The sequence below is a fragment of the Salvelinus namaycush genome, chromosome 28 (genome assembly GCF_016432855.1).
Source record: "Salvelinus namaycush isolate Seneca chromosome 28, SaNama_1.0, whole genome shotgun sequence".
Lineage (NCBI taxonomy): Eukaryota > Metazoa > Chordata > Actinopteri > Salmoniformes > Salmonidae > Salvelinus > Salvelinus namaycush.
Window position 1 is genome coordinate 34,809,299 of NC_052334.1, and position 124,622 is coordinate 34,933,920.

Below are 124,622 nucleotides of genomic sequence, written 5' to 3' on the forward strand. Positions count from 1 at the left end.
TCAGTTAGATATGACTCTACCCAATTCAATGGAGCTTCCTAAAACCCATAATGCATTAATTTTGTCAAAATGATTTCATGATCCACTAAATCAAATGCTGCACTAAAATCTAAAAATAGTACACCTACAAACCTGCCATTATCCATAGCATTGAGACGCTGGTCAGTCATGTCAACCAATGCAGTGGTAGTGGAATGGTTTTTGTGATAAGCATGCTGATTGGCTGTGATTAGATCATTTTTTCCCATGTACTCCCATATTTGTCTACTCACAATACCCTTCAATATCTTACTGAGTGAAGGGAGTAGACTAATTGGTTGACTATTGGCAGGAGTAATGGGTTCTTTGCTGTCTTTCGGGATTGGACACAGTTTAGCATGCTTCCATACATTTGGAAATGTCCCCTTTTCCAGTGACCAATTAAATATGTATTTCAGTGAAGCTGCAATCTGGGGAGCAGTATAGCGAAGCAAACATTGTCCATAAGATCATAACCTGTAGATTTACCATTGGGTAATGACTTCAATAGGTTTAATACCTCCTCTACTGACACCATTTGTAGACTAAAAGCGCAGGGTTTTTTGCTCATAATATGATCATCAATCCATTGGACAATAGCTTTTTTGGAAGAATGGGTGTTTACATTATCACTCAGTAAATAATTTTTTTTCAAAATGTATCAGCAAAATGAATGGCAACATCAGCTGGTTTTGTTATTGTTCTCCTGTCAACCTCCATACTAGATGGATATGATGAGATAGATGTACCAAGTAAGCCCTTATTAACTTTATTCAATAGCTTTTTTCATCATTTTTACAATCAATAAAAGCATTTTGTAAAATAAAGTTTATTTCTCATTATTTAATTTAACTACATATTTACGTAGTGTTCTATAATTCTGTTCTATAATTCTGTTTAGATTTGGCTGCTAAGACTTTATTTGAGAAAATGCCTCACCTAGATCCATGAATGTTCATTTGCCCATCATTTACAGATGCATCCAAATGTGTTTCGGTCAAAGTTCAAATATGAATTTTATTTATGTTGACCAAGTTAAAAACCTAATGTATTTTGTTAGGAAGGCTACATACATTAACCTGAGCCATATGAAACCCTTATCAAGTGAAGATCAATAGAGCATGTATTGGTTATAGTGGAGATCAATAGAGCATGTATTGATTATAGTGGAGATCAATAGAGCATGTATTGATTATAGTGGAGATCAATAGAGCATGTATTCATTATAGTGGAGATCAATAGAGCATGTATTGATTATAGTGAAGATCAATAGAGCATGTATTCATTATAGTGGAGATCAATAGAGCATGTATTCATTATAGTGGAGATCAATAGAGCATGTATTGATTATAGTGAAGATCAATAGAGCATGTATTCATTATAGTGGAGATCAATAGAGCATGTATTCATTATAGTGGAGATCAATAGAGCATGTATTGATTATAGTGAAGATCAATAGAGCATGTATTCATTATAGTGGAGATCAATAGAGCATGTATTCATTATAGTGGAGATCAATAGAGCATGTATTGATTATAGTGGAGATCAATAGAGCATGTATTCATTATAGTGGAGATCAATAGAGCATGTATTCGTTATAGTTGAAGTTGCCATGATACACTACAACACACAAACTCAGATTTGAACATTGGATTAAAATAGCCAGGGAGTTACTCTAGAGTCCCGATACAATTGATGTAAAGTTTATCCATCACCAAGGAGACTCGTTGGTTCAGGCAATACTTTTCTTTCATCATGGGATACAGTGCTTTTCTCCTTTCATTGATCTCCGTGGGGAAGTGATCGTTCATTCCAAATACAGTGTTTTTGAATTCTCTGCCTCTGCTCTTCGCCATTTCCTTTTGCTTAAAATGTTCAAAATATGTAATAGCTTGTGGCCTTTTCCCAGAGTCCTTACCCATTCTATGGACTGGAGAAAGTGACATTACGCACGACGTCTGTGCGCAGTTTCAGTTGAGTAAAGTCTCGGACAGTGTCCTCACAGCAGCTGCTGTTGTCATTCTCCGGTATCCCTGAAAAGATGATCTTGTCCTGCATTGATTGACATTACATCAAGCAAGTTTTCTTTAGGTTGTTTGTTCTCCCTTTGCACCACCTCCACCTTTCAGCTCTGTGTTCTCTTTCCTTAGATCATCAATCTGACATTGTCTGATGTCCTCTCGTAGTACGTATATCCAAGATATCAAGTTTGGCAAGCCTTTCATTGATGGATTTCAACATCCATATCCGTAAACCTCTCCCTACACTCCCTCTTGCTTGGGGATGGTTTGATGCCATCGTTGAAACCGCTCGGCCAACATGGCTTTGGTTTGTTTTGTTGATTGGATTTGTTGTCCTTAACAGTGCTTGAATCCTCCGAAACGAGCGACATATTCTTTGAGCTTGTAAGTATCTCTCGTCAATTAATTGTTCAAGCTCTTCAAATGATTCTGAATCATCCAGCGTGTTTGCAGGCAGAGTAAAACAAAACAACGGATGTATCTTTCCGGTCCTATACAGGCCTGTCGGGAGATACACCAATACAAAAACTTTTTTTTACGATTGTGAACTCACTCTTGCCTGTTATATTGAAATATTTGCCGCAAACAATTAATATGTATAATGCACTGGCTGCAGTGAGACTGAACTGTTTCTGATAGCACATTAATCATACAGTGGTTCATTACTTTCTGAAAGCAGGACCACTTTAGAATTCTTACATACTCAGATTATTATTTTTCTGCCCATGCTAGCATTTAAAGAGCGACTGCCTTTAAAAAGCAACAAATCCGTTTAAAAACGGCCCATCTCTCATCGATATGAGTCCGAAACAATTAATCTAGTGTCAAAATTGACTACAAAGTGTAAATAGGAAAATGTTGGTCAAGAAGTCAGTCTCGTCTAAAACGGAGTTTGGAACATCATTGCGTCACAACGGATAAATGAAGGTTGGGTTTTGATTTGATGTCCGTTTGCCCACTAACATGGGGTGAACAGCTGCAGTGATTGCCCTCTATCCAATAGCATAGACAGTGAGACAGACCTGCCCAGCAGACAACTCCTCAGGAATTTTGGGACTTGAGAAATACTGCACCAAACACCTAGTTAAATGTAAAATTGCACAACTAAAACATCTTCAGCAAAAACGTCAAAATTAATTACAGATTTCTTGAGTTATTTTAGATTAATTCTTGGGATTTTGAGGAACTGAAATAGGCTTCCTGTGAGAGAAGGCTCAATATCAGGGGATCTGACATTTTATTATACAGAGCTAGATATTCTCCGTAATGGGACTGTTTCTACATGTATCCAATTCGGACCTCAGAAATCTCCCTGCTGCCATATAACTCCAGGGAGATATCTGGTGTGATACATTCAAGCCACATACCTAATGCACGTGCACCCATTTTGTAACGTCTGCTTCTAGCTCACACTCTCAAACACGTAGATCCCCTGAACGCAGCTCACTCTCCAGATCCCAATCACCTGAATTCTGATCACCTGTTCACACACCTGTATGTCCTTATCACACATTATTTAGTTCATTTTTTTGCACCCCATCATTGTGAGGTATTGTTTGTTTTGTGATACATTTCTAGTTGGAGCGCTAGGTTTCCTGTAATTTAATCCCCCCCATGTATGATAGTTTTGGCCTGCCTCACTAACTACGCCTATTCCCTGCCTGTACTTTAGCCTGTTGGATTTCCTGTTATCAACGTATTGCCTGTTCTCCCGGACGACATAACTAGCCTTTTCCCTGCCTGTACTGTTGCCTTGTTGGACCCCCTGTGTATGATCTCCTGCCTGCCCCTGGACCCAGCTACCTGTCTCTTCCTGTGGTCCTTTACAATAAACACCTTGTTACTGTTAGGATTTGTGTTTATTGCACTATAACACAATGCTATATCACATGTGATTGAATATTAGCAACTGTTGGCCTGGGCGCCTGGGTGTCTGTGTGTGTGTGCTGGAAGTAACAGATAAGTGTGCTGGGAAGCCGTGGTTAGCCTTGAGCGAGAACAGTGTGCTTTTGTATACAGGTGCAAATAGCGCAGACAATGTTGCAGAGCTGTCTGACCTCAGTCTCTGGGGTGAGGGAGCGTAATCTACACAGCAACAGCGCCGGGACACCAAAGAGCGCAAAGAGGCTAGGACTAGCCTGAGCGCCGGCGATAGGCTGAGCAGAGTTTAAACCACGCTCAGCCTCTACTGTGATAGGCCAACAGACGGGTTGGAACTAGTCTGTCACAGTATAAGAACAGCTGTTTACTTACATCCTGCCAGTTCTCTGTTCTACCCTGCGGGGTGGTGCAGTGAACCCGTATATACGAAAATTGCATTTACCATTTATCGCTTGAGTTTAATAAAAATACTTAAAGTATATTCGGTGACTCTGAATCACATTTTGTCCTGATACCAGATTTGAATTGACGCAAATCCCTTATATTACCAAAGTATTTCAAGATAAGGTAACGCCATTTAAAGCAACAGTGGCAGCAAATGAGCCTTGCATCTGCGTGCTATTTTAGAAGCTACGTCAGTGTGAATGCGCAAGACTCATATGGGTCACATATCAAACTGAATATGAACAGTCAGGGGAAAAAACATTGGATATTAAATACAAATCTCAATTGGATTCTTAGGATGGCTGTGTGAACGCAGCCATAGTATCAGATGTAGGCTGATACTACATGCTGTATATTTCATGATAATACTTACCTCATGTTTAGTTCACTTTGTTGAGGTGTCACCCAAGCTTTAAGGTGCATAGACATGCATGTTCCATGCAACCCAGTAAGGGTGCTTCATTCCACAGGAGCATGCTCGTTAAGTTCTATAATAATACACATATTCACAATTAGCTATCACCCTTGTTACGCTGCATCATGCCTCCAAAAATGGCAAGGTTGCTCCAGCTATGTTCACTGTTGCCCCTTTAATTGACCGACTGGATCTGTTTCAGATCATTTTGTGCCCTATAGGAATTAATGGTAAATAATGTATTGTGTCATTTTGGAGTCACCTTTATTGTAAAAACACTCCAAAATGACACAATACATTATTTACCATTCACCTCTATTGGTCACAAACTAATCTGAAACACAACCAAAGCCAACCCACCAAAAATGTGTAGAGTTATCATTCAAAATAACCCCAAAAGATGTCTTGAGCACACTTGGATAAGTTCAAATACTGTGCAGTAAGGTATCAATGTGCTAACTTCGCACTTTTCCCACACTGCATTTATTCAAATGCAACATAGACATGTGCCAATAGAGTCACAACATATTCTACATGACATGATAATCACCTCTATGATAATGTGATTGATGTTGACTGCATATAGCAATTGAGTAAAATATGAATTACTTTAATTTTGTTAAATTATTATCATGATTTTCTCAACTTTAATCTGTATCAATAAAGATATTTCCAATTATTACATTGAAATTGATTGATTGTCTCGGTATTCATTTCAATTTTTTTCAAAACTGAAATAAAGAAGTTATTAAACCTCTGATGTTGATCAGGGCCCATATCCTAAAAGCATCTCAGAATAGGAGTACTGACCTAGGACCAGCTTCCCCCTTTAGATGCATGTTTCATGCATGTTAACATTAGAAGCCTCCTCCCTGTGTTTTATTCACTGCTTTAGCACACTCTGCCAAACCGGATGTCCTAGCCGTGTCTGAATCCTGGCTTAGGAAGTCCACCAAAAACCCTGAAATTTCCATCCCTAACTATAACATTTTCCGACAAGATAGAACTGCCAAAGGGGGCGGTGTTGCAATCTACTACAGAGATAGCCTGCAGAGTTCTGTCTTACTATCCAGGTCTGTACCCAAACAATTCAAACTTCTACTTTTAAAAATCCATCTTTCCAGAAACAAGTCTCTCATTGTTGCCGCTTGCTATAGACCACCCTCTGCCCCCAGCTGTGCCCTGGACACCATATGTGAATTGATTGCCCCCCATCTATCTTCAGAGCTCGTGCTGCTAGGTGACCTAAACTGTGACATGCTTAACACCCCGGCCATCCTACAATCTAAGCTTGATGCCCTCAATCTCACACAAATTATCAATGAACCCACCAGGTACAACCCCAAATCCGTAAACACGGGCACCCTCATAGATATCATCCTAACCAACTTGCCCTCCAAATACACCTCTGCTGTTTTCAACCAAGATCTCAGCGATCACTGCCTCATTACCTGCATCCGTAATGGGTCTGCGGTCAAACGACCACCCCTCATCACTGTCAAACGCTCCCTAAAACACTTCAGCGAGCAGGCCTTTCTAATCGACCTGGCTCGGGTATCCTGGAAGGATATAGACCTCATCCCGTCAGAGGATGCCTGGTTATTCTTTAAAAGTGCCTTCCTCACCATCTTAAATAAGCATGCCCCATTCAAAAAATGTTGAACCAGAACAGATACAGCCCTTGGTTCTCTCGAGACGTGACTGCCCTTGACCAGCACAAAAACATCCTGTGGCATTCTGCATTAGCATCGAATAGCCCCCATGATATGCAACTTTTCAAGGAAGTTAGGAACAAATATACACAGGCAGTTAGGAAAGCTAAGGCTAGCTTTTTCAAGCAGAAATTTGCATCCTGTAGCACAAACTCAAAAAAGTTCTGGGACACTGTGAAGTCAATGGAGAATAAGAGCACCTCCTCCCAGCTGCCCACTGCACTGAGGCTAGGAAACACTGTTACCACTGATAAATCCACTATAATTGAGAATTTCAATAAGCATTTTCCTACGGCTGGCCATGCTTTCCACCTGGCTACCCCTACCCCGGTCAACAGCCCTGCGCTCCCCAAAGCAACTCGCCCAAACCTCCCCCATTTCTCCTTCACCCAAATCCAGATAGCTGATGTTCTGAAAGAGCTGCAAAATCTGGACCCCTACAAATCAGCTGGGCTAGACAACCTGTCCCTCTCTTTCTAAAATGATCTGCCGAAATTGTTGCAACCCCTATTACTAGCCTGTTCAACCTCTCTTTCGTATCATCTAAGATCCCCAAAGATTGGAAAGCTGCCCCGGTCATCCCCCTCTTCAAAGGAGGAGACACTCTAGACCCAAACTGCTACAGACCTATATCTATTCTACCCTGCCTTTCTAAGGTCTTCGAAAGCCAAGTTAACAAACAGATTACCGACCATTTCCAATCCCACTGTACCTTCTCCGCTATGCAATCTGGTTTCAGAGCTGGTCATGTGTGCACCTCAGCCACGCTCAAGGTCCTAAACATATCATAACAGCCATCGATAAGAGACATTACTGTGCAGCCGTATTCATCGACCTGGCTAAGGCTTTCGACTCTGTCAATCACAACATTCTTATTGGCAGACTCAACAGCCTTGGTTTCTCAAAAGATTGCCTCGCCTGGTTCACCAACTACTTCTCAGATAGAGTTCAGTGTGCCAAATCGGAGGGCCTGTTGTCCAGACCTCTGGCAGTCTCTATGGGGGTGCCACAGGGTTCAATCCTCGGGCCGACTCTCTTCTCTGTATACATCAATGATGTTGTTCTTGCTGCTAGTGATTCTTTGATCCACCTCTAAGCAGACGACACCATTCTGTATACCTCTGGCCCTTCTTTGGACACTGTGTTAACTAACCTCTAGATGAGCTTCAATGCCATACAACTCTCCTTCCGTGGCCTCCAACTGCTCTTAAATGCAAGTAAAACCAAATGCATGCTCTTCAACTGATCGCTGCCCGCACCTGCCCGCCCATCCAGCATCACTACTCTGGACGGGTCTGACTTAGAATATGTGGACAACTACAAATACCTAGACTGTAAACTCTCCTTCCAGACTCACATTAAACATCTCCAGTCCAAAATTAAATCTAGAATTGGCTTCCTATTTCGCAAACAAAGCATCCTTCACTCATGCTGCCAAACATACCCTCGTAAAACTGACCATCCTACCGATCCTCAACTTCGGCGTTGTCATTTACAAAATAGGCTCCAACACTCTACTCAACAAATTGGATACAGTCTATCACAGTGCCATCCGTTTTGTCACCAAAGCCCCATATACACTACCCACCACTGCGACCTGTACGCTCTCGATGGCTGGCCCTCGCTTCATACTCGTCGCAAAACCCACTGGCTCCAGGTCATCTACAAGTCTCTGCTAGGTAAAGCCCCGCCTTATCTCAGCTCACTGGTCACCATAGCAGCACCCACCCGTAGCACGCGCTCCAGCAGGTATATCTCACTGGTCACCCCCAATGCCAATTCTTCCTTTGGCCGCCTCTCCTTCCAGTTCTCTGCTGCCAATGACTGGAAGGAACTGCAAAAATCACTAAAACTGGAGACTCTTACCTCCCTCACTAGCTTTAAGCACCAGCTGTCAGAGCAGCTCACAGATCACTGCACATGTACATAGCTCATCTGTAAATAGCCCATCCAACAACCTCATCCCCATACTGTATTTATCTTGCTCCTTTGCACCCCAGTATCTCTACTTGCACATTCATCTTCTGCACATTCTTCCATTCCAGTGTTTAATTGCTATATTGTAATTACTTCGCCACCATGGACTATTTATTGCCTTACCTCTCTTATCCTACCTCATTTGCACATGCTGTATATAGATTTTTCTACTGTATTATTGACTGTAGGTTTGTTTATTCCATGTGTAACTCTGTGTTGTTGTATGTGTCGAACTGCTATGCTTTATCTTGGCCAGGTCGTTGTTGCAAATGAGAACTTGTTCTCAACTGGCCTACCTGGTTAAATAAAATAAAAAATCATAATTATATAGACAGGGGACCTGATTCTAGATCAGCACTCTGAGACACTTCATGAATACGGGCCCAGAATTGTCAGAGTTGACCTCTGCAGTGAAACAACTGTATTTCTGGTAATACAGCAAAGTCAAGATGTAATGGAGTGTAAACACACAAACACTAGTTGCACTACATTAGTATTGTTAGCATTAGCGTTTACGGGAGTCCAATATATAATCCCAACTTGTTGACGATAAAACACAGGATCAAAAACCTAACTGACCCTTTTCCTCTTGGCACTTGTGTAAATCTGAAGGGATTGAAAATATGAAAGCAATATGTTGAAACTCCCACCCAGCCAATCATTCAGCAAGGTGGAAGTACAGCACATTTTTACCTATCAGATCCTTTCATATCTACATGAAGCGCCCTGGCCATAGAGGTTGTGTCCAGGGGTCAATTGGGCATTACATTAGTTTGATGGGGGAGTTCCAGTTGTTCCGTTCAGGACTAGACGAGGATGGGGGTCAGGACCAGATTCCTGAGCGTTCCCGTTTGCGTCGTACAATGGCGGCCACATCCTGTTTGAGAGAGGAGACGCTCTGCTCCAGCAGCTCTGAGAAATCACGCAGCAGACCACCCTGCTCATCCACAAACAGCCTGAGACCCAAGAGATCTGACTCCTCCTGGAACACACACACACAATGTACAGTATATGCAGAAACACACACAAACACACTGATCTTAGATCAGTCAGTAGGTAAGTAGATTGATTCATTGACTGATTGATACATACACTGGGCCTGTGCCTGCGCAGGCGCTGCAGTTGAACCCTGACAGAGGTCATGCTGTGGTAGAAGACCTTCAGGGCGCGGGCGAACTCTGCATCACAGCTGGGCCGCAGACTGCTGCCCCGCCTCTCTGACCGACCACGTCCCCACTCTGCTCCTACACAGAGAGAGTGAGTGAGAGAGTGAGTGATTGAGTGAGAGAGTGAGTGAGTGAGTGAGTGAGAGAACAGTTCAGTTGTTTAGTGCATGTCTGACCGGTCCTAGTTGTATTGAGCTGATCCCTCAGTGTGTTGTTCTCTGTCTTCAGTGCAGCGTTAGTGTTCCTCAGCTCCTCTACATCCTGCTGTAGAGCCCTCAGAGAGCAGCTCAGCTCTGAGCCAGGGTCCACTGTCTGCAACACACACACACACACACACACTATAGTGGATACACATACTATTTAACCCTTTGAGGTCTCATGTAAATCTATAAGCCTGTCCTACAAATATGACAAATTCTAAATCTCTGAGTGGTGTACAGATGTCTGATGTAGACTCACAGTAGCTGTCTCAGTTGCGCCAGCGTGGTCGATGATGAAGCATCCCTCTGGAGTCATCCTCACTCCCTCCAGAGACGACACCAAGTCTCTACATCCCTCTGGACAGGAAAGTATCAAGCGTTATTCAGGTGTACATGTATGTGTGGCAGATGGGATCTGTGAAACTCACTCCTCAGCCTGAAGTGTCTCCACTTGCGCTGCGGCATAGCTAGCTTTTCATGGGCGTGGCTGGGTAAGATGCTTCAGGATGGCAGTCAAGTGTGATTGCGAGGCAGAGGTCCTGCGTTCAATCATCGGTATGAGCCGAATCAGGAGAAAGGGGTACTCGCCAAGCAAGCAGCATGACGTCCTTTACACATGCATACAGTATGAATACAGTACGAGTTCCAAGTCGGCAAGTCCCAGGCTTACCCTTACTCTCCTGGGCCCAGGTTTGTAGGCGAGCCTCAGGCTTACCCTTACTGGGCTCAGGTTTGTAGGCAAGTCCCAGGCTTACCCTTACTGTGCGCAGGTTTGTAAGCGAGTCCCAGGTTTACAGTTACTATCCTGGGCTCAGGTTTGTAGGCAATTCCCAGGCTTACTTACCCTGTAGGCCCCAGAGCTCCAGCACCAGGGCGCTGGTCTGCAGGTGTTCTAGCAGGCCTTGGGAGGTGTGCAGAGAGGTGAAGTGGACCCGCTGGTCCAGCAGGGGGTTGACATTGTGCCACACGGCCGGAGTGTAGAGGGGCTGGGCACTGTCGAACATCCTGAACCTGGCAGGGGAAAGGTGACGTCAGTTATTTAACCTTCATTTCTCAAGGCAAGTCAATTAAGAACAAATACTTATTAATACTAAAGAACAAATACCACCCCCAAACCTCTAGCCCACTCACCCTATCTGAACGCCTCTGTTCCTGGCCTGTTGGACCCAGCGCAGGCCACAGCACTGATCCAGGACCAGCTGGAAGTCCAGCCGTTTCCCCAGTAGCTCAGAGGGGTCGATCAGGATGTCATCCTCCCCCAGAGTCCTGGACACAGGAGGGCCAGGGGCCATATGTATCAAACCTCTCAGAGTGCTGTTTTAGGATCAGTTTTGCCTTTTAGATCACGATGAATAACATTACATGGACAGGGACCTGATCCTGGATCAGCACTCTGAAATGCTTGATACATATGGCCACTGGCTACATAAAGTATCTAACACCCCTGATTCAACTAGCCAACCATTCATGTTCTTCTTCACGTTATTCTAGACTGCAATTATTTAAATCTGGGTTGTGTTCATTAGGGCACAACATAGAAAAATAAAAATTAAGATCTGAGTTCTAATTGGACAAGTTCAGGTTCAAAACGTTTTCTCTGTCCGTACTGAACACAACCCGGTAAAGTGTCTGCCTCCCATTCTTCTGTAATGTAATGTTACCCACAGTCCTGTGTGGCTGCATGGTAGAAGCTGAGCCTGCAGTATGGCCTCCTCAGTGCCCTCTGACCCCAATACCTGTAAACACAGAGAGGGATGAGATTGAACGACGCGCGCACACACACACACACACACACAAACACACACACACACACACTACCTCCAGCTGTTCCTCCAGCGCGATACGGAAAGCCAGAGACTGCAGCCAGAGGTGGGCGCTGCCCAAGAGCAGGGGCTCCAGAGGATCCCAAAAAGGGTCTCTGTCTCTGGGCATGGGCGCCCTGGCCGCCCCCTCTCCCTTCCGCTCCGTATGGTGCTGCTGATACAACTCCTCCATCAGGAACTTGCGGTTCACAAACTTGGCCTTGGACCAGAGCCACACCTGTGGGGAGAGGACAACACACTCACCTGAGTTACACACACACTTAACTCAGCTCTATGCAGCAACACGGATCCTACATACACTATACAGTGCCTTGCAAAAGTATTCATCCCCCTTGGCGTTATTCCTATTTTGTTGCATTACAACCTGTAATTTAAATGGATTTTTATTTGGATTTCATGTAATGGACATACACAAAATAGTCCAAAGTGGTAAGGTGAAATGAAAAAAAATAACTTGTTTAAAAAAATTCACGGAAAAGTGGGACATGCATATGTATTCACCCCCTTTGCTATGAAGCCTCTAAATAAGATCTGGTGCAACCAATTACCTTCAGAAGTCACATAATTTGTTAAATAAAGTCCACCTGTGTGCAATCTAAGTGTCACATGATCTGTCACATGATCTCAGTATATATACACACCTGTTCTGAAAGGCTCCAGAGTCTGCAACACCACTAAGCAAGCGGCACCACCAAGCAAGCGGCACCATGAAGACCAAGGAGCTCTCCAACAGGTCAAGGACAAAGTTGTGGAGAAGTACAGATCAGGATTGGGTTATAAAAAAATATCTTAAACTTTGAACATCCCACGGAGCACCATTAAATCCATTATAAAAAAATTGAAAGAATATGGCACCACAACAAACCTGCCAAGAGAGGGCCACCCACCAAAATTCATGGACCAGGCAAGGAGGGCATTAATCAGAGAGGCAACAAAGGGACCAAAGATACCCCTGAAGGAGCTGCAAAGCTCCACAGCAGAGATTGGAGTATCTGTCCATAGGACCACTTTAAGCCGTACACTCCACAGAGCTGGGCTTTACGGAAGAGTGGCCAGAAAAAAAAAAATTGCTTAAAAGACAAAAATAAGCAAACACGTATGGTGTTTGCCAAAAGGAATATGGGAGACTCCCCAAACATATGGAAGAAGGTACTCTGGTCAGATGAGACTAAAATTGAGCTTTTTGGCCATCAAGAAAAACGCTATGTCTGGCGCAAACCCAACACCTCTCATCACCCGAGAACACCATCCCCACAGTGTAGCATGGTGGTGGCAGCATCATGCTGTGGGGATGTTTTTCATCGGCAGGGACTGGGAAACTGGTCAGAATTGAAGAAATGATGGATGGCGCTACATACAGGGAAATTCTTGAGGGAAACCTGTTTCAGTCTTCCAGAGATTGAGACAGGGACGGAGGTTCACCTTCCAGCAGGACAATGACCCTAAGCATACTGCTGAACTGGAGCAGTTTTGCCTTGAAGAATGGGCAAAAATCCCAGTGGCTAGATGTGCCAAGCTTATAGATACAGTGGGGCAAAAAGGTATTTAGTCAGCCACCAATTGTGCAAGTTCTCCCACTTAAAAAGATGAGAGAGGCCTGTAATTTTCATCATAGGTACACTTCAACTATGACAGACAAAATGAGAAAAAAATTCCAGAAAATCACATTGTAGGATTTTTAATGAATTTATTTGCAAATTATGGTGGAAAATAAGTATTTGGTCACCTACAAACAAGCAAGATTTCTGGCTCTCACAGACCTGTAACTTCTTCTTTAAGAGGCTCCTCTTGTCCTCCACTCGTTACCTGTATTAACGGCACCTGTTTGAACTTGTTATCAGTATAAAAGACACCTGTCCACAACCTCAAACAGTCACACTCCAAACTCCACTATGGCCAAGACCAAAGAGCTGTCAAAGGACACCAGAAACAAAATTGTAGACCTGCACCAGGCTGGGAAGACTGAATCTGCAATAGGTAAGCAGCTTGGTTTGAAGAAATCAACTGTGGGAGTAATTATTAGGAAATGGAAGACTTACAAGACCACTGATAATCTCCCTCGATCTGGGGCTCCACGCAAGATCTCACCCCGTGGGGTCAAAATGATCACAAGAACGGTGAGCAAAAATCCCAGAACCACACGGGGGGACCTAGTGAATGACCTGCAGAGAGCTGGGACCAAAGTAACAAAGCCTACCATCAGTAACACACTACGCCACCAGGGACTCAAATCCTGCAGTGCCAGACGTGTCCCCCTGCTTAAGCCAGTACATGTCCAGGCCCGTCTGAAGTTTGCTAGAGAGCATTTGGATGATCCAGAAGAAGATTGGGAGAATGTCATATGGTCAGATGAAACCAAAATATAACTTTTTGGTAAAAACTCAACTCGTCGTGTTTGGAGGACAAAGAATGCTGAGTTGCATCCAAAGAACACCATACCTACTGTGAAGCATGGGGGTGGAAACATCATGCTTTGGGGCTGTTTTTCTGCAAAGCGACCAGGACGACTGATCCGTGTAAAGGAAAGAATGAATGGGGCCATGTATCGTGAGATTTTGAGTGAAAACCTCCTTCCATCAGCAAGGGCATTGAAGATGAAACGTGGCTGGGTCTTTCAGCATGACAATGATCCCAAACACACTGCCCGGGCAACGAAGGAGTGGCTTCGTAAGAAACATTTCAAGGTCCTGGAGTGGCCTAGCCAGTCTCCAGATCTCAACCCCATAGAAAATCTTTGGAGGGAGTTGAAAGTCTGTGTTGCCCAGCAACAGCCCCAAAACATCACTGCTCTAGAGGAGATCTGCATGGAGGAATGGGCCAAAATACCAGCAACAGTGTGTGAAAACCTTGTGAAGACTTACAGAAAACGTTTGACCTCTGTCATTGCCAACAAAGGGTATATAACAAAGTATTGAGATAAACTTTTGTTACTGACCAAATACTTATTTTCCACCATAATTTGCAAATAAATTCATTAAAAATCCTACAATGTGATTTTCTGGATTTTGTTTTCTCATTTTGTCTGTCATAGTTGAAGTGTACCTATGATGAAAATTACAGGCCTCTCTCATCTTTTTAAGTGGGAGAACTTGCACAATTGGTGGCTGACTAGATACTTTTTTGCCCCACTGTACATACCCCAAGAGACTTGCACCTGTAATTGCTGCAAAAGGTGGCTCTACAAAGTATTGACTTTGGAGAGGTGAACAGTTATGCACGCTAAAGTTTTCTGTTTTTTGTCTTATTTCTGGTTTGTTTCACAAAAAATATTTTGCATCTTCAAAGTGGTAGGCATGTTGTGTAAATCAAATGATACAAACCCCCCAAAAATCTATTTTAATTTCAGGTTGTAAGGCAACAAAATAGGAAAAATCCCAAAGGGGGTGAATACTTTCACAGGCCACTGAACAGTTGTGGCCAAAAGTTTTGAGAATGACACAAATATTAATTTTCACAAAGGTTGCTGCTTTAGTGTCTTTAGATATTTTTGTCAGATGTTACTATGGAATACTGAAGTATAACTACAAGCATTTCATAAGTGTCAAAGGCTTTTATTGACAATTACATGAAGTTGATGCAAAGAGTCAATATTTGCAGTGTTGACCCTTCTTTTTCAAGACCTCTGCAATACGCCCTGGCATGCTGTCAATTAACTTCTGGGCCACATCCTGACTGATGGCAGCCCATTCTTGCATAATCAATGCTTGGAGTTTGTCAGAATTTGTGGGTTTTTGTTTGTCCTCCCGCCTCTTGAGGATTGACCACAAGTTCTCAATGGGATTAAGGTCTGGGGAGTTTCCTGGCCATGGACTCAAAATATATCGATGTTTTGTTCCCCGAGCCACTTAGTTATCATTTTTGCCTTATGGCAAAATACTGGAAAAGGCATTGTTCGTCACCAAACTGTTCCTGGATGGTTTGGAGAAATTGCTCACGGAGGATGTGTTGGTACCATTCTTTATTCATGGCTGTGTTCTCAAAATTGTGAGTGAGCCCACTCCCTTGGCTGAGAAACAAACCCACACATTAATGGTCTCAGGATGCATTACTGTTGGCATGACACAGGACTGATGGTAGCGCTCACCTTGACTTCTCCGGACAAGCTTTTTTCCGGATGCCCCAAACAATCGGAAAGGTGATTCACCAGAGAAAATGACTTTACCCGAGTCCTCAGCAGTCCAATCCCTGTACCTTTTGCAGAATATCAGTCTGTCCCTGATGTTTTTCCTGGAGAGAAGTGGCTTCTTTGCTGCCCTTCTTGACACCAGGCCATCCTCCAAAAGTCTTCTCCTCACTGTGCGTGCAGATGCACTCACACCTGCCTGCTGCCATTCCTGAGCAAGCTCTGTACTGGTGGTGCCCCGATCCCGCAGCTGAATCAACTTTAGGAGACGGTCTTGGAGCTTGCTGGACTTTCTTGGGCGGCCTGAAGCCTTCTTCACAACAATTGAACCACTCTCCTTGAAGTTCTTGATGATCCGATAAATGGTTGATTTTGGTGCAATCTTACTGGCAGCAATATCCTTGCCTGTGAAGCCCTTTTTGTGCAAAACAATGATGACGGCACGTGTTTCCTTGCAGGTAACCGTGGTTGACAGAGAAAGAATGATTCCAAGCACCACCCTCCTTTTGAAGCTTCCAGTCTGTTATTCGAACTCAATCAGCATGACAGAGTGATCTCCAGCCTTGTCCTCGTCAACACTCACACCTGTGTTAATGAGAGAATCACTGACAGGATGCCAGCTGGTCCTTTTGTGGCAGGGCTGAAATGCAGTGGAAATGTTTTGGGGGGATTCAGTTCGTTTGCATGGCAAAGAGGGACTTTGCAACTAATTGCAATTCATATGATCACTCTTCATAACATTCTGGAGTATATGAAAATTACCATCATACAAACTGAGGCAGCAGACTTTGTGAAAATGTGTATTTGTGTCATTCTCAACTTTTGGCCACGACTGTATATAGAGATTATAATCAAATATGGCTTTGGAAGAAAACCACAAGTGGACCTTGCAGTAACTTAGGGGTTGATAGTGTTCATAGCTAAATGGGTCAAGTTATGTTCCATGTAGAGATATGAGAGTCATCTAGTATGACAATATTCAGGAGGCGTGATTGACAGCATGGTCTCCCCACCTGTTTGTTTTCCAGTGATGTCACTCTGACAGCGATCTCCTTCTCCAAGTCATGACCTTTAGAGTCTGATAACGCCAGGTTCTTAATCTCCAGTTTAAATTCCACCCCCTGGACACATAAGTAGATGATTCATGTAATGGTTTAGCGTTACTCAGATTACGTCCAGTAGTCAATACAAACTGAAATCCAGGGAAATAACACTATATAATTCATTGTTATCTAAAAATTACATATTTTTCTCACAAACACAAGTAAAGGGACCTTGGTTTTAGGGATGTTGAGAATGATGGGGGACGTTGTGATCTAATGATGCAAATCTCTACCTTATGATCTAATGATGCAAATCTCTACCTTATGATCTAATGATGCAAATCTCTACCTTATGATCTAATGATGCAAATCTCTACCTTATGATCTAATGATGCAAATCTCTACCTTATGATCTAATGATGCAAATCTCAGGATGAAAATGTTGCCGCATTAACATGTAAACCATGCATGATGGGTAATTATAAAACAGAATGTCAAACCCATCAGTATTAAAGTGATACTTCAGGATTTGGTCAATCTACTTCCCCAGAGTCAGATTAACTCATGGATACCATTTTGAAGTCTCTGCGTCCAGTATGAAGGAAGTTAGAGGTAGTTTCACGAGCAAATACTAAGTAACGCTAGTAAGCAATTAGTGACTTCCTTCATACTGCACGCAGAGACATACAAATGGTATCTATGAGCTCATCTGACTATGGGGAAGTAGATAAAGGGCTACATTGACAAAATCAGGAAGTATTCCTTTAAAGGTATAATATTGTGTTTATCTGTCACCTTGTGTAGCTCCTGGCTCATCTGGTTGGCCTCAGCCACCATGGGCATCAGTTTGATGTAGTCATAGAAAACAGCCAGGAGACTAGGGTCAGTCTGACTGGGGACTGCACTGGAGTCACCTACAGGGGGAGACAGAGAGAGCGGAGATACACACATCAATTTCTGTGTGAGACACTAATATCTAGGTAATCTCTCTCTTTCTGTCTCGCACAGTAGCTCTCTCTCTCTAGGAGACTGATACTTCTCCCCGTTTCTCTCTGCCACTCTCTTACACACGCGTTTGCTCTCTAAAATGGATTATTCTACCCTTTCTCTCTCTTTTTACCTCTGTCACATGCATGCACACCCACACCCACCCACACTCCCTTCCTCTCTCTCTTTCTCTCACTCTGTCTCTCTCATTCACTCTCTCTCTCTCCCTCCCTCCATCTCTCTCTCTCCTACCCTGTGTCTTCTCCTCACACAGTGAGTGGAGGTTGATGCCCTCAGCGGCTGCCAGTTCAGACTGGAAGTAGTCATAGTCATAGCGACTCCAATCATCCCCGCCCCTCTCAGATGGGTAGCCAATGAACAGGTAGGTGCTGTTAGAACCCAGGATGAGTCGGTCCTAGAGGCGAGGGGGCAGAGGACGGGTTGATATGAGGGTAGGACTCAAGTACTTAAACCATTGTCCACTTCCGAGGGCATAGTGCATAGGATAGGGGCAGTGGTGGTCATCACAATCTGGTCATGCTAGAGAAGATGGGAGACTAACTATAGTGATTATTACTAGCTATACAGTGCATTCGAAAAGTATTCAGACCCCTTGACTTTTTCCACATTTTGTTAAGTTACAGCCTTATTCTAAAATGTATTAAATACTTTTTTTACACACAACACCCCATAATGACAGAGCGAAAACAGGTTTGCAATTGTTTTTGCTAATTCATTAAAAATACATTTAAAAAATATATATTTTACATAAGTATTCAGACCCTTTGCTATGAGACTCGAAATGGAGCTCAGGTGCATCCTGTTTCCATTGATCATCCATGAGATGTTTCTACAACTTGATTGGAGTCCACCTGTGGTAAATTCAATTGATTGGACATGATTTGGAAAGGCACACACCTGTCTATATAAGGTGGCACAGTTGACAGTTAATGTCAGAGCAAAAACCAAGCCATGATGTCGAAGGAATTGTCCGTATAGCTCCGAGACAGGATTGTGTCAAGGCACAGATCTGGGGAAGGATACCAAAACATTTGTAAATGTGATATTTAAATTGTTGCTTTGTTATTATGGGGTATTGTGTGTAGATTGATCAGGGGGGAAAAAACAATTGAATCCACAAATTGTGGAAAAGGTCAAGGGGTCTGAATACTTTCCGATTGCACCGTAAATGTTATTTTAACCCCTAACCTTTACCCGTACCTCTTATTAAGCCCATATGAAAAACTCGTGCCTTGTTCGTGCTCATCAGTTTTGACCATGATGCGACTAATGTCTGAACTGCGCTGAGTATGTGTCCTATAGTTCCACCTGTTTCAAAATGGCAGAAATAGTTTGATTCCATGGAGACGAACCAGGTGCTGCAGCTCGGTCTTCTGGGAGATGGGTGTTCCGTTGACAATGACATTTGACCCCGCCAGTGGGGTCAGGTACACCCTACGTTGGACGTTAATGAAAACAGCGTGACGCTCCTGGATCCTGAGGAGGTAAAAAGGGTTTATTGGTGACCTTTATTTTCTTTTTTTGTAACTATTTATAAAATGTATGTACCATTCCCAGACTGTCCCTTTTATTGATGTCATAAATGAACCAAACAAAGCAGCACCTGTCTGAAACGCAGTCCGAATTTATTCAGGTTTTGTGCTTGATAAAAAAGTGTGATGAATTCAAAGCCAATTTGCAAGTTTTCAAAATATTTTTGTGTGTGTGTCATACTCACCCTAGGCCCCTGATTGAGATGGACCTGGGTGAAGAGTCAGAGAGCCCTATATCCCACTCACCTATAAAACACACACACACACACACACACACACACACACACACACACACACACACACACACACACACACACACACACACACACACACACACACACACACACACACACACACACACACACACACACAATTCCCAAAGTCTTGATTGAGTGTGTGTATGTTCATTCGACCGTAAAGCTGTAGTCTGGGGCAGAGGAGAGACTCACCCTCCTGGATGAAGAGCTTGACCACCCCGGACAGCTGAGTATCCTCGTTGATGTTCAGGATGTACGGATGCATCTGCATCATCCTCCGCTCCTGAGAAAGAGAGAGAGACATGGAGAGAGAGGGTGGCGTGAGGAAGGGGGAGATATGAGGGGCGTGCGTGTGTCCGTGTGCACGCGTACCTGTGTGATAGTCGCATACTGCTGCTCCCAGTCCTTCAAGGCCTCCTGTAGATGTTGTTCCCAGAGCGTCTGGATGGCTCTGATCTGCAGCTCGTTATGGGTCAACAGCCGACGCAGCTCCTCTGGACACAACAACAACAACATAAATACAGCTACATATTAGTATACTAACACTCGCTCCAAGTCCCAACTATGCTGCCTTCGACATCCCTCCCCCCTATCTCCATCTCCAGCCTACTGGTTTCCTCATCTGCCCTCCCTCCTTCCTTCCCTCCCTCCCTCCCTCCATCTCCTACTGGTTTCGTCCTCTGCCCTGCGTCCCTCCTGTCCCAGGCGGCTGAGTCTCTGCAGGAGCCTGGCGTTCTCAGCCTTCAGCTCCTTCACCAGGCGCTCCGTGGGACTCTCGTTCACCACCGCACGGTTCTGAATACGCTTTGCCCTAAGGGGGGGGGGGGGCATCTGTGAACTGTACTGTATATGTCAAATACTAAGAGTTTTCTAACAAAGAAGGAATGCTGGGCCTACTGTACCTTTCAGCATATCGCAGGGTTGAGATAGACTCTTCATAGCAGATATCAGCTGGACTCAGAGCTGCAATCTGAGCATTCTGGTATTTAGTTATGACAGGCAGGGCATATGGTAAGAGAGCTCAAGACCGACTCACTTTTTGTGAGTTTACCCAACCATAATATTAACACATTTTTAATCACAGGATATTAATCATATCTTTAGATGTTAAGAGGTGCATGCTACACTCTTAGAAAAAAGGGTTCCAAAAGGGTTACGGTTGTCCCCATAGGAGAACCATTTTGGTTCCAAGTAGAACCTTTTCGGGTTCCATTAAGAACCCTCTGTGGAAAGGGTTTTTACCTGTAACCAAAACGGTTCTACCTGGAACCAATAAGGCCTCTCCAACGGGTTCTCCTATGGGGACAGCTGAAGAACCTGTTTAGGTTCTAGATAGCATCTTTTTTTCCTAAGGGTGTAGACAAATGGTTACCATGACAGTACGGCTGTTCCCCCCCAGGGCAGACTGCAGCAGCTTGGTGAGGACAGAGTCCCTATATGGGATATGGACTACTTTCTTCCCTACCGCTACATCAGCAAGGGCACTGCAGGGAGAGGAGGAGGAGGAGGAAGGAGAGGAGATGAGAGAAGTAGGAATACAAAAAGCAGTGCTGGATAAAATATATGAATATAGAAAAAGTTTTTGGTGACGTGTTGGCGTGGAGGGCAGATCTCTCCCTGACCTGATGACGTTGCCCAGGGTGGTGAGGCTGAGGTTGATGGCTGTGCCCTCTTTGAGCCGGTCGGCCTCGGAGCCTGACACCCGCTGTCTCTCGCTGCCCGCCAGGTCCACCAGGTTGATGTTAGACTGCTTGGTGATGCTCTCCTCAGAGAAGATCTGCAGAGGGACAGGAGAGGGTCAGAGATACAATAACAACACCAAGGGCCATATCTAACACCCAAATCAACCCCTCTCGCCCCTACCCCCCTTGGCACCTGTGTACATCTGAAGCACAGGAGGTTGGTGGCACCTTAATTGGGGAGGACGAGCTCGTGGTAATGGCTGGAGCGGAATGAGTGGACTGATGCTTTTCCATTTGCTCTGTTCCGGACATTATTATGAGCCGTCCTCCCCTCAGCAGCCTCCACTGATCTGAAAGGATTGGACAGATGTATCCAACAAGAAAAAAGTACATTCTGGCTTATCCAATGGCAAGGTCAAGCTTTTTCCATACTTATCTAATCCTCTCAGAGCAGAAGTGTTTAGGGATTAGGGGCTAGGGGTTGACTGGGCAATGTGACTTACCTGTTTGAGCTGGAGGATGATGAGCATGTGTGAGCGGCTGCTGTTGGCGTTCATGTGTGTGGTGGCCGTGGTACGCATCCTCGTCCCCTGCTCCATCAGCTGCTCCACCTACAATATATATATATCAATTAGATTAAAAATAATAATAATAATAATATTGATACATATACAGTGAGCTCCAAAAGTATTGGGACTGTGACATTGAACTTATACAATGACTATGAGTTTAGAGCTTTAATTTTAGGGTATTTTCGTCCGTATCGGGTGAACCGTTTAGAGATTACAGCACTTTTTGTACATAGTCCCCCATTTTACAGGACCAAAAGTTTTGGGAAAAATTCACATATGTTAGACTGCTATGTTAGAGAGTATTAAAGTAGTAAAAATTTAAGTATTTGGTCCCATATTCCTAGCACACAATGACTACATCAAGCTTTTGACTCCACAAATTTGTTGGATGCATTTGCTGTTTGCTTTGGTGAGTTTCAGATCATTTGGTAAATAATTTAGTGTGTCATTTTGGAGTCACTTTTATTGTAAATAAGAATAGAATATGTCCCTAAACACTTCTACATTAATGTGGATGCCACTACGATAACGGATAATCCTGAAATAATTGTGAATAATGATGAGTGAGAAAGTTACAGACGCACAAATATAGTACCCCCAAGACATGTTAACCTCTCACCATTACAGGGACAGGGGAGGTTAGCATTATTGCGGGGATATGATAATTGTGCATCTAACTTTCTCACTCATTTTTGTAGCAACACAAGCATGATGTAGTCTATGAATGCGTGCTACGAATATGAGACCAAATACTTAACTTTTTACTATTTTAAAACCCATAATATATGTGAATTTCTCCCAATACTTTTGGTCCCCTAAAATGGGGGGACTATGTACAAAAAGTGCTGTAATTTCTAAACGGTTCACCCAATATGGACGAAATCACCTCAAAAGTAAAGCTGACAGTCTGCATGTCGACCTCATAGTCATTGTATTGTTTCACTGTATGTAGAGATAATAATGACATGTTGCACCTGTGGGGCGCTGTCACAGGGGACCCTGCGAAGCGCCTCCACATAGAAGCCTCTCTGCTGCTCCTCTCGGACACGCAGTCCCCCCGGAGACCGAGACCCCCGTGACAACAGGTCAACCACCTGGAGGGGGAGGGGGGCAAGGGCTTGGGGTCAAAACCTGGACAGATCAGCTGTGAACTGTACATGTCAAATACTCAAGAGTTTTCAACAGGCATGACAGAGACAAGCCCAGACTTACCTGTTCATTGTAGATTTCCAACATGCTGAAAAAGACCTTGGGGAACAGAGGAGCCCATTGAAAATGATAAAAATCAAAAATGATTTCTGGCTGTGATATTAGTTTTTGTCTTCTTGTTTTGTTTGTGTAATTGTCCTGTGTTGTGGTTGCCTTTTGGTACAGTTTGTCTATCTGTGAGCTGTCAATGTAACAAAACAATGCTTATTTTTTAGTTTATTTCTTATTTGTTTTATAGATTTTTAAAAAAAAGTCATATTTCAGACCTACACACCTGGCACTGTCGGCTGTCCTGGTTGGCCCTGATGGCCTGAAACAGTTTGTCACAGAGGGTGGGCACCAGGCCCTTGTTGGGTCCGTACCCGACCATGGAGTAGCTCTTCCCTGAGCCAGTCTGCCCGTAGGCTAGCAGGGTGGCGTTATAACCTTGAAGGGCATTCTCCAGGATCCCCTCCCCCAGGTCCTGGAACACACTACCCTGAGGGGACAGAGAGTGTTACTGCCCTGAGGGAGAATATACAGAGTTACTACCCTGAGGGGACAGAGAGTGTTACTGCCCTGAGGGAGAATATACAGAGTTACTACCCTGAGGGGACAGAGAGTGTTACTGCCCTGAGGGAGAATATACAGAGTTACTACCCTGAGGGGACAGAGAGTGTTACTGCCCTGAGGGAGAATATACAGAGTTACTACCCTGAGGGGACAGAGAGTGTTACTGCCCTGAGGGAGAATATACAGAGTTACTACCCTGAGGGGACAGAGAGTGTTACTGCCCTAAGGGAGAATATACAGAGTTACTGCCCTGAGGGAGAAAATACAGAGTTACTGCCCTGAGGAAGAATAGACAGCGTTACTGCCCTGAGGGAGAATAGACAGAGTTACTGCCCTGAGGAAGAATAGACAGAGTTACTGCCCTGAGGGAGAATAGACAAAGTTACTGCCCTGAGGAAGAATAGACAGAGTTACTGCCCTGAGGGAGAATAGACAGATTTACTGCCCTGAGGGAGAATAGACAGAGTTACTGCCCTGAGGGAGAATAGACAGAGTTACTGCCCTGAGGGAGAATAGACAGAGTTAATGCCCTGAAGGAATATATACAGAGTTACTGCCCCGATGGAGAATAGACAGAGTTACTGCCCTGAGGGAAAATAGACAGAGTTACTGCCCTGAGGGAGAATATACAGAGTTACTGCCCTGAGGGGACAGAGAGTGTTACTGCCATGAGGTTAGAATATACAGAGTTACTGCCCTGAGGGAGAATATACAGAGTTACTGCCCTGAGGGAGAATAGACAGAGTTACTGCCCTGAGGGAGAATAGACAGAGTTACTGCCCTGCGGGAGAATAGACAGAGTTACTGCCCTGAGGGAGAATATACAGAGTTACTGCCCTGAGTGAGAATAGACAGAGTTACTGCCCTGAGGAAGAATAGACAGAGTTACTGCCCTGAGGGAGAATATACAGAGTTACTGCCCTGAGGGAGAATAGACAGAGTTACTGCCCTGAGGGAGAATAGACAGAGTTACTGCCCTGAGGGAGAATATACAGAGTTACTGCCCTGAGGAAGAATAGACAGAGTTACTGCCCTGAGGAAGAATAGACAGAGTTACTGCCCTGAGGGAGAATATACAGAGTTACTGCCCTGAGGGAGAATATACAGAGTTACTACCCTGAGGGGACAGAGAGTGTTACTGCCCTGAGGGAGAATAGACAGAGTTACTGCCCTGAGGGAGAATATACAGAGTTACTACCCTGAGGGGACAGAGAGTGTTACTGCCCTGAGGGAGAATATACAGAGTTACTGCCCTGAGGGAGAATAGACAGAGTTACTGCCCTGAGGGAGAATAGACAGAGTTACTGCCCTGAGGGAGAATATACAGAGTTACTGCCCTGAGGAAGAATAGACAGAGTTACTGCCCTGAGGGAGAATATACAGAGTTACTGCCCTGAGGGAGAATATACAGAGTTACTACCCTGAGGGGACAGAGAGTGTTACTGCCCTGAGGGAGAATATACAGAGTTACTGCCCTGAGGGAGAATAGACAGAGTTACTGCCCTGAGGGAGAATATACAGAGTTACTGCCCTGAGGGAGAATAGACAGAGGTACTGCCCTGAGGGGACAGAGAGTGTTACTGCCCTGAGGGAGAATATACAGAGTTACTACCCTGAGGGGACAGAGAGTGCTACTGCCCTGAGGGAGAATATACAGAGTTACTACCCTGAGGGAGAATAGACAGAGTTTCTGCCCTGAAGGAGAATAGACAGAGTTACTGCCCTGAAGGAGAATAGACAGAGTTACTGCCCTGAGGGGACAGAGAGTGCTACTGCCCTGAGGGAGAATATACAGAGTTACTACCCTGAGGGAGAATATACAGAGTTACTGCCCTGAGGGAGAATAGACAGAGTTACTGCCCTGAGGGAGAATAGACAGATTTACTGCCCTGAGGGAGAATAGACAGAGTTACTGCCCTGAGGGAGAATAGACAGAGTTACTGCCCTGAGGGAGAATAGACAGAGTTAATGCCCTGAAGGAATATATACAGAGTTACTGCCCCGATGGAGAATAGACAGAGTTACTGCCCTGAGGGAAAATAGACAGAGTTACTGCCCTGAGGGAGAATATACAGAGTTACTGCCCTGAGGGGACAGAGAGTGTTACTGCCATGAGGTTAGAATATACAGAGTTACTGCCCTGAGGGAGAATATACAGAGTTACTGCCCTGAGGGAGAATAGACAGAGTTACTGCCCTGAGGGAGAATAGACAGAGTTACTGCCCTGCGGGAGAATAGACAGAGTTACTGCCCTGAGGGAGAATATACAGAGTTACTGCCCTGAGTGAGAATAGACAGAGTTACTGCCCTGAGGAAGAATAGACAGAGTTACTGCCCTGAGGGAGAATATACAGAGTTACTGCCCTGAGGGAGAATAGACAGAGTTACTGCCCTGAGGGAGAATAGACAGAGTTACTGCCCTGAGGGAGAATATACAGAGTTACTGCCCTGAGGAAGAATAGACAGAGTTACTGCCCTGAGGAAGAATAGACAGAGTTACTGCCCTGAGGGAGAATATACAGAGTTACTGCCCTGAGGGAGAATATACAGAGTTACTACCCTGAGGGGACAGAGAGTGTTACTGCCCTGAGGGAGAATAGACAGAGTTACTGCCCTGAGGGAGAATATACAGAGTTACTACCCTGAGGGGACAGAGAGTGTTACTGCCCTGAGGGAGAATATACAGAGTTACTGCCCTGAGGGAGAATAGACAGAGTTACTGCCCTGAGGGAGAATAGACAGAGTTACTGCCCTGAGGGAGAATATACAGAGTTACTGCCCTGAGGAAGAATAGACAGAGTTACTGCCCTGAGGGAGAATATACAGAGTTACTGCCCTGAGGGAGAATATACAGAGTTACTACCCTGAGGGGACAGAGAGTGTTACTGCCCTGAGGGAGAATATACAGAGTTACTGCCCTGAGGGAGAATAGACAGAGTTACTGCCCTGAGGGAGAATATACAGAGTTACTGCCCTGAGGGAGAATAGACAGAGGTACTGCCCTGAGGGGACAGAGAGTGTTACTGCCCTGAGGGAGAATATACAGAGTTACTACCCTGAGGGGACAGAGAGTGCTACTGCCCTGAGGGAGAATATACAGAGTTACTACCCTGAGGGAGAATAGACAGAGTTTCTGCCCTGAAGGAGAATAGACAGAGTTACTGCCCTGAGGGGACAGAGAGTGCTACTGCCCTGAGGGAGAATATACAGAGTTACTACCCTGAGGGAGAATATACAGAGTTACTGCCCTGAGGGAGAATAGACAGAGTTTCTGCCCTGAAGGAGAATAGACAGAGTTACTGCCCTGAGGGAGAATAGACAGAGTTACTGCCCTGAGGGAGAATATACAGAGTTACTGCCCTGAGGGAGAATATACAGAGTTACTGCCCTGAGGGAGAATAGATAGAGTTACTGCCCTGAGGGAGAATAGACAGAGTTACTGCCCTGAGGGAGAATATACAGAGTTACTGCCCTGAGTGAGAATAGACAGAGTTACTGCCCTGAGGGAGAATATACAGAGTTACTGCCCTGAGGGAGAATATACAGAGTTACTGCCCTGAGGGAGAATAGACAGAGTTACTGCCCTGAGGGAGAATAGACAGAGTTTCTGCCCTGAAGGAGAATAGACAGAGTTACTGCCCTGAGGGGACAGAGAGTGCTACTGCCCTGAGGGAGAATATACAGAGTTACTACCCTGAGGGAGAATAGACAGAGTTACTGCCCTGAGGGAGAATAGACAGAGTTACTGCCCTGAGGGAGAATAGACAGAGTTACTGCCCTGAGGGAGAATAGACAGAGTTACTGCCCTGAGTGAGAATAGACAGAGTTACTGCCCTGAGGGAGAATATACAGAGTTACTGCCCTGAGGGAGAATATACAGAGTTACTGCCCTGAGGGAGAATAGACAGAGTTACTGCCCTGAGGGAGAATAGACAGAGTTACTGCCCTGAGGGAGAATAGACAGAGTTTCTGCCCTGAAGGAGAATAGACAGAGTTACTGCCCTGAGGGGACAGAGAGTGCTACTGCCCTGAGGGAGAATATACAGAGTTACTACCCTGAGGGAGAATAGACAGAGTTACTGCCCTGAGGGAGAATAGACAGAGTTACTGCCCTGAGGGAGAATAGACAGAGTTACTGCCCTGAGGGAGAATAGACAGAGTTACTGCCCTGAGGGAGAATAGACAGAGTTAGTGCCCTGAGGGAGAATAGACAGAGTTACTGCCCTGAGGGAGAATAGACAGAGTTACTGCCCTGAGGGAGAATATACAGAGTTACTGCCCTGAGGGAGAATAGACAGAGTTACTGCCCTGAGGGAGAATAGACAGAGTTACTGCCCTGAGGGAGAATATACAGAGTTACTGCCCTGAGGGAGAATATACAGAGTTACTGCCCTGAGGGAGAATATACAGAGTTACTGCCCTGAGGGAGAATAGACAGAGTTACTGCCCTGAGGGAGAATAGACAGAGTTACTGCCCTGAGGGAGAATATACAGAGTTACTGCCCTGAGGGAGAATATACAGAGTTACTGCCCTGAGGGAGAATAGACAGAGTTACTGCCCTGAGGGAGAATAGACAGAGTTACTGCCCTGAGGGAGAATATACAGAGTTACTGCCCTGAGTGAGAATAGACAGAGTTACTGCCCTGAGGGAGAATATACAGAGTTACTGCCCTGAGGGAGAATATACAGAGTTACTGCCCTGAGGGAGAATAGACAGAGTTACTGCCCTGAGGGAGAATAGACAGAGTTACTGCCCTGAGGGAGAATATACAGAGTTACTGCCCTGAGGGAGAATATACAGAGTTACTGCCCTGAGGGAGAATAGACAGAGTTACTGCCCTGAGGGAGAATAGACAGAGTTACTGCCCTGAGGGAGAATATACAGAGTTACTGCCCTGAGGGAGAATATACAGAGTTACTGCCCTGAGGGAGAATAGATAGAGTTACTGCCCTGAGGGAGAATAGACAGAGTTACTGCCCTGAGGGAGAATATACAGAGTTACTGCCCTGAGTGAGAATAGACAGAGTTACTGCCCTGAGGGAGAATATACAGAGTTACTGCCCTGAGGGAGAATATACAGAGTTACTGCCCTGAGGGAGAATAGACAGAGTTACTGCCCTGAGGGAGAATAGACAGAGTTTCTGCCCTGAAGGAGAATAGACAGAGTTACTGCCCTGAGTGAGAATAGACAGAGTTACTGCCCTGAGGGAGAATATACAGAGTTACTGCCCTGAGGGAGAATATACAGAGTTACTGCCCTGAGGGAGAATAGACAGAGTTACTGCCCTGAGGGAGAATAGACAGAGTTACTGCCCTGAGGGAGAATATACAGAGTTACTGCCCTGAGGGAGAATATACAGAGTTACTGCCCTGAGGGAGAATATACAGAGTTACTGCCCTGAGGGAGAATAGACAGAGTTACTGCCCTGAGGGAGAATAGACAGAGTTACTGCCCTGAGTGAGAATAGACAGAGTTACTGCCCTGAGGGAGAATAGACAGAGTTACTGCCCTGAGGGAGAATAGACAGAGTTACTGCCCTGAGGGAGAATAGACAGAGTTACTGCCCTGAGTGAGAATAGACAGAGTTACTGCCCTGCCCTCCTCAATGTATCATCCTCCTCAGCTAGGTACAGGCAAGAGAAGTATCTTCTCCTCCTCTCCTCTTCTCCCCCTCTCCAACTCCTCACCTGGTCAGCATATCGTCCTCCAGGCTCCTCAGGTACGTATAGGCCAGAGCAGTCTCTGGTGAAGCCGCTGTGGGACCAGTAGGCATAGTCAAAGCAGAAGGAGCGTGGGCTCTGGCTGTTCCGAGGGTCCTGGATGGTGATGATGCTGGAGGCCATAGAGATAATGCAGCGGCCGCCCGCGTCCCTCTCTCTCTGGGCACAGGAGGAGAGAGACGTGGGGGTGGGGGACCAGTGCAGCAGGTATAGTATTGGTGGAGGACCACATAGTACACAAAACACAGTGCAGATTGGCATGATAGCATGACACAGTCTGATGATGGATCATGTCCTAGAAAAAGTAGTAGGAGAGAAATACTAAACCGAACAAACAACTAGAAACATCCCAGATCTGTCCACAACTGACCTTGTTGAAGGGTCTGACGCGTACGGCCACTTTGACACAGTCCTTCCCCGGCATCTCTGCTCCTTTAGCCCTCATGATCGTCCCTGCTTCTGTAAGGGAAAGGCTGGGTGACACCCTGCACCCACTGACAGCAGCACCAGGGCTGCAGCTCAATAGTCTAGAGCAGCTTCCTCGTCATTGTCTTCTCTCCTCCATCTGCACTGATGTTTTGGCTCAGAACCAGACAGGTGAAATAGATGTCCTGAAATCCATCATCCATGTTGCTTTCATCAAGTCTGTATTTTCAGGTGAAGGAGAGGAGACGGGGAGAGGAGACCACTCCAGGCTATTGAGATGCAGCGCAGGCGAGTAGCTAAGTAACCTGAGTAGCCAGGTGATCACTTTCACTCTGCATCTCTCTGTATGAATTATACACAGACCCAGCGCCTTTTATAAAGGAAAGCTACGCACCTTTTATAAAGGCTACAGACACACAGCCTTTTTTGAAAGGGAGACTACAGACACACGCACAGAAACCTTTAGAAAGGAAGATTACAAACACTCACAGTTAACTTTTGTCACTGTATGAGCCAGTACTAACACCCCCCTGCCCACATATAGTAGCCATCCGTCTTATACCACCATGGCATAATTCTATCACACAAATCATCTCAGAAAAGGTCCTAGGAATCCTGTTCAAACCGGTTTTGAAACTCCCAGCTCAGAGTAGGTTAAAGGATGATGTTAAGACATTGCCCAGACAAGATCTGAGCGAGGAGCATAAACAATTCATAAAAGTTTATCTTGGCTGGTAATCATGACAGTTTGATGCTCATTGACGTTGTTGCAAATGATGGGGAATAACCAATCGCGATGAGGCATCGCCAGCTGTGAACTCTATGGGTAACACCTTCAGACAAACACGGTGAACGTGACTGTACATAAATCAAATGTTGTAATGGTAAAAAGTGTTATATAATTTTCACCTGGCACGATCAATTAATTTGCCTACTCTTAATTATTGCCTAATATTGAATTATTTTTTTTTACCAAAGTTTGGGAAACCGTGCCCTAGATTCCTTCAATTGCCCAATTTATAGGCATTCCCAGTTTAGACATTTTTTAACAACGTGATGTTATACTCCAAATGGATAACATGAAATAACACGATGAAGGTAATTAAATAATCAAAGGAAAAACATGTTTATTGATTAGCCTCGTGGTTATAAGTATTTAGACATATAATTGTAAAATAGACCTCATGTGAAATCGTTGTCAAAAGCGCAAGAGATACTGTTACATGTACAGTAAGTCTAGACTATTAGTAAAAATACAAGTACTGCTGATAATACTGCCATTGTCATCAAGGCAGATGACATGTATGCGTAGACCATGTATCTGATGCTGTCTGGACAAAAAGAGTATGGCATGTCATACTCAGGCTACATACAGTAAGACAGAGGGGCTGACAGCATCATGTTTCACCCGCTCGGATGCTTTCAGCTACTTGCGAATTGAAGGAAAGTTGGCAGGTGCACTGTTCGGATGCTGGAATTATTTTGGATAAATGTGCGAAGGTAACCTACTTTTTGAAGTGACAATCAGATAAAAAACATAATGACTGGTTGTGTTCATGGCACATTACACGGTAATACATTGTTACAGTTAAATTAGTCGTAACTATAAAACCCATAAAAAAAATAGGAGGTCGGGACTTCCAAATCACTAAGTCTGCCCCTGCTCATGAGGTCTCCTAAATATCTGTAAACTAGGTGGGAATCTTATGACTAAAGAGGCTTTATGAATAGCTTTTGTTTTTACCCATAAAAGTAGGAGTAAAATGTATCTATTCTCAGCATTTACGACCAATTTCCTACTCATGATTGGCCCCTTTACTCTCATGTAAAACCTTTAGCTCGACCTGACCTTGATCTTAATTGTTCATGAGTCAGTAGCTAGGTCTCCATCCAATTGGTGACAGATTTTCAGGCGAATATTCAAAAATCTGCATAAAATCAACATGCGCATTTGCTCACCAGATAAGTTTATATCAAATTGACTTGTGGTCCATGTGCGTGATGACGTAGTACACATAAAAATACCCTTTGCTGTTAAATTCCCATGTACCGAAAAATAAATACAAGTATATGTACCCTACATGAGATTATGGACAAAAGAGCAAGTATATTTTTCAAACGACAGCCAAGCGTCAATCTTCGTCACCAGAATAAGAACCTCGATATTTTTTGGAAAGGAGCATCAAGCTCATCACCTTGCCCTTTTACCATCCTATTAAGTTTAGCGTTTATTTCATTAGTATCCTAATAAACAGCATGCTTTCCCGACGAGTTGTAGTTGGACCACACGTTATCGCATGCGTGACTCCGTTTAATTCGGTATGGTTATTATAATCAATATTTGCGCATTAAAGCACTTCCGACATTTCTCGCCTAATACATTTTAATGACACAAAAAGATCCCACCTTGGTCTAGCGTATTGTTTTCTCCACATTTGGAAAGTTTACCGACAAATGTTCTGTTTACATCAAGGCCGGTCATGACATTTTTATCCAACATGTACTTTACTCGCATAAAAAGGTTGGATGGAAACCTGGTTGGTGTGACAATTCAAATACTTGTGTCCGACTACTAGATGTACACAAGGTTTCTAGCCATCCAGGATCCAGTTTTAGTACTTGCTGCTTACTGGCAATAGCAGAACATTGGACAGACATGAACTCGTCTTAAAGAGCAACTGAAAAAAAACAAAAAAACGAATTCTCTAGTTGAAAACTGCCTATGTGGCATCGATGAGTCAGAAATATTTATTCTAGTCAAAATGTACTAAAGTGTAAATACGATAAATGTTGGTCAAAGTAAATCCTAAACAGAGATTTGCGAGATTAGGAGAAAAAGTCACGGAATGAAGGGTAAATACATTCTTTGGGATGGTTTATTTAAATACTGCCCACATAGCCACAGCACCAAGGTAATCATCAATTCAGAACGCAGCTGCATGCAACACGATTGTAATGTTCAGCACACTGACCCGATGGCGCTAGTTAGGGACCAGCACTAAATTAGTGTACATGGGACACTAATTAAACATTTCCATAGATCCAAATTTCAATGAAATAACCTAAATGAACTATAAATTGTAGTAATTCATATAAAAATTGAAAGCATTTGAGAAAACTAAGTGTGCAACATGAAAATAGTTCCATTTACATTGTGTAATATATTGACGTCCCCAACTAGCCCCACAGATAGGCTATCCAAAGTCAAACCATGGTTGTACACCGGCCCGCTGAAGCTAATTGGCGAAATCAATTCTAAGCTACTTAAAAAAAAGAAAAAGAAAACAGGTTACACGGTTTCAAGTTCAATGTGTACTGTTTTTTCAGAGTGCATGCACAAACGCTTCCCACATGTGACCACACTCAAGAGACACGCATATCAAAGCATGCCTCAAAGACCCAAATCTCGTTCAGTTGCATTTCCTAATGAGGACGATTGAAACAGAGGCGAAAAATCAGTTAAGTTCAGCCCACCTTTAATGAAATACTTCCGCTTTTACCATATTGTCAGTCACTGAAGACATTCTACATTCATCTGAAAATAGCGTTCGGCTGGTCAAATGACCTTAAAAGCAAACAGGCCTCATCACCCCCAGTGGATTGATTCACTGTGCAGGTTATGTACATGTTAGTGATACAGTACATTATAGGAAAATAACCCCAAACAAACCAAATTAGTGTGAAATGATCTTAAAAAAAAACAGCAAATTAACTTTACAAAATTGTCTTTTAAGGCTGACATCGGCAATATGATTATGAGACAAACATTATTGAAAAATTGAAAAGCTACAACAGAACCGGCCCAAGCTGGTTACCTTCCTGCAATTGTACACATTTTGCCCTGTATGATTTACATTAACATTTTAGTCAGTCATTTAACAAACGCTCTTATGCCATTATAATGACTTCTGAGTGAAAGTGACTAACGAAATTCATGGGGGGCCCCCTGGGCATGTTCCCTGTGTGTCCGATCAGTAATTCAACCATGATTACTACAAGTTTAGATTGCTGGACTAATTTAACAATCTGAACAAATGTAGGTGACATGGGCTAATTGAGTGACAGAGAAAAAATGTTGGACGACCACATTTCGAAATTACACCTTGTGTATTGTTCTATTGTAACTCTTAACACTAAGTTGAGACCCCTATCAATAAAATTGGGGTCGGGGCCCCCTAGCGGCCGCGGGGCCCTAAGCGTTCTCTTAGTGGCTAGGGCCGGCTCTGCACTACAAATAAAATCAACAGATCATTCACAAGTATTCAACTTTATTCATAACATAGCAAAAGAGACCATTACCATAGCCATCAATTAATATAAATGTACGAATTCTCCAGAAAAAAAAGACGATTTTTTTGTTGTTCAAATACCGGTCTTCCTCCCTGTAAACATTACAATAATTTATATAAAATTATTATATCAATCTCCCAAATTAAATCTGATTATTCATTTAAAAAAATGTTCTCCACTGGTTTGTTTGTCTTCTTAAATATAAAACAGCAGGCTGCAAAAGTTCTTAAAAGAAAGGCGGAGAATAAAATCGCTTCCTAGGAGTAGAGGTAAAAGCTTCAAGGAAAGATACGAGTCCAGTCCACGGGTGCATCTCTATAGTCTAAAGTGGATTCCTCTCCGTCTCCTTTCCTTCATCTGCATTGACATGTATTGGAAATACCCAGTAGGCACCATACTCTCCTCCTCCTCCCCCCCCTTCCTATTTTTCAGAGCAGTTCAGATGAAGGAAAGGAGATGAAGACGCACCCCCCATGAGTTCTGACCGAGTCTGGAAGACTCCCAAGTTGATGCTGTAGTTTTGTTCAGGGTGAAAATGGCATCCGATCATAGCTTCTTCCGGCGGGTGACTGGTTTGAGGAAGATGGCCTCCAGCACTCGTTTACGTCGGAGGTTCATCCGGGGGGCTTCGTTCTCCGCCACCACCCTCCTCCTCGTGGCACGCTCGGCCGGGCTGGGCATGGGAGAGACCAGATCCACCTTGGCTGGGGTAGGGGACGCCGGGGCTGCTTTGGGCCTGAGGGAGTGTTAGGGAGAAACAGTCATCTTGTTGTGACTTCTGGAATAAACACAGCCGAGGGAGTGGGGTAGGAGCATTCACATTGCAGATGGTGTGCTATTCTGAGGACAGATAGGGGAAGAAATCGAGAGAAAACACAGAGGGCTGTATGTCAAGAGGACTTACTTGGTTGTTCGTCTCTTGGTTGTTCTGGTTTTAGCAGCCGCCATCTCGATCTCCACATCCTCTCCTGACGAGTTCTTGTCCTGAGCAACAGGAAGATACACACAGCAGAGACCAAGCTTGAATATGACTTTGACCAACAGCAACCTGACATGTACCTAAAGACCACATCCCAGGTCCATTTCAACCCCTAGCTCCTTCTGTGTTCACAGCTCTGAGAGGACGGGATAGTTGAGCAAAATATGGCAAAGGCACCACTAATCGTATTGGAGGGATATGCGGAGCCACCGTCATCACCACCATGGAGGCTGTGGAGGAAAATGAAACACGGCCAGTCCTGTGTCTTGTCTAACGGTTAGTTTCAGTCTAAAGGATGTGACCAACTGACCTGGTTAGCAGGGCGTGCTGCGCTGGCGTCCGGTCGCCTGGTACGGGTAATGGGTGGCGCAGACACGTCATTCTGACCGGGCGACTCTGCTATCCTACCTGTCACAGACAGAAGGTCATGCCAAACGTAAGAGACAGCCAAAACATAAATATTCCTCTACAAAGTTTGACGTTGTGGTCCAGGCCCGGTTACTGTAATGCGCTTTGTGACAACTGCTGATGTAAAAAGCGCTTTTTAAAATACATTAGTGTGATTTGATTGTGGTGAAGACGTGGAGCTCCTAACCTCTAGTTCTCCTCCGAGGTGGTGAGTAGATGAATGAGTCCCTGACAGGGTTTCCCTGGTCGGCCTCGGACACCATCATCTCCACAATCGGGGGTGGAGAGGGCGCCCGCTGACCCTGCGACTTGATACCTCTTCTATTGGCTCGCACCATCTCCGTGACGACCAAGGTCTCACCCACTTCCCGTTTGGCCTCCTCGTCGTGGAGTCTCTTGATGAGGGCGTCGGCCACAGGTGTTCCGGAGTCCACCTCCAGGGGCGTCTCCAACAGGGGCAGGTCCTCCTCCTGGTGGTTCCACAGGCGGCTCCTGGTTGGTCGACAGAACGACACAGGGGCATCTTTTGTCTTCTCAGCGGTGCCTTCGCCCCTCGTCTTCCTAAGGCTGCGGGGAGGGTCCACGGTGAACACTTCCTCTTCCTTGGTGAAGAGGGCGAGGGTCACACCCCTTCGGGTCGACTTGCGGGTCACCCTGCCTGGACTGCTGGTCTGCTTTTTGTCCTCTTCATCGTTTGGCTTCTCTTCCTCAGGGACCGCTGGCTGAGTCTGGGTGGCTGGGGTCTTGGTTCCAGTTCGGCTCTTCCTAGCACTGCGTGTAACCGACAGCGCTGACCCCTTGCTGGCTGTTTCATCCATGGCTGTTGGTTCCTCTTCGCCCTCCACCTGGGTGTTCCTGGTCCGCCGGGTTCCCGTCCTCGGAGTGGCCTTCTGTTGGGTGCGCCGTTTGGCCCGGGTGGGCTTGGAGTTGACCACAGCAGCCTCTGTGATGAGGACCGAGACCTCTTCCTCTCCTTTCCTCTCCTCCTCTCTCCGAGGCTCGGGTTCTGGCTGGCGTTCGGTTTTCCGAGCGCTCCGTCGAGGGGTGACGGGAACTCTGGAGTCCTGGCCGTGACGGCAACTCCTGGTGATCCGTCTGGGTGTGGCCGGGACCTGAGAGTCCGTCTCCATCTCAGTCTGTCCTGCCAGCCTCTCGTCACCCTCTGACCCAGGTCTCTCTGGCTCCACTGAGGTGAACTTCACCGTCTTCCTCTGCATGGTGGCCCTGCGCGTCGGGGTGGGCGGGGCTTTCCTGACCTCCAAGGTTTCAGACACAGACTGGATGTTGCGAGGCTTGATGGGCTCCCTCTCCTCCTCACTTGCTGTAGAGAGCTTTGCGGTTTGAGGGGTAGCCACAACGCTTATGGCTTCTCCCTGGGCAGGTTCATGGTTGTCTGACTGGATGGGTCCTTTGCTTTCTACCTGAGGCAGAGGCTGGTCTGCAGGGACAGCGACAGGCTCCTCCATCTCTTTCTCAGCATCCAGCTCAACGACATCAGCCTTCATCTCCTCCTCTTGACTCTGAGCACACGGGACAGTCTCCTCTTCCATGGTCACTTCATCTGTTCCCTTCCTCGCTCTGCTGGGCTGCTCGTTCTCAACCAGGACTGGTGAAGGCTCTTCTGCTTCGGTTGGTTCAGCAGGGATCTCATCTGGCTCTTCTACATTGTCTACGTCAACATCATCTTCAGCTGATCTGGTTGGTTCAGTCCCGGTCAGTTCATCTTCAGCCACCGCCTCAAAGGATTCAGGCAGGACGTCTGTGACTTGAGGAACATTCTCCTCTGACAAAGCCTCAGGTCCATCAGTCTCTGCCTCCGTCCAGCTATTAAAGTTTGCCTCCAAGGTGTCCATCCCCTCCAGGATGTCTATCTCAGCCCCCTGTTCCTCCTGGGGATCAGCCTCAGCAAGGGGGATGTCCTGGTCGTCTGTGCCCAGGCAGATGACCTCCGGGTCAGCAGCAGTCAGATGCTCAGTGGGTTCTAGTGGTACCTCCAGTGGTACAGGGCCTGCATTCCCATCCTCAGCCTCCAGCATAAGAGAGAAGCTGCTGTGGGCTTCAGAGAGGGGTACCTCTGGCTCACTACCTTCCCCCACCTCGGTTAGCGCCAGGTGGACTCCGTCTGCCTCCAGCAGCTCCAGAGGAACCAGCAGGGTGGTGGAGGGCTTCAGCTCCGTGTAGCAGACCCCCTCGTCTTCTGCTGCCCCCAGCCTGATCATCACCACCTCCCCGTCCATGTCATCCTCCACCATCTGTAGGGGAAACACACAGAGAGACGCATGAGAACTTTTATAGAGCACAATCTAGGTTAACAATCACAAAACAAGAGAGAACAGTCACCCACAGTATTTAGGTCTACACACCGCTTATGAGTTAGAATTTCATAAGACCGCTTTACTTTTAGGTCTGCCTCTGGGGTGACCAATGAGAGCACGGCTGCGTCCTGCTCCGATAGGTCAGACAGGAACTGGGGCTGTAGGGGCAGGGGGGCTCGCTGCCTCCCGTTCCCCTGCACCTCCTCGATGATCTCCACCTCACTGCCAGAGTCCTCAGCAGGGGCGTCTGACGACGACGACTCTTCATCCTCCGACGCAGCACTAGAGAGTTCCTCACTGTCGTTCAGGCTCACCACAGCTACAGGGAGGGGGGAAGAGATCCATCAATTACAGAGTCACTGATACAGGACAACAAAAAGTAACAAGCTATTCTGAACATTTCACATCATTATAGGTGCCACCTCCGCTGCCGGCCAATCAGAACACATAATCCTTTGTGATTGTAGCTTGTTCAGTTGGCCTGCGTTAGATCTCTGATCGCATGACCTAGGGTCAAGGGGTAAAGGTCACAAGCAAGAGGTCACTCACAGTGGGAGTCGGTTCCGGTGGGGTCTGACGAGGCTACAGACTTCTGGGTGTTGAGGGTCGGGGGGCCGGCTATAAGGGCAGGCTCCTCCTCCTCTACCCCGCCACACACCAGTTCACTGCACAGGGGGGAGAGGTTTAATATCAATGAATAGTTGTAAACACATACACACCCAATGCTGTTGTTGGGATGCGCTTTCACCTGTTGAAGGAGGTCCAGTTATCAGAAGTCTCATGGATGCACGAGTGGGTCAGGGGTGGAGACAGGTCACTGCCAAATAGATGGCACTCTACAAACTCGTCCAGTTCTACAAGAGGTAGCGCGAGAGGGAGGGAAAAGGCACAAGAGAGGGGTTCAACAAGGTCATCATCATTATGCATAGGTTAAAAATCAACTGCATCGAGATCAGTCTTCTCTGTGTAAAACTCGTCTAAGCGTCATATCGTATGCTGTTAGGTTTAGCTCCGTCAGCTTTTCCCACTGTGGTTATATCAGAGTTCCCTGCACTGAGCTCCACTCACAGGCCCTTTGCACATTATCAAAGTAAAAATCACTTGAAATGGTTGCGCCCTTGGCTTGTACTGTGTGGAAGCTCTAAACTGTGCAAGACTCCCTAAAACCATTTAACGTTTTTGATCGTCTTGGGTCATTTTAACCCATCCCTTCAATTGAAAACCTCAACCTTGTGCTGGGATGCACGCTCAATTTGGGTGTTCCCTTTGACTCAAGACTACTCCCAAGAGAAAAAATTAACACACTATATATTCACAGAGCTGAAACCAAGCAGGACATGAATGCAATGTTTTTAAATTTGGCCGCTGGAGCAGCTGTAAATTCTTCCTAGCGGAGTCCTCACAAGGGGAACCCTCACCTGTATGTTCCATGGCTTCCACTGGTTCAATTGGTGCAGTGGGTTGTGATTCATCCTCTTGAGTCTCCTCTACCACCATCGCCACCTCTGGCTTCTGGTCAAGGTTCAGTTCCTCAAACACTTCCGTGTCAGGAGTCAGTACTACTTCCTGTGTGAGCCTTGGTTCCACTACAATTTCCTCATCCTGTTTAGCCTCAGGCTCTTCTTGTTTGGGGTTGACCTCCATCTCCTCTACTTCCTGGTCTGACTCCTGATCTACAGCCACTTCCTCTTGGCTGTTGACTGGCTCTTCCTTTACTTCCTGCCCTTCCTCCACAGACTGGAGGAGAGTTGGCTCATTGGCTGTTGCGGGCTGGACTTCTGGTACTGCTGGAGTTTTGAGGTTAACCACCACTTCCTCTTCGTCTACGACTTCATTGGCTGGCTGTTTAAGCGCCTCCTCCCTCTCCAGGTCTTCAGGGAGAGGTGCATCATGGAACTCAAGGGTGGTGTCTATTGATAGGACAGAGGCCTGGCTCGTTTCCAGGCCCAGGCTGAGTCGTCCTGGCAACGTGGTTACCACAACGACCTCTTGACCAGAGGAGCCGCTCTCAGACTCTCCTTTCTCTGGTGAGGGCTCGCAGACCGGTGATGGCTGGAACTTCACATGTGTCACCATCACCTCATCCTCCTCTAACTCTTCATCATCATCCTCATCAGCAGCAACTGCAGTGTGTGATGTCCAGGCCATCAGTCCAGCCTTGGGCAGTGGGGAGCCTCTGGTCAGCAAACTAATTTCATTCTCTGTTGCGATCTGTACAAAATAACAGAAATCATTAACACACACAAGGGATAAGTATCTGAACGGTCCATGTTTGTTTACAAGAAGAAATCTCAGAATTCTAGGGGCCGGCAGGTAGCCTAGTGGTTAGAGTGTTGGGCCGGTAACCGAAAGGTTGCTAGATCGAATCCCCGAGCTGACAAGGTAAAAATCTGTCGTCCCACCCCTGAACAAGGCAGTTAACCCACTGTTCCTAGGCCGTCATTGTAAATAAGAATTTGTTCTTAACCGACTTGCCTAGTTAAAAAAGGTTAAATCATAACATTTTTAAAAATAATGTTGCTAAATGAGGCCCAGTGGTCCGGGTGTCTTACCCCATTGCTCCAGCGGAGGGGGCCTTTCTCTGGCATGGCCGTCTCCTTGATGAAGGTGATGCGGCTCTCCTTGGGGCGTGGCGGGGGGGTGACAGAGCGCCCAGGAGAGGCAGTGGGGGTGGCCATGGGGCGCAAGCTGCTCCTCAGGATGGATTGGGGGGTGAAGGCCGAGAACACGGGGCCGGATGCCGCCAGCGCTCGCGCTCGCTACGGAAAGAGAATAACCATGCAGACAGTGGCGTTCAAACAAACAAATTCGTTCAAAATGGAGGAAACGTTACAATGGTATCCGGCTGCAGCAGGCAGGCTCATGTCTCAGGCACAGTGGTATCCCAGACCATGTGACTTCTAGTTGGAGTTAATTTCCAACCTAGCTTGAAAATCCTATAAAACTAGGGGTCACCCCCGTATATCGGGTCACCCCCGTGCCAGTGAGCCTCAACAGTGCCTTGGAATGGATGTGAGAGCCCGTGTGACAACGGGGACGGTCGACGCCCTTCCCCTTGGTCGGTGTCTCACCTTGACCACCTGTGGGGTATGCAGCAGACTAAGCTCGGGGGCCTTGTTGATGCTTTTTGGGGGGTTCCAGGAGGTGGCCGACCTGGGGGGCGTCAGCAGTGGCCATGAGCCCTCCGGGGAAGTGGTCTGAGAGGGGTGCACCACCAGTTCTAGCAGCCTGGGGGCAGGAAGAGGAAGTTAAGAAAGCATGTCAGATGTATCAAAACCATCACGTCAAAGCCCTCTATACAATAGAGCATCTTCCATACAAGCACACACACTTGAGAAACATATACATAACGAGAACTTCCACCCACATCTCCCATGAACATCAATGTATTATTTATTAGACGCAAAAATGTCAAGTTTGGGGTTTGGCCCCGTGTCGTACCTGGACTTCCTCTTGGAGGTCATGGTGATGGGCATGCCCACGAAGGCCTCGGACAGATCCCGGGAGGGGAACAGGGGGCTGGGGCACAGTACCTCTGCTGCACTGGGGCTGGGTGGTGTGGAGAGTGGACAACCATTCAATGAACAGAGATACAAAACTAGTGATGGAAAACCCCATCTCTACCACTTCCCATTCACATCTTAGAGCCAAACTAAAGGATACGGGTGGGTTTGGGACAGGAATGAGCGGTCTCACCTCTTGAATGGGGAGGACTGGGGCGTGGGGTTCCCTCCCACCCACACCTCCTCGATCTTCGACAGGACTTTGTTGATGAACGCTGCTCTGGTCAGCACGCTCTCATTGGCCGACCGCTTGGCGATGGTCGACAGCGGCTGTGGTCGCGACACTGTAGGAAGAACACACGAGGAAGTCAAGGGTCACGGAAAAACATACACAACACATCCATTTTATACAAAAGGAATCAATGCATCCAAAACAGAGGCTGAAGGTCATAGTTCGTTCCACAGAATAGAAGGCTGTGACACAAACACACTTGCTCCAATCCAATTCACTTGATGGTTGAATCCGAACAGAAGTACCACCAACATCCAAGTCAAGCGTATTCTAGTCTGTTGAACACTGAAAGTGTGTGTACAGAGTAGTTAATGAGAAGCTAGAAGTTGGGTGAGATCCCGTACCCTCTCTGAGGATGGTGGCGGGGTGGTGGTACGGCTTAGACCTCTCAGTGGCCAGCTTCCTCTGGATCCGAGGGAGAACTTTCCCGTACTGGTCCAGGATAGAGTTCCTCGTGTGGGTTCTCTCCTTCAACTTGGGATCCCTCTCATTCTGGAGAACCGATATATGAACGGAATGGAAACATACAGAAACACCGCACAATAACGCAACTGTCGTCTCAACACGACCGTAACCCATGTTGGTGTTACTTGATTTACTTATTTCTAACACTTGTATTCTTCTCATTCCAACTTTTTACAGCATTTCTAGTTGTATATTTGAGCATGAAGTGTATTAATGAGTTAGACTTACTTGAAGTTTATTCAAATGTAAATGTGTACGTACCACCATGTTCATCTTGAGGGTGTGGTTGAGCTGCAGGGCGGGGACGTAGTTGGCCTGCTGCAGGTAGTGCACCATCAGAAGCTCCCTGTTCTGGAGACCCCCTGTAACCTGTAGGAACCTCTCCAAGCACTCCTACACACACACACACCTTCAAGGACGGGATAGGCACAACATCTAAACACAATAACTGTCTTTTTTATTTTTATGATGAGCATTCCGCGAGCAACGCCAGGGTTCTGGGTTTGATTCGCACCGAGGCCACCAATACCAAAATGTATGCACTCACTGTTGTAAGTCACTTTGGATACAAGCGTCCACTAAATGGCATAATATATTGCATTATATATTTAGGAAATGTACACTGAACAAAAATATAAAATGCAACATGTAAAAGTGTCGGTTCCCTGTTTCATGAGCTGAAATGAAATATAATCCATCCACCTGACAGTTGTGGCATATCAAGAAGCTGATTAAACAGCATGATTATTACACAGGTGCACCTTGTGCTGGGGACAATAAAAGCCCACTCTAAAATGCGTGGTTTTGTCAAACACCACAACGCCAAAGATGTCTAAAGTTTTTAGGGAGCATGCAATTGGCATGCTGACTCGAGGCATGTCCACCAGAGCTGTTGCCAGAAAATGCAATGTTAATTTCTGTACCATAAGCTGCCTCCAACGTCGTTTCAGAAAATTTGGCAGCACGTCCAAGCCGGCCTTACAACAGCAGACCATGTGTATGGCGTTGTGTGGGCGAGCGGTTTGCTGATGTCAACGTTGTAAACAGAGTGCCCCATGGTGGAGGTGGGGTTATGGTATGGGCAGTCATAAGCTACTGACAATGAACACAATTGATCTTGAGGCCCATTGTCATGCCACTCATTCGCCGCCATCACCTCATGTTTCAGCGTGATAATGCACAGCCCCATGTCGCAAGGATCTGTACGTAATTCCTGGAAGCTGAAAATGTCCCAGTTCTTCCATGGCCTGCATACTCAACAGACATGTCACCCATTGAGCATGTGTGGGATGCTCTGGATCGACAGCATGTTCCAGTTCCCGCCAATATCCAGCAATTTCGCACAGCCATTGAAGAGGAGTGGGACAACACTCCACAGGCCACAATCAACAGCCTGAACAACTTAACGTGAAGGAGATGTGTCACACTGCATGAGGCAAATGGTGGTCACACCAGATACTGACTGGTTTTCTGATCCACGCACCTACCTTTTTTTTTAAGGTATCTGTGACCGACAAATTCATATCTGTATTCCCAGTCATGTGAAATCCATAGATTAAGGCCTAATGAATTTATTTAAATTCACTGATTTCTTTACATGAACTGTAACTCAGTAAAATCTTTGAAATTGTTGTATTTACATTTTTTTGTTCAGTATAATTTAGCTTCCTGGTTTCAGTCACCCTGTCAGAAAGGAAACCCAGGGGAACATGGCATCGTACCTGTTCAGCGAGACCCAGAGGCAGTTTGAGCAGCTCCTTCATGAGACCCAGCTCCTGACAGGTCTCGTAGAGGAACCGTAACAACTCCTCCGCGTTCAGGCGGTTGGAGTGCTGCCTCAGCAAGGCCAACGCCTCCACCAGACACCTACACACATGGAGGGGAGGAGGAGAGATCACACACACGTTTATGTTATCAAAACTCACAACGCAGTCACTGTTGGCAAGGATGCCAGGAAACACACCCCCACCTGTTGTGTAGCAACACGGAGAGGCAGAGTTGGGCCTGAGCAGTGGAGGAGAGAGGGGGCTTCATGACGTGGAGGTAGCGTAGGGCGACTCCGTGTTGCCCCTGGCACATTAGAGCCTGCAGGACGCGGCCGTGCTGCCAAACCCACAGGGACGGGGAGGTGGCCGGGTGCAGCAGAAGCTCCAGGGAGTTCTGGAAGGGTCAAAGGGGACAAATGGACGACTGTTTTAGCACTACCAACTATCTACCAACTAATCATTCTAGAAAATATAACAGTATAGGCTGAGGGAACAAAACATTAAGACTACCTGCCCTTTCCATGACATATACTGACCAGGTGAAAGACATGATTCCTGATTTATCTCCCTGATTAAATCCGCTTCAAATCAGACTAGATGAAGGGGAGGAGACAGGTTAAAGAAGGATTTTTAAGCCTTGAGATGGATTGTGTGTGTGTGCCATTCAGAGGATGAATGGGCAAGACAGAAGACGGGTAGTAGGTGCCAGGCACACCGGTTTGTTTTAAGTCCTGCAACGCTGCTGGGTTTTCCACGCTCAACAGTTTCCCTGTGTGTATAAATAATGGTCCACCACCCAAAGGACATCCAGCCAACATGACACAACTGTGGGAGGTATTGGAGTCAACATAAGCCAGCATCCCTGTGGAACGCTTTCGACATCTTGCCCTGACAAATTGAGGCTGTTCTAAAAAGGGGAGGGAGGAGAGTCCAACTCAATATTCGGAAGGTGTTCCTAATGTTTGGTTTACTCTGTGTACATGACAAACACCACATGGGAGTGTATGACAATGCTCATCAATTGTTGTGTGTGTGTGTGTGTGAGTGTGTACCTGGTGGTCGTGGTGGTCCAGCAGCCAGAGGCCCTGCACCAGCTTGACCAGGCCGATGGGGATTGCGAAGGCATTGGGGAAGGACTCCACAGACGCCCCGCTCTTGTTAGAGAAGTACATCACATCCAGCAGCAGGTAGATCACCTGGGGGAGGGGTTAAGGCTCAAACACACAGAAGGGGGATGTTGTGTATCACTATTCAGTGTGTGTGCATGTGTGGTGATTCTGGCACCTGGACATTCTAGTCCAGGTGCTAGAATGTAGAATGTTAGAATGTAGAATGTAGAATGTGGGTTAGGAGTGTAAGGACTGGACAAATCAAATTAAACCAACTCCCGGATATGAATATGTGGTCAAATAAGATGGACGGTGGGAAACAGAGTAGATCAGGATACGAGGGCGTGCTTAGCAGTTTCATCAATGTTTTCCAGGAGGTAAATATCAAGCAGGCCCTGTGGACAGCAGAGAGAAGATGATCAACAAAACCTGCGTTTGTTTTAGCTTTCGTCGTCACATTTCCACATCGGAATGTAAATTCCATGGCATCAGTCAAAGCGTCGGCTCAAGGTGGGATTGTGATAATTTTTGGGCTGTGAGTGAGTATGCCTAGGTACCAAACGCTTACGTGTAGCGTAGGGGGCGGATACTGTCCCGTCCCACCCTCGTCCCGTTTCCACAGGTCAACCAAACGAGCCCCGCATTGGGCGACCAAGCCGTCAATCATCAGGCAATCTGCACACCACTTCCCCCTGAGCAGACGCAGGTGGTTAATTCGGAAAAGCTTTCCGAATTACAGTGTAATTCGCAGTATGCTTAGAACACAAAGACCATTGACACTAATATCAGAGACAAAATTATCTTCATATGCAATATTACTGTACATAACAAAATAACTGAAGTTAAACTTTTCCAGTCTTGTGTCGAGGTGTTTTACTGTTAGTTCTGAACCAGCTCTTTGCAGGTAAACGGCCTGATGTGAACAGCACTCACTTGGACAGTTGCTGCAGCTCCTCTCTGCGGACGGTGTAGTAGTTCTGGATAACTGAGTAGCTGTAGAACGGCCTGGAGATCTGCACAGCGTCCTCATCTGGTTGGGAGGGGGGGGGTCAATTACCACTATTATACATCTGTAACCAGTGGACATCTCTAGGGCTGCATCCAAAACTGTGTCCTATAACCTATGGAGGCCACTACTTTTGGTGTACATGATGAAAGTGGTCTGAAGACTAGTCTCCAAAAAGGGTTCCCTGGAATATGGTCTGACTTCAACACGACAGATGTTTGAATTGCTACAGCACATGGTCTTACCGGAGCCCTCAGGCAGGAGACCGGTCCGACAGAACCATAGGACCACCCGTGCGTACTGGGAGATGAGGCTGGACACCAGGTTCTTATTGAGGAGTCCCAGCAAACCTGTACACAGAAAATCCCTATGATGCCCAACTCTGACACCTCATGACGTGTGAATGTGTTGAGTGGAGGCCACCGCCCTAGTCTCTCCCTCTCGAAATGTTGCTGCTTCACTTGGTCAACGGCCAGCGTGTCGACGCACCCACCCAGCTTCCCATTGAAATTAATTTGCCCCCTACAACAATGCCCCTCGAGCTTTACCTCTCTGAGTGAGTTCCTGTGCCTCGCTGAGCAGACAGTGGAAGATGGTGCTCAGGTTCCCCAGTAGTCTCTGGCTGTGCTGCAGCAGCTGGAGGGTCTGGGGGTCCGTGAAGTTAGACGAGCTGTCAAACAGGGGAGCACCTGGGCAGAGACACGCAGTTAGGAAAGATGGAAGTCAGAAAACACATCCCAAATCTGTTGCGCCAAGAAAAGATTGGAAATCCATAAATGATTCTAGAATTCATTTATTTTTTTAAGTATCTAAAACACAGCCACAAGTTGCTACAGTTACCAAGCAAATACGCAGCTGCGAGTATTAAATAATCTAATGTAAACCAATTCCACAAGAGCTGTGTTGACAGCCAGTGTCATACGGATCACTGTAGCAGGGAAAGAAAAACTCACATATGCCATCCAGCTCTTCCTTGGTGTGAACCACCTTGTCCCAGGCCCACTCCAGAATGTAGCGCAGGTTCACCGCAGAGCCTGGTTGCTCTGTGAAGGCCAACAATGTTACTTCAGAGAAATCCAATCTAGTGGTACATCAATAACCTAAACGGGCTCCCTCTCCTCATCTCCATCTGCACGGATGTGAGTGAACTGGGCTTGGCAAGCAAATTCTGGGCCGGCTTCCACCATTATTGTTTTCACCAGTCCTGTGTCTAACGATCAGTGTATATGTAGTAGAGGAGATGAGGAAAGGAGGCCACCGTGCAGTAATGAGACGCAGCCAGGGTTGATCTAACTAACAGTGTGTCGGTGTGTGTTGTCTCACCTTCAGCGGTCCACTGTTTGATACAGCCAGTGATCAGACCCAGGGAGCTGGTCTCTACCGCCGTGGACAAGATGGCGTTTAACTGCTCCTCCTGAGCAGAGAGAGGAGGGAGAGAGTTTGGCCCATTTACAAAACACACTTCACCGCAGAGCTTTATCCATGACCTCGTAATGCATCCACGTGGAATTACATAGTTCCTAAACTTTTAGACTCTAGAAAGTTGGTCGGACAAACAGGAGCGACCTGTGAAAAGAGGCGGTGTCTGTACCTGAGAGAGGCTGGAGGGCTGCACGTCGGCCAGGCGAGAGGAGAGCAGGCCGGACATCAGGCAGCGGGAGTAGCCGTTTGAGATGACTTCACTGGAGCAGGAAGCAGCCTTCTTCAGGAAGCTCAGAGTCTGAGACAGGAATCACATTAACTGTTTTTGCTAAGATAAAATGATACTGTACGGACTACGGATGACAATAGGATGTTTAGCCAATTTGTTATGACACACGATTATAACATCCATTGTACCTGACAACTAGGGTTAACTCACCTCTTTCTGATAGCCAGAACAAGTTAGGTGCACGAGGCCAGTGTTGAGCAAACAGGTTGCGTCTGTTCCAAGGGAAAAAACAAATTAGCACGTTTAAGACATTAACAAAACTGATCTCAATGGCTCCAAAGAGCTACAAGTATTTCCAATTACTCCAATTACAATTAGTGCAACAAATGTCTCTGAACATAGTCCTCTTCTCAACTGAAGCCTCATCTTTTATAAAACCTTTTACTGTGAGGGTGTTTAAAGCAGGGGTCGGCAACAAGCGGCCCAAAACCTTCCAACGAGTGATTTATTTTGGCCCCCCGCAAAAGCTCTTTAGTGTAGGATTTTCATTTTCCGGCAATTTAAATAATAATAAATAAATAAGACTAAAACCACCAGGAATCCAGCAAAAAAATTGTTTAAGAAATCTGTTCGCAAGAATTCCACAATATAAAAATGTAATCACGGTATGAAATTGCTTAAAAAATATTTAAAAAATATTTTTTGGGGTTTAATTTCAGTCAATTTGCAGTGTTCACATTATTATAATTATGATCCGCTCCAACAAAATCAGCCCTGAATCTAGTTGCCTACCCCTGGTCTAAAGGCTCTTGCAGCGTGTGGGTATTTATGCGTGTGTGTGTGTAACTTGCCGAAGTTGTATGTGGTGGGTTTGAAGAACTGTTCTGGTGGGGGGCAGGTGTAGGGCAGGCCACGGCTCAGGCTGCGCTCGTGCACCAGGATGTCCAGCAGGGGGCAGGGCGACGTCATCTCCGCCACCGTGTCCAAAGACCACACGGCAAGGTAGGGACAGCTGCGCAGAGACTCCCCCGTTCTGACACACACACAAAATCAACCATTGCTGATTTGCAAATAATTTCACATTGACATCAAACAACGTAGACTTGTTTGTAAAAATCTCATCTACAATATATGTGAAAATACATGCAGAAAACACAAGTGAGAACTAATAACAAATAATCTGATTCATAAACGCCTGGCATTATGGGCAGTTGGGCACAACACGAAATTTGAGGCGGAAACCGTGGTCACATTTACATGTGGACTGTTGATGGGACATTTCGATGGCAAAATGCTACCTTAGAGCGTCGGGCATCTGTGCGTGGTACCATCGGTTTATGTCAAAGACGCCGATGTAGGTGGAGGGGTTTCCCTGTCCATAGGCCTTCACCTGCCAGCTGAAGATGGACACGCTAGTGTCTGGAGATGCAACTAACGAGGAGAGAAGGAAGCCTTAGGACTAGCAAAGACCACAATGAAAAAGCAAAAACCACATTCATTCTTTCCCCCTTAGGGTCAGATGAATTAGTGCACACCGTAGAAAATTGTTACGCAACGGACAAGTTCAGGTCTCCGTTTCGGTCCGTTTGGTGTCTAGTAAGTCAATACCACCCAGGTAGGTTACTGAGAGAGTATTTTCTGGTAAATAAGACACCAATCTAATCCTAAACAGAAAGAGATGGGATGAGTTGAGATAAAATGAAGGCAGGGGTACCTTCATTCATACTTTCGTCTCGATCTGGGTGGTGTCGGAACTTCTCAATGGTCTGGCAGCTGAGCAGGCGGGTGTTGGTGGCCTGAGCCCTCAGGGGGAAGGCGGTGCTGCTCAGCTCCTGACTGTACCGCTCCTCACAGTACTCCAGACCCTAGGAGGTGGGAGGGAGAGGTAACGATGGAACGTTTAAAAGGTCTCAAAGCAGTGCATTTTAATATGTCCAAGTAAAAAAGGAGTATGGTTGTGATTGGGAATAACAGGTGACTAAATTAAATCTTTAGGACTGATAAAGCTCCAGAGAGACTTTGAAACAGTCACGCTTTTGGGCTTTAAAAGCATGTTACCAGTCCAAATACTTGACCCAAAGCATTCGGTTGACAGCCCACACTGAGTCTTTCCCAAACAAAGGGGGCATTGAACAGAAGTTGGACCCAGCGCGATCCGCGGCTGGACGCGGGAATAGCTCCTCATTTCATTTAGAAAGAATACGATCCTTGAGGTGAACAATTCTGTATCCATTGGGGGCTCGAAAGAGACCAGAACAGATGGGCCATTTACCAATTACACAGAATAGATCTAGACAATAAGGCTGTGTTTACACAGGCAGCCCAATTCTGATTGTTTCCCTGTAATTGGGCAAAATAACAAACTTGGGTTGCTTGAATAAACTCAGCCTAAGAAGGTAGCTAAGTAAAAACCTAGAAGACGGTTGATATTACGGTTACCTCATAGAATATCTTCCCTGAGGCCAGACACTTCCTCTCACTGAAGGCCAGCTGGAGCAGGTGGAGGCTGACCCCGTCCCCCTCACTAGAGAGAAACAAAATGTACAAAAATTGAAAATAAAACAATTAGCGTAATTTCCCCAAATCTGAAACCCTTATTCAAGGTTTCAAAGACCTCGGATGAGAATAGACGACCCGTCCTATTGGGGGAGGACGCAGTGCTGTGGGTTGGCAGCGCACTACATTGCTGCCTGCCATAAAATGAGGGACAGTGTCTGACAGACCAAACAACCTGTCCTCTATGCAATTGTTATTTTTTACAATTATTTTACCCCCTTTTTTCTCCCCAATTTCGTGGTATCCAATTGGTAGTAGTTACAGTCTTGTCTCGTCGCTGCAACTCCCGTACGGACTCGGGAGAGGCGAAGGTCGAGAGCCATACGTTCTCCGAAACACAACCCAACCGCACTGCTTCTTGACACAATGCACATCCAACCCGGAAGCCAGCCGCACCAATGTGTCGGAGGAAACACCGTACACCTGGCGACTGTCAGCGTGCACTGAGCCCGGCCCGACACAGGAGTCGCTAGTGCGTGATGAGCCAAGGATATCCCTGCCGGCCAAACCCTCACTAACCCGGACGACGCTGGGCCAATTGTGCGCCACCCAATGGGCCTCCTGGTCACGGCCGGCTGCGACAGAGCCTGGGCTTGAACCCAGAATCTCTGGTGGCACAGCTAGCACTGCAGTGCCTTAGACCACTGAGCAACCCGGGAGGCCTATGCCATCGTTATTTTGACCCTTGATTATTGCTGTTACTATTGTCCCGTTGACAATATTGATGATTATTAATATTATAATTATGTTAATATTGTAAATTAGTACGCTTTGGCAATATATACACTACCATTCAAAAGTTTGGGGACACTTAGAAATGTCCTTGTTTTTGAAAGAGAACCACTTTTTTCTCCATTGAAATACAGTGTAGACATTGTTATTAATGTTGTAAAATATTAATGTTGCTGGAAACAGCAGATTTTTTTAATGGAATATCTACATAGTGGGCCTCAGATAATGGGCCTCTGTACGCCTATGTAAATATTACATTTAAAAAATCTGCCATTTCCATCTACAATAGTCACTTAACACTGTATTTGTGATCAATTTGATGTTATATTAATAAATGTACAAAAAATTGATTTTATTTCATAAACAAGGACATTTCTAAGTGACCCCAACCTTTTGAATGGTAGTGTACATTTTATGTAATGCCAATAAAGCAAATTGAGAGAGAGGGTGTATTAAAAGGCAGCAAATACACCAAGTCATGTATTTGCAAGAGGTGGTTAATACTACATGGGTATTAATGCAAAAATAAAGGCAAATCCTGAGTTGAACAGTGTGATGTGACCGCAGTGTACCACAGCTGCATTTACCGGACTGAGGCTAAGTTTGCATACAAGCTGTGAAATGCGGAGCTTCCACTATACTGCTTCAACTGATCTAGTACTCTCAGACATGTGAACACCAAAGGGGCTGGGAACCCACATTTTTTATTTCACCTTTATTTAACCAGGTAGGCCAGTTGAGAACAAGTTCTCATTTACAACTGCGACCTGGCCAAGATAAAGCAAAGCAGTGTGACACAAACACAGAGTTACACATGGAATGAACAAACGTACAGTCAATAACACAATAGGGAAAAAATCTATATACAGTGTGTGCAAATGAGGTAAGATTAGGGAGGTAAGGCAATAAATAGGCCGTAGTGGCGAAGTAATTACAATTTAGCAATTTACACCGGAGTGATAGATGTGCAGAAGATGAATGTGCAAGTCGAGATGCTGGGGTGCAAAGGAGCAAAAATAAATAAATAATAATAATAATAATAATAATAATAATATGGGGATGAGGTAGTTGGATGGGCTATTTACAGATGAGCTATGTACAGGTGCAATGATCTGTGAGCTGCTCTGACAGCTGATGCTTAAAGTTAGTGAGGGAGATGAGTATCCAGCTTCAGTGATTTTTGCAATTCGTTCCATTCATTGGCAGCAGAGAACTGGAAGGAAAGGCGGCCAAATGAGGCTTTGGGGGTGACCAGTAAAATATACCTGCTGGAGCACGTGCTACAGGTGGGTGCTGCTATGGTGACCAGTGAGCTGAGATAAGGCGGGGCTTTACCTAGAAAATACTTATAGATGACCTGGAGCCAGTGGGTTTGGCGACGAATATGAAGCGAGGGCCAGCCAACAGGTCGTATATGGGGCTTTGGTGACAAAACGGATGGCACTGTGATAGACTACATCCAATTTGTTGAGTAGAATGTTGGAGGCTATTTTGTAAATGACATCACCGAAGTCAAGGATCGGTAGGATAGTCAGTTTTACGAGGGTATGTTTGGCAGCATAAGTGAAGGATGCTTTGTTGCGAAATAGGAAGCCGATTCTAGATTACATTTTTGGATTGGAGATGCTTAATGTGAGTCTGGAAGGAGAGTTTACAGTCTAACCAGACACCTAGGTATTTGTAGTTGTCCACATATTCTAAGTCAGAAATGTCCAGAGTAGTGATGCTGGACGGACGGGCAGGTGCGGGCAGCGATCGGTTGAAGAGCATGCATTTAGTTTTATTTGCGTTTAAGAGCAGTTGGAGGCCACGGAAGGAGAGTTGTATGGCATTGAAGCTCGTCTGGAGGTTAGTTAACAAGGTGTCCAAAGAAGGGCCAGAAGTATACAGAATGGTGTCGTCTGCGTAGAGGTGGATCAGAGAATCACCAGCAGCAAGAGCAACATCATTGACATATACAAAGAAAAGAGTTGGCCCGAGAATTGAACCCATTGGCACCCCTATAGAGACTACCAGAGGTCCGGACAACAGGCCTTCCGATTTGACACACTGAACTCTGTCTGAGAAGAAGTTGGTGAACCAGGCGAGGCAGTCATTTGAGAATCCAAGGCTGTTGAGTCTACCGATAAGAATATGGTGATTGACAGAGTCGAAAGCCTTGGCCAGGTCGATGAATACGGCTGCACAGTATCGTCTTTTGTCGATGGTGGTTATGATATCGTTTAGGACCTTGAGCGTGGCTGAGGTGCACCCATGACCAGCTCGAAAACCAGATTGCATAGCGGAGAAGGTACGGTGGGATTTGAAATGGTCGGTGATCTGTTTGTTAAGTTGGCTTTCGAAGACTTTAGAAAGGCAGGGTAGGATAGATATAGGTCTGTAACAGTTTGGATCTAGAGTATCTCCCCCATTGAAGATGGAGATGACCGGGGCAGCTTTCCAATCTTTGGGGATCTCAGACGAAACGAAAGAGAGGTTAAACAGGAAAGTAATAGGGTTTGCAACAATTGCGGCGGATAATTTTAGAAAGAGAGAGTCCAGATTGTCAAGCCCAGCTGATTGGAGTTGAAACTGTTCCATCAGCTCCATTGTGCCGGGCAAGTAAAAACAAGCACACCTTTTTTGAAATACACATTGCACGCAGATCTGGTGTGTGCAGTACACACTACGACCCCTTCCAAGAGGCCTCGAGCTTTGCGGCCCAGGCAGGCAGGCAGACCGGCAGGTGGAGAGGGAAGGAGAACTTACTGGTCCTGGGCAGACTGGACAGCCCACAGGTAGCAGCAGTTACGGGGGTCGTTCTCTGGCTCCTGGAAGGTGAAGGCGTACACTGGCACCCTTCCGCCCTCCAGCTGAGAGTGATACCTGGGGGAGAACACAGAGGCCATCAGACCAACCCACACAGCTACATCTGTGGCTTTCCCATCACGTCATCACTGGGTCGTCAACTCACTCCTTCTTGAGCGTCTTCATGTTCCAGAGTTGCAGGTATCCGTCGGAGAAGCCCACGGCCAGCTGGTTGGTGCGGGGGATGTACTGCAGGGCCGTGGCCCCCGTGCCCGTGGGGCTGCTCAGCTGCAGACAGAGGTGTCTCCCCTGACGTGTCTCCTGCTCGCGCAGCCGGGGGATTTCAGCCGGGGACTTAGTCACTACCTCCAGGTCTGGAGAGGATGGAGGTTAGAGATAAAAAAAATAAAAAAAACGAAGACACATTGAACACTCTCACACAATCTTCAGAGGGACTGCTGTCCAGTACATTTTAGGTTATGTAAAGTTAAGCACACACACACACGCAAAGGCTGACCTGAGGCCTCCAGCTCGCTCTGGCTGCAGGACAGGTCATCCAGACACAGGTCCACCAGGAGGACGTGTCCCAGGTCCGTGACCACAGCTGCCACACCAAAGAACCAGCGCAGGCTTTGGTGGAGGTGCTGTGTGCTGGCACTGGCCCCGCCATAACTCACCAGAGGCTCGATGGCCGTGATCTGCCAATCAACACATTAGCAGTTAGTCAGTCGACGTCACAATCAATCAAATCAACCGGTCGATGAAAGCGAAAGGAGTGGAGGGTGAGAGAGAAAATGAAAGAGACAGGAAGATGAGAGCACTCACCCTGCCCGGTACGACCACGGCCTTGACCACTCGGGAGATGCCCAGGTCGTAGAGACACAGCATGCTACCCTGGGCCTCCTCCAGGCACACCAGCAGCCCCGTCCTCTTCAGCCAGGAGAAGTCCCTGGCCGCCAGCACGCCTGGGGGGTGCTCCCCCTCGCCGCTAAAGCAGTAGGCGGACAGACGCTCACCCGTCACCGCATGGACCACCTCCAGCTGGGGCCCACATGCCAGCCAGGCCAGCCCGCTGCGACCTGCTCCCAGGGAGAGGGGGGCACGTCAGGGAGGAAGCAGACAGGCTGGTTGACAGTTTATTATAGAACCCCTCCATTTATAAACATGATACTGCATGCTTGGTTTCATTTGTATGATATGAAGACTGAAGAATGCAGGAATGCAAAAGGAGATGGCTAAAGCGTAGACAGGAAACCCAAACTTTCTTTGGTTGTTGTGAAGTTTGTGAATTGAGGGTGCCAACGGTACAGGCCTAATTCGTGTCTATGCCATACTTCCATCCTCTCCAGCAGGGTCAGATGGTGAGCGATGGCCGCCGTGCAGACACACGTCGACTTACCGATGGTGAACTTCCCGCGCAGCACAGAGTCCAGGGTGATCTCATCCTCCCCCAGAGCATCTACAGTCACCCTCGGGAAACGCAGCAGGCTGCTGGTGACCTGGGCAGCCAGGTCACGCATGTTCACTCACTGCACACAAAACATGACAGCGTTACGTACACAAACAAACAAAACATGAAACATTACTTTTGCAATTCTTTAAAAAGTACTTCGTATCGTCCAAACTTTGTGGATGTGACACATACGGGTGTCAAAACCTACAGGGTTCTCGTTGCTTTCTACAGTAGCAACACGCTCCAAGGTTTAGCAACTAAACTCAAATCAGACAACAAGAGAGTGAAAACAGTTTCTCTGTAAGCCTACACTAGATTTCTATCTTTGGGGCTATTGGAGGGGACTCGGGGAGGGGGGACAAGAGAGGTCTTTCAGCGGAGTTATGGTTCCCAGTTGTCAACGGTTTGGGCTCTGGGCCTGCTGGAGTAACAGCTGCAGCCAACACGAGTGTCTGTGCACATGTCCTTGTCTTGGTGCTGAGTAACATGTTGACAGATGTGAATCTAGTAGCCCATTGCCATCCAGTATCATATACAAGTTTGAGCTTTGAGGATGATTCAAACGCTCCTACATGGCATGTTGCTCTGTGTTAACTTTTCACCATGGTTAACTGTTTACCCACTTCATTCCCCATGACAGAAAATGTTATCTTGGGGACCTATCGTAGAGAGCCTTGTATAGATGTACATTCAAGGGTAACTATTCAACAATTGTCAGAGAGCAAGCACAGCTTTCTGTGCCACGGTAGTGCAAAGTTTGACCAAACTCTATTCAAGTATGAGTCCGGCCTAGAGCAAAACAGCGTCTTTCACCAAAGAATTACAAGACTAGCCTTGGAATTTCATAACATGGTCTTTTGTCATGCAAAGGTCAAGGCACCATTGCAAATATCACTAGGCTTCGGCGATATACCGTATACAGGGGTATTTGGAAATAGCCACAGGATGGTTTTACAATACCTACATTTTAATATTTGTAGCTGCTTTTTAAGTAAATGCCTTTACTCAACTTGTGCAATGTTAGGAGATGAAGCAGATTGCGTTCTTCATGTCACCGGTCACATCATTTAACATTATGAAGCTTACGTAGTTTCCAGAACAGTCGAGCCAGTCACGTGTTTGTTTGTCAATACCACAACAGGAGAAAGCGGGAGCAGGTGAGTCCAGCTGTGTATTGAGAGGGGTAGCGTTTTACATTGAAAGTCAAGTGTTTTTTTGCTTTAATAGAGTGATCAGGGACGTGCAACTATAGCTATCCTTGACAGAAAATACAGTAGCGCAAAACATTTGGCAGAAAACAGCTTAAATTCTCATCAGATGGCAACACTGTTTAGCTGGCAGCCACATAAATGAGCTTAAAATGAAAAAGCAGTCTTTCTGCAGAAAACAATGCACCATCATATTTCTAATATTTATTATAAAACGAATGTAACCAGCGGTATTTCCTAATGTTTAGCTTCAAGTTTATTTTGTATTTTACCGGAAGAAAGTAGGCTGGCTGCACAAGGTACTGAAGAAAAGTAGCTACACATCAGTCAGAGTACTGTCTTTTGCTAGATGACAATTCACGAACGGGCATCCTGAGTGGAGAAGAGCAACTAAAGCACAAAATGCATTTGATGCTGAGTAGGGTTGCACATTTTGGGGAATATTCAGTGGAAAGGGAATACTGCGTGATCCTTCGCATCTCCCAAAAACGTTTTGACTTGCTGAGGATGGCTCATAGGCTCAAAAAGTCTCAAATTTGCCCGGATGGCCACCAATTTTTCAACCCTCGTATTGGTCAGCCTGTTGCGTGCTTTAGTGTGTGTGTTCCCAAACAAGGACCAGTTACGCTCTGATGCGGCTGATGTTGGTGGGATTTGGAGGATGGAGGCAACAGGGGAAAGAGCCTCAGATCCACAAAGTCTACACAAGTCAAGGGGTCTGAATACTTTCTAAATGCACTGTGTAAGTATTGTATTTGTTACTCCTAACAATTAACCAGTCGACTAATTGTGGTCAGCCCTAAATCTAACACAATATGATCCCCCGTGACCTTATTAATTCATCCACTTACTTAGATACCTAGCACGTTAAAGTAAACGTGTTAACCCTCGCAAGGCTGCCGGCACAGACGGCATCCCTAGCCGCGACCTCAGAGCATGCGCAGACCAGCTGGCTGGTGTGTTTATGGACATATTCAATCAATCCCTATCCCAGTCTGCAGTTCCCAAATGCTTCAAGAGGGCCACCATTGTTCCTGTTCCCAAGAAAGCTAAGGTAACTGAGCTAAATGACTATCGCCCGGTAGCATTCACTTCCGTCATCGTGAAGTGCTTTGAGAGACTAGTCAAGGATCATATCACCTCCACCCTACCTGACACCCTAGACCCACTCCAATTTGCTTACCGCCCCAATAGGTCCACAGACGACGCAATCACACTGCCCTAACCCATCTGGACAAGAGGAATACCTATTGGTCCCTGGGTCTCGACCCCGCCCTGTGCAACTGGATCCTGGACTTTCTGACGGGACGCCCCCAGGTGGTGAGAGTAGGAGACAACATCTCCACCCCGCTGATCCTCAACACTGGGGCCCCACAAGGGTGCGTTCTCAGTCCTCTCCTGTACTCCCTGTTCACCCACGACTGCGTGGCCATGCACGCCTCTAACTCAATCATCAGATTTGCAGACGACACTACAGTGGTAGGCTTGATTACCAACAACGACGAGACGGCATACAGGGAGGAGGTGAGGGCCCTCGGAGTGTGGTGTCAGGAAAATAACCTCACACTGAACGTCAACAAAACAAAGGAGATGATCGTGGACATCAGGAAACAGCAGAGGGAGCACCCCCCTATCCACATCGATGGGACAGTAGTGGAAAAGGTGGAAAGTTCTAAGTTCCTCGGCGTACACATCACGGACAAACTGAAATGGTCCACCCACACAGACAGCGTGGTGAAGAAGGCGCAACAGCGCCTCTTACATTTACATTTAAGTCATTTAGCAGACGCTCTTATCCAGAGCGACTTACAAATTGGTGCATTCACCTTATGATATCCAGTGGAACAACCACTTTACAATAGTGCATCTAACTATTTTAAGGGGGGGGGTTAGAAGGATTACTTTATCCTATCCTAGGTATTCCTTAAAGAGGTGGGGTTTCAGGTGTCTCCGGAAGGTGGTGATTGACTCCGCTGTCCTGGCGTCGTGAGGGAGTTTGTTCCACCATTGGGGTGCCAGAGCAGCGAACAGTTTTGACTGGGCTGAGGCTCTTCAACCTCAGGTGGCTCTTCAACCTCAGGTGGCTGAAGAAATTTGGCTTGTCACCAAAAACTTTTACAGATGCACACACGAGAGCATCCCGTCGGGCTGTATCACCGCCTGGTACGGCAACTGCTCTGCCCACAACCGTAAGGCTCTCCAGAGGGTAGTGAGGTCTGCACAACGCATCACCGGGGGCAAACTACCTGTATCACCGAGGGCAAACTACCTGCCCTCCAGGACACCTAAACCACCCGATGTCACAGGAAGGCCAAAAAGATCATCAAGGACAACAACCACCCGAACCACTGCCTGTTCACCCCGCTATCATCCAGAAGGCGAGGTCAGTACAGGTGCATCAAAGCTGGGACCGAGACACTGAAAAACAGCTTCTATCTCAAGGCCATCAGACTGTTAAACAGCCATCACTAACATTGAGTGGCTGCTGCCAACATACTGACTCAAATCTCTAGCCACTTTAATAATTAAAAATTGGATGTCATAAATGTATCACTAGTCACTTTAAACAATGCCACTTTATATAATGCTTACATAACCTACATTAATAATCTCATATGTATATACTGTACTCTATATCATCTACTGCATCTTGCCTATGCAGTTCGGCCATCGCTCATCCATATATTTGTATGTACATATTCTTATTCATTCCTTTACACTTGTGTGTAAAAGGTAATTGTGAAATTGTTAGATTACTTGTTAAGATATTACTGAATGGTCGGAACTAGAAGCACAAGCATTTCGCTACACTCGCATTAACATCTGCTAACCATGTGTATGTGATCAATAACATTTGATTTGATACGTCTTGTGTTTGAGCCGTTGAACTACACTGTTTGTATTCAACCATATTCCCAGTCACCTTGCCATGGTTAAATGCGGTGGTTCGCTCTTTCAGTTTTGCGCAAATGCTGCCATCTATCCACGGTTTCCGATTTGGGTAGATCTATCCAGATGATGCTGCTTCACATTTTGCGCAAGAAAACACTATCGGTGTGGTCGAGGCATGAAACACAATACTTCAAAGCAAACGCAGCGTTACATTGGAAATGAATGTCCTTCTGGTGTACTGAAATGGAATAATCGGTACGATCGAGGCGTTCCCTAAAACGGAGGTGTGACAACGACATATTTTGGAGGTATGGCAACGCGAGACTACCAAAGCACAGACATCACGTTAGTTGCAGCACATCTAAAGTAAAATAATGTTGTTCAGGTAAATTGTTTGGTGGAAAATGTGGGGGGGATTATCTAACTAACTTGCACACCACACTAACTAGGTCACTGATGACACTTATATATGTCTTACGTTGACGTTATGATTGTGAGGCGGGTGAATCAAAACCTCGCATGAGGTAGCATTATGCTAACATTAGCTGCCTAACTAACCATCTAACGTTTGCAACCTAACTAAATTAGCTAGCTAACGATAGGTACAAGCCGATTTAGCTAAATGTACTACTCACTTGTGCTTGACAGCTAATCCCCACATTCTACCAACTGGCAGCGTAGTTAGAATACAAAACCTGTTCTAGTTGGCTACCTACCGGTAACTGTACAACAACCGTGACTAGCAAGACGTTAACGTTACCTGTCTGATGTTGTCGACGTACTAAAATGCGGTAATGTCTTTTCGGTTGCGACTCTTCTTCGGCCCTGTCATAATAATACGATTTTCTTCCGAATCCCTTTTGTTTTTGAAGACAAATGTCGATAACCCACAGATATTCTAGTATGAAGGACCGTGTCTTTAACAAGTCTTCTGAACTAGATTAGCTAGCTACAGAACTGTCTTCTTGCTAGAGTTCAACGCGGGCGCCATTTCCATGAAAAGCTAGCTACTGCGCAGCATTGTGAAACTAGCGACATTAAGGTCACGTGATCACGCTTGATATTTTTTCAGAATTAAAGTCCCTGAAAAATGTTACTTGGATGTTAACAGGACGTTTTTATGATTTAAAACCACAAAAAAAAGTGTTTTAAATTACTAAACATACATTTATTGAAAATATAAACAAGATATTATAGAAATCAATTAAAAAAGATCGATTTACTGTTTGATTTTGCATACTATAATGATAATGAGGTTTTTTGTTATAGTCCCCTGTACAAAACAGCAACAACACAATACTAACACTGTTGCTGGAAGTATTAGTGTTTTTTAACTGGTAACAGAACAGTATTTAAATAATAAACACAACATGTAAAGTGCTGGTCCAATGTTTCATGAGCTGAAATAAAAGACCTCAGAAATTTTCCATACACACAAAAAGCTTATTTCTCTCAAAATTTGCGCACAAATTTGTTTACATACCTGTTAGTGAGCATTTCTCCTTTGCCAAGATAATCCATTCACCTGACAGGTGTGGCATGTCAAGAAGCTGATTAAACAGTCGTGAAGAGGGCATGACAAAGCCTATTCCCTCTCAGGAGACTGAAAATGTGTCATGGGTCCTCAGATCCTCAAAAGGTTCTACAGCTGCACCATCGAGAGCATCCTAACTGGTTGCATCACTGTCTGGTATGGCAACTACCCAGCCTTCGACCGCAAGGCACGACAGAAGGTAGTGCGTACGGCCCAGAACATCACTGGGGCCAAGCTTCCTGCCATCTAGGACCTCTAAAGCAGGCGGTGTCAGAGCAAGGCCCTAAAAATTGTCAAAGACTCCAGTCACCCTAGTCATAGACTCATGGCAAGTGGTACCGGAGCACCAAGTCTAGGTCCAAAAGGCTTCTTAACAGCTTCTACCCCCAAGCCATAAGACTCCTGAACAGCTAATGAAAGGGCTACCCAAACCCCTCTTTTACGCTGCTGCTACTCTCTGACTCTACCTATATGTACATATTACCTCGACAAACCAGTGCCCCCGCACATTGACTCTGTACCGGTACCCCGAGTATATAGCCTCGCTATTGTTATTTTACTGCTACTGTTTAATTATTTGTTACTTTTATTTTACATTTTTTACTTATCAATTTATTACTTAACACGTATTTTTTCTTAATACTTCTTAAAGCATTGTTGGTTAAGGGCTTGTAAGTAAGCATTTCACTGTAAGGTTGTATTTGGCGCATTTGACAAATACAATTTTATTTGAAACAGCATGATCATTACGCAGGTGCACCTTGTGCTGGGGACAATAAAAGGCCACTCTAAAATGTGCAGTTTTGTCACACAACACAATGCCACAGATGTCTTTTGAGTGAGCGTGCAAATGGCATGCTGACTGCAGTTATGTTAACCAGAGCTGTTGCCCGATAATTAAAGGTTAATTTCTCAACCATAAGCTGCCTCCAACATAGTTTTAGAGAATTTGGCAATATGTCCAAACGGCCTCACAACCGCAGACCACGTGTATGGCATCGTGTGGGTAAGCAGTTTCCTGATGTCAATGTTGTGAACAGAGTGCCCCATGGTAGCGGTGTGGTTATGGTATTGGCAGGCATAAGCTTTAGACAACAAACACAATTGCAGTTCATCGATGGCAATTTGAATGAACAGCGATTCTGTGACGAGATCCTGAGGGCTATTGTCGTGCCATTCATCCGACGCCACCCTTGGCTTTAACACCACAACCCCACCATCTCATGGTCGCGGATGAAAATGTATTTGGTCATGTATATCGACGACATCCTGGTCTACTCGGCCGCCTTGGAGGATCACATCGCTTACGTCCGAGTAGTCCTGGAACGCCTCCTGGCAAACCACCTGTTTGTCAAGGCTGAGAAGTGTCAGTTTTATCAGGAGTCTGTCTCCTTCCTTAGCTAGCAAATCAGCCCGCAAGGAGAGAAGATCAACCGCAAGAAGGTAGATGCAGTCAAGTCATGGCCAGTCCCAACCACCATAAAGGGGTTACAACGGTTTTTGGGGATTACCAACTTCTACCGCCATTTCATCAAGAACGTCCTCTCCATCGCCACTCCTCTCACCACTCTCGTCAAGGGGGGTACCCGAAGGTTGGAGTGGAGTCCAGCAGCTGACGAGGCCTTCCGCCTACTAAAGGGACGTTTCCCCTCCGCCGCATTGCTCAAACACCCAGATCCCATGATAACCTTTGTGGTGGAGGGGGACTCGTCAGAAGTGAGCGTGGGGGCAGTTCTGTCTCAACGAAAAGGTAATCCACAGAAATTGTATCGGTGTGTGGATTACCCTAAGAAACTATCCCCTGCAGAGAGAAATTACGACGTCGTGATCGAGAGATCCCGGCGGTGAAGTTGGCATTAGAGGAGTGGAGACACTGGCAGGAGGGCGCCAAGGACCCATTTGTCATCCTCACCGACCATTGGAACCTGGAGAACATACGGACAGCGAGGGATCTGAATCCACTTCAAGCAAGGTGGGCCATGTTCTTTACAAGATTTGACTTGCCCAGGTTCAAAGAATACCATAGCCGGTGCCCTGTCCCATCTCTACAATTTGGGAGAGGATCCTGTCCAGAATGCACCCACAATCCCTTCCTCTCGAGTTGTAGCTCCTGTGGTCTGGGATGTAGATGTGGACATCCGCCAGGCTCTGGAGAGTGAGCCCACACCCACTACCTGTCCTCCTGAGCGCATCTACATTCCCACAGGGATAAGGGATTGGCTGCTGACCTGAGCGCACACAGCTGTCGTCGATTGACATCAAGGTATTTCTCGCACTACCCAATCCATCTCCGAGAAGTATTGGTGGCCTACTTTGGCGCATGACGTTAGTCGCTACGTCAACTCCTGTCCTGTATGTGCTCAGACCAAATCTACCCGGCATGCTCCAGCAGGGAAACTCCTTCCGGTGCCTCAGCGTCCCTGGTCTCATCTATCCATTGATTTTGTCACTGATCTCCCCTCCTCTGACGGTTTCACCACCATTTTGGTGGTTGTGGATAGATTTTCTAAATCCTGTCGTTTCATCCCTCTCTCTGGTCTCCCTACTGCTCTCCAGGTCGCTGAGGCACTATTCCAGCATTATGGCCCTATGGAAGACATCGTCTCCGACCGTAGCCCCCAATTCACATCATAGGTATGGAGAGCCTTTATGGAGAAGCTCATGGTTGCAGTCAGTCTCACTTCCGGGTATAGGCCTCAGTCTAACGGGCAGGTGGAGAGGATGAACCAGGAGCTGGGGAGGTTCCTGAGGAGTCACTGCCAGGACTGGCATGGTGAGTGGGCCCAATTCCTTTCATGGGCGAAGTACACCCAGAATTAATTATGCCACTCCTCCAATGGGCTGACACCCTTCCAGTGTGTTCTGGGTTTTCAGCTGGCTCATTTAAAAGGCTAATTGATCATTAGGAAACACTTTTGCAATTATGTTAGCACAGCTGAAAACTGTTGTCCTGATTATAGAAGCAATACAACTGGCCTTCTTTAGACTAGTTGAGTATCTGGCGCATCAGCATTTGTGGGTTCGATTACAGGCTCAAAATGGCCAGAAACAACGAACTTTCTTCTGAAACTCGTAAGTCTAGTCTTGTTCTGAGAAATGAAGGCTATTCCATGTGAGGAAATTGCCAAGAAACTGAAGATCTCATACAACGCTGGGTACTACTCCCTTCACAGAAATGCGCAAACTGGCTCTCACCAGAATAGAAAGTGGAGTGTGAGGCCCCGGTGCACAACTGAGCAAGAGGACAAGTACATTAGAGTGTCTAGTTTGAGAAACAGATGCCTCACAAGTCCTCAACTGACAGCTTCATTAAATAGTACCCGCAAAACACCAGTCTCAACGTCAATAGTGAAGAGGCGACTCCGGGATGCTGGCCTTTTAGGCAGAGTTGCAAAGAAAAAGCCATATCTCAGACTGGCCAATAAAAAGAAAAGATTAAGATGGGCAAAAGAACACAGACACTGGCAGTGGCGGACTGGCCGTCGGGAGCACCGGGACATTTCCCGGTGGCCTGAGGGTCGTTTTGGCCTGCCGTGAATAGTCAACTTGACCAGCGATAATATAGCATGCAGGATTGAGTTGACGGAGAATCCACTCTTTAGGCGCGACTCTCACGCTCTCGCTGCAGTGTCCCCGCACCAAAAATGACATCAAGTCTCTCTGCAACACACATAGCAACCGTCTACCTGCTTCTCTACCGATAACATTTTAGACAAGTTGCACGGCGAAATGGACGGTCAGAAAAGGAAAGGTGGAGCAGAGAGGGAGAGAATAAAAAAGATTAAGGCCCTTACCACAAACGCAGCTAAATGCTGCAAAATAAGCGACATGTTCGCCAGTAAGGGACTAGGTCAGTCAAAACCACTAGCTAAAACACATACTGACACACACACAACACCCAGCTTGGCTAGTTAAGTAGCCTAGCTAATAATAGTGACACAACGGCCGGTAGGCTAAACAGTTTGCACGTCTTACGTCTTCGTGGAGGAATTATATCATGGCGATGTGCAACATAGCGATCATTATATGACGTTGATTGACATTAATAAAAAAAAAACTGTTTGCTAGGTGTAGGCAAGACCATAAGCGAATAGGTAAACTGGGATATGACTAAAGAGTTAATCAAGGTGATTTTTCCACAAATAGACAGGTGCTGTATTTACCTTTCCATGGTCGCAAGATCTTATCTATTTTTGTTAACTTTCTATTAAAATGTATTGGAGTGAGATCATTTCTTTCTTTTGGGATATGTATACAGAGTATGTCCACATCCCGGATCAGACCATTTTATTGGTAAATTACAAGGTAATGTAAAAGTTGTATTTTTTGTGATCCAATAAGTAATATGGTACAATTATCATAATTTGGTTGTAATCCACAGAGTTAAGAAAAAAATATCTAGATCCTCTATGAGGCTGTGGAGGGATCCAAGTTGTGAATTTAAAAGAAAACATGAATCATCAGCGTACAATGACATCTTTGTTTTAAAGCCATGGATTTCTAATCCCTTGATATTATTGTAGGATCTGATTTTAATAGCTAACATTTCGATGGCCATAATAAATAGATATGCCGATAGTGGACAACCTTGTTTTACTCCTCTTGACAGTTTAAAGCTTTCTGCGAAGTAGCCATTATTTACTATTGTCACATGTGTCCCTCTCTGGCCTCTAGGTCACCAGGCTGTTCGTTATGGCGCACACCTGTCACCAGCGTTACACGCATAATGACACTCACCTGGACTCCATCACCTCATTGATTACCTGCCCTTTATATGTCACTCCCTTTGGTTTCTACCCCATTAGTCATTGTTGCTGTTTCATGTCAGTGCGCTGTTTGTGTTTCTTGTTTTGTTCATTTATTAATTAATTAAATGTATTCATTCCCTGAACTTGCTTCCCGACTCTCAGCGTACATCCTTACAACTATTTTACACCTATGGTTACTATACATGATTATAATCCATTTTATAAGAGATTGTCCAAAATTGAAATGTTCCAGGCATTAATATATAAACTCCAGTCGTACTTTATCAAAAGCCTTTTCAAAGTCAGCTATGAATAGCAGGCCTGGTTTCCCAGATTGGTCATAGTGTTCTATTGTTTGCAGTACCTGCTTTAAATTATCTCCAATATATTGTCCATGTAAAAAACCTGTCTGATTAGAATTAATAATGTCCGACAATACCTTTTTAATTCTATGCGCTATACATTTTGCTAGCATTTTTGCATCACAACACTGAAGTGTAAGGGGCCTCCAATTTTTTTATGGACTGGATCTTTATATTTACCACTTTGAATCCTGTTTCAGTAATAATGAAGGAGTGGTTAAAACATGCTAATAACGGTCCTCTGAGTATATCAAAAAAGGTTTATCAGAGTTATTGACCTCACAAGAAGTCAGATTCGAGTAACTTACATTGTGGTGCTGAAACTTGAAGCAGCAGCCACGGCACAATCAACCGGAAATGGACAGCTCATGGTGCTGAAAGTATGCACATTTGAGTAAACATTATTCATTTTAAACGTCTCAATTTTAATTAGGGTTATGTGTTGGAGCCTATTTCTTCCTATTTAAGAAATAAGAGGTAGGCCTGCCTGTTTGACAGATGAAATTAGGCTATAGGCTGCTATATCCATAGATTTGTTAGTCAATTCCTCCAACCGCCATGCACTCTTTAAATAGCCCACCTCTGTGTCAAGGAAGGGCTGTTAAGACTTGAAGTTAGTTTGTATGAGAGGGTATGCCATAGGCCTACCTCTTGTTAAAGAAAAGGGCAAAAAGTACACTGTTAGTTTAAGATTTTGAAGAAAATTAAACGGATGTGATTATATACAGTTATCTATAACAGCACTTTGGTCCGCGATACTTAATGCTAGAAACAAGCTGTAAAATAGGGCTACCCGGGAAAGACGTGACTCTGATGCATATGGGGATATCGTTGTTTAATTTGGAAATAATCTAATTCTGTCACTATCAATTGATTAAGCTATTCACGTTCTGTACAATAAAATACATTTAAACCCAGACAGCTTTTAGGGAAACACTTGTGACCTCTCGTTGGGTTAAGCCAAGGAAGAAGATTAGCCATCAGTTGAAGCTTACATTATTCTGCGTCAGTAGGCCTACTCGGTCTGGGGTGGAAAGGTAGGCCTAACTTGAAAGTACCATGCTCAGATCCCTATTGACGTCTCAGATTTAATTATTTACAAACAGGGACAGTTTCATTGCAAATAATACACACTGTTTTGGCATTGTAGAAATATAATAAGATGAACATATAGGACTATTTCTCTGTCTATACTGTAATTTCAGTCATTTGTGATTTATTAAAAAAGTTTCTGCTAATACTGTATGGTAACTCTATTGAAGTCGACTCTTGTACAGAACACTAAAGGTGTATCTCTTTCTCTACAATTTAGGAGATTTTAAGATATTTGGTTGTTTGTGATGGTACTCTAGGTGCGAGGGCCATCCTGTGCCACCAGTCAATTGATGGTGGATGACCTTCTGACCCCGTGCTCGCCAGGTGACCCGGCTGCCATAGAATTGACCTGGATGGATGTGCCTAGCGCCAAGCTGCTGGAGCCCATCATCTGCATGGTGAGAAACACACATTCACAGCACAGACGTACTCACATTCACTGCTCACAAACATACTGGAACATGCTGTTTCAACATACACATCCAGGCATTGCAAACTGACTCTCACATTTGTGTAATTACTGAACCATGCTCATGATTTTGTTTGTCTTCTGTGTGTGTCCCTCTGCCCTCCAGTCTGACATGCTGCGCTCACTATCCACCACGCAACCCACAGTCAACATGGAGGTCTTGTTCAAGGTCAGGAAGTTCACAGAGGACTTAGAACAGGAGGGTTGAGAGGTCCTGGTTGGCAGGGGCTTTACTACTCCTTACTCAGTCTCTCCTATCAAGACCCAACTCCAGTCAAATAGTAGCTACAGTATTACAACAGTATTACAACACCACAAACCTGCATTGGCAAGAATGATGGAGCATTTTAACTTACACACAATTGTGCAATGGACTTTTTTTTCATATCCCAACTCCCTCTGAGACACCCACAAGTGCCTTATTTTCCCACTTTGTCGGCTCCGGTATTTGAGCCAGCAACCTTTCGGTAACTGGCCCAATGATCTAACCTTGAGGCTACGTGCCGCCCCTTAGTGGGTCTGCAGGGTGACTCCCCTAGTGGTTCTGGAACCCAGGTCAGCAGCACTACATTCTTGTGTGTCTGTATAGTTGAGGGTATATTGGCTTAGTAATACTCATTTCAGTTCTGGTCCCAGAGGGGATCTCAATACTGTTACACGTAGCCATGATAACCAAGATACCCTTACTTAATAAAACCTGAATTCAAAAAGAACAAGATGTGCTTGTCATTATTTTATTTTAACTTGTATTATAGTAAACCCACATTTCTGTCCACAACTTTTGAATCAGGTAGTAATTAAACAGATACATGTGCTGCCTTTCCAACGGATGTAAAGTTCCAACACAAATATTCATTTGAAAAAGCAATAGACTTTCACATTGTAGGCCTGTTTAAACAATGTAATCATAATATATGCCATTTAGCAGATGCTTTCATCCAAAGCGACTTACAGTCATTTGCACATACATTTTACGAATGTAAAATGGTGGGATCGGCATGCTCTACACAGGGTCATCATTTATAATGTAATATGTGTTTATAACAGTGAATGACGTTGATAATAAAAGTCTATAGCAGTGTAATAAGTGTTTATAACAATGTAGAGCACATCTACCAACGCACCGATGCGTTTCAAGAGCCTAGACTATTTTGTTTCAGAATCCTCAGACCCCTGACAGGGAATAGCATAGGGGATAGTGCCATCTAGTGGAATGGAAATTAAACTATTATTCCAGATATTATTTAATAAAGAATATTGAAAACCTAAATTACTTTTCAGAGATCAGAGAAACGAAGCATCTTGAAACAGGGAAATATACCACAATTTGTGATGTGTTCAAGTAAACGATGGACTTTTAATTTGAAGCTTTTTGCTCGATTTGGACCCGTTGATGTCGCTGATTTCAAGGAGCTCTCCTGCGCATCATTTACTTCACAAAATCCCGCAAACGTGAAAGCGCCAGAAATAAACATCGCGAGATTGTAAATATGTGTGAGAGTTAGAGATTTGAAGGCAGACGCTTTCATCCAAAGCGAATTACTGTAATGCGTACATACATTTTACTTTTGTGTGGCCCAGGGAAATGAGACTTTTTAGAGCTTTTCGAAGCAATTTTTGTATCTCTTTCTTTGTAATACTGTATGTATTCAATCATTTCGAATTGATCACTTCCCAATTGGCACATAAATCAATTCAATGTTTATTCCACGTTGGTTCAACGTAATTTAATTGAAATTACATGGATATTGTGTCACAGTGAATTGTATAATCTGCAGTCAATTTCATTATGTTTTCATGTGCCATGATCCTGACATTTGACATATGATCCTCATAGGATTAGGCTAAATAGTTTCAGTGGTGCAGTAAATGTAATCTCAATTCAATACGATGTGCATATACTACATATAGCCAATATAGCTATTAAACCATGTTCAGTGACTGTAATCTGTGACGCAAGTGGCCGAATATGTTTGTGACGTTCCATGGAAACCACGGTATTGTTTAAAACTACAGTGTAAATGATAAATGAAAACGTGCTTTTATATCAGTGTGACAGATTCACAATACCGAGCGTGTCTCAAACCGTCCCGCGCTTTAATCTGCCTAAAGGTATCTTCACGCACGACTGGATAGGCCTTTTGGATAAGCTTGTCCAAGGTAAGGATATGCGTCAAGCTATAGTCTACTTTTTATGTTTTAGATCCGAACTCAAGTTACTCCAGTCAAGTGATTAATCGTAAAAGTTTGTTGTTTTGACTGAGCAGTCCAATGGCCAATGCTGTTTTTGGACATTGAGACCCTCGACTATGACGAGCCAATAACATGCATAGATTATGCATTGGGCATTGCACAAATCAGTGTCTTGGTCAGAATATAAAGTAGCTATTTCCGTTAACTCAAATTACTCAAGTCAAGTGATTAATCGTAAGAGTTAGTTGTTTTGACTGTCAAAACAAATAACTTTGATGGAATATTCCAAATTACAATGGCAATTATGCATCACAAATTCGCAATATTAATTGTATTTCAATGATTCATCCAGGCCCAAGACATAAAGTCGCCTGAAAGCTGTGTAGCAATAATTCCAGCTCCTGACCCATAGGATGGTAATCACATACATGATTGGCTTAATCAAGAATCATGGATACCTTTCATGTGAGTACTCACACACCAGATTTTTTTTACATACCTCAGAAGGAAAATACCTCAATATCTGGAAACACTGTCTCATGTACAACTGTTAATGCTATCTCTGAAATGTCTAACAAAATGTTGACTTGATCGTTTCATCAAGACCTTCTCATCACAAGTTGGAACTAGTGGTCAACATTGGGACAATGCCGCCCAAAATAACAGGGGCCAATATTTTCATGGAGGTAAGCACTACACTTCTGATGGGTTTAACGATTGTTTTACATGATCTAAAAGTGAGAAAGTAAACCCCAGCTGTTGTTATTCTTTTCACAGGGAAGGACAATCCCCATTATGCCATGAATGTTTCATTGCTGAACAACCATAGATATTCTTCCTCTAATTTGGCTCCCGTTCCTCCAACAGAGAGCAAGACCTGCCAGCAGAGCTCACTGGAGCAGGGAGACAACCCGTCATCCTTTTGGCGCCTGACAAAGTACACCTTTTTTCTTCTAAATAACACTATAGTAACATCTTCTGCACAAAGTTCCATTCCTAATAAGATTGGTGTTAAGTGAGAAAGAATTCTAAAGATGGTCCAATGGGCATGGTCTGAAGCCTCTCATCATCTCAGTATGTTGAACCACCTGATTTCTTGCAGGCTTGAGATTCAGATCCTGCTGAACGATGTTAAGCAGTCGATTAACCACATGCAGGGGACGCTGAACACCATGCAGGGGCAGTGTATTGAGTTGCAGACTGCCATATCTAAGGTAGTGTCAGATGAGTCTCAGATACAGAAGAATAGGTCTATGATGGTATGGTGATAATGATTGAGATGGTGATTATAATAATGATGACTAGCGGTACCCCACCCTACGGGCCGTAAATCATTGGATCTGATTTATTCAATTCAATTCAATCTTTGAGGACTGCAACCATAGAAATACAATTTATATACACTAATAATAAGCTATTGTCAACTTCCCGTCTATGCTTATCTTGCTCATTGCTCACTGTCAATTGCTGACTGTTACCCTATGTGTGCAACTATTATTGATTTATCACAGAAAAATAATTTGGTTGCAAATGTAACTGGGGCCATGTAAATAATTGTTAAGCTACTCATTTTGAATCCACCGGTGGCAACTTGTGTGACCATAAAAGTCTGTGTGCGACTGGGCATAGTTAAATAATTTGGTTACTGACCTGCCCTACATCATAGAAGGCCCTTCAAGTCGGAACTAGGACATTCTGACATTTCTGACTCGCTAACTCGTTATGGAATGATGATTTCAAGTTTCCCACTTGTGAAGTATCAGAATCAACCAGTAGGAAGATCTACGCATTTAACTCTGAGGTTCCAAGTTTCCGATGGCATGTGAATGCGTCAATAATTGCCATGGTAATTTTGAATGTTCAGTCAGTGAGCATTATGGGTAATTGTCCTACATACTTACATCAAATGCTTTATGATAGCATCATCTCCTGTAGTAACAGTGCCATTCCAAACACAATAAATGTGAAAATTAACAAAGATACAAAATATTGCTAAAGTGAAGAAAATCAGCTCAAGATTGTAGGAGGAAATGCCCCTGCAGCAGGGAGGCTTACGGTATTATAATATATTGTAGATTACATTAATATAATTTGTGTATTTACAGTATCAGTACACATACAAATGAAAGTATATGCTAGGGATTGATCTACACTGAGTGAACAAAATATTAAGAACACCTTCCTATTGAGTTGCCCCCCCCCCCCCCTCGGTGGTGGACCATTCTTGATACTCAGGGAAAACTGTTGAGCGTGAAAAACCCAACAGCATTGCAGTTCTTGACACAAACCGCACCTACTACCATACTCTGTTCTAAGGGACTTAAATCTTTGGTCTTGCCCATTCACCCTCTGAATGACACACATACACAATCCATGTCTCAAATGTCTAAAAATCATTCTTTAACCTGCCTCCTCCCCTTCATCTACACTGAGAAGAAGATTTAACAATCAACATCAATAGCTTTCACCTGATTAGTCTATGTCACGGAAAGAGAAGGTGTTCTTAATGTTTAATACACTCAGTGTATGTGTCAATGATGTTATAGATTCCAAGTGGTTGATTTTTTAGGGAATGACTATATGCTCTATATTATACCTGCAGATCATCACAGCAGCCAAAGTTGCTGTGCCGAGGGAGGAGATCCTCCGAGCATCAGGCCTCATCCCTGAAGAGAGGGAGGACATCCTCCTCACAGCCAGTGTCCCTGCACAGAGGAAGGGAATCGTCCCAATGGCCAGCGTCCCTGCACACAGGGAGGGGATTGTCCCAAAGGCTAGTGTCCCTGCTGAGAGGGAGGAGATCCTCCGAGCATCAGGCCTCATCCCTGCACAGAGAGAGGGGATCCTCCAAACAGCCAGTGTCCCTGCACAGAGGGAGGACATCCTCCTCACAGCCAGTGTCCCTGCACAGAGGGAGGGGATTCTCCCAGCAGCTAGCATCACTGCGCAGAGGGAGGGGATTCTTCCAGCAGCTTCTATCACTGTGCAGAAGAAGAAGATCCTCAGAGCATCAGGCCTCATCCCTGCACAAAAAGAGTTGATCCTCCTGATGGCCAGTGTCACTGCGCAGAGGAAGGGAATCGTCCCAATGGCCAGCGTCCCTGCACATAGGGAGGGGATTGTCCCAAAGGCTAGTGTCCCTGCTGAGAGGGAGGAAATCCTCCGAGCATCAGGCCTCATCCCTGCACAGAGAGAGGGGATCCTCCAAACAGCCAGTGTCCCTGCACAGAGGGAGAGGATCCTCCAAACAGCCAGTGTCCCTGCACAGAGGGAGAGGATCCTCCAAACAGCCAGTGTCCCTGCACAGAGGGAGAGGATCCTCCAAACAGCCAGTGTCCCTGCACAGAGGGAGAGGATCCTCCAAACAGCCAGTGTCCCTGCACAGAGGGAGAGGATCCTCCAAACAGCCAGTGTCCCTGCACAGAGGGAGGGGATTCTCTCAGCAGCTAGCATCACTGCACAGAGGGAGGAGATCCTCCGAGCATCAGGCCTCATCCCTGAAGAGAGGGAGGACATCCTCCTCACAGCCAGTGTCCCTGCACAGAGGGAGGGGATTCTTCCAGCAGCTACTGTCACTGTGAGAAAGGAGAAGATCCTCCGAGCATCAGGCCTCATCCCGTCACAGAGGGAGGGGAATGTCCAAACAGCCAACGTCCCTGCACAGAGGGATGGGATTCTCCCAGCAGCCATCATCACTGCACAGAGGGAGGGGATTCTTCCAGCAGCTTCTATCACTGTGCAGAAGAAGAAGATCCTCAGAGCATCAGGCCTCATCCCTGCACAAAAAGAGTTGATCCTCCTGATGGCCAGTGTCACTGCGCAGAGGAAGGGAATCGTCCCAATGGCCAGCGTCCCTGCATACAAGGAGGGGATTGTCCCAAAGGCTAGTGTCCCTGCTGAGAGGGAGGAGATCCTCCGAGCATCAGGCCTCATCCCTGCACAGAGAGAGGGGATCCTCCAAACAGCCAGTGTCCCTGCACAGAGGGAGGACATCCTCCTCACAGCCAGTGTCCCTGCACAGAGGGAGGGGATTCTTCCAGCAGCTACTGTCACTGTGCGAAAGGAGAAGATCCTCCGAGCATCAGGCCTCATCCCGTCACAGAGGGAGGGGAATGTCCGAACAGCCAATGTCCCTGCACAGAGGGAGGGGATTCTCCCAGCAGCCATCATCACTGCACAGAGGGAGGGGATTCTTCCAGCAGCTTCTATCACTGTGCAGAAGAAGAAGATCCTCAGAGCATCAGGCCTCATCCCTGCACAAAAAGTGTTGATCCTCCTGATGGCCAGTGTCACTGCGCAGAGGAAGTGGATCGTCCCAAAGGCTAGTGTCCCTGCAGAGAGGGAGGAGATCCTCCTCACAGCCAGTGTCCCTGTGAAGAATGGAAACAATCATCCACAACCACCTCCTATCATCCCCATGGTGGCACCACTGTGGAAATGGGATGGTGGAGCGTGTACTCCACCTGTGGATTTCTATTCCAAGAGAAGAGGTCACTTAACCTTACCTAATTAGTAAAGAAATGACCATTGTGATAGCGTGAGAATAATTTGTGATTGTCACGCCCTGACCTTAGATATCTCCGTTTTTCTATATATTTTGGTTAGGTCAGGGTGTGACTAGGGTGGGAACGCTAGTTTTGTATGTCTAGGGTTTTTGTATGTCTAGGGGTGTTGTATGTCTAGGGTTTTGTATGTCTAGGGTTTTGTATGTCTAGGGGTTTTGTATGTCTAGGGGTTTTGTATGTCTATGTTGGCCTGATATGGTTCCCAATCAGAGACAGTTGTTTATCGTTGTCTCTGATTGGGGATCATATTTAGGTAGCCATTTTTCTCGTTTGTGTTGTGGGATCTTGTCTACATTGAGTTGCCTGAGTGCATACCTGTAGCGTCACGTTTAGTTTGGTTAGGTGAGGTTCAGTTGATTTAAAATTATGTGGAACTCTACTCACGCTGCGCCTTGGTCTCATCTTTACGACGATCGTGACAGTGATAGATTAAATGTTTGGCTCATGTGAGTGTATAGCTGTAATACTTTCATGCATTTTCTACATAAAACAGGTTTATCTCCATTTTACTTTTATATTTTAGTCATTTAGCAGACGCTCTTATCCAGAGCGACTTACAGTAGTGAGTGTATACATTTTCATACTCCGGTGAATCTCTCCAGGATTTCGCATGCATTTTTTTGATATTTGCGGATAAATATGCTAGATTTTGCAGCGACAATTATGACATTTTGCATAGCAATATGAAATTGTTTTGTCCAATTTGTTGCAAGAATGCGCTGACAAGGGAAAAAAACTGTGACGTGTGGCTTGATTGAACCATATTATGCAGTAAATGTGCGGTGATTGGTTGAAATTGCGAGCCCTCTTTTTGTACTGTGGTAATGGGTCAGTTCTATGCGATAATATTGTGATGTGACTATTTTATGCAGAAATAGTTTGGTGATTGGTCAAATTTGTAAGCCCTCGCATAATATGCAGGGAATTGTTGATTTTGCAACCAAAACAATGCGATCGCAGAGTCCTGGAGTAACCTCCCAGTAATCCCTGTGACTGCGTGTAGGTTAAGATTGGGTTGTAACAGAGTATCAGAGCGAGACGTTCCTACCTGTCAGCCAGTAATTGTTCTGTATGGTGACATGAGCAGAGTGGCCTGACTTCTCCCACTTATTACAGATGTCCGACTTAGATATGTTGAGCATCCTGATATGATGTCCATCACCAAGCCGGAACACTCCGAGGCCAACCCTCAGTGCCAGACTGGCAGCCGGCCGGTGGCTGAGCCCGAGACCCCTGCTGTTCACAATAACAGTGGAGGCTGGCTCAGCTGGGTCTTTGGGAGTGGAAGAGTAAAGAAGGAGGTTCATCTACCTGAGGACAAAGACAGATCTGTAAGGAACTGGTTATTAACACTATATTCTATGTAGAGACAATTGAGTGGATTTAAAAAATAAAAAAAATGTGTGGCTTGCTAATATCATTGCTAATATCTTCTTCCTCAGATTGTCTGGGATCAAACTCTGCACAGATGGGTTAACAAAACTGAGCCCAAGGCTGAGGTAGACACTTAAATTCAATGAAATTAAAAACAGTGAACAACCATTGTATTTGAACTGTGATAATATTACTAACAATTTGGAAAATGTGTTGATGTGTTTTACAGAACAAGTGTGTACCACCACCTCCACCGATGGGGACATATGGATATCAGGGGAACACTGGCAGTGTCCCCAAAGGAGTGAATCCTTACTCTATGAAAGCAGGCGAGTATTGCTTTAGAATACATGTGGTTTAACCAAGACTGTGTCATCCAATCATAGATGTCCCTGGTGGTCTCCTGCTAACACCTTTCCCACTACCAGCAGGTCTATGGGGCAGCAGATACCCTACAATGCATTACAATGATGGGACCAACTCAAAGCCTCCAAGCCGTGGGCCTGGACTGCTTCCTAGACAGCTCTCTGGCTTGCTCCCTCCTTCACACTTTGACCTCATGGCACCAATGGTTGTGCCACCTGACACTCTACCCTACTGAGGTATGACTCTGGAAAATCCTTCCAAATTATATCCATTCATCATTAACTGAGATTTTTCTTTAACATAGCAAATGGCTGAAGTAGCAAGGATGTTAACTATTTTTTATTTTTGTCCAACAGGCCATTTTCCCAGAGTGGATTTGCCATACAAAGATTTTTTCAGCATTAAAAATGTATTAAAATATGATCTTTTAATTAAATCTCTCCTTTGTGTCCTCGTGTTCACATTAATTAGATGTGTTCTATCATCATTTACAATGCTTATTGCTTCTGCATTGCTTTACATTACAGACAAGTATATATTATACAAATATATTTTATTTTAGACATTACAAAAACATATTTTTGTGCATTTTGGATTTCCTACATTTACTTATTATACAGGCAAGTATATTTTATACACATCTTTTTTTAATTTTTATATATTGTTTTATGTATTCCATAGACAGAACAAAAAAGATTGAAATGCATTTTGAATTCCTAAATGTCAATATTTGTATTTTCTGTGTCACGTGTTTACGCCCATTTATGTACATCCTGTATATGTTACCCTTCCAATGAGCTTATCATATAAACTACAATGCGAAAAGTACGGTTTACTTCACTTTTAATAATGTCAGCACAGGTAACAGCCGTTTACAGTCTTTCTTTAGTTTTTCAAGCTTACTCTTCCCAATTTACTTAAACTATATTTCCTTATTTCCCATGGGCTTCAACAGAGTACTCCCTAGTGCAGTGGCGTGCCGTGGGCCTGGGGCCTGGGCCTTCAGTGAGGTCCTACACAGTCCCACCCGAATTAATCCACCTCTTATTACCATCATTATGATGCCATGGCTCTAGACATTATACATTTAGACGTCGGCGTCGGGCGACCTCTCCTTACAATGTCTAACTTTTCTTGAAAAGTTCGTCTTGAGAATGGCGTTATAATTATATCCTCGACCAAATCAATATCTTCTCCTCCTTCCGCCATTGTGGGTTGAAAAAACAGCTTAGTAGTACGCGAATTAATTCGTTTATCAAATTCAGTTTCCTAGTTCTGCATAGACCTGCCCATAGGACCTGCCTCTCAATATTGGTAATCCAATCAAAAGACGTGCACGCACTACGCCTGCTAGCTGGCTCCTGTGTAACACTGGAGCCAGCCAGAAGGCGTACAATAGCCAACTCTAAAGCTGATTGGTTGACACTAAATTTTCATTTCCATTCACTATAAGCTACAAGCGCCCGCACTGTTGATTCTGAAGGCCTGAGGGCAGATTTTAGACCCCTGGCAACACATGATGGCTGAATATGATTGGATAAAAGATCTAACATAAAGACCAGCCCTCAAAATCTCAACCTGGGGCTGGAAGCAGTGCAACCAAGAGGAAAGCTATGAAATGAAGAGTATAACTCTTACTCTGGGGAATAATTTAATACATATTTGTGGGAAAATATATTTAAAAAAAAAAATTATATTCTGATGATGTTTAGGCCAGCAGAGAAGGCCTTGCTGGCCCTGACGGCCCACCACTGCCCTAGTGGCTGGAATACAACTGTATTAAGCCCCTTACAACACCCCCCTGCAAAAATGAAATGTTGTCCCAAACATTTCACTGGCCTCAAAACAAACAGAAGATCGAAGTACTGGTCATGAGAACAATGGAGAAAACTGGCCTAACAGCCAAATAACTATCTAGACATGTCCAGTCTGCCTTCATGGGCAAAGATGCAAACCCCACTAAACATTATCACACTGTGATTAGTAAAGGTAAATGAGAAAATATATACACATCAGAACATCTCTAGTTGGTATCCTGATCAGAGTTTGTCAGCCCTAAAGTGTTATAGGTTAGAATGTCTCTGGGCCTCCTCTGCCGGGCTGAACGGCGGGGCAAGGTCATGGGTGACCCCAATGAATCAGTGTCCATTTCATCATGAGACGATTGAGTCTCTGAGCCCTCAGCTGTTTCCATATTTACCCCTGTCCTTCCGGGCTCTCTCTGAGGACTGGCTGGCACTCCTTCACAGTGAAGTTTCTATCAGTCTGACCCCGTTCCTCACTATTATCTGATACTAGTTGTGTGCTACTCTGTCTGCTCTCTTCATCCCTACGTGGCCTATTGATGAATACTGGATAAGAATCCTCATCTGAGCTCTCAGACTCAGCGCTCTCCCCATTTTGCTGCTTTTGCTGGGGTGGTTCCCTTCTCCACAGACCTCGACTGGGTGTTTCAACAGGTTCCTCAAATGGTAGGGAATTACATGACATGAGCATATTGCGATGCAGAACCCGGGCCCTGCCTGTACCCCTCTCGGGTTTGACCTCATAGACAGGGCTGTCATCACCTTTCCTGGTTACCACCACATGTATTTGGTCCTCCCAGTGTGATCTTAGCTTTCCAAGCCCCCCACGTGCTGACATGTTCCTCACCAGTACACGATCCCCTGAGACCAGAACCAAACTCATTTTCTTCCGATCGTAGTAGGCTTTTCCCTTTGCTGTTGATTTCTCCATGTTTCTTCTGGCGATGTCATAGGCTTCAGCCATCTGTTGCTGCCACTTCTGTTGCTGCCATAATCCTGGTATGATTTCTCCTGTTCCTTTATCTGTAACCCAAAGACAAGGTCAACAGGTAGCAGTGGAGCCCTTCCAAATAGCAGGAAATACAGTGAGAACCCAGTAGCATCACGGGTGGTACAATTATATGCATGAATGACCTTGTTCAGATAATCACCCCAGTTGGCCTTTTTCTCTTCATCTAGTGTGCGCAACATTGACAACAGTGTATGGTTAAATCTCTCCACCGGATTCCCCTGTGGATGATATGGGGAGGTTCTGGAATTGGCTATTCCCGTACAGTTCTGCCAGGCTCTGAATAACTGATATTCAAACTCTCTTCCCTGATCATGATGGATTTTTGACACAAAGACAAACTTTGGGAAAAAATCATCGAAAAGCTTTTTTACTGCAGTTTTCCCTGACTTATTTCTGGTGGGGTAGGCTTGTGAAAATTTTGTAAAGTTATCTAAAATAACTCAAATGTACTCGTAGCCCCCTCTGCTTTTCTCCAAATGCACATAGTCAATTGAAATCATCTGGAAGGGAGCTGTAGCTCGTACATGTTGCATTGGGGCCCTAGTTATTACACTGGTTTTCTTTTGTTTGATACACTTAAACACTTTGGTGATAAAGTGTTCAATGTCATGTTGTCATAAGTTCAACACTGTTCCTAGATGGGCCCTTTCAGTGTGTAAGTACTTGTAAATCAGTGTTCTATACTGACTTGGTACCACAACTTGTGTCCTTTTTGCTGTTTTCCTTTGTAATAATCCATCTGGTGAGACACGGAGCCTGTTCCACTCTTGCAGTAACTGTTTGACTTTGTATGACTCTTGTTGACATTCTGTTGGTTTAGGCTTAGTCCTTTGACTTTTCAGTTCCAAGATTCTCCATACAGCCGCATCCTTTAACTGAGCCTGCATGATATTGTGTGGAGACAGTCAGTCTGTAACTGTTCCACCCCACCATGACATCTCATCTTGCACTGATGGCCTTAGTGTGACCTTGGATATCCACATTACACAGTCATTCTGTTGTGTCTGAACATTATTGAGTGTTGCTTTTACCATTTCAAGTGAGTGTTTCTCTGTGCATTCTTCCATGTAATGTTCAGCATGCAAAGGAGAGTGTGACAGAAAGTCTGCGTCAGTGTTTACCTTTCCAGGACGATACTTCAGTGTGAGATTAAAGTCAGACAGCTCTGCCACCCAGCGATGACCGGTGGCATTCAGTCTTGCTGTGGTTAGTACATCTGTCAAGGGGTTATTATCACTGTACACTGTCACAGAGGGAGCATAAAATAGGTCATCTCGGAACCGCTCAGTCACTGCCCATTTGAGGGCCAAGAATTCCAGTTTCCCTGAGCGAAGGTGATAGTTTCTCTCTGCTTGAGTCAGGGTGGAGGAGCCATGTCCAATGACTTTCAGTTTGCCACTTTGTCGTTGGTATAACACCCCTCCCAATCCCTCTTCAGAGGCATCGACATGGAGGATAAAAGGGTCCTTGAAATCTGGGTAAGCAAGCACAGGTGGATTAGTCAACACACTCACCAAGTGTTCTAATGCTCTCTGGTGAGCATCTTCCCATATAACTTTCTGGTGGGGCAGAGCCTGTCCTGACTGCATCGCTACCTTGGTACTTCGCTTCCCGGATGCTGGGGTCTCCGACTTCACTGCTAGTAAGTCATAGAGACATTTAGCATGTTGTGAAAAGTTCTGTACATAACCCCTATAGTACCCTAGAAACCCCAGTAGTTTCCTCAGCTCTTTCACGTTTGTTGGTGGCCTGTTTACCAGTTCTTGCACTGCTACAATTTCTTTAACATCCATTCTGTAACCCTCAACAGAAATGATTTTTCCTAAATAACGGACCTCATTCTTGAATAGGTCACACTTATCAGCCCTGAGTTTAATACCCCATTTATTTCGCTGCCTGAGTACCTGATGGTCATCTTCCACATGTTGTTCAAATGACTGACTAAAAATAAGAACGTCATCCAAATATGGTATACAGATTCTATCTCTTATCCCCTCTAAACTTTCCTCCATGCTTCGTTGGAAGGCAGAGGGACTGTTTGATAAGCCAAAGGGAATTCTATTCCATTCATATAAGGCCCAAGGGGTGCTGAAGGCAGTGTATTTTCTGGACTCCTCTCCCACAAAGCCTTGGTGGGTTGCCTTTCCCTTATACTGTTCTGGTGGGGCGCTCAAGATGGCGACATGAGAGGCTGAAACATTTCTAGCTGAGGAACAATTTTAGGGTTTTCTCACAAAGTTTATAGTTTTAGACTGCAGTTGCAATTTGTTTTTTTTTCTCCACCAAAGATGATATCTAACCATACAATGTAGATATTTTGAATAATTTTGTAATTAATCAAACCATTGAAATATATTTTTTACGATTTCCAACGAACAAGCTAGCTATCGAAAAGTTTCAGCGTTGTGTAATAAGTTATCCTGCTAACGTCTTCATAGCTAGTAGCATGGAATCAGGACATGACCAAACTGTTGCTGAGATAATGGATGTTGAAACTTCCAAGGAGAAAATAGGCATTGTTGAAACTCACTCATATGCTTGCAGTGTAAAAAAGGGTAGTGAATGCGATTCATACCCGAATACCCCAACCAAGGAGCAACTTCCAAAGAAGCTGAGAAGTGAACCATCAATGAGCCAGCTACAGGACAACATCGTCCGCATCCTCACGGCTAAAATCAAAGAGAGCGCAGATGACATCGTGAATTGCGTGTAAAAGAACACTGTCAATATCGTTAACCTGAAGAAATCGACTCTGAAGCAGCAGAACGCAACATTGAAAATTCAGGTTGCAAAGCAGGAGAAGAAACTCACTGAAATGGAGTCAAAGGTAAACGAGAATGACCTTTACAGTAGATGGAGTCTTCGAATTTATGGAATAGCAGAAAAATCTGACGAGAACATCAAAGCAAGAGTGAAGGACATTTGCAGGGCAATAGTCCCGGAGGAGGAGCGAAATGTTGTTGCAGGTTCTCTGGATGTAGTGCACCGCCTGGGTAGGCTGAGAGATGGGGAAAATAACTAGCCACCACGACCAGTGATCATGAGATTCATCTCCCGGACAGCGAGGGATATGACATGGAAAAGTGCAAAGAAAAATGACTATTTAAAGAAGAACAACCTGAGGTTCAAGGAGGATCTGACAGCATTTGACAAAGAAGCTCGGAATCGTCTGTGGTCGATGATTGAGAGAGCAAGGAAGGAAGGGAAAAGTGCATACTTTGCGGGAGCTAAGGCTTTTGTTAATGGAAGGGAAATTCACGCTGACGCCTAGCTTGTTGACTGCTGGACTTATCAAGTGAGTTGTGCAGGACTGAGTTTTATTTGCATCTGATAAAACTTTATATTTCTTGAGGAATGAGCATTGTTTGTGTGAGCCAAACTTTTTTTTATATATATATATTGTTTTTATGGCGGAAATTTGCACTGACACTTAATGTTAGCTTGATGCCTATTCGTTTTTACCAACCTATGGTACAATGTTATTTGCAATTGTATATAAAAAAAAATATATATATAATTTAGGTCAACTACTTGCGTGGTGCAATGGACTGTTTTTATTTGCAACTATTAATAACTTTTCTTTTTGTGAGAACCCGATTCATGTGAACATATACAAGTTTAATATTCTTCATATAGTCATTGTGATAGTAAATGTCCATTTCTGTTTTTTCTATTAATGCCAGGGGAATCCGTAATATGTTGAAAAGGAAATCTTTATTTTTGTATTGTAAGGGTAAGAGTGGCGACTTTTATTTCATTCAAGAAATTCATGCCTGTTCCACAGATACTGCGTTTTGGAAGTGTCAATGGGGGAATGATATTTGGTTTTCATTTTGTACTAATCGGTCAGCAGGTGTCGCTATTTTAAAAGGCAACTTTATGGCTCATATATTGAGTCATGAAGCAGATAATACAGGGAGATGGATTATACTATTAGTAGATGTCAACCACGTTCAATTCATTGTTGTAAATACTTATGCTTCCAATAACAAGTCAATGAACTGTATTTTATTTAGAGACATTGAGAGGAAAATAAGTAAAATTATGTCTAAATTTCCATTGGCCAAAGTAATATGGGGTGGAGATTTGAATACAGTATTACATGATAATCTAGATAGATGGCCTCCTAAGGATAGCAATTCTGTTTGTGAGATAAGGAATATATGTCTACGGTTAGGTGTTCTAGATATTTGGAGACATAAGAACCCAGATAAGATTATGTTTACATGGAGTACCAAAGATTTATCTATGCAATCCCGTATTGATTTCTGGCTGATATCTGAAGATATGGCTGACAAGGTTGATACAGTCTCGATTGAACCATCGATTTTAACAGACCACAAAGGGATCTCAATAAAGATAAATATGCATGGTTTGTCAACAAAAAAAGTTAGTAAAGGTTACTGGAATATGAACAAGACTTTACTAGAGAATTAAGTATTTAAGAAGGAAGTAGCAGGAATTATTGATAAATACTGGAATTGTGCCTGTGTTATGAATACGTTTGGAAGTTACTGGGAGCTAATGAAATTTGATATAAGGCTTTTGGCTATTTCAATGGGGAAAGAAATTGCTCGTGCCAAGAGAGAGAAAGAATATGACATCATAAAGGGAATAATGGATTATACTAAAAAAAACGGAACTAACTAATCAGGAATTACTGGAGCTATCATCATTGCAAATGCAGTTAGACTGTATCTACGAGGAAAAGGCCCGGGGAGCATTTGTAAGATCAAGACGAAAACGGATGGAAAAGGGAGAGAGAAATACAAAGTATTTCTTTAATTTAGAAAAAGGGCAGGAGAAAAGACTTCCATATGTAAATTAATGATTAATAATACTCCCAATGAAAATCCAAAAGAAATCTCTCAGCATGTTGCCCAGTTTTATCAGAATCTGTATACATCAGCCCAGCCAACTTCCAATATGGATCTTTTCTTAGACAATGTAGCAAACATTGCTAAGAAGATAGATAATGATTTCAGGGATTTTTGTGATGAGTTATCTGCAATTGAGATAAAATACTTTATTAAAAGCCTTAAGGACAATAGGTCCCCTGGAAATGATGGTTTAATAAGTGAGTTTTATAAAGCATTCAATGATAAATTGATTCCTTTCATTCTTGCTATGTTTCAAGAATCAATAGAAAAAGGGGAGTTACCGGCTTCCTTAAAGCAAGGTGTAATTACTTTGATTCCCAAACCTAATAAGGATACTCTTTATATAGACAACTGGAGACCCATTAGCCTGTTGAATAATGATGGGAAATGATTTGCCCTTGTATTTGCTAAGAGGTTGAAACAAGGCTTGCATCATATAATTGATGAAGAACAATCTGGTTTTATGCATGGTCGACACATTAGTAATAATATCAGGTTGATCTTAGATATGATTGACTATAATGACCTCATCCTTGATGATAGTTTTCTTATGTTTGTTGATTTGTATAAAGCTTTTGACACTGTAGGACAGGAGTTTATGTTCAAAGCAATAAGTTTTTTGCGGTTTGGTGACTTTTTTTTAAAGCAGTCCAAACTTTATATAGGGGTTGTACTAGCTCTGTAAAATTAGCTCACGGGACATTCCAAAGATTTGATATTGGCCGTGGCATTAGGCAGGGTTGCCCAATTAGTCAATTTTTATTTTTATTGGTTACTCAAATTATGGCTCTTCATATCAAGAAAGGGAATTTTCAAGGTGTTTCAGCACTTGGCAAAGAATTTAAACTATGTCAACTGGCTGATGATACCACCATATTTTTAAAAGACAGGAATGAGGTTTGAAGACTTTTCCTTAGTTTCAGGTTTGAACATTTATATCAATAAGTCAGGCTTATTTCCACTCAAGGATTGTGTTTTACAGGAAGTATATGGTATCCCAGTTAAAGATAAGGTTACTTATCTTGGAATTGTTATAGGCAAGGATGAAAAACAAAGGAGTGAATTGAACTTTAACCCCATTATTGAGAAAACGAAGAAATTTAACCTCTGGTTGATGAGAGATATTTCGTTATACGGTCGGTTTTATTATCCAAAGCTGAAGGGTTATCCAGATCGGTTTATGTCTCGTTATCACTTGACTTACCCCCTAAAATTGTAAAGGACTTAGGTAAGATTCTTTATAATTTTATTTGGAGGAACAAGCCTCACTATCTGCGAAAAGATATTCTCACTAATACCCAAGAACAAGGAGGTCTTGAGGTTTTAGATTGCAATACTCTAAATAATACTTTTAAAATAAATTCGATTCTGAAGTATGATAAGAACCAGAGCAGTATTTGGAATGTCTTCCCTAAGTATTTATTTGACTCTGTTGGTGGTTTAGAATTTTTTCTTCGTTGTAATTTTGATATTGATAAAATTCCAGTAAAGTTGGCCAAATTCCATAAGCAGGCAATTTTAGCTTGGATGTTAGCGTATAAACACAATTTCCCCCCTCACAGATACTTTATATGGAACAACAAAGATATACGATTTAAAAAGAAGTCTTTTTTTCGTAACTGGTTTGAGAATAAAATTATTTTGGTTGGTCGGTTACTGAAATAAGGATGGATATCTACTCTCATATGGGGAATTTCTTGATACGTTTAAAATTCCAATAACCCCGAAAAAATATGCAATTGTTTTTGATGCGATTCCAAGGGGGGTTGTGTCTCTTTAAAATTCCTCTGTGGTTGATGTAAGTATCATAGATTTATATGAAAATATATTCATTGGCCATATTAACATCAAAGGTAAATGTAGTAATTAACAGATTAGGAATATTGTTTGTGATACTACAATTCCCACAGCAAGATTCTTTTGGTCAGATATCTATGGTGATATACATCGGGGGAAAGCATGGAAAATTGCTAACAAATATTGTATCAGTAACAAAGTAAAGGAAGTTTCATTTAAAATGTTACATAGAATTTATCCTGTGAAACATGTTTTGGAAAGATTCAAGCTGAATATTGAATATAACTATGATTTCTGTGGAATGGAGAAGGAGACCATTTTGCATTTGTTTTTTGCCTGTATTTATAGTAGAATGTTTTGGATTGACATACAGAATTTTGTTACAAAAAAAATAGGACCTGTTGTATTATTTAATAGTTTTGATATAATGATTTATTTCAGAAATTCTGACATAGATAAAGATGTAGTATATTTAATTCAACTGCTAATAATACTAGGTAAATTTCATATTCACAAATGCAAATGGTCTAATTCAAAACCTAACTTTTTTCACTTTAAAAATGAGTTTAAACAATATGCCACCACTTTAACTAAAATGAAAAACAAAAAGGCAATTAAAACTTGTTGTATTATTAATGAATCTGATTTGTTTGTTTAGGATTTCTGGCAATGTAAATAGTTTGTTTGTATGCTTGTTTGCATGTGACTATTCCTCTTTTGTTTGTTGATATTTGTTAATATTATTATTTTATTTTTTAATCAGTGACATTAACGGGTCCAAATCGAGCAAAAAGCTTCAAATTAAAAGTCCATCGTTTACTTGAACGCATCACAAATTGTGGTATATTTCCCTGTTTCAAGATGCGTTCTGTTTCGTTTCTCTGATCTCTGAAAAGTAATTTAGGTTTTCAATATTCTTTATTAAATAATATCTGGAATAATAGTTTAATTTCCATTCCACTAGATGGCACTATCCCCTATGCTACTCCCTGTCAGGGGTCTGAGGATTCTGAAACAAAATAGTTTAGGCTCTTGAAACGCATCGGTGCATTGGTAGATGTGCTGTACATGGGTACAGCACATCTATAGATATAGATATCTATAGGTATAGATGTGCTGGGTTCGATTCCCGGGGCAACCCATAAGTAAAATGTATGTGCAAATGACTGTAAGTCGCTTTGGATGAAAGCATCTGCTAAATGGCATATATTATGATTACATTGTTTAAACAGGCCTACAATGTGAAAGTCTATTGCTTTTTCAAATGAATATTTGTGTTGGAACTTTACATCCGTTGGAAAGGCAGCACATGTATCTGTTTAATTACTACCTGATTCAAAAGTTGTGGACAGAAATGTGGGTATACTATAATACAAGTTAAAATAATGACAAGCACATCTTGTTCTTTTTGAATTCAGGTTTTATTAAGTCAGGGTAGCTTGGTTATCATGGCTACGTGTAACAGTATTGAGATCCCCTCTGGGACCAGAACTGGAATGAGTATTACTAAGCCAATATACCCTCAACTATACAGACACACAAGAATGTAGTGCTGCTGACCTGGGCGAGGGTGCCCAGTCCGGGGTCGGCGACGAGGGTCCCCGCACCAGAGGTGCCACCAAAGTGGGGTGAGCCAGTGGTGGAGCGGGGTCTGCGTCCCGCACCTGAGCCGCCACCGCAGATAGATGCCCACCCAGACCCTCCCCTATAGGTTCAGGTTTTACGGCCGGAGTCCACACCTTTGGGGGGGGGGGGGGGGGGGGGGGGGGGGGGGTACTGTCACGCCCTGACCTTAGAGAGCCTTTTTATGTCTCTATTTGGTTTGGTCAGGGTGTGATTTGGGGTGGGCATTCTATGTTTTGTTTTCTATGATTTTGGTATTTCTATGTTTTGGCCGGGTATGGTTCTCAATCAGGGACAGCTGTCTATCGTTGTCTCTGATTGGGAACCATACTTAGGTAGCCCTTTCCCTCCTTTCAGTGTGGGAAGTTGGCTTTGTTTGTGGCACTATAGCCCTTAAGCTTCACGGTCGTTTTTGTATTGTTTATTGTTTTTGTTGGCGTCATACCTAAATAAAAGGAATATGCACGCTCACCACGCTGCGCATTGGTCCAGTTCTTTCAACGGCATGACAATCACTTACAAAATTCATTACATTTCGATTCCCTGGTGCAACTAGGGCAGTTTAACACCCTGATGATAAATGAGTTCACAGAGATGGGCAGTTGTTGTGAATGATTCATTTTAATAATTTGTTTATGATGCCTGTGATGTTCTAATGTAATGTAATGTACTTGTGATTGTATCTTGTTATTCTATCTTGTATCTTGTAGTTTTAACTTGTATTTTATGTCCTCAGGGCACCATTGAAAATAAGACCCTGGTCTCAATTGGTCTTCTCTGATTAAATAAAAGGGCTTCTCTGATTAAATAAAAGGGCTTCTCTGATTAAATAAAAGGGCTTCTCTGATTAAATAAAAGGGCTTCTCTGATTAAATAAAAGGGCTTCTCTGATTAAATAAAAGGGCTTGTTTAGCCACATACACTTCCCATTTGTGGAAGCTGAACAAGGTTTACTGCTGCATTCCTATCCATGAGAACAACTTCACTTTTTAAAAATATGATTTAAAGCCTACAGTATATTAGATTGAAGACAGGAGAGACCATGGCTGCATTTGGATTCTGGAATATAATAGCTTAAAAGTTAAAGAAAGATAGTACATTTTAGCCTATACTCTCGTTTGCTGTAGGGGCCTGTTTAGCCAGCACATCAACCACCTCATTCTGGGCTGGGACCTAGCAAATGGGTAAACCATTTAAATTCCTGTCTTTGTAGTTGAGCCCCACCTTCCCACCCCTCCCCCCACTTTACGTTTGTGGAAGCTTGAACAAGGCCTTCCGCTGGACTGCTATCCATGAGAACATCACTTTAAAAAAAATATGATTTAAAACCTACAGTATATTAGTTTAATGACAGCAGAGACCATGGCCGAATTCGGATTCTGGAATGTAATAGCATTAAATATTCAGTTAAAAAAATATCCCATACTCCCCACCTCTTCAATTACTGACCAGTGCACGCAATAAAATTGCCTCTTACTACTAACATCCCACTCCCTTTGCCAAAGATCGATCCCTTTTGCCCGGATGAAGGACCTGAATTCCCTGTGACCCAGCGGGACCTGAATATCTACACCCTCTCTCCTCACAGCACTCTTAGCAACCACATTGGCCTCATTACCCTCCACACCTACACGGGTGGGAACCCAGCAAATGCTTACCACCACTCCCATCCTCTCCAATCCCATTAACATCACCATCATCTCCACAAACAAGTCTCCCCTAGCTGACCTGCTCGTCTTCACACTACTCAACACTGCAGCTGAATCAGAGCAGATCACCAGTCTGAGTGGTTTCACCTCCTCCACCCATCCCAAACCTAGAATCATGGCCATCAACTTGCCCGCATACACTGACACATAATCGGTTACCCGCTTACATACTCTAACATTGAAATCTGGGATTCACACCCCTGCCCCCACCCTATCACTGACTGGATCCTCTGAACCATTTGTAGACTGTATATCGTTAAAAAACAAATAAAAACAATTATCTATCTCTCTCTCCACACACCGTCTCACATCCTCACTCCATTCTCTCCTGCCCTCAATCATATCCACATCTACACGTGGTTTCGGAAACAGCCACGGAGGAACGTTCCGCAATGCAATTACCAGCTTTATCTCTCTCTCCCCCAGTCCATATTCCACCACCTTCTGCCCAATTGTCCACCAGTACACCCTCTGCTTACCCACTTCTCGGTCCTAGCATTCCCAAGTTGTCGTGACCGCAGGATGTCCTTCTGAACTCTCTTTCAACCTCACCCAGTATGCTAATGAACGTTTGTTCCGCCTTATCCTCAGTGGCCCACACAATCTCAGGGCCCTTGACTGTATCCTATCCAGGCGCTGTGGTACCGTTTTGGCTGCCGATCCATATACAAAGCACCCATAATCCAACAATGACCTGATCAATGCCTGGTACATATACTACACTGTTTGTCTATCCGACCCCCAACCATATCGGTGGCGGAAGGTAGCCTAGTGGTTAGAGCTTTGGACTAGTAACCGAAAGGTTGCAAGATCAAATCCTTGAGCTGACAAGGTAAAAATATGTCGTTCTGCCCCTGAACAAGGCAGCTACCCACTGTTCCTAGGCTGTCATTGAAAATAAGAATTTGTTCTTAACTGATTTGCCTAGTTAAAATAAAAAATATCCTGCCACTGCCCTCAGGAGGTTCAGCAGTGGCAGGATCCTACACTCAATATGTCTCTTCCATGTAAGCCTCTCATCAAACCACATACAGTACCCAACTGCTTAAACTCAGACACCCTGACCGTATATTTGCAACCTAACATCTTTAACCTTCCTCCTAGAATTCACCATAAAGCAGGACCTTGTTACAGATATCCTAAACCCACGTGTGGAAGATTGGGTTCTAACAGCTTCCTGCATCTTCCTCATCAGATATTTCACATTCCCACCTCACTTCCATACAGCCCCATCGTCTGCATTCTAGGCCACATCCACTCCTTAAAACACTACATGACCAAAAGTATGTGGACACTTGCTCGTCGAACATCTCATTCCAAAATCATGGGCATTAATATGGAGTTGGTCCCCCCTTTTCTGCCCTAACAGCCTCCACTCTTCTGGGAAGACTTTCCACTAGATGTTGGAACATTGCTGCAGGGACTTGCTTCCATTCAACCACAAGACCATTAGTGAGGTTGAGCACTGGTGTTGGGCGATTAGGTCTGGCTTGCAATCGGCGTTCCAATTCATTCCAAAGGTGTTCGATGGGGTTGTGGTCAGGGCTCTGTGCAGGCCAGTGAAGTTCTTCCACATCGATCTCAATAAACCATTTACAGTGGGGCAAAAAAGTATTTAGTCAGCCACCAATTGTGCAAGTTCTCCCACTTAAAAAGATGAGAGGCCTGTAATTGTCATCATAGGTACACTTCAACTATGACAGAAAACATGAGAAAAAATCCAGAAAATCACATTGTAGGATTTTTATTTATTTATTTATTTTTTATAAATTTTATCCCCTTTTCTCCCCAATTTTCGTGGTATCCAATCGCTAGTAATTACTATCTTGTCTCATCGCTACAACTCCCGTACGGGCTCGGGAGAGACGAAGGTTGAAAGCCATGCGTCCTGCGTCCTCCGAAGCACAACCCAACCAAGCCGCACTGCTTCTTAACACAGCGCGCCTCCAACCCGGAAGCCAGCCGCACCAATGTGTCGGAGGAAACACCGTGTACCTGGCCCCCTTGGTTAGCGCGCACTGCGCCCGGCCCGCCACAGGAGTCGCTGGAGCGCGATGAGACAAGGATATCCCTACCGGCCAAAACCTCCCTAACCCGGACGACGCTAGCCCAATTGTGCGTCGCCCCACGGACCTCCCGGTCGCGGCCGGCTGCGACAGAGCCTGGGCGCGAACCCAGAGACTCTGGTGGCGCAGTTAGCACTGCGATGCAGTGCCCTAGACCATTGCGCCACCCGGGAGGCACATTGTAGGATTTTTAATGAATTTATTTGCTAATTATGGTGGAAAATAAGTATTTGGTCAATAACAAAAGTTTATCTCAATACTTTGTTATATACCCTTTGTTGGCAATGACAGAGGTCAAACGTTTTCTGTAAGTCTTCACAAGGTTTTCACACACTGTTGCTGGTATTTTGGCCCATTCCTCCATGCAGATCTCCTCTAGAGCAGTGATGTTTTGGGGCTGTTGCTGGGCAACACAGACTTTCAACTCCCTCCAAAGATTTTCTATGGGGTTGAGATCTGGAGACTGGCTAGGCCACTCCAGGACCTTGAAATGCTTCTTACGAAGCCACTCCTTCGTTGCCCGGGCGGTGTGTTTGGGATCATTGTCATGCTGAAAGACCCAGCCACGTTTCATCTTCAATGCCCTTGCATTGAAGGAGGTTTCACTCAAAATCTCACGATACATGGCCCCATTCATTCCTTCCTTTACACGGATCAGTCGTCCTGGTCCCTTTGCAGAAAAACAGCCCCAAAGCATGATGTTTCCACCCCCATGCTTCACAGTAGGTATGGTGTTCTTTGGATGCAACTCAGCATTCTTTGTCCTCCAAACACGACGAGTTGAGTTTTTACCAAAAAAGTTCTATTTTGGTTTCATCTGACCATATGACATTCTACCAATTTTCTTCTGGATCATCCAAATGCTCTCTAGCAAACTTCAGACGGGCCTGGACATGTACTGGCTTAAGCAGGGGGACACGTCTGGCACTGCAGGATTTGAGTCCCTGGCGGCGTAGTGTGTTACTGATGGTAGGCTTTGTTACTTTGGTCCCAGCTCTCTGCAGGTCATTCACTAGGTCCCCCCCGTGTGGTTCTGGGATTTTTGCCCCAGATCGAGGGAGATTATCAGTGGTCTTGTATGTCTTCCATTTCCTAATAATTGCTCCCAAAGTTGATTTCTTCAAACCAAGCTGCTTACCTATTGCAGATTCAGTCTTCCCAGCCTGGTGCAGGTCTACAATTTTGTTTCTGGTGTCCTTTGACAGCACTTTGGTCTTGGCCATAGTGGAGTTTGGAGTGTGACTGTTTGAGGTTGTGGACAGGTGTCTTTTATACTGATAGCAAGTTCAAACAGGTGCCATTAATACAGGTAACGAGTGGAGGACAGAGGAGCCTCTTAAAGAAGTTACAGGTCTGTGAGAGCCAGAAATCTTGCTTGTTTGTAGGTGACCAAATACTTATTTTCCACCATAATTTGCAAATAAATTCATTAAAAATCCTACAATGTGATTTTCTAGATTTTTTTTCTCATTTTGTCTGTCATAGTTGAAGTGTACCTATGATGAAAATTACAGGCCTCTCTCATCTTTTTAAGTGGGAGAACTTGCACAATTGGTGGCTGACTAAATACTTTTTTGCCCCACTGTACACAAGCGTATACATACAGGAGACAGCCCTTACCCCTGCTCTGACTGTGGAAAAAGTTTCAAAACATCAACTGGATTAAAAATACACAACAGAGTTCATACGGGAGAAAAACCTTACCACTGCTCTGACTGCAATAAGAGCTTCTCTCAAGCAGGAAATATGGCGAAGCATCAGCGACTACATACTGGAGAGAAACCATATTACTGTTCTGACTGTGGGCATAGATTTTCTTGATTAGCACATTTAACAAGACACCAGCAGATACATACTGGGGAAAAACATTATCACTGCACTGAATGTGGGAAAAATTTCGGCGCAATGAGTGCTCTTAAATCACATCAGATGTTACATACAGGAGAGAAGAGGTATGGCTGCTCTGACTGTGGGAAAAGGTGTGTTACCTCAGGAAGCCTAATCTGTCACAAGCGCATACACACTGGAGAAAAACCTTACTGTTCTGACTGTGGCAAGAAATTCGCAAACCGCAATTCCTTAGTAGCACACCAGCGGTTGCACACAGGAGAAAAACCTTATCACTGTCCTGACTGGGAAATCATTCTCAGCACAGTAACCTAAAAGCACACCAGCATATACACAGGAGAAAACCCCCACTACTGCTCTGACTGTGGGAAGAAATGTATCTCCATGAACTACAATCACACCAGAGGATACACACTGGAGAGAAGCCATAATACTGCTCTGACTGGGGGAAGTGTTTCGCCCACGCTTCAGGTTTAAGATCACATCAGAAAATACACACTGGAGAGAAACCATAACACTGCACTGAGTGTGGGTTGGGATTCACTCAATTAGTAAATTTCAAACAACACGAAGGTGCATACTGGAGAGAAGCAATACTTCTGTCCTGATTGTGGAAAACACTTCAATACGTCGCAATATCTTACTCTTCATCGTAGAGCACATACAGGAGAGAAGCCCTACTATTGTTCTGACTGTGGGAGGGGTTTCACTTTCGCAGCCAACTTGAAAGAGCATCAAGAAAACATACACAGTGTATGAAAGATCATGGAACTTAAACCATTGAGTCAAGTTATCAAAATCACGACCATGGATAGCCTTGACAAGAGCAGTAAAGTCCCAACTGTATGCTTGTATAATATACTTTACACTGGAGGTAATGAGCCATATTCAAAGATCACATATGCAAAAGGGTAAAACAATGAATATTGGATACGTTCCCTGAAAAATAAATATGCAGTATTGCTATCAGAGTGCAGAGTCTGGTACTTCTGAAGATCAAGAGCCTAATAGTAAAGACGTACTACCTTTTAATGGTGCAGTAACACAACCAGGCATGTTTATGATTGTCAAACGAATCACCTAAGTAGGCTATACCTGGGCACGTTCGTCAACAAAAAAATGATTCCTGTATCTAAAAGTGCACCCGCCCTTTGGAGGCAATTAACACAAGTGTAATGACACACTTATAGCCGGAGTTGATTGATGTATCCCTCTGTCCCAGCCAGTCATTTGACTGTTTACCTCAAACCACACCGAACTGAAGCTATACCACCCATTTAAGTTAATTCGCTAATTTCTCATGCGGTAATGATAAATGGTGTATTAGCCTGTTTTCTTTCCATCTTTGTTTTAATTATGATAGACTCATGTTTTACCAGTATGCCATACTGGCCCTTTTATGCCGGTAATCACCCGATTGAGTCTGAATGGCACAACCGAAGGGTGATGATTGTAATAAAGATTGTTAACTGTTTTCAATTCCGATGTCTGGTGTCTTCTTTCCCGGACTAACCATTTCCAGCATTCCAATATCCTGTATGCACATTCAAGTATTTAAAAATGGACCTACGTCCATCAACATTGCTTCACATTTATTTCAATATACCTCAACACTTGAAATAGTTCTGAGCCTACTACATCAAATATTAACTGTAGAGCCAAAATAAAGCCAATGTTCCCGCGTTTGCGGAGACTGCATTCACGGCAAACGCTGCACATGTCGGCTCCATCTGAAATTACCTTAATTCTTCTGCAATACGGATTGAATACACCCTTAAGAGTTGTCAGACTGGGACCTCTGAAACTAAACTCTGACTGGTCAAGTGAGGAATCAGACACGAGGCTAGTATATTTCAGTAGTGTTGGTTTTATTCAGCCAAGTAGAGAAGACCTACAGCCCTAGGAGAACAGAACCTGTCCAACACACGCTCAGTGAATCACAGAGGACACTGCAAAGTTGTGGAAAGGATCATTCCAGCTTTGTGTGTATGTAGTACCCAAACAACCATTTCTAACAAGCAGCAAGCACTACTTTGTTGATCAATATAATTTTGTTGCACATTCCTTAAACAGATCCTGCTGAACTATATTTGATTACAGCACGCCATCGTTCAAAGGAGGAATTTCTGATCCTCTTGAAGGTAGGTTTCAGACAGTGCTTGGAAATTGAGGAAGGACAGAAGCATCATAATGCAGTCAAGCTTTTGAGAGAAACAGGCACTAAGGCATTTCTCTACTGAGCCATGACAAACTGCACAACCGTTGGCGAGTTAGTTAAAGCAGAGGCACCATTATTTGACAAGAAGGAAACTGTCTCTTTAAAAACTAGTCACAGACAGAAGGTCTTCATTATTGGGCCATGTTGGAAGGAACCCCCCCCCCCCAAAAAAAATCTGATTTTAAACACTGAAACATCTAACACTAATTTACGCTGATTAACTAAATGTTGCCGCTAGCCAAGTTTCACTTTGCAGCGTGACCATCTAGCGATAAGTGCTGGGGGTCAGGGTTCACACATTAGATGACAGAGAACTGGATGCCATGCTTGTTGAGACGCTCCACCAGCTTAGTTTTGGCAAAGGTTGCTCCTGGGGTGTACACACCTCCCCTAAAGAGAGAGAGAGGAGGTTGAGATAACATGCATCAGATGTAATACCATAGCCGCACAAACACTACCCTGTGTGTGTGACCTCACTTTTTGGGGAGGGCTGTGGGCTCATTCAGGATGGTGATAGCGGCCTGTACCATGGCGATGGGCGTGGCCACGTAGCCCGCCTCTGAAACAGGGAGAGAAGCATTGTGTTAACCCCAGCATTACGTGGAGGAGGGGTTGGACTAGTGCGTTTGTGTGTGTTCAAGTACCTGGTCCTTGGACTAGTGTGCGGATCTTAGCATTGGGTCGTCCCTGGCTGGGGTCCTGTCCCTCAGTGTAACCTTCTCCGTAGAAGGCAAACTTGAAGGACGAACCCTCCATCTGAGTGACACAGAAACACACCAATCACTGACTAGAAGGACCAACCATCCATCTTAGTGACACTCAAACACACCAATCACTGGCAATTTTGCAAACGAGATATTCATAAAACTATACCTGCTTTCTTGTCGGTCCATCCTTGGAGAAGAAACCAAAGGAGAAAAACTCTGGATACTAAAGACAGAAGAGGGGAAAAAAGAGGTAGTGAGAGAGGTTTGAGGTTTTCATTTTGTGTGTGTGTATATATCAATGTGTGTGTGTGTGTGTGTCCTTGTTCACCTTAATCAGCAGGTCTCGTCCAAAGCTGAATTTGACCAGGAACCAGAACATCATCCCAGCGAATAGCATCTTGACAATGTTGGCCACACCTCCTACTCCTGCATACGCACCATACTGGACCTGGGGTCACACAAAAGGCCAAACGGGTCACAGAGGTCCATTTCTCAACTGGGTTTGGACATGAGAGCCACATCACACTACATTTGCAGACTGCCCAGAGAGAGAGAGTGAGCGAGAAAGGGGGGCTGAAGCTCATTAGCTAGAATTTGAATTGCAAGGGGGCTGGTCCCACAAGGGAGGAAATGTAGGGAAAATTGCATGGCATAGCTTCAAGAAAAGTCGCTTTCAAACCTAGGGAAATCATGGCTAATTGAAGTAAAAGTCATTCTGCTCATAGATTATCCTCTTAAATGTAACTACATAATTTGAGACAACTAGTAATGCTGTATACTCCATGAAAGGTTAATCTCACCTTTCAGGTAAAAATAGTTAAATTGCTGAGGTGTAGTCACTTGAACATAAGCTCAAGTACACAGTACAAATATTTTACTGTATATGACGTATTTCCTATTGAACAAAAATGTATGAATAAGGCTTGAAATTACATGTTTTCTAAATATAGTATTATCAAATTATAAAAGCACTAACTATAAGATTTAACCTTCCTTATAACTGTGAAATACATACTTGCATGTTTAGTGTTAGAGAAAATGTGCATATATTCTAAAGATTTCTCGATCAAAACATCTGCCCCCATCGCTATGAACGTCACAGAGCTGTAGCTTGGCTTCCTGAACTCGTTAGGAACTCGCCTTTCATCTCATAATAATCTTGTCCATCTATGACAAACAGAAAGTGTTTAAAATCTATGGATTATTTTAGATGAATGGCTACAAATCGATCTCAATGTGCTATAGTGATGAAACCACTCTCCCCTGCTGTGCTACGATGTAATGATTGCAGGCATGTGCTTTGTCAGTGGCTGTGACGTAGGGCTCAGCAAGAAGTTGATGGACAGTCGGAAAAGGGAATGAAATGGTAGGAGGGACATCCTAGCTTCAAGTTGTTTCAGATTTCATATCCTCCGTCACACAGGTGCAAAAAAATATACTACCGTGTCTGTGGGAACCAGGGCTATCGTTCAGTCGTACCTGGTTACAGAACCACGCAGGTCCCCTAAACAGGGGACTTTACACCTAAGATTATGTATGTAGTAACTACACATTGAACCCAAAGCAGGAGGTTTAAAAAATACTTTCTTATTCGTACCAGAGCATGTGTTTCTTTGACTTGAATGCCGTTGTAAACAACTGCCAACTTCCCAGGACATAGACATGTCTTATATGGGCAGAAAGCTTAAATTATTGTTACTCTAACTGCACTGTCCAATTTACAGTAGCTATTACAGAAAAAAAAGACAATGCTATTGTTTGAGGATAGTACACAACAAAACATTTATTACGGCAACTGGTTTGATATATTCACCTCTGAAGGGAAGTAATGTACTTATTCAGTAATCTTTCTCTGATTTGTCATCCTGAGGGTCCCAGAGATAAAGTGTAGTGTAGTTTTGTTTGAAAAAAATCTATTTTTATATTCAAATGTAGGAACTGGGGTCTACAGTTTGACCCCACTGCTGTCTCTGGCTCCACACCCACACCGCCCGGCCATCTAGATGTGTGAAGGTTAGTTAGTGTATTTTCTGTAGGGAAGCTAATGATCCATCATGTTTGACATTCCTGGGAGTGTGTAAACTTTTTTTTATTTTTTATTACCATAGCATTTTTGTATGTTCTTTATAGTTATGTAGTTGAAGACGTATCAATTGACCAATTCGGCACATTTATTCATTTCACATTTCCACAAACTTCAAATTGTTTCCTTTCAAATGGTACAAAGAAAAAGCATATCCTTGCTTCAGGTCCTGAACGACAGGCAGTTAGATTTGGGTATGTCATTTTAGGCAGAAATTTAAAAAAAGGGTTCGATCCTTAAGACGTTATAACATAAATAAGGCTTACATCAACAAAATGTACTCATTATCCCTTGTAATGACGTTTGGAGCCAACATTATTACATTAAATACATACAAGTCATCACCCCATGCCCTAGCTGTGATGCGCACACAGAAACCAAAGATTTAGTAGGCCGTATTCTATTTCTCACGTTTAGACAGAGCCACATCCCACTGAAATGGCACTGTGCTCATGACAAGAACACAAACTGCTCTCTATGTGTGTGTGTGTGTGTGTGTGTGTGTGTGTGTGTGTGTGTGTGAGAGACCTACAGGTGTTTCCTGGTGTTCCTCCAGCAGAAAGCGTTGAGACCTCTTCACCACCGAGGGGTCGGCTCCCATGAACGGAACCGCGTACTGCTGAACCTCATTACTATAGAACAGGGCACTCCTACACACAATGTAAAGTTAATTCAATATCAAATAAACACACGTGCAAGCGCAAACACACACGGCTCCCTGTACCTGCGTTTGATCTTTGAGCCCACCACAGGGAGAGGTTTGTGTCCAAACTTCTTCCTGAGGCTCCGCAGCTTCCCGCTGTCAGCAAAACCATAGATGGCCGACTTCCATGTCCCGTCATTGATAGAACCACCCTGAGACGGAGACAGAGAGAGAACGGAGTACCAACACACTTTTAAAAACAGATTCTTACAAGGATGAGGCAGGGATTACAATGATTTACTGTTTACAGGACAAATGAGGCCAGGGCAGTGTGCGGGTTTATGGGTAATGTAGTCTTACCTCAGGTCCTGTGCTGGCTGTCAGGAAGCTCTCTAGAGCCGTGAGTGTCCCTGTGATGAGAAAAACACAACTGTGACACACAAACACCCAATGGAGAGCACACACATACATACACAGCTGAAGTAAACTAACCTCAGGGAGATTTATAGATTGCAAAATAGTTGGGAAGAGATTTGCAATGTACCGATTCCATGGCACATGGTTTATGAACAGATACGCAAAATGACGGCAGATTCAAAACATTGAATTTTTCAATTTAAATTTTGCAAGATTCTTGGGACCAATAGAATGTCATATATATATGGGGGATACAACCATCCCAGCTCTGCAGATTTTGTTGCGAAGAGACAGAATCATTCAATCGTTTGTTTTGGTACAATTGCTGGAAAAATTACTTGTGTCATGCACAAAGTAGATGTCCTAACCGACTTGTCAAAACTATAGTTTGTTAACAAGAAATTTGTGGAGTGGTTGAAAAACGAGTTTTAATGACTCCAACCTAAGTGTATGTAAACTTCCGACTTCAACTGTGTGTGTGTGTGTATATATATATATATATACACACACACACTACCAGTCAAATGTTTGCACACCTACTCATTCAAGGGTTTTTCTTTACATTGTAGAATAATTGTGAAGAAATCAAAACCATGAAATAACACATATGGAATCATGTAGTAACCAGAAAAAGTTAAACAAAATCAAATAGATTGTATTTTTTTTAGATTCTCGAAGTAGCCACCTTTTGCCTTGATGACAGTTTTGCACACTCATGGCATTCTCTCAACCAGCTTCATGAGGAATACTTTTCCAACAGTCTTGAAGGAGTTCCCACATATGCAGAGCACTTGTTGGCTGTTTTTCCTTCACTCTGCGGTCCAACTCATCCCAAACCACCTCAATTGGGTGGAGGTCGTGTGATTGTGGAGACCAGGTCATCTGATGCAGCACTCCCTCACTCTCCTCTGTCAAATAGCCCTTACATAGCCTGGAGGTGTGTTTTGAGTCATTATCCTTCAGAAAACCAAATGATAGTCCCACTAAGCGCAAACCAGATGGGATGGCGTATCACTGCAGAATGCTGTGGTAGCCATGCTGGTTAAGTGTGCCTTGAATTCTAAATAAATCACAGACAGTGTCACCAGCAAAGCACCCCCACACCACCTCCTCCATGCTTCACAGTGGGAACCACACATGCAGAGATCATCCGTTCACCTACTCTGCGTCTCACAAAGACGGCGGTTGGAACCAAAAATCTAACATTTGGATGGATTTCCACTGGTCTAATGTCCACTGCTTGTGTTTCTTGGCCCAAGTAAGTCGCTTCTTGTTATTGGTGTCCTTTAGTAATGGTTTCTTTGCAATTCGACCACAAAGGCCTGGTTCACGCAGTCTCCTCTGAACAGTTGGTGTTGAGATGTATCTGTTACTTGACCTCTGATTGATTTATTTGGGCTGCAATTTCTGAGGCTGGTAACTCTAATTAATTTATCCTCTGCAGCAGAGGTAACTCTGGGTCTTCCTTTCCTGTGGCGGTCCTCATGAGAGCCAGTTTCATCATAGCGCTTGATGCTTTATGCGACTGCACTTGAAGGAACTTTCAAAGTTCTTGAAATATTCCAGATTGACTGACCTTCATGTCTTAAAGTAATGATGGACTGTCTTTCTCTTCGTTTATTTTGAGCTGTTCTTGCCATAATATGGACTTCGTCTTTTACCAAATATGGCTATCTTCTGTATAACACCCCTACCTTGTCACAACACAGCTGATTGGCTCAAACGCATTAAGGAAAGAAATTCCACAAATTAACAAGGCACACCTGTTAATTGAAATGCATTCCAGGTGACTTCCTCATGAAGCTGGTTGAGACAATGCCAAGAGTGTGCAAAGCTGTCATCAAAGCAAAGGGTGGCTACTTTGAAGAATCTCAAATATATTTTGATTTGTTTAACACTTTTTTGGTTGCTACATGATTCCATGTGTTATTTCATAGTTTTGATGTCGTCACTATCATTCTACAATGTAGACAACAGTAAAAAATAAAGAAAAACCCTGGAATGAGTAGGTGTGTCCAAACCTTTGACTGGTACTGTATACAAAAAAAATATATATGGGGGATTAGAAATTATGCATATAATTACATTGATGGAAGCTACCATCTATCTGCAATATTAAAGCTGATCTACCCCCTAAAATATTTGTATAAAAACCCTCAGGGAGAGAACACACATACACACCTTTGAACTGGTCCCTGGTGTAGAGGACTCCCATGTCTGCCGGTATGGAGTCGAAGCCACACGCCCCCACAATGTACACTCCTTTATCAGCTGCTTGACTGTCGTAATTCAACTGCATACTCTCTAGGAACTACACACACACACAAGTAACAGGGAACAGCATGGCATCCAGCAGGCCTCCCATTTCACCTAGTGGGGGTGTGTGTGTGTGTGTGTGAGAGATATTTCTTCCAACTATCAAGTCCCGTCAGCTCTACAGGAGTGATGGAGTGTAGGGATCAAGGTTGATTAGGGATTGAAGCCTTGTGAGTGTGTTATGTTGTCCACTTACCTGGGGTTCTCCACAGATGTCAATGCAGTGTGCGCCGTTCTCCACGCATGCCTTTACCACAGGCTCGCCCCAGAACCTGTACTACACACACACACACACACAAATATGAACAAATATAAACAAAATCCCTTCCAAGGTGCTTGTGTCACTACAGTATAATTTCTACTCCAATATAATTTATTTCTACATTTTGTATTAAGGCCTTTAGAAGTCATTATGATTTCATGTCATGTTCAATGTCTGGTCACTGCTGGACCATGCCACTGTGTGTTACACTCACAGCTATCGCTTTTCTGGCTAATCTAGTGTGAACCGAATACAGTGCTCGATTTGGCTTTCCTTTCAAACCTCCCCTGAAACGCTCTGGTGCCCCCCTGGGGAGGCGCACCTAGGGCTGTGGCGGTCATGACATTTTGTCAGCCGGTTATCGTCATGCAAGAGACTGCCGGTCTCGCGGTAATTGACCGTTAATTAACATGAACAAGTTGAACCTCTCCAGGCCTCCAGGTATACAAGCCACTGATGCACGCCTTTGGAACATCTACATTTAAAAAAGTAATAAATCAATTTACACTGAACAAAAATAAGAATGCAACATGTAAAGTGCTGAAATAAAAGATGCCAGAAATGTTCCATATGCACAAAAAGCTTATTCCTCTCGAATTCTAATTGGCTGGTCTGACTCTACAGTGGGTGGGCATTGCTCCCAAGTGGGTGGGCCTATGCCCTACCAGGCCCACCCATGGCTGCACCATAGATTAGGGCCTAATTTATTTATTTGACTGATTTCCTTATATGAACTGTAACTCAGCAAAATCTTTGAAATTGGTGTATTATACAAAAATATGAACACAACATCACAGTAAATTCATTATTTATTTTAGTCAGGTCTAAAGAAACTATTATGATATGAAGAAAATGTGAGTTGGCCTACTCTGTGTTATCTGGCTATTCTCCATGCCATAGGCTGAAGGCTTGTTCATTAAGCTGACAAGATACGCTTAGAAGTCCCGTGCCATTATTTTATATTACAGGATTTTAAAGTAAGAAGAGAATAATTGAACTTTGCTGAATAAAATATGATATTTTTCCCATTCCGGGTGAGTGAGCATGTTGAGCGTAAGAGTGACCATTTGAAACAGGTCCTATACGCTAGATTTAGAGTTATTTGGCAACTTTAGTTGTGAATGATACAAACCTTAGAATATCTTAGAAATCAAAACATATATGGGCTGCATGATGCCACTATAGGCTACTGATGATTTGACAAAGTCGCAAAAAAAGCTTGCGCTCTGTTCCTTGCCTCAGGCTGCACAGCTGTTCTCTCATCAAGTGATCATATTTTCACCCATCAGACTATTCTCAATTTCATCTTGTCTTTACTAATTAGTCTCGATTTAGAATGACCCATTATGAAATGGGCAGGAACAGTGGCAAGGGGGAAAAAAAAAGACATGTCATCCATACGCACGCCAATAGCGAATTGGAGTCAGTATTTCAATGATAACGGGTAGGCTGCTTTGGTTTTATAGCGGAGCTGTGCTTAATATGAGCAAATGAGGAATAAATATAAACAACACTTCACTCCACGCATCAACCACTGTTTGAGGAGCATGCTCTCGCTGAGCAACAGGTCATTTCCCGCCCAAACTCTAAACCATGGGCTCGCCAACCCTGTTTGCTTCATTTAAGAAACCAAATGAAATCTGTTCGGGAACATCGATAGTAACAGGTTTTCACTAAAATGTTGACAGCCCCTCTGCACGCTCGATACATTAATAAAGGAGAGAGAGGAGGGAGGAGGTGGATATGCATGCTGGATCAGATATTTTGTATAGTTGAAAAAGTAATGTGTCACCCAATTAATTATGAAAATGTAAAATTATTAAATACAAATTCCCTGTAGGCTAAACGTAAGCCGCCCTGCACAATCAATAAACTAACAGCATCGCCTAGGGCTATACGTTATATCCCATACTCGTGGATAGACATTTTTGGAAAAATAGCATAAGGTAACCTGTCCATCCAGTATGCATAATAACAGTCCACACTCAAAGGCCATTACTTGAATTTGTTGAATTTTGGAGCATAGGCTAGACCAATTATGTGCCAATGTCATCTTAAATCAGTTTGTTTTATGTTTTCTGCCATGCCTAATATGTGGTAGGCTATGTATTGTAGAACAGCGCCATCATACTTTTTATGAAGTTTTTTTCTGGGGTGAGGGCTCATAAACCTCTGTATCAGCTCTAATATGGTAGGAAAGCCTCCATTTCATTGTGTTTGGCTTTGAAACAACATCCACAACCATGTTTTACACTGTTTCAACCTGCTGTTGAAATTCTTTCTATAAATGATCAAAGCCTCTCAGATTTGTGCATAGGGTCCAGGGGTCCATTTGGGATTGGGACCTGTCTGTTCTGAAAAATACATTTCTATCTGAATTTTGTGTAACGTTGCACTTTCCTGAACACGCCCCAGGATGTGTTTGAAGAAGGTAGGGAGTAGACAGAAAGACTGAGGTGATGATCAGACATGACAACAGTGCCCCCTACTGGTGGAGATGGGAATAGACACTTCACTTCATCCAGAGTTCTGTGGTGAAGCTGTGTATCACAATGACAGGGATTCTACCACACCCAGTCACACCTGCAATGGCTGTGTGTGTGTGTGTGTGTGTGTGTGTGTGTGTGTGTGTGTGTGTGTGTGTGTGTGTGTGTGTGTGTGTGTGTGTGTGTGTACAAGGTGCACTGGTGATCGCCACCATCATCATTGCAGGTGTTTCACAAGCTGTGAGGTTATGGCCTTACTGCTATCAGGCCACTATCTGCAGCCCCATGGCACAACAGGAGAGCAGAGTGGTGATCAGGTCTGACATCAAGACAGTCTTACATACGAACACAACGGTAGAGGAGGGCAGAGTGGTGATCAGGTCTGATATAACTTATGACAGAGTCATTGTGTCTCTGCAGTACTTACACAGTGTGTATGTCTACAGTATTTACCAGATGTCTGTGGGTGTGTGTGACTGCTATAGTGTATTGCATCTCCACAGTCAGCTCTGCTACCCGACACAAGCCCGATGTTTTTTTATCAATAACTAACGTACTGGTAGGGCTCGGGTATCATTAAATTGATCACTAACATTTTGAAGCCGAGCCATTTGCTCGTGTTCTGCTGCTGCACAGTGGGGCGGCAGGTAGCCTAATGTTTAGAGCTTTGGGCCAGTTACCGAAAGGTTGTTGGATCGAATCCCCGAGCTGACAACGTAAAAATCTGTTGTTCTGCCCCTGAACAAGGCACTGTTCCCCGGAAGGCAGTCATTGTAAATAAGAATTTGTTCTTAACTGACTTTCCTAGTTAAATAAAGTTCTAATTAAATAAATAAAAACAGTCATATCTGCTTCAACCTCGTCAAATATAAGACAGGAGAGATTTTTTCACAGAAAATAAAAATGTTCCTTGAGTTGTCGGAGTTTAGTGATAAACTATTTAACAGTTCACTGCTCTCTAGGGTTGGGCAGTATCCAGATTTCCATATCGTCATATACCGTCCTTCTCTCATCCCTGGATTGCAAAGACATGCAATTCAGCTCATAAAGTTGTACATACAGTGGGGAGAACAAGTATTTGATACACTGCCGATTTTGCAGGTTTTCCTACTTACAAAGCATGTAGATGTCTGTAATTTTTATCATAGGTACACTTCAACTGTGAAAAATCCAGAAAATCACATTGTATGATTTTTAAGTAATTAATTTGCATTTTATTGCAATTTACTTGTGTGGCTGCCAGCTTACTTAAAAAGCAGCTATTGAGCAGGGCAGTCAAGAGGAGCCATTGCTATGGATACGTGTGCTAAATAGCTAGCACCATGAGCATATAGTGCATGCAGAGCGAGATGCCTATAGCAGGGAGCGAGTGACTGACAGGGAGCTAATGGATTTACTAAAGAAGGAAGTTATTTCTGACGTCAGGCAGGGCTTTAAATTGGGAAGAAGCAATCGGGCCTAGGTAGGTTAGGGCTTGAATGTCACAGGCATGGGTAGGGTAGGGCCTGAATGTCACAGGCATGGGGTGGCTCGGGTTTAAAATGCATGCCTATGGAGGGCTCTACAGTCAGTACTTTTATTTAAAAATATATATATTTTCACCCCTTTTTATCCCCAATTTCGTAGTATCCAATTGGTAGTTACAGTCTTGTCTCATCGTTACAACTCCCGTACGGACTCGGGAGAGGCGAAGGTCGAGAGCCATGCGTCCTCTGAAACACAACCAAACCAATACCTGCTTAACCCGGATGCCATCCGCACTGATTCTTGACACAATGCCCATCCATCCCGGAAGGAGGAAACACCGTACACCTGGCGACCGTGTCAGCGTGCACTGCCTCCGGCCCGCCACAGGAGTCACTAGTGCGCGATGAGACAAGGATATCCCTGCAGGCCAAACCCTCCCCTAACCCGGACGACGCTGGGCCAAATGTCGCTGCCGGCTGCCACAGAGCCTGGACTCGAACTCAGAATCTCTAGTGGCACAGCTAGCACTGCGATGCAGCGCCTTAGACCACTGCGCCACCCGGGAGGCCCTACAGTCAGTACTTACTGGCCCCACACAGTTGAGAACAATGACAGCCTGTTTTCACATGGCAGCCAGAGTCAGGCTCTTCCACATCAGCCACGACGACCTCCGCCGCAGACTGACTAATCCTAGTGTGACCGGAATACAGTTTGTTTTGGCTTTCCTTTCACACCTACCCTGAAACTCTGGTGCCCCTCTGGGGAGGCATGCCATATTTTGAAAACCTCTGGTATAACTTTCACTTAGTCTATCAGAGGGAAAGGTGGAGCTATTACCATATTGATTGCCCCGTGAAATCCTCTCAGATCTGTGCATAGGTTCCCGGGGTCCATTTGGGATTGAGACCTGTCCGTTCTGAACAATACATTTCTATATAAACGTTGTCTAACGTTGCACCCTCATTTTATTTATTTATAAACAACACACACACATACAAACGACTACATCATACAAACATCACACCTGCCCAAGCCCACACCCTCATCGCCTTTATATCACTTTCTGTCACATGGCCTCAAACGGCATGATTTCTTTTCTCTCCGTCGCCCACGCGCTAACATTTTTTAGATAATAAAGCATTTGACCTTTCCATTGTGTGAAAGACGGAGGATTGGCTGATTTCCAGTTTGAGTATACATTTTTTGAAAGATCATTTATGAGAAGAGTATTGTCCAACCCATTGGATATCTCACTGCACCCTCATATGTCATGTCTTGAAATAGACAAATTAAAAGTATATTTACATTACAATATCTCTGACACCCATCCTTCCAACTCCGCCAATAACTTTAGAACTTTATAGCATTCCCAGAAGGCATGAATTGTTGAGTCATTAGTAGTTTTACACTTCAGACATGATTCGTGACATTGTACTCTCCTGAACACCCCAGGGGACAGTTGAAAGTGTTTGGAGAAGGTAAGGAGTAGACAGAGAGAGGAGGATGCAACTGCAGCCTGCAATTCGGGGCATTCCTGCAAATGCAGGAACCCCTCTTTATACTTCTATTATTAAGCTATGACTCCAGTACATAGATGGGAAGCAAGGGCGCTTGCTTGCGGTAATGCACCATAACGTTGGAAGCCAACCTGCCGATAAACCCCACAGATGAAGAGGCGGGGGCGACAATGGTCGTTGTGGTCCCGTGTGGCTCAGTTGGTAGAGCATGGCGCTTGCAACGCCAGGGTTGTGGGTTCAATTCCCACGGGGGGACCAGGGTTCAATTCCCACGGGGGGACCAGGATGAATATGTATGAACTTTCCAATTTGTAAGTCGCTCTGGATAAGAGCGTCTGCTAAATGACTTAAATGTAAAATGTAATGGTAGATAGCTATATCTAGTACACACCAGTAGTGTCCTTTGCTGTAATGTTATGTCTGTCTGTCTGTCTGTCTGTCTGTCTGTCTGTCTGTCTGTCTGTCTGTCTGTCTGTCTGTCTGTCTGTCTGTCTGTACAAGGTGCACTGGTGATAGCCACCATCATCATTGCAGGTGTTTCACAAGCTGTGAGGTTATGGCCTTACTGCTATCAGGCCACTATCTGCAGCCCCATGGCACAACAGGAGAGCAGAGTGGTGATCAGGTCTGATATCAAGACAGTCTTACATACGAACACAACGGTAGAGGCAGCACTGAAATACTGCTTACTTATGACAGACTCATTGTGTCTTTGCAGTACTGACACAGTGTGTGTGTCTACAGTATTTACCAGATGTCTGTGTGTTGCATCTCCACAGTCAGTACTTACTGGCCCCACGCAGTTGAGAACAATGACAGCCTGTTTGCACATGGCAGCCAGTGAGTCAGGCTCTCCCACATCAGCCACGATGACCTCCACTGCAGTCCTCAGCTCCGGCTTACCTAATAACATAGCAGAGGACTAAGTCATTTCACCTTTATATTATAAACATCTACCTACCAATACACCACACATAATTATGTATTCAACTAAATCACTGAGGACTTGTCACGGACCAACACCACCACCACTGGGCGCAACAGCGTCACTACTTCTTAAGGCGGCTGAAGAAATTCAGCATTGCCACCCTGGGTCCTCTCCAAATACTACCACTGCAGCATCGACACCGTCCTGACTGGTTGCGTCATGGCCTGGTACGGGAACTGCTCCGTCCATGACCGCAAGGCCCTCCAGCAGGTGACGAAGATGGCCCAGTACATCACTGGTACCGTGCTCCCACCCATCCAGGACATCTACTTGAAATGGTGCCTGAGGAAGTCCGCCAGCATCATCAAGGACCCCACACACCCCAGCCACACCCCAGCTGTTTACTCCCTTACCATCAGGCAGACGGTATCGGAGCATGAGGTCTGATACCAACAGGCTCAGAGACAGTTACTATCTACAAGCAATCAGACTGCTGAACACTTTCACTGGACTGAGCACCTGCTCGGACTCTCCACACCTTAGCACACACTCACATACAATCACACAACTGCTGCTACCAAACTCTTCTTATGATTGTTTGCTAAATACTTTCCCAAAAGAGAAATAACCAATATTGTCTGTACAGCTGTACAGAACCTTTGGGAAGAATTCAACTTGGTTAAAGCTTCTCTAGTGTCCGTGAGTCATTTACTCTGAAAAATAAGAACCTAACAATACTTATGCTAAAATGTTTATTATATTCTACTGAGCCATTTACTTTATGTTCCTATTCTTATCTTTTATTATTTCTTACTGTTGCTTCATTGTCCAGAAGGAACCTGCCGGTCAGAATTTCGTTGGATGGTGTATACCATGTGTATCCCGTACATACGACTAATACAACTTGAAACTTTAACTAACTATGATATGATGATACATGAACAATCTGGTTTAAAAAGCTCAGTGACCAAAAAGTTTGTCAGACCCCTGAGCTGAATGCTGTACGTGTAGCCTGTGTGTGTGTTCTGTGTGCACATAGCCTATCCTTTAGCTTGGGGGAAAACAGACATTGCTATTGTGTCACTGTTGCCTTCAAATGTAGACCAGATAAAAGATCTAAGTACTAAACGCTGCTATATTTGTATTCTGGTTCAATAAAGTACATTTGAGGAGCATCAACAATACACCGTTTGTTCTCTTTTCTGTGCTGCTTTGTAGTGCCGGGACGATGCCTATATCGCAATATTTTTCCCATGGCAGAAATGAAAACACGAAGCAGACCAAACTCTTTTGTCCTTTAATAACCTGCTGTATGAAAAATATTATATTACAAGACAATGTTGGTTTCCAACATTCCTAAAGAAGTTATATTTTGCTTTATATATATATATATATATATATATATATATATATATATATATATATATATATATATATATATATATATATATATATATATATATGTCTTGTTTCCTTGCCAAGACACCAATGAGTATCGTGACACTGGTATCGTCCCAGGCCTACGGTGCTTTGCATCAGCCCCCTGAATAAGTTAACATGTTATAATGTACATGGTACAATACCCCCTGTAGCTCATATGACCAAACATGGACTGTTAAAAGTTAGGCACACGTTGAACTCTGTGCCGCAGCCATAACAGATAGGCAAATACTGCCCTACTGAAATCTCAATGATGGAGGCCAAACATGGGCCATAGAAGGATGGATGGCTATCAAATAAGTCATATTGTACACACATGACGAAGTAGACCACGTGTCTGTTGCATATTCCAAACAAGCTCTCTAATGTACCTGCAAATTATTATTTAGATTAGTATTTAGAAAATATTGCCTAACCCATGACAATTGTGTCTGAAATGTCAACCTGGCTTTGTGATGGGGGGCATGTAGACTGTCACTTTTGGGCAGGGTAACCATTGAGAGGCCAGGGGGTGGGATTGTATAGAGGCTGTTGCGCTGCAGGGGCATTTTCAATCAGCTGTTGGTGAGGGCTATCCCAGGAGGGCAGAAGGTACAAAAAACAGCTCCATTCTCCCTGATGCCAACCCCCTCAGAACCTAGGCTATCCCTTTTCTGGCAAGCCAACCCCTCTCCAATTTAAAATTATACTGAATGTATTGAGTGTTGCAACTTTGTAGAGTGTGAGATATCTGGCCTGACAACATATTCCCAGCTACCACAACAACTACTATTGACAGACATTCCTTACGTCTGTGCAATTGAGATGTATACTTTTGTTTGTTGCAAGCCTATGGCACTAAGCGCAACGCAAGTGCAGAACATCCTGGGTCAAAACACTTGGTTGTATGATAACTGATACAACACAGTGACTAGGTTTTAAATTAGTCCAGGTGAGTGTCCTGTCTGGCATGACACACTGTAAACTCAGTGTAGACACGATGACACCGAGCTGTCAGGAAAGCTTCCTTACTTGAATCCCCCTGGAAAATCCGATTACAATGCACAATGGTGTCAATCAACTAACTAGACCAAAGGTCATCTCTGGTTAATCTCTCGTGGACAGTGTAAACATATTTACGGGAAACTTTAGATGTGAGTTAACTGAGATTACTCTCGAGTTAGCATCCAGCGTGACCAAATTAAATGTGTAATCTAAATTGTATTAGCTAGTTAGCTAGCTAGGGCAATGTCAATGAAGCCAGTCTGTTGATGATGATGATGCTCGGTCACCAGACTTTGAGCGCACTGATTAAGATTTGAAATCTAAAGACCTTATTGTCTCTAGAATTTCTAAGCAAACAGCTGGAGGAAGGGCTTTCTCCTATAGAGCTCAATTGTTATGGAATGGTCTGCCTATTCTTGTGAGAGACGCAGACTCTGTCTCTTAAGTCCTTACTGAAAACTAATCTCTTCAGTAGGTCCTATGATTGAGTGTAGTCTGGCCCAGGGGTGCGAAGGTGAAGGCACTGGAACAACGAACTGCCCTTGCTGTCTCTGCCTGGCCGGCTCCCCTCTCTCCACTGGGATTCTCTGCCTCTGACCCTATTACAGGGGCTGAGTCACTGGCTTACTAGTGCTCTTCCATGCCGTCCCTAGGAGGGGTAAGTCACTTAAGTGGGTTGAGTCACAGACGTGACCTTTCTTTTCTGGTTTTGCACCCCCCCTTGGGCGGGGGAGGAGATCTTCGTGGGTTATACTCAGCCTTGTCTCAGGGTAGTACATTGGTGGTCTGTTGATATCCCTCTAGTGGTGTGAGGGCTGTGCTTTGGCAAGGTGGGTGGGTTATATCCTGCTTGGTTGGCCCTGTCCGGGGGTATCGTCGGACGGGGCCAGTGTCCCCCGACACACCCGTCTCAGTCTCCAGTATCTATGCTACAATAATCTGTGCCAGGGGTTCGGGTCAGTCTGTCATATCTGGTGGAATTATCCTGTCTTATCTGGTGTCCTGTGTGAATTTAAGTATGCTCCCTATAATTCTCTCTCTCTCCCTCCCGGAGGACCGAAGCCCTAGGATCATGCCTCAGGACTACCTAGCCTGATGACTCCTGGCTGTCCCCAGTCCACCTGGTCATGCTGCTGCTTCAGTTTCAACTGTTCTGCCTGCGGCTAGGGAACCCTGACCTGTTCACCAGACGTTCTACCTTGTCCCGGACCGGCTGTTTTCCACTCTCTACCGCACCTGCTGTCGACCTCTGAATGCTCGGCTATGAAAAGCCAACTGACATTTACTCCTGAGGTGTTGACCTGTTGCACCCACTACAACCACTGTGATTATTATTTGACCCTGCTGGTCATCTATGAACGTTGGAACACCTTGAAGAACAATCTGGCCTTAAATGGCCATGTACTCTTATAATCTCCACCCAGCCCAGCCAGAAGAGGACTGGCCACCCCTCAGAGCCTGGTTCCTCTCTAGGTTTCTTCCTAGGTTCCTAGCCAACGTGCTTCTACATCTGCATTGCTTGCTGTTTAGGGTTTTAGGCTGGGTTTCTGTATAGCACTTTGTGACTTCTGCTGATGGTAAAATGGCTTTATAAATACATTTGATTGATACGTACCGAGGGTTCCGGCGGCCTGCTCTAGAACTTTGTCCAGTTTCTGCCTGCTTCTCCCAGCCACAGCCCATGTCAACGTCCCATTCGGCCCCTCCGATGCGGTCCTGGCCACCTCTTCAACCACAAACTGCCCGGTGAAACCCGAAGCACCAAAAATAACAATGTGATAGGGTCTGCTAGAGGAGGTATCCACCTTCGCCATAGTTAACAACTAGTTATACTCAGGGAAACGCAACGACGCGAGAGGGTATGGGAATGAGCGAAATGCAAGGAGCGTGCTAATATAAATGACAGATAGCAAAGCTGTCACTTCCGTAGTCTGATGATGATGCTCGGTCGCCGGACTTTGACCGCACTGATAAAGATATGAAACCTAAACACCGCTGATACAAATAGTCTGCATGCACAAACAAAGCGTTTTATTGATGTTAGTTTAAATACAGCTTTTTGTATTTGTTTTAAACATGTTATTTGATATCATTAACATATTAAATAACATAACCAATTGAAACGCTGATATCTGAAAAGTAGGTGTGGTTGTAAAAGTTTTGGTTTACAATTGGATATCTGTGCTGTCAGTCTGTCTTTATTTTGAATCATCGCTTGATAGCGCGGGAGTTCGATTAATCTCGCCCGTGCGCCCGTGTAGGCGTGTTTTCGTCCGGCTGAAAGTTGGATGCATTCGATTTGGAACCAGGCTGCCTCCTGGGTGATAGTCAGGTGCGCCCTCTGTCAGACGGAGAAGTCGGCTCAAAAAAAAAGGTAATGTAATTAAGCTGGTGTAGTAATGAAGGACAGTTGCTTTTGTGGCACAGTTGATGACGTGCAGGTCTACATACCAGAAGGTTCAGGGTCGACTGACAAGATAACAGCTCTCCCTGCCTGTTTCAGTAGACCTACACTAGGATCAGAGCCGGCTGCAGACAATGATCAGCTAGGTGTAAATCAGATTTTCAACATCTTGATGCTATATGTATAATTATATAACATATATTAAAGGAATTGTCCACCAAGTTTCTGTGCCAATGCACCACAACCAATAAACAAAACAGACTTCGGCACTTCAACATCATGGTTTGCTTTTTCAACACCACAATCTGCACAATTTGGAAACTGGAATTATATTTTGGATGAAAGTGAGCAGGTTGCCTAATCAGATTAAAACATTGTGACTGGTTGTGTTTAAGCCACATATACAAGGTATATATATATATATATATATATATATATACCTTTTATATATATATATAAATATATATATAAAAAGTAATACATAAAAAAGTTAAATGAACAAATATTTAGGCTATAGGCTATTGAAGAGTTATGGGTTCTAGGTGCACCAGGAATAGCCACTTGGATCAGAGAGCAGGCAGAGTGCATTTTAAGCTTTCCTGAACATTCTTATAGGATGACTTGGGAGAATGCTGATCCGCAACAGACAGCACATCTCAGTATCAGAACTTAAAATACAGCCAGACTGGCCTGCTCCTGTGCCTTTTCATACCTCATAAACTGTTCAGAGTAGGCCTACAACTGATCCCAATGCAACGAATGGAATTAAATATTAAAATCATAGGGCTTTTGCATTCTTATTCAAAATACATTTTCACTGCAGTTTACAGCCTAGAGTAGAATTTTGTACTCTCTTAAAAACAGTAATGCAATTATTCATTGCAATGTGGAGTTTTAGGCTAGTCTAGGTAGGATAATTGTATTGTCACGAAACAAGCTCAATAGGGGAGCTTCACTGTTCTTTCATGCTCAATGACGCCCAATGGCTCTCTGCTTATATTGAAAATTGGTGCAGCTTTGAATGGTTTTATGTGTGGTATGATTGCTAGTTAGCATATTGCAGATCTGGACAAACGATCCACCTACCACTATTGTCACTATGAAGAATGGTGGATAGAGGACAGGATAGACAGTTAGACTGGTAGACTATATTGACCTGTGTGGTTTAGTTACAGCACGGGAAAGCGTAGTGCATAACCACACCGGCCACGTTGCTTGCACAAGCATTGCAAAATAAATGTAGACATATATGTTATTAAATAATTTCACGCGCACCGCTCGAGCACGAGCATCTGTGTAACCAAGCCCTCGTCTCATGTCTCTCAGGGAGAGCTCTGGAGTGGGCAAACGCCGTGTGGGGAGAAGGAGACGCGGCGTTGGACCACTTCGGGGAGTTCACCCGTCGCTTTCGGGCCGTCTTTGACCATCCACCCGAAGGTAGAGCGGCGGGGTAACGGCTCTTTCATTTGAGGCAGGGGACGAGGAGCGCCATGGAATTCGCCCTGGAATTCCGGACCTTGGCCGCAGGAGCAGGCTGTAACGACAGGGCCCTCATCGACCACTATTGGTGCAGCCTACGCGAGGATGTCCGACGTGAGCTGGCCTGCAGGGATGCCACCATCTCCTTCGACCAACTGGTGGATTTGTCCATCCGGTTGGATAACCTGCTGGTCACCCGCGGACGTCCAGAGGGGGCTCTGTCGGTGCCATCTACTAGCAACCCCGCTCCGGTGCCCATGGAGTTGAGAGGGGCTGTGCGTAGGGTGACTGGAGGAGGAGCCATCACGTGCACCATCTGTGGCTGCAGAGGGCACACTGCTGGTCGGTGCCGTGTCGGTTCCTCTGGGAGTAGAGGCAATAGGCAGGGCACTCTGGCGTCACCCCAGGTGAGTCTGCACCACACTCATCCAGAGTCCTCTGTTGCCCACCTGTTTGTACCTATTTGTTTCCCTGATTTTTCCCCCGCATTCCCAGCATAAGGCACTCGTCGATTCAGGCGCATCTGGGAATTTTATCGACAGAGCATTAGCCCTTAGTTTAGGGATCCCCATTATTCCTGTAGTTAGACCTTTCCCAGTTCACGCTATGGATAGTCGACCATTAGGGTCCGGGCTAATCAGGGAAGCCACCATCTCCTTGGGCATGGTGACGTAGGAGGGTCACGAGGAGAAAATCAGTATCTTCCTCATTGACTCTCCTGCGTTTCCCGTGTTACTAGGCCTTCCCTGGTTAGCTCAGCATAACCCCACTATCTCCTGGCAACAGAGGGCTCTCATGGGCTGGTCGCGAGAGTGCTCGGGGAGGTGTGTAGGGGTTTCCGTTGGTGCTACCGCGGTGGAAAGTCCAGACCAGATCTCCACCGTGTGCATTCCCCCAGAATATGCCGATTTGGCTCTCGGCTTCTGTAAAAAGAAGGCGACTCAATTACCACCTCATCGACGGGTGGATTGCGCGAGAAATCTCCTGGCAGACGCTGCGCTTCCCAGGAGTCACGTGTATCCCCTGTCGCAAGCGGAGACGGTGGCTATGGAGAAATATGTCTCTGAATCCCTGCGTCAAGGGTACATTCGGTCCTCCACTTCACCCGCCTGCTCGAGCTTCTTTTTTGTGAAGAAGAAGGATGGAGGTATACGCCCGTGCATTGATTATAGAGGTCTCAATCAAATCACAGTGAGGTACAGTTACCCACTACCTCTTATCGCCATGGCGATTGAATCAATGCATGGAGCGCGCTTCTTCACGAAACTGGATCTCAGGAGTGCGTATAACCTGGTGCGTATCCGGGAGGGAGACGAATTGAAGACAGCGTTCAGTACCACCACAGGGCATTATGAGTACCTAGTCATGCCGTACGGGTTGATGAATGCTCCATCAGTTTTCCAATCCTTTGTAGATGAGATTTTCAGGGACCTGCACGGGCAGGGTGTAGTGGTGTATATCGATGACATTCTGATATACTCCGCTACACGCGCCGAGCATGTGTCCTTGGTACGCAAGGTACTTGGACGACTGTTGGAGCATGACCTGTATGTCAAGGCCGAGAAATGCCTGTTCTTTCAGCAGGTTGTCTCCTTCCTAGGGTATCGCATTTCCACATCAGGGGTGGAGATGGAGAGTGACCGCATTGCAGCTGTGCGTAATTAGCCGACTCCCACCATGGTAAAGGATGTGCAGCGATTTTTGGGGTTTTCCAATTACTACCGGAGATTTATCCGAGGTTTTGGCCAGGTGGCTGCTCCCATTACCTCACTGCTGAAGGGTAGTCCCGTAAGGTTACAGTGGTCGGCTGAGGCGGACAGAGCTTTTGGGCAGCTAAGAGCTCTGTTTACTTCGGCTCCCGTCCGGATCCCTCTTTGGCGTTCATAGTGGCTGGGATAGGAGAGCACGGCTGGGATAGGAGCCGTGCTCTCACAGCGCTCGGGTACGCCACCAAAACTCCGCCCCTGTGCTTTCTTCTCGAAGAAGCTCAGCTCAGCGGAGCGTAACTATGATGTGGGGGACCGGGAGCTGTTGGCCGTGGTTAAAGTGTTGAAGGCGTGGAGACATTGGATTGAGGGGACTAAACACCCTTTTCTCATCTGGACTGACCACCGCAACCTGGAGTACATCCGGGCAGCGACGAGACTGAATCCTCGTCAGGCAAGGTGGGCCATGTTCTTTACCTGTTTTGTGTTTACCCTGTCCTACAGACCAGGTTCCCAGAATATGAAGGCAGACGCACTGTCCCGGCTGTATGACACAGAGGAGCGGCCCATGGATCAGACTCCCATACTCCCGGCCTCTTGCCTGGTAGCGCCGGTCGTATAGGAGCAGGACGCGGACATTGAGCAGGCGTTGCGTACAGAGCCTGCTCCCCTCCAGTGTACTGTCGGGCGTATGTACGTTCCGTCTGCTGTCCGTGACTAGTTGATCTATTGGGCACACATGTCACCCTCCTCTGGTCATCCGGGGATCGGTCGGACGGTGCGCTGTTTGACTGGGAAGTACTGGTGGCCCACCTTGGCTAAGGACGTGAGGGTTTATGTTTCCTCCTGCTCGGCGTGTGCCCAGTGTAAGAGACACCTACCCAGAGGTAAGCTACACCCCTTACCCGTTCCACAACGACCTTGGTCACACCTGTCTGTAGATTTTTTAACCGATCTACCTCTTTCACAGGGAAACACTACTATCCTGGTCGTTGTGGATTGCTTCTCTAAGTCCTGTCGTCTCCTCCCTCTGCCCGGTCTTCCTACGGCCCTACAGACTGCGGAAGCCCTGTTTACTCACGTCTTCCGGCACTACGGGGTGCCTGAGGATATAGTGTCTGATCGGGGTCCCCAATTTACGTCGAGAGTCTGGAAGGCGTTCATGGAACATTTGGGGGTCTCGATCAGCCTTACCTCGGGTTTTCACCCCGAGAGTAACGGGCAGGTAGAGAGAGTCAACCAGGATGTGGGCAGGTTTCTGTGGTCCTATTGCCAGGACGGGCCGGGGGAGTGGGCGGAGTTCGTGCCCTGGGCTGAGATGGCGCAGAACTTGCTTCGCCACTCCTCCACTAACCTCTCCCCCTTTCAGTGCGTATTGGGGTACTAGCCGGTTCTGGCACCATGGCATCAGGGTCAGACCGAGGCTAATATGGTGGACGACTGGTTCAGGCGCGTGGAGGAGACATGGGAGGCCGCCCATGTTCACCTCCAGCGAGCCGCGCTTCGCCAAAAGAACAGCGCGGACCGTCACCGTAGTGAGACCGGGTCTGGCTCTCGACCCGAAACCTGCCCCTCCGCCTGCCCTGCCGGAAGCTGGGTCCGCGGTTTGTGGGGCCATTCAAAGTCCTGAGGAGGGTGAACGAGGTTTGTTATAGGTTACAACTCCCCCCTGATTATCACATTAACCCCTCGTTCTGTGTGTCTCTCCTCAGGCCGGTGGTGGCTGGTCCGCTCCAGGAATCTGAGGTGCGGGAGGTCCCTCCGCCCCCTCTGGACATCGAGGGGTCCCGGCGTACTCCGTTCGTTCCATCCTGGATTCGAGGTGTCGGGCGGGGGGCTTTCAGTACCTCATGGAGTGGGAGGGGTACGGTCCGGAGGAGAGGTGCTGGGTTCCGGTTGCAGATGTTTTGGACCCCGAACTGCTGCGGGAGTTTCACCGTCGCCGGCCAGATCGCCCTGCGCCTCGCCCCCCGGGTCGTCCCCGAGGCCGGTGTCAGCGCGCCGCTGGAGCCGCGCGTCAAGGGGGGGGCACTGTCACGACTTCCACCGAAGTCGGCTCCTCTCCTTGTACGGGCGGCGTTCGGCGATCGACGTCACCGGCTTTCTAGCCATCGCCGCTCCATTTCTCATTTATCCATTTGTTTTGTCTTGTTCCATTACACACCTGGTTTTCATTCCATAATTACTGCATGTATTTAGTCCTCTGTTCCCCACCATGTCTTTGTGTGTAATGGTTTATTGTTATGTGGATTTTGTCAGGCGCTATACTTTTGCTATGTTCCGTGTTTTTGGCACGTTATTGTTCTTATGTGCTGTCATTTTTGGAACGGAATTAAAGTGCACCTGTTTATTACACTCTGCTCTCCTGCACCTGACTTCGCCTCTCGTACACACCCCTGACAGGTTATGTATTTGTATGTGTTATGGATCCCCATTAGCTGCCGCCACTCTTCCTGGTGTCCAGCAAAATGAAGGTAGTTAGACAATTTAAAAAACATTACAATACAATCACAGATTTCACAACCCAATGTGTGCCCTCAGGCCCCTATTCCATCACTACCACAGATCTACAATACAAAATCCATGTGTACGTGTGTATAGTGCGTATGTTATCATGTGTGTATGCATGTGTTTGTGCCTATGTTTGTGATGTAGTGTCTACAACTGAAGAATGATTGTGGAATCTGAAAAAACACTTATCCCAAAAACATGATGGTGTACTTACTACATGCAAATACTAAAAGAAAGGAACGAGGTGGGTAGATAACTAAGTGTGTCATTGTAGCTAAGTATTTATAAACAAAAAATATAATCTCTTAAACATTTAGTTCATTTTCGTTCTAATATCTATACAATAGGCCAGGGTTTGTCAACTAGGCCCATTTTTTTGCTGAGCTAATAGTTGGCTGGCCAGAACATTATTAGTATATAATATTAGCAAAATTAATTGGCCTACACTACAAATTGAATAAAAATGTTAACATCTGATTAGTACATAATAAATTCAGTGACAATAACATAATCATTTCGATCTGACTACGATCATAAAATCGTCTCTATTCAATTATCATTTTTTATGCTGTTTAATATGGCATGCAGCCTATTTGAAGTGATGTTTGCTTCCTACATTCACATTTTCATGTTTATTCTAATACTTTTCATTCAAATCCATATGATTTGGTTTCAATACATAAAAAACAATTGGTTAAATTGTGATATTGCTGAATGGTGCAAATTTGGAGGCGCAAATTTCCTGTGAGCATGGAGCACGGTTTTTAGAGTGGTGGTGAAACAGAAGAGTCATTTTGAGTTTTGATGTTGCGTCTTTGCTCGACATATCGATGTTAGGATATATAAGTTATAAACTATAAAATAAATAAAGAGAGTCGCACACTCAATATATAAACTCCCAGTAATTTATTGGGTAAATCGTTTCAGCATCACGGTGCCTTCTTCAGGGTGATGTCATGAATACTTGAACCAGGTTATGTAGACAAACAGTGCAGTTAGTGCAACCAATGACAATAGTGAGGGGTGTGTCATAATGATTCAGTTAATTGGAATGAATGAGTGAAACTGCTAAAAAACAATAGTTTATAGCATATTGAATATATTAGGCTATTGTTATCATATGCAAACATCATTGAATATTGTACATAACATTAGCATCAACATACATTATTGTTTAATTCAATTTCACATATTTAATTGTTTCCTATTTCATTTATATTTGTTACATGTGATCTTTTGGTTCAACCATAATGTATAATAAGCATCATCAACAAGGGGAACATTTTAGATGTACGCTAATAAGCTGTAGAAAGACTATATCAATTTATAAGACTTGTTCATAAAAGAGGGAATTGTTCACAAGAAGAGCCTGAGATCAAAGTCCATATTCAGACCACTAGGGGTCAATGTTTTTAGATAGGATATCCAGTAAGCCTCCGTTTTTTGTAGTAGGATCTCCATGTTACCTCTTCTCCTTGGTAGAGCAACATGCTCAATGCCTGTGTACTTGAGGGAGGAGATGGGATGGTTAGCTTCAACAAAGTGAGCTGCTACTGGATAGTCAATGTTCTTACACCTGATTGAGCTGCGGTGTTCAGCTATCCGTTGTTTTAATTGTTTTTTTTGTTTGTCCTACGTAGGCTTTTCCACATGAACAGGTGATGAGATAGATTACTCCCTTGGTCTTGCATGAGATGTTACCCCTAACAGGGATTTTTCAGCTTGTATGTGGGTGTCTGAAGAAGGATGTTTTTATAGTGCTATTGCACTGTGCGCATGAGCCACATTTGTAGTTCCCATTTGGAATGGGTGTCAAGAGTGTCTGAGTGGGCTCAGGGGGCAGGTCAGATCTCACCAAGCTATCTCCAATATTGCGACCATGCTTATAGACCACCAGTGGGGGTTCCTTGAAGACGTGTGCGTTTTTTGTTGTTGTCTGATTGCAGAATATGCCAGTGCTTTTTGAGTTTTTAGTAATTCCTCTCTTGGTTTTTGAGGTATTTTTATCATTGCAGCATCAAAAGTTTTGTCCTTGTAGCCTCTCATTTAGATTTTTTTTTGCATTGCTGTCAAAATCTGTCTGGTGACCACAGATTCGTTTAACCCTGCATAACTGGCTATATGGTAGACCATTCTTGAGGGGAAGGGGACGCACATAGCAAGGTATTGTGGTCTGTGGGCTTTGTGTATAAGTCTGTGTGTAATGCATCATTACTATGTTATTTTTCCCTCATCAGTCTGCATGGTGAATTTGAGGTGTTCAGAGCTCTCGTTTAGCAGAGTTTGGAATTCATTTAGTTCCTGCTGACTTTCTTCCCAGAGCACAAAGACATGATCTATGTATCTCTTCCGTAGGAGGATTTTAGAAAGTAGAGGGTGTGTCTCTGTTTTGTAAAGGAGTGCTTCCTCAAATTGTCCCACACACAGGTTTGCATAGTTGGGGGGAAATGGGGGAGTCCGTGGCTGCACCCCGAATATGAAGGGAAAAGTCTGGCGAAGTAGTTGTTGGATAATAGCAGTTCAGTAAGTTGTAAGATGTAGTCATTGCATGGAGCAAGGGTAGAGTTTCTTTGCTAAAGCAAGTGTTGCAGTGCCTGCAAGCCTCCAGTGTGTGGGATGTTAGTGTACAAGCTCTCCACATCAAAGTGGCCAGCAGGATGCCCTCTGGTATCCTTCCTAAGCCCTCTATCAATGAGATCATGTGACTAGTGTATTTGACATAAGATGGGAGATTCTCAACCATCGGTTTAATGTGGTAATCCACAAACGTAGAAATGTTGGATGTCACAGAGTCGATTGCTGCTATAATGGGTCTACATGGAGGAGGAGACTCTTGTTTGTGTTATTTAGTGACTGTACAGAAAGTTGGTATCTTAGAAAATTTCACACTTATTTTTGGGTGATTTGTCCTGATTCAAAACAGCTTTCCACTGTGGATGAGATATTATGCTGGAATTCTAGGGTAGGGTCACAATTCAGTTTGTGATAGAAGTCACCTTTAGATAGTTGTCAGCGACATTCATTCAGATAGTCACATTTGTTTTGTATCTAAATTCCTCCTCCTTTGTCACATTTTTTTATGATAATCGAAGGATCTGACTTGAAGTCCTTAAGAGCCATTCTCTCGTCTCTACTCAGGTTATCATAGGATTTGTGTTTCTGTTCGTCTTTCAGTAAGTCACCTACATCATTTTCAACAATCCTACAGAAGGTTTCTATGGATGCATTGCGTTTGGGAAGGTACGAATGAACTTTTTGCTCTAAATGTGGTTCTCTCAGAGTTCTCAGGAATCTCAGCTGGGTTAATGGCTCCATCTCCCCCTTGACTCATGGTACGACATGTAAGAGTCACGCCCTGACCTTAGAGATCCTTTATTCTCTATTTTGGTTAGGTCGGGGTGTGACTAGGGTGGGCATTCTATTTTCTTTATTTCTAGGTTGGCTTGGTATGGTTCCCAATCAGAGGCAGCTGTCTATCGTTGTCTCTGATTGGGGATCATATTTAGGCAGCCTTTTCCCACCTGTTTGTTGTGGGATCTTGTTTGTGTATAGTTGCCTTGAGCACTGCATAGCTTCACGTTCGTGTTGTTCTTTCTTGTTTTTTGCCGGTTCACGTAATAAAGATGATGAACCCAAACCACGCTGCATTTTGGTCCGATTCTTATAACAACGATCGTGACATTAAGTCTATTGATTAATGTGGTAGACCTATGTATACATCTCACTGAGGATGACATTTCAAGTGGAGTAAATTTCACTCTTATCAAAGAACTCACACATTCTCAGATTACGGAAAAACGTGAATAGTTCTATCTGGACGTCAAAGTCATTAATGTATGCAGTGGGTACAAATGATAACTCCTTATTGAGAACGCTAAGGTGAGCTGGTGTCAGTGTCTTACTTTATAAATGGAAGACATTTAGCTCCTGTTGGACTGGGAGCCCGTCCTGGATCTCAATTGGTAGGTGTCACGGGGTGGTAGTGGATTTCTTCTTCCCCCGACGTATGCGCCTGGGATTACGTCCTGGGGGTGTTGTCCCCGGCGTCCCCGCACTCTGTTGTAGAAAAAAACTCACCGTTGGTAGAGGAGCCAGAGTTAGGGCTGTCTGTGGATAGTTGGTCTGACAGAGGAACTCTGCGTCTGTCATCGGCTTGTGTAACGATCGTTCTCCTCCTCTTCGTCCGAAGAGGAGGAGTAGGGATTGGACCAAAGCGCAGCGCTGTTACATGACATAATGAAGTTTATTAAAGTAAGACGAAACACGAAAACACTTTAACAGACTACAAAACAAATAAACGATGTAGACAGACCTGACTTGAGAACTTACAAACTACGAAGAACGCACGAACAGGAACAGACTACATACACGAACGACAAACGAAACAGTCCCGTGTGGTAGACATACGGACACGGAAGACAATCACCCACAAACAAACAGTGAGAACAGCCTACCTTAATATGGTTCTCAATCAGAGGAAACGTCAAACACCTGCCTCTAATTGAGAACCATATCAGGCAACACATTAACCCCAACATAGAAACACAACACATAGAATTCCCACCCCAACTCACGCCCTGACCAACTAAACACATACAAAACAACAGAAAACAGGTCAGGAAACGTGACAGTACCCCCCCCTCAAGGTGCGAACTCCGGGCGCACCCCTAAAACTCAAGGGGAGGGTCTGGGTGGGCATCTGTCCGCGGTGGCGGCTCCGGCGCAGGACGAGGACACCACTCCACCATTGTCTTTGTCCCCCTCCTTAGCGTCCTCCGAGTGGCGATCCTCGCCCCCAACCCTGGTCTAGGAACCTTCACACCGGTCCCCCCTAGATAACTCAGGACATAGAGGTAGCTCAGGACAGAGAGGTAGCTCAGGACAGAGAGGTAGCTCAGGACAGAGAGATAGCTCAGGACAGAGAGGTAGCTCAGGACAGAGAGGTAGCTCAGGACAGAGAGGCAACTCCGGACTAATGGCAGCTCCGGACTGAGTGGCAGCTCCGGACTGAGTGGCAGCTCCGGACTGAGTGGCAGCTCCGGACTGAGTGGCAGCTCCGGACTGAGTGGCAGCTCCGGACTGAGTGGCAGCTCCAGACTGAGTGGCAGCTCCGGACTATAGGGCAGCTCCGGACTGTAGGGCAGCTCCGGACTGTAGGGCAGCTCATGACTGTAGGGCAGCTCATGACTGTAGGGCAGCTCATGACTGTAGGGCAGCTCATGACTGTAGGGCAGCTCATGACTGAAGGGCAGCTCATGACTGTAGGGCAGCTCATGACTGGAGGGCAGCTCATGACTGGAGGGCAGCTCATGACTGGAGGGCAGCTCATGACTGGAGGGCAGCTCATGACTGGAGGGCAGCTCTGGCAGCTCCTGACTGGCTGGCGGCTCTGGCAGCTCCTGACTGGCTGGAGGCTCTGGCAGCTCCTGACTGGCTGGCGGCTCTGGCAGCTCCTGACTGGCTGGCGGCTCTGGCAGCTCCTGACTGGCTGGCGGCTCTGGCAGCTCCTGACTGGCTGGCGGCTCTGGCAGCTCCTGACTGGCTGGCGGCTCTGGCAGCTCCTGACTGGCTGGCGGCTCTGGCTGCTCATGGCTGGCTGGCGGCTCTGGCTGCTCATGGCTGGCTGGCGGCTCTGGCTGCTCATGGCTGGCTGGCGGCTCTGGCTGCTCATGGCTGGCTGGCGGCTCTGGCTGCTCATGGCTGGCTGGCGGCTCTGGCTGCTCCTGTCTGGCGGAAGGCTCTGGCTGCTCCTGTCTGGCAGAAGGCTCTGGCTGCTCCTGTCTGGCGGAAGGCTCTGGCTGCTCCTGTCTGGCGGAAGGCTCTGGCTGCTCCTGTCTGGCGGAAGGCTCTGGCTGCTCCTGTCTGGCGGAAGGCTCTGGCTGCTCCTGTCTGGCGGAAGGCTCTGGCTGCTCCTGTCTGGCGGAAGGCTCTGGCGGCTCCTGTCTGGCGGACGGCTCTAGCGGCTCCTGTCTGGCGGATGGCTCTGAAGGCTCATGACAGACGGGCGGCTTTGAAGGCTCAGTACAGACGGGCGGCTTTGCAGGCTCAGTACAGACAGGCAGTTCATGCGGCGCTTGGCAGACGGACAGTTCAGACGGCGTTGGGCAGACGGGCAGTTCAGGCGCCGTTGGGCAGACGGGCAGTTCAGGCGCCGTTGGGCAGACGGGCAGTTCAGGCGCCGTTGGGCAGACGGGCAGTTCAGGCTCCGCTGGGCAGACGGGCAGTTCAGGCGCCGCTGGGCAGACGGGCAGTTCAGGCGCCGCTGGGCAGACGGCAGACTCTGGCCGGCTGAGGCGCACTGTAGGCCTAGTGCGTGGTGCCGGAACTGGAGGTACCGGGCTAAGGACACGCACCTTCAGGCTAGTGCGGGGAGCAGCAACAGGACGCACAGGACTCTGGAGGCGCACAGGAG

The 124,622-nt window shown here is 44.8% G+C and overlaps 4 protein-coding genes across 4 annotated transcripts; 1 reads left to right on the plus strand and 3 right to left on the minus strand.

Moving 5' to 3' along the window:
- Window positions 1-9,291: 9,291 nt before the first annotated feature.
- Window positions 9,292-29,803, minus strand: kif28 (kinesin family member 28). The gene is made up of 25 exons (XM_038967351.1): window positions 29,729-29,803; window positions 29,326-29,517; window positions 23,358-23,561; window positions 23,087-23,122; window positions 22,849-22,968; window positions 21,806-21,913; window positions 21,243-21,397; window positions 20,993-21,104; window positions 20,523-20,590; window positions 20,289-20,431; window positions 19,993-20,114; window positions 19,813-19,903; window positions 19,549-19,609; window positions 19,184-19,307; window positions 18,081-18,225; window positions 17,619-17,737; window positions 16,794-16,901; window positions 11,653-11,874; window positions 11,500-11,570; window positions 10,966-11,100; window positions 10,679-10,845; window positions 10,094-10,191; window positions 9,811-9,946; window positions 9,561-9,712; window positions 9,292-9,450 (listed from the first exon to the last, which is right to left on the minus strand). Exons 1-25 carry the CDS (start codon window positions 29,801-29,803, stop codon window positions 9,292-9,294), a joined length of 3,123 nt encoding a protein of 1,040 aa, XP_038823279.1.
- A 3,440-nt stretch (window positions 29,804-33,243) lies between these two features.
- LOC120023147 (protein ELYS-like) lies at window positions 33,244-60,202 on the minus strand. Its single transcript, XM_038967142.1, has 36 exons — window positions 59,957-60,202; window positions 55,043-55,172; window positions 54,469-54,722; window positions 54,161-54,341; window positions 53,810-54,017; window positions 53,605-53,721; window positions 50,008-50,092; window positions 49,283-49,433; window positions 48,867-48,999; window positions 48,420-48,601; window positions 47,779-47,840; window positions 47,509-47,637; window positions 47,241-47,331; window positions 46,871-46,960; window positions 46,466-46,606; window positions 46,163-46,267; window positions 45,845-45,941; window positions 45,480-45,603; window positions 45,250-45,306; window positions 44,855-44,998; window positions 44,006-44,196; window positions 43,758-43,902; window positions 42,298-42,429; window positions 41,916-42,063; window positions 41,473-41,623; window positions 41,218-41,325; window positions 40,848-41,004; window positions 40,329-40,535; window positions 39,195-39,987; window positions 38,525-38,630; window positions 38,326-38,441; window positions 37,860-38,095; window positions 35,649-37,713; window positions 35,364-35,461; window positions 34,979-35,058; window positions 33,244-34,810 (listed from the first exon to the last, which is right to left on the minus strand). Exons 2-36 carry the CDS (start codon window positions 55,161-55,163, stop codon window positions 34,621-34,623), a joined length of 7,395 nt encoding a protein of 2,464 aa, XP_038823070.1. The 5' UTR covers window positions 55,164-55,172; window positions 59,957-60,202; the 3' UTR covers window positions 33,244-34,620.
- Window positions 60,203-62,479: 2,277 nt separating this feature from the next.
- LOC120023146 (vacuolar protein sorting-associated protein 4B-like) lies at window positions 62,480-68,075 on the plus strand. The gene is made up of 3 exons (XM_038967141.1): window positions 62,480-63,503; window positions 67,193-67,333; window positions 67,511-68,075. The coding sequence occupies exons 1-3, from the start codon at window positions 63,501-63,503 to the stop codon at window positions 67,610-67,612; spliced, it is 246 nt and encodes an 81-aa protein (XP_038823069.1). The 5' UTR covers window positions 62,480-63,500; the 3' UTR covers window positions 67,613-68,075.
- Window positions 68,076-94,486: 26,411 nt separating this feature from the next.
- On the minus strand, window positions 94,487-112,052 carry LOC120023576 (saccharopine dehydrogenase-like oxidoreductase). Its single transcript, XM_038967613.1, has 12 exons — window positions 111,726-112,052; window positions 107,549-107,661; window positions 101,223-101,303; window positions 100,892-101,021; window positions 98,654-98,703; window positions 98,375-98,505; window positions 98,183-98,300; window positions 95,896-96,015; window positions 95,734-95,790; window positions 95,505-95,616; window positions 95,338-95,419; window positions 94,487-95,250 (listed from the first exon to the last, which is right to left on the minus strand). Exons 1-12 carry the CDS (start codon window positions 111,922-111,924, stop codon window positions 95,160-95,162), a joined length of 1,284 nt encoding a protein of 427 aa, XP_038823541.1. The 5' UTR covers window positions 111,925-112,052; the 3' UTR covers window positions 94,487-95,159.
- Between the last annotated feature and the right edge of the window lie 12,570 nt (window positions 112,053-124,622).

Excerpts from the sequence above, each read along its gene's own strand:
- LOC120023146 (XM_038967141.1), top strand. Across the intron at positions 67,334-67,510 it reads TGGAGCCCATCATCTGCATG|TCTGACATGCTGCGCTCACT; the intron begins GTGAGAAACACA and ends TCTGCCCTCCAG.
- LOC120023147 (XM_038967142.1), bottom strand. The coding sequence starts at position 55,163 with ATGCGTGACCTGGCTGCCCAGGTCACCAGCAGCCTGCTGCGTTTCCCG. Across the intron at positions 49,000-49,282 it reads AGACGAAAGTATGAATGAAG|TTGCATCTCCAGACACTAGC; the intron begins GTACCCCTGCCT and ends TCTCCTCGTTAG. Across the intron at positions 39,988-40,328 it reads CCCTCCGCTGGAGCAATGGG|ATCGCAACAGAGAATGAAAT; the intron begins GTAAGACACCCG and ends TATTTTGTACAG.
- kif28 (XM_038967351.1), bottom strand. The coding sequence starts at position 29,803 with ATGAGGGCTAAAGGAGCAGAGATGCCGGGGAAGGACTGTGTCAAAGTG. Across the intron at positions 21,105-21,242 it reads ACCCTGGGCAACGTCATCAG|TGCCCTTGCTGATGTAGCGG; the intron begins GTCAGGGAGAGA and ends CTCTCCCTGCAG. Across the intron at positions 19,904-19,992 it reads AGTATGCGACTATCACACAG|GAGCGGAGGATGATGCAGAT; the intron begins GTACGCGTGCAC and ends TCTCTTTCTCAG.
- LOC120023576 (XM_038967613.1), bottom strand. The coding sequence starts at position 111,924 with ATGGCGAAGGTGGATACCTCCTCTAGCAGACCCTATCACATTGTTATT. Across the intron at positions 101,304-107,548 it reads TTCTCAACTGCGTGGGGCCA|TACAGGTTCTGGGGCGAGCC; the intron begins GTAAGTACTGAC and ends GTGTGTGTGTAG. Across the intron at positions 95,791-95,895 it reads GACGAGACCTGCTGATTAAG|TATCCAGAGTTTTTCTCCTT; the intron begins GTGAACAAGGAC and ends TTCTGTCTTTAG.